This window comes from Medicago sativa, chromosome 2, assembly GCF_051527215.1.
Source record: "Medicago sativa cultivar Bolivia chromosome 2, Bolivia_mono, whole genome shotgun sequence".
Lineage (NCBI taxonomy): Eukaryota > Viridiplantae > Streptophyta > Magnoliopsida > Fabales > Fabaceae > Medicago > Medicago sativa.
In genome coordinates this window covers 72,977,198-73,092,031 of record NC_140750.1, presented here as the reverse complement: position 1 = coordinate 73,092,031, position 114,834 = coordinate 72,977,198, and the positions used below count along the sequence as shown (strand labels likewise).

General features: G+C 33.5%; 1 protein-coding gene, 3 long non-coding RNA genes and 1 pseudogene across 7 annotated transcripts; all 5 read right to left on the bottom strand.

Moving 5' to 3' along the window:
- Nucleotides 1-16,004: 16,004 nt before the first annotated feature.
- Nucleotides 16,005-88,614, bottom strand: LOC146950509 (uncharacterized). 3 transcript variants are annotated; one of them, XR_015027559.1, is made up of 5 exons: nucleotides 88,247-88,614; nucleotides 85,759-85,844; nucleotides 84,672-84,755; nucleotides 83,937-84,152; nucleotides 16,005-16,243 (listed from the first exon to the last, which is right to left on the bottom strand). It is a non-coding gene; the product is annotated as an uncharacterized LOC146950509 (long non-coding RNA). The 3 variants fall into 3 exon arrangements; XR_015027557.1 differs by lacking the exon at nucleotides 16,005-16,243 and adding an exon at nucleotides 81,230-81,408; XR_015027558.1 differs by lacking the exon at nucleotides 16,005-16,243 and adding an exon at nucleotides 81,230-81,408 and having other exon boundaries at nucleotides 83,937-84,136.
- LOC146950512 (uncharacterized) lies at nucleotides 17,621-24,137 on the bottom strand. Of its 2 annotated transcripts, none has more exons than XR_015027555.1 (4): nucleotides 23,829-24,137; nucleotides 19,504-20,526; nucleotides 19,345-19,428; nucleotides 17,621-18,825 (listed from the first exon to the last, which is right to left on the bottom strand). It is a non-coding gene; the product is annotated as an uncharacterized LOC146950512 (long non-coding RNA). The 2 variants fall into 2 exon arrangements; XR_015027556.1 differs by having other exon boundaries at nucleotides 17,621-18,809.
- On the bottom strand, nucleotides 24,381-25,594 carry LOC146950511 (uncharacterized). The gene is made up of 3 exons (XR_015025479.1): nucleotides 25,474-25,594; nucleotides 25,301-25,396; nucleotides 24,381-24,647 (listed from the first exon to the last, which is right to left on the bottom strand). It is a non-coding gene; the product is annotated as an uncharacterized LOC146950511 (long non-coding RNA).
- On the bottom strand, nucleotides 26,227-27,381 carry LOC146950510 (putative inactive poly [ADP-ribose] polymerase SRO1 pseudogene; annotated as a pseudogene).
- Nucleotides 88,615-89,035: 421 nt separating the features above from the next.
- On the bottom strand, nucleotides 89,036-91,895 carry LOC146950508 (inactive poly [ADP-ribose] polymerase RCD1-like). The gene is made up of 6 exons (XM_085748645.1): nucleotides 91,006-91,895; nucleotides 90,666-90,907; nucleotides 90,319-90,377; nucleotides 89,893-90,036; nucleotides 89,720-89,815; nucleotides 89,036-89,065 (listed from the first exon to the last, which is right to left on the bottom strand). The coding sequence occupies exons 1-6, from the start codon at nucleotides 91,782-91,784 to the stop codon at nucleotides 89,036-89,038; spliced, it is 1,350 nt and encodes a 449-aa protein (XP_085604771.1). The 5' UTR covers nucleotides 91,785-91,895.
- Between the last annotated feature and the right edge of the window lie 22,939 nt (nucleotides 91,896-114,834).

The following is a 114,834-nucleotide window of genomic DNA, read 5'->3' as shown; positions in this document are numbered from 1 at the left end:
TCTAGTATGCACATCCGTCTAGACAAACATGACCACACACGTATAATCAACCGGCAGGTTGTATTTTAAGCATGTGGTAACCGTAGGTTTCCCCGAGGTTATCACTAGCCTAGGGCTAGAAGGAACTCACTGAGGCATTATGTCTCATCCAACTCCTTATTTGTTCAGGTTCACAGGTTTCTCGAGGAAAAGGTAAAGAAAAAGCCTTGGATTGATCGTGTTTTCATGGAGCCAACTTGGTGTGGATTAGAGACGCATATGTTATATTATGAGATGTGTTGTTACAAACTTTGTATTTATACTTCGTTTGGCAAACTTTGGTGTAATAATGTAACATAAAAACTTTGGGATGTTGATGTATCTTAGCCCTCGACTTGATGTCGTTTTCTTTACTGTATAATTAATGCATCCAATATCAGTTTTAGCGCACATTTGAATATTCTAGACACTTTCAAATTGGGCGTTATGGATAAGTTGCTTTATTAAGCATCCATACACCGGTTTGCTAGTAACACATATTACCAACCCTCTGATTGTGCCTAAAATTTTGATTTTATTATATATATATATATATATATATATATATATATATATAGATAGATAGATATATATATATATATAGAGAGAGAGAGAGAGAGAGAGAGAGAGAGAGAGAGAGAGAGAGAGAGAGAAATAAAATTTTATATATGTCATATTTCTGCGTCTATTAAATAGTTAAACAAATGTATTTTAGATTGTTTTATTTACAGAAAAATTGGTTAAAATCATCTTCATTTCTCGTATGAAAAAGAAATATAAATAAAAAAAAGATATTAGTGTGACTCATTTTCAAAAATATTTTAATATGTGGGTCCCACCGATTCCCCTTTTGTATCTATCCTATAAATGGAAACCTACATTTCTTATGAGAAATTAAGAGGAGGCCAACTCATACAAGATGAAATATATTTCTCAAACTAAAAAATATATATTTTGAAATATGTAAAGAAAATGTTGTCATAGAATTTCTAAGTCTAACAATCATCTTATTGTCAAAGACATATATGTACGAAGTTTATTTTTGGTTCAAGGTGAGTGATTAGTCTCACGTCAGCTATGATTATATAAAAAGTTTAGTATATAAAAGAGATGACACATATTATCGGTAACTTAGTGTTTATTAGTATTATTACTTCTTCTTTTGTAAGTTTAATTTTATTCATGAAAGTTTTCAATCATCAAAAGGGGATAAAAATAGTAAGACGAAAGACCTATTGCGTTATAGTTTAATGATAACAAACATCTGTTCAAAAGATAAGCTTATGATATTTGTTGTGTTATCAATTATTAATATATTATGTTTGAACCGGATAAAATACGACTAGTATTATTAGGTACATAACAATATTATAAAATATTTTAGCATTCTTTAGATAAAATTCATACCTTTTCAATCATTATCAAATTTATTGGTGTGCCTCCCAAACCAATTGATGATAGTCAGTATCTTTTCCAAAATTATACATCTGATGCATCATAGTGGAAAATCATATTATTTGTGGTGATTGAACATAGTTCAATGCTTTGTTGAGTGAATCATGACAAACTTGTGGTATGTTATCTCCATCTTTTGACCCATGTCTACGTTTTAGCATTATGTATTTAAATCAATTCAAGTACTATACCATATCAAACTATTTTTGAAATCTTTTCAAGTGTTGAAAATGATCCAAAATATCAAAACCCAAGAGTATTTAAAAAGATATATTAGTTAAACACTTATCATATTACACAGGGAATTTCGAGTACTTTCTTAAGTATTATCATTTCAATTACTTTATTTCTTACATGCTTATATTTTATTATTAATAAGTGCTTTTGTTGATATCAAAATATGCAAACAACTTTGAGAGTTATACATAGATATAATTTTTTTAGTAAATTCATGTAAATATGGTTTATTTGAAAGCTCGTTGCCCTTGTTATCATCAAACAAGATTTGTATATCAAAAGATATCTATTATGTCGTCCTAATTAGCATATAGTTAAGCTTTTTGATCTCCTTATAATATGTCAATCTTTCTCAATTTTCATCAAGAATCCTTTATGTAAGAACCTAACAAAGCATCTAATGTTACGTTGTCATACAATATAACTTGACTCACCAACTCTTTGCGAAGAAAAACATAAATTGCAACATCTTAATGCTCCAAAAGAAAAATGCATTTTGAAATTTATTGTAGTAAGATCAATTGATTGATAACTTATAGATGAACACATAATAAGTAAGCATGCACAATATAGGTGCAAGAGAAAGAAAAAAAATTTTATTTTTTTAAATTAGGGTAATTTTTTAAATAACTTAGACAACATATTTGATTGTATTGTTCTTCAAAATTAATCATCAATATGTAAATTGCAACAAAATTATCTTTGAATTATAATTTTCAAGAAGAAAAATTCAACTAAATCTCTCCAATTTAATGCGTGATTCAACAAGATATCTGACCCCAAAAGTTAATTTTCCTCCTCTTGATTTTTTTTATTTCACACTGTAGAACTTGACAACAAACTCAATTTGATAAACAATAGAAAAAAAATGTAATCATAGATTTAAAACTCTAACTTGAAATATATATGAAGAAATAATCTCATATCTCATATCTAATTTCTTACCGTTGTATTGCACCTAGAGTTTTGGTTATAAGAAATTGCAAATGATACAATTGTATGATACATCGAGATCTCAAACCCTAAAGGTTGATTTTAGGACATCTTGAAATATCTAATTTCTCATATTTCCTTGCTTTCACAGTCTAGCAATCCAGAACAAACTCAATTTTATAAACCAATGGAACAAACATTACATTGGCAATTTAAAACACTGACATGAAATATAGATGAAGAAACTATATCATACCTGATTTCATCTCCTCGCCGCACTCCTAGGGTTTTGCATTAAGAAATTGCAAATTGTGTAATTGTGTGATACAACGAGATCTCAGATCCCAAAGGTTGACTTCTTCCTCTTAGAGTATTTCTTTGATTTCATCCCCTATAACTCGACAACAAGATCAAGTTCATAAACAAATAGGTAAAATTTGCAATCGGAGATTTGAAATATAAATGAAGAAATGAGCTCATACCTAACATATTACAATTGCCACACTCCTAGGGTGTTGATGTTAAGAAATTGCAATTGGCGTAACATAAATTACTATAGGGTGGAGAAGATTGATAGACTCTAAAAGTTCATTTTCGATTTCAAGGACGTGCAGGTTTTGGATAAGAAGGATGTATAAAAGAAATAAAGAATGAAAATAAAGGGAAAGTATTTCAGAATGATTGACCCTCTCTCACTCGTCTAGTGTTGTAATAGATGATTATTTATTGTTTATTTTATTGAAAAGACTTTTGTCCCCTACCAACCTCGACAAAACTTTATGCATTGATGTTTAAAATTAATTTATAATTTTATAATTTTGTTTGATATATTTTTGTATTTATTAGTATTGATTTATTGCATTCAAAATAATCCAATGACTCCTTTATTATAATATGAAAATAAATCAAATTACAATGAATGGTATACGATAAAATATGTTAACATTAATATATCATAAATTGTATAGAAAAGTGGACATACATGTAAATATTTAAGCTAGCACATATCTATCTATCTATCTATCTATTATAATAAAATGGATAATAGTGTGCAAACCCTATTTCCCATTCCTTATACTTAATTTGTCTATTTTTCCCTTCATCTTTGTCACCTCATTCCAATATTGTCCTTCCACTAATGTAACACCCATACTAAACGTACCTAGGAAGTTTAGCACGTGCGTTATATTCAGTACTGGATACATTAAAATTTACAACAATAAAAGTTCAAATGAATATTATATGCAACAAATCACGTTCGTACTACAACAAAACAATACATCTCGACCATACATAATAAAAACATCCTTGAATCCAAGACATCCTGCAGCGATACGAACGAGCACTTGCTGAAATATCCATCCGGCTACAAGCTTGCAAAACCATCCTGCTTATCTGAAACAAATAAGGATTGGGATGAGACATAATGTCTCAGTGAGTTCTACCTAATCCTAGGCTATGGGTAACCATGGGGGAAACCTACGGTCACCACGTGTCTACAATACAACCGAGCAGTTGATTATACGTGTGTGGTCATGCTTTCCTAGACGGTCGTGCATACTAGATCCATCATAGGTTGATCTTACTTGTCATAGGTCTTTACTAACATCATATGTGTCATGGCGGTTTAAGGGAACCTAAGACCGCTATGCCAAGATTCTCTAACGTATCGAGGCCTAAACAAAACATATTCATGACACGGTCCTAAATCAGACGATTAGAGAAACCTAAGATCGTCATCGGTATATCATTCATATCTTGCTCTATTGCTCGACTTGTTCATGGCTAACATATCATAATCATAATCATAATCATACATAGTCATATTCATTCATTATGTTAGCATTGAACAAACATCATTATCTTGGTTCATTTTACAGAGTGTCCTGGGTGGAGTAACCCCGAGTACAATCCCTTACATAACCGATGAAAACCTAGCTAAGGCACATCGGACTCCCTCAGTGACGTGCGGGCCCCCCTTGCGGAGCTTATACCGTTCCCATGATGAGAACCCCTTGAGATCCAACCTAGTGTGGATCACAAAAGACATGGCACCTACATCATTCATTATAATCATAATCTTAATCATTCATGAAAGGTTTCTAACCTATACATGCTTTCTCATTTACCTCGGATCCGGGGTCGATCCGATTAGCGGTAAACTACATACTTGATCATTCATGTTCATGTGCGAAGAGAATACACTTCGCGCCTTAACATAATTAGGGATTCATGCTATCGTTCTAGTTCTCGACAAACTATGTCGAGGCTCTACATTCATTCCATTTCTTAATTCATTGCTACCCGAGTAACTCGGCTTAAACTCTCTTATACCATTCTTGATGTATATGTTAATCTTGCCATGATTTCCATTTCAAGAACCGTTTGATGTTATGTGCATGGATTAGATGTTGTTTTGGGGTTTATCAAGTTGTAAATCGATGAAAGAAAGGTTTCGGATTACACCACCGGCCCTAAAATGGGCCAACAAGTCAAAAGGAAGTTGGCCAAGTCAGAGAATTTCGCTATTAGCTAGCTTTTTTTGGGCAGGTTCTGGAAATTTAGCTATTAGCAAAAATTTAGCTAATAGCGACTTTCATCTGGGTAATTTCGCTATTAGCGAAATTATTTCGCTAATAGCGAGTTTCTTCAGGTTTGTGGTGCAAATTTTGCAATTTTGACCCAAAACTCGTCCAATTCGATCCGGCAATGCACCATACACATCCAACAACATATATAGACTTTAATAAACATATTTCATGGCAATTTTAACATATAAACAACAAGAATTGCTTTGGGGGTGCTAAACTCATATCTTACTAACTTAGCATAATTTCATAGTTTTCTCCCAAGAATTACACAACCTAAAGGAGGAAAAACTATCTATAGAACTCACCTTAACATAATCTTGCAATATCTCCAAGCTTCACACCACTTCACACCTCAAACCCTAGCTTCTCAATCCTTTCTTTGGTGTTATAGAGTTGGAAATCAAGCTTTAATCTCTTCTTCCATTTGATTCTTAGCCATGAAGCTACCATGATGCTTGCTTGAGTGCTTGAAGAGAGAAGGATGGGGCGATTCTAGAGAGAAGGAGGAGAGAATTCTTTCTCTCAACCTAGAGAGAGAAAGAAAAATGGAAATGAAGGAAAAATGGCCCTTGTGGGCTTAAATACTCTTGCGGCTTAATCACGTCTGGCCTGGCACCGATACATAACCTCATACTTAACATATATCATTTGATAAATATTCTCTGTCACTGACGGCTCAACCCGTATTTGACTGACATTACATAAAAATATCTTCCGTAGTAATCAGCATTCTTCATCACTTAACCTCTGATACATCCGATGGGTAAAATTCTTATTGCTGAAGAGTGGGATGTTACAACTAAACTCCTCCATCATTAAATTATTGATTGTATGTCTCTCCCAATTTCAATCCACACAATTATTCATTGTATATTACATCATCATCATCTTCATCATCATCATTATTAGGGTTAATATGTCTTTACCCCTTGTAATATAGGTCATTTCCGGTTTTACACCCTGTAAAAAAATATTTTTGATTCACCCCCTGTAAATTTTTTTTTTTTTATTTACCCCCCTAATAGGCCAAACAAAAACGAAAATTTCTTGAAAAATAAAATAAAATTGGTTTTTGTTTGGCCTATTAGGGGGGTAAATAGGCTATGTTAACTTTTGAAAATGCTATGTTAACATATTTGAATAGTCCGGAAATGCAAAATGGGGATGGTTTGTTTTAGAATGTAGTGTTTATATATCACTTATTTTTAAGAAATTTGGATAATGTTTATTTTTTTCGATTTGGATAATGTTTATTTTTTCCAATTGTTGATTTATTGTTATTAGTGTTTTATGTTTTGAAGAAATGTTTATATATTGTAATATATATTAGCACATAAGATCCGTGCCTCGCACGGTCGGCAGTCTAGTAAAATATATGTGGCATTAGTTACTATATAATCACGTTACTAATAAATTATATGTTATATACTAGGGGGATTTTCAAAAGCACTTTCTAATCTTTCATTTTTAATATGTGCAAGTGTGTACAATCTCAATAATAATTTTATTAATTTTTATAATTAAATATCATATCACTTCATTCAGTCATGACCATATTGTTTGTGTAAGCTCTAATTGTCAATGTTTTTGTGTTTAAACTTAGAAGTTGTATCATGACGATTTAGTTATAATGTAAGATATTTCTTTTTTATGTTTGTTTCAAATTTATAAAGTCCCTAAAATAGTTAAGCTAGAATGTTTAATGGAATATTAAGCGTGACTTATTGTGTGACTCCATTAAACATAAGGTCATTATTCTTAAGGCATTCATAGTCAAGTTTTATTTGAAAGTGTGATAACAATAATAGATAGAGACTATTACATGAGTAGACTAATGACTACATCTCATGTAACATCCCGCTAGTCAGCTAATGGAATATTATCAGTCAAACGTGTCAGAGGACAAATGTTCATGGAAAGCGAGTAAGACGGGAAATGTTTAGCAAACGATATCAGTCAAGTATGGACTTAAGTATCAGTGTCGGGCTAAACGTGAATAAGACGAAGGGCATTTAAGTACTTTTGTGCAAGGTGGTATATAAGAGTTTTTGGGGGCCAAATCTTCACAATTTCTTCTTCTTTCTCTCTCTAGGTTTTTGAGAAGAGAATTATCTCCTCCTTCTCTCTAGAGGCCGCCCCCTTTCCCTCAATCTTTCTCCATCAAAGCTTTCCAATATCATGATATTGGTGATCAAGCATGGATCAAAGAAGCTTCATGAGCAAGAAACATCAAGAAGGAGAGGTTTGGCATGATTTGAGGAACTTGAAGTTAGGGTTTGAGCTTAGGCAAGATGGATTTAAGCTTGTTAGATGCTGCAAATATCATGTGAGTTCTTAGATAGAACCCACCTTTGGGATTATGTGTTTGATTTTTGCAAGAAACACATGAATTATGTTAAGTTTAGGAAAATATGATTTTTGTACCCTTGCCTTTGATCTTGCTTTGTTCATGTTAAAATTGCCATGAAAGATTTTTATAATGATATATAAGTTGCTGGATGTTTATAGTGCATTGCAGGATCGAATTTGACGAGTTTTGGGTCAAAATTGCAAAATCTGCACCACAGACCTGAAGAAACTCTATTAGCGAAATTTTTGCTAATAGCGAAATTCCCCAGACTGCCCAGGTCACTATTAGCGCAGCTCTCTGCCCATGCCAACATGCTTTTGGCCTGTTGGCCCATCTTGGGGCAGATGGTGCATTCTGAAGCCTTTCTTTCATCGTTTTACAACTTTATAACCCCAAAACAACATATAAGCAATGCACATAACATCAATTGATCCTTGAAATGGAAATCATGGAAATCTTAGCATGTATGGCAAGGATGGCACAAGAGTGTTAAGCCGAGTTAATAAGGTAGTGATGAAATAAGAAAGGGAATGAATATAGAGCCTCGACATAGTTTGTCGAGAACTAGAATGCTTAGCTAGAATCCTATGTAAGGTAAGACGCAAAGTATATTCTTTTCGCATATGATTAAGAAAGTTTGTGCACGCATGATAAGTTGTGGATTGATAGGTTAATCTCTCCATTATGATTAAGTACGTTCATGAATGAACAAGTACGTAATTTACCATTAATCGCATCGATCCCGGATCCGAGGTATATGAGAAAGCATGTATAGGTTAGAAACCTTTCATGAATGTATAAGACAATAATGAAAACGTAGGTTTCGTGTCTCTTGTGATCCACACTAGGTTGGATCTCGAGGGGTTTCCGCTAGGTGAAACGGGATAAGCTCCGCAAGGGGGGCCCGTACGTCACAGAGGGAGTTTCGATGTACCTTAGATAGGTTTTCATCGGTTAGATAGGGATTGTGCTCGGGTTTACTCCACCCCGGGGCTCTCCGTAAAATGAACTCAGATAATGTTGTTGTTGTTAAACGCTAACCTCTAACTTAATGAATGAACTTGATTTCCATATGAAGTTAGATATGTATAGGTTATGTAATAGAGCCTTGACGTAGATCGTCGAGAACTAGTATGATAGCATGAACCCCTAAGGATGTCAAGATATTATATGACGTTACACACATACAAGTTATGAATAGAGCAAGTTATGAAGTTTATGCCGATGACGATCTTAAGTTTCCCTAATCGTCCGGTTTAGGATTGTGTCATGATTATGTTTTGTTAGGCCTCGATGCATTTAGCGTATCTTGGCAAAGCGGTCTTAGGTTCCCTTAAACCGCCATGACACGTAAGATGTTTGTAACACCCACGACGTGGCTTTCGATATCCCGCCAGTTGGATACGAAAGGTTCCCGCCAGTTGGAACGGGCACTATCCGTAAGGATGACCCCACGTTAATAAGAGGAACTGAATCACATCGAAATGAGAGGGATCCGGAGGCCGTGTAGGTATGGGACTACATGGTTGAAGGAAGGCTTATATGAATTGTTAGGTACTACCCATATCAACAAGATGCATCTTCTTTTCGGTAGCTCATTCCATAAGAACTCCACAGTTAAGCGTGCTTGACTTGGAGCAATTTTAGGATGGGTGACCTACCGGGAAGTTTCCCGGTACGCGTGCGAGTGAGGACAAAACACACTGAAAAGACTTGTGTTGGTTTGTGGGGTTAGTCGGCAATCCTAAAAGCAGTCTGGGATGTTACAATGTTAGTAAAGACCTATGACAAGTAAGATGAACCTATGACGGATCTAGTATGCACGACCGTCTAGGAAAGCATGACCACACACGTATAATCAACCGCCAGGTTGTATTGTAGACACGTGGTAACCGTAGGTTTCCCCCGAGATTACCTATAGCCTAGGATTAGGTAGAACTTGTAACACCCCGTTTTCCCAACATAAAAATTTCATTTAAAATCAGAGTATTTATTTCATAACGGAATGCCACACACTACTTTAACATCTCAAAACAGATAATAATAATTATCCTTCAAATTCAACATCATGAAAAATCTTAAACTGTTGCAGCGGAAAATAGTTCAACATTTAAAAGTCTTGGCACGCAGGCCTTATTGGAAAATCTCATAAATTAGTTCATAAAAGAGACACGTAAGGAATAGAAGTAAAAGCAAGCCCCCATCCCGTTACGTATCAGAGCACCTAGACACCAACTGAGAGTCCACTCATGAACGCCTCTAATCTTTATTACCTGCACATTACCCATGGTCGAGGCAACATATACGCAGAAGGGGTGAGATTTCATAATCAATACATTAAGCATATAATCCAATAAAATGCATTTAACAGCTTAAACATTAATATCATATCAACGATTAACAATTAGCATATTTTTCATTTCATAACAAATACAATCATCAATACCATTACTAATTTTCATCACAAATCATAATCAACTTACACTCAACTTGACGACACAACTCATCTTTGACCATGCAACTCTATCAACTCAACAACAACTTGACAACTTAAACATCATGAAATTTCTTGTTATGCAAATGCATGTGGTACCAATCAACAACAAAATGAGCATAATAGGCTCTTCAACGTGTGAGCACAAAGGCTGCCGGGCCTAAAGCCCCCAACTTTAATGAGCACAAAGGCTGCCGGGCCTAAAGCCCCCAACTTTAATGAGCACAAAGGCTGTCGGGCCTAAAGCCCCCAACTTTAATGAGTATGCAATGAACTCAGACTTCCAACAACTTAGACAACATCATGAACGACTCATACGACTCATAATCATGGACAACTTCTTAAATTCTTGCAACATAGACCGACTCATGCAATTTCAAGACTTTAAAGGTCAGCAGCAATGAACAGCAACAGATTTACAACATATAACCGTGTTGGAATATCTCAACATCATTTAAGGAATGGATTACATCAACATAAATATCATAAAACATCATAACATTATTCATGCAACATTACTAATCATTTCAGTCATATAAACAGACTTCTGTAACATCTGGAAACATCCTAAACCACCCTCATTCTTACTTCTAAGGTCAGCTCAAGACTATACGTGCGAAAGGATCGCATCGGGACAATTTTGGGCAACTAACAGCCTAACTCGCAGTGGCGAGTGACTTTGCTCGCAATGGCGAGCAAAACGTGTTTTCTGGAACTCCTAAGACCTTGCTCGCAATGGCGAGCTACTTTGCTCACAAATGCGAGCGTTACGGGTTACTCGCAATGGCGAGTTGTTTTGCTCGCAGTTGCGAGCTCTGGGTTCTAGCTCGCAGTTGCGAGTGTTCTTGCTCGCAGATGCGAGCGATGAATGTCAGTACGGCCAGAAACCTAAAAATCACAACTTTTCACCTATATTCATGATTCCTTCATCCAAATAACATCTAATTATCATCTTAAGGAATATCTAAGGTCTGTACACTAATTTTGCATCAATCTAACATCTGTTCATGATTCAATCATCAAAATTGATCTTAAACCTAATTCCCAATTCTCACCAAAACTTAATCTAATCATGCTAAATTCATCCTATAGAATCATACTCTTAATAATATTGAAAATTAGTCTCACCCTTACCTGATAATAGCAGAAATCGATAGCCTCCCTTTGTTCTTCTCTCTTTCTGACTTTTCTCCCTTTTTCTCCAAAAACGTACGTATTCTGTTTTCTAACTTTTGTTGTCTATTTATCTCTCCTAATTACTCTTCTCACTACTAATTGCTCATCTCACAACACAGCCCAATTTTTAATATTTTTATTTTATTTCTCATATCTTATTTTATTTAATAATAAAATAAGTCACACCAACATAACAACTTCACAACATCAATATACTTCACGTCAATCTAGAAAATCACATAATTTATCTATAAATCATGCAAACTATTTAAATTCTTAAATCATATAAATATAAATATATAAATCCTCATTAAATTAAGTAAATAATTAAGACGGGCGTTACAGAACTCACTGAGACATTATGTCTCATCCCAATCCTTATTTGTTTCAGATAAGCAGGATGGTTTTGCTAGCTTGTAGCCGGATGGATATTTCAGCAAGCGATCGTTCGTATCCGCTGCAGGATGTCAGGGATTTTAAGGATGTATTTTCTACATTTTGGACTAGTAGTAGAGTGTTTTGATTGTACAAATGCTCATTGTTGTATAAATTATTCATTCAATGTATTTTTGTTGTAAAATTTAATGTATCCAGTATCGAGTTAATGCACATGCTAAACTTCCTAGGTACGTTTAGTATGGGTGTTACATCTCACAAGTCATGGATATGAGATATTAAGTCTTCACATAGATATATCTATTACGAGTAATATTTATACTAGATTGACACGCCATGATATTATTACACATTGTGGTATCTAAGTGTCATAAGTTATTCTCATAGTGATAGTGGTGTAAGCTACCCATCAATCAGAAACCACTACGATCACTAGTTGTGGATTTTGGTGCTTTGTTGTAGTTCAAACATTGTCTGTAACAAAATGATTATAATTTCAATTGATGAGTACTCCATTAATCATTTGGAAGGACATGAGTCACCAAGATGGAACTTGTGCCTCCTACATAATATATGTAATTTTTATGGTGTCTTTGATAGCTTCCTTGTAACGTTTATACTAAATTTATCTAGAATATTTAGCATGTGCATTAAACTTAGTACTTGATACATTAAAATTACAAAAATAAATTTTTTCTTTTGAAGAAGTTATAATATTACTTGTTTAAACATCTGAAATAGTACCACTGGTGTAACACCCGAAAATTATAGTTAGTGATTTAATGAAGTTAATTAGAAGAATTATTGATTTTATGATTATATTGATGTTATGATGCTTAGTGATGTTATGGTGCTTAAATATTATGTTAGCTATGAAGAAATAAATTATGATGATTAATGACGTAGAAGGATTAATAAGACGAGAGAGAAAACAACTAAATAAAATAATATAGCAAAGAGGGAGGTGTATAATAGAAGGAAATAATTGAGTGGGGGAGAGAGAAGTAAAAATAATAATAAGTAGAATAGAAAGAATAAAAGTAAGAGGCTAGCCCAACTATAAAAAGAGAATTAACATTTGGAGTTGTCACTTTTGCCGAAACGTAGAAATAAGAGAAGAAGAGAGAAGAAGAGGATTGAATGTGATCACATGTGTCAGAGTCCGACACTAAACACCCTTTGATCAGATGTGTTGGTCTAGATAGGTTAATACAAAGGGCACTACTTTAGACACCCATCCTTTACTTATGTGCTTTATTTACACTTTTTTTTTTTTTTTTGTTAGATGATTTTGTAGATGATCATCAGAGAACAAATATTCCGAAGAAGAATGAATTGTAAAAGAAAAAATAAAAAATCCAAAATTAAATCATCCTCCACAGCAATCAGTGAGAGAGCCAAAAAGCTGAGACTTCAGAGATTCGAGGTAAGGGGGAGATTCCTTTCACTTTAGGGTATCTTAATCTATTATGGGGGTATCTTAGTCTTAGTATGGTGTGTTGTTAAAATGTGAATTATGATGAAATTATGGTGATGAATGAAGGTAATGATGTTGTTGAACAAATGAAATTTAAGGAGATTAATGCAGGGTTTATGAATTGAAAATTTGACGTACAAAAGAGTATGTAACCCGGTAATATAATGAAAAAGCTAGTGTTTAGATGATAGGGTAACCCTGGGTAATGTTTCCTATCAATTTGGGATCATACGGGGTTGAAAACAAATTTTTTTAGCCAAGTTAGGAGCAATTTCGAGGGTAAAAACTTTGTTTTCTGTGTTCTAAAACTGTCACATGAAATCAATTACGATGGAAATCAATGTGCCATGATGGTTTCTGCTCCAAATCAAGCTTAGGTGTCTTCATGAAAGTTGTAGGTATGGATGTTAGCTTTCCATTGACTTTGGTTTGACCTCAATCAAACATCCACAACGTGAGTTATGACCAAAATACTACACATGGGTCAGCACAATCGTGCATCTCTCATAGCCTTATGAAAATAAACATTTCCACCACTTTCTGTTCAAAATTGGATTTAGGCGTCTGAATTAAAGTTGTAGATATGGATATTAGCTTTCATTTTACCTTAGTTTGAATCCAATAGAACTTCTAGAACTTCAGTTATGATTTAATTACTGTACTTGAGTCATGCTGCATTTTTCATGAAATTTCAGCATAATCCTTCTAGTGGTCTCTTCAACATCTATAAAAGCAATAGTGAGTTTAAGATAGCCATTAGTGTGTAAATTCAAAGTAAGGATCCCTAAACTATATATCTAAATGAGGAAGTGTGTTTAAGCATAAGTAGAAGTGATTACCTGAAGGTAATGGCGGGTCTAAAACATGAATTGGTGATAATGTCATTAGGGTTAATTATCTCAAAAAGCTAGAGAGAGTATGTCGTGAAATGATGAAGGACTTAGAAGCGAAGTAGAGAGAGTTGTAAGAGGGTAATTCAGGAACTAATGAAGATGGAAATAATAGCAAATTAGAGTAAAGGATGAAGGTAACAATGAGACTATATGAAGAGTATGAACTATGGTAAATCAAGGAGACACGGTTGTAGAGGTTTAAGGTAATAAACGATGTTAATGATGTGACGAAGTGTGAAGTAGGATCCAAAATATGAATGGGTTAAAGAAGTGAAATAGACGGTGATAAGAAGGAATAATGGAGTAGGTGGCTACGGGTAATTTATGAGGTTAAAAATAATCTCCTTAAAATAATTATGAGCTTAGGAAGGTTGTTAGGTTATAGATAATAAGCGTTAAGATAAGCGGTAACGTTAAAAAATTAATGAGGTTTATATAAACGAAGAGAAGGAGAGGCGGGTTAAATAAATGGATATGATGAAGGATAATGATCGCGGTAAGGATAAATATCGATTTACCGAAGGTTATTAAAACGAAACTATAATGACGTAAATAGTGTGGTCACATTGTGAGTCTAAAAACATGAATTAAGTTGAAGGAAAATAAGACGAATATAAGAAGGGTTATAGAGTGGTTTTAATGAGAAGAACATATATATATATATATATATATATATATATATATATATATATATATATATATATATATATATATGTATGTATGTATGTATGTATGTATGAAAGAGGTAATGGCGTTGGCGAGGTAGGGCCTTAGAATAAGGATTGAGTCTAATGATATAAGCTAGATTTAAAGGGTACAAAGCCGAGTAAAATAAGTGTACGGTGTTAGTGGTCTAAGATAATAAACGAAAACAATGATGAATTAATAAATGATGATAGGATCTTAAAACTTAATAAGCTAGTCGCATTGACGAAAACCATTATGTGGAGTGACGAGGGATTAGTGAAAATCCTAAAGATTGAGAATGAAGAATAGAGTGTGTCACTAGGAGTAAAAGATGTAGAGAACGAGGAATGAACTAATGGTGGGTGTCAGATTTAAATATGATGTGAATATGACTAAATCATGAGTTAGACATAAGTAGACAAATATATGGTGTTAAATAATAATGAGTTGCTAATGACGTAAGATGATGATGTAAAATGACGTTATGATTGTTAAAGACGAATAATGTAAAATGGTGTACGACGAATAATGACGAATGACGAACTTGTTTTCTAATAACAAGTAAAATGATGAATAACTATGATGTAAAGATGATTGTTGTGTATGTGTCTTCTAAATGATGTTTTGGTGAGTCTTCATGCATCATATCATACTGCATAATGACAAATGATGAATGACAGATGTAAGTTCAGTAACACACCTCTGACTTACATTATTATGACAATATGATCCGGTACCAGAATGCATGTAGGTCTAGGAATTAACATGTTGCATATAGGTTATGTTAGGTGAACTGTGATATGTGAAAATGATGTGAATAGGTGTGTGATAAAGGTGTGCATCTGATGTATGTGATCATGATGTTTATGAAATAAATTGTATGAATATCATGATGAATGACTGATGATGATATGATGAATAACCGATAATGATATGATTATCTAATTTATTATTTATGTATTCCAATATATATTATGATGTGAATTATCACCCCTTTGTTGTTGCTTGTGTACTTTGGTGTCTGTACCCTTGGGGTACAGATACTCAGGACGAGGAGCTTTATTTTGTAAGACGCTTAGAAAGTGGCGACGAAGATATATTTCTCGTAGCTATTAGTTATGATATTAAGTAGTTGAATAAATATATGCTTTGATATGTAACACTAGGGTTGGGGTTAAACGTTGAATGTCTTTAAATTATGAAGTTTAAGTACTATGATGCTTTGTGCTATTTTTTCAAATGATGTTAAGGACCAGATATTTATATTTATGAAACTTCTATGAAGTATATTCCGCTGTTGAATTCGATCCTCTATTATTTTATTATGTTAAAGATGAATGAATGAGTGTGACATCCTTTTTCGTTAGAACCATGATTATTATCATTATATAAAATAAATGTCGGGAATTAAGGTGTTACAACTGGCGTGTACAAAATAAATGCAAATGACAAGTAAACATAATTGTACAGCTTCTTCTGATATTTCGTCACGAACTATCCTGCTTGTGAACCACCTGCTTGCGAACCACTGTGCATCTGAAATAAAATAAAGAGATTAGGGTGAGACATGATGTCTCAGTGAGGTCCACCTATCCTAGGCTGTAAGCAATCTCAGGGAACCTATGATCGCCATTTGTTCTAACCTCAACCCATCTTGGGTTTATAATGTTCTTATATGCAAAACTGAGCAATCGGGGGATATATAGGATCACTATCTGAATACTATCATGATTCTTATCATAATCATATTATCTTTCATATTATGTTAAAAAGTTAGCATTAAACAAGTAATATTATATTATTATCTGGATTGATTTTACGGAATAAACCCGAGTGGAGTAACCCTGAAATTTATTCTAATGACATAATCGGTGAAAATTCCTACTGGCGGGAACACCGGACTCCTCTTGTCGTCGTGTGGGTCATCCTTACAGATAGTACCTCGTTTCAACTGGCGGGAACCTTTCGTATTCAAACTGGCGTGGATAGCAAAAGCCACGACTTAAACATGTTTTAAAATAATCTGAACTGATTTCTTATAAACATGAAATAACCTCAACTCCACTACTGACGGGGAGTTAGAGAGTAATGACTTAACTTAATTGATTTCCTTATCTATACTATATATAAAGAAAACTACATCTTTCAGCTTTTTTGCACTGACTTTTTCTCTTTCCAAAAATACCCTTAATTTTCAATACAAATAACACATAACAAATAGATAAGAATAAATTTAAATATTAAAAAAATGTAACCAACACGATATGAGTATATTTATATTTGTCCAATTTTTATTCATTTATCATTTAAAAAGTGTAACAAACTAGATGAGTATATTTATACTTACTTTTTTATTATCCTAATTATACCCTTAAACGACTTTTTCTATAATAAAGATTGTTGTTGGTGTCATTAAAAAAAATAATAAATTTTTCCCTTTATGCGTGAGTTAGAATGCTTCTTGCATATACTCGTCGTGAATAAATTTGGCATTTAAAAAAAAAGATTCTATATTTTTATTTATATTATTGGTGTCATTGAAATAATTAATCATGGTTAGCTTATTTGTCATAATTTGAAAGAGAAAATATTTATACTTTTAATTTTAATCAAAACTAAAATTTCATAAAAAAATAATTGGGTTTTTCGAACATGTGCAAGATTGCACAGCTTAAGTAGCAATAAATGCATAATTTTTTGCGTTTTTCTGAGTCATATTAATGAGTCAATTAACTGGTTTTTTCTTAAAGAGCGTTGCTAAATCTCGCGAGAGATTTGCTCGCAAAAAATTCACGATAGTGTTTTTTTGTTATATTTCAATCCTTTCTTTTAAGCTTTTGGAATGATTATATATCTTTCTTTGTTTTCTATACTGCAATTAAATAGATATAGACAAAAAAAGACCACGTTGCCTTAAAAAGAAAAAGCCACCGCACCGTCACATTGCTACATACTTTCATAACTCACAACAAGAATCTTATAAACCAGAATCATTTGCTATATTGCAAGTTTAATTCATCTCAGCGTTGCAGCTTCATAAGCGTAACTGAATTTGATATAATTAACTCTGTTGTCATGAAATCATGATGGTCAGTGAGTTGTTGTGGTTGATACCAGTTTTGCATGCCATGCCAGCTGCCATGAAATCAGTGAGTTGAAGTGGCCGTGGTCACATGTAATTAAGCTGAGAGTTAACTTTGGATACCAATCTCATGGCTATTAAAAATTCAGCGGTGGTGATTAATTAAATACATCAATTTATGAAAGCCACAGAGAAACACTGTTCAGAAACAGGATTCCATCGCTAATCCCATATCTAACAATTCTCATCTCCCTTCACCGTAAACTTAATCCTCTTCTCAAACTCACAGCCGTCTTTCATTTTATTAACAACAGTAAGCTATGAATACGATTGAATTTGAAAACATATTCCTGTATGTGATTTTGATTCAAGTGGAAAGGGGATCGCAGAAGAGGAAGAACACAGGGAGAAGGTGCTGAAGGTTGTTCAAGTGTTTATCTGTGGCTTTCAAATAGGAAGAACAAACAATTTTTAAGAAAATGGTAATTAAATGACTAATTAATATGACTCGGAAAAGCCAAAAAAATTATGCATTTATTACTGCTTAAGTTGTGCAATCTTGCACAGGTTAGAAAAACCCAAAATAAAATACCATTTATAATTTTCAAATGTAAGCGCAATAAAAAGAGCGGAAAGACGGGCACATGAGTACCCGTCTTTTCACTATTTAAATATAATATTTCTTATCATATAAGTTATATCGGTCCCCGAAGTCCAATACTGACGCGGACATCAGATGACACAACATATCGAATAATTAATCTAATACTTTCATGTACTTGCTCATGCTGGCCTATTCAGGTTCTAGGCATATTGTTGTCATATGCCATTTCTAAAAGGGTTATAAAATAATTCCCATGCCCTGATAAACATATATTGTTATAAAATAATTCCATAATTACTTTTCCACTACAGCTTATGCCCTAGCTTATAGCTTCGCCAATTTTGAAACAACTCAACTCACTTGTGTTCCACTCTTACTTCATCAACCAACATGTACAAACATTCTCATTTCAGTCTCTGCACCAGAAGTTCACTGTTTGCCATTTAAGCACTTCCAAATAAGTTTAATTACCATTTAAGCACTTTTGCCATTACTAGAACAGATTATCATTTTACAAGTACTCATATACCCACTTAATATATATGTCCTAAGTTGATAATAACAAAATTATACCTGAAACAGCTCAAATTCTAATTTAAGCTTTTGTCCAAACAGCTTATCTAGTAACTTATGGCTTCTATCATATTAATTTCAATCCAAACTTTCACACAACAGTTCCAACATGTATAATCAGCCCTATGAATCACTTATACAGTAGCTTAATCCACAACTTAGTCATTTAAGGCAAAATTCGCAAAACAACTTAACTGACAGCTTATGACCTCTAGACAATTCAATTTCAATTCAAATTTTCCAGAAGTAAACCAAACATGTATACAGATCTCCTAATCCACTCATACAAGAATTCTAACATGTTTCATTCAATAATCAAATATGGTAGCTTTTGGAACAATTTAATCACAACTTAAGCCATTAATCACTTGTACTTACACTCAATTTCAACTTTCATCCCTTGCCTCAATCTTGACACTTCTCCTTGCTTCCAACTTTGAGTTTCTACTTCAAAACTTGAACCTATCATCCAAAAACATCACTACCATGAACATCATCTCTTAAATTTCATATTTCTTACTTGAAATAAAAGCTTACCTAAGTCCCAAAGGGTGGGGAGATGCTGCTATGGCTGATTAGAGGGAGAGAAATTAATTCTTGGAGTCTAGTTGAGAGATAAGTAAAGTATGACTAAAGACCATTTCAACTAGGATTTGAACTCAAGTACTCCAAATCAATACAACATTAATGGAAGTTCGTTTACCACTTGAGTCCAACCACTTGATTTGTTTTTAATAAGTTAATTTAATTGTTTCCTAAATTTATCACATTGTAAGTTATGTGTTGACATCTTAGGAAATGAACTACCATCATAAAGAGTGTGTTCAAGAGTGTACTGTCAATCATGAGGTTAAGATTTCAGTATTACAATTTACAAAGAAGATAACTCTTTTGAATTTCACACTTCAAGTCATTAAACCAACCTTTCCTCAATTCATACATGACAAATGACAAATCCAAATATTTCCCTCTCCTTCACATATCATGATATGAACAAAAGAAGTGCTGCACATAAATGCAGAGTTGGCGTGCCATCAATATGCAAGCAACCACAGCAAACTCCTACAAATTTCACATGCAGCATAATTGTTTGTGGTCTTCATCTCCTCTACCCCACCCAAACCACCAACCAGAAACAAAATCAGTAAATAAAAATACATACAGTTTTCATCTCCCAAGTCCATTCCAAGGAAAAGGCATTTCAAGTTGAGTAACGAAACAGTTAACGGAAAAGAAAGGAAATTTGCTCTGCTATCACTATCGATTTTTAGTTTTAGCAGTGTATTTTGATCATGATTTTATTTTAGCTGTCATAATTTTTTATCATTGTCAAGTAAAAAGGTAATGAAATTATTGAAGTAGGATAAGGATATGTTAACAAACGATCAAATGTAACATACTAGATAAATGGTGCAAATTTTGGGATTCCAGAGCAAAAGTTTTGCAACACAGAAAGTTAATAAATTCAAGTACTACATTTAGGGTCTGATCAAATGACATTTGACCTCTGAACTTGGGCTTATATCTGTAATGGAAGCCTTGCTATGTCACAGAAATATCCTGCCAAAAGAAGAGGTTGTAAGAAAAAAAATTAAACAAATGCTAGTTTTAAGTTGAGGAAAATTGTAGACAAAGAAGAAAAAGTATATAACTTTTGAATAGATATAACAAGCATAGATAAAGCAAAAGTACCAGCAAAGACATCTACATACCAACTTCTAAAGCTGATATAAACCAACTGGTATTACGAGAGCAAATAGGGGATATCCCAGAATTACAATAGTATTCCTTTAATAGAATATAACAGTCCTTATTTTCTTCTAATATTGATGGACACAGGTCTGAGGAGCCTATGCTATGTGTCCATAGCCTAATAAGAGTTAGTTATTTAGGTAATTAGAAAATAAGGCATGTTGTCTTTAAATAGAGATTAGAAATTAGATAATGATGATCTTGTGTAGACCTGGGACTTGTTGGCATTTGAGAGAGTTTAGAGTCTCAAATATAACACCGTTCATGATTCGGTTTAGGAAGGAAACTGAACTGTTACAACCATTCGGTAAAACTGAACCAAACTGTTAATGGCTCGAGCCGAACTGAACTGGTATAAGGGTTGGTGCATTGGTTTTGTAGTTTCAAACCAAACCTGAACTAGCTTTACAAAAAACCGAACAGTACTTTTTCGAACCAAACAATACCAAATTATTATTATTAACTAACAATAGTGACAGTTGAAAAAAAAACCCAAAATTATCAACTTAGGACTGCTATTATTAATCGATAATTAGGACAAAAAATTTGAAAGACTCTAGACTCTCCCAACACCAAAATACCCCAAGTATACACAAATAATAAGATCATCATTCTCTAATTTCTAGTCTCTATAGGCAACATGTCGTATTTCCTAATTACCCTAACTAAATCTTATTAGGCTATGAACATAACACAGGCTCCTCAGACCTGTACCTATCAATATTAGAAGAAGATAATGTCCTCCAGAAACCTAAAAGAGATATTCACTACTTGCCCTGCCAAGCAATGTAGTCAAACTTGAGATCCTACCTAGGATCAGGAGGTGGGTGAAATGTTGTAACTTGAGTTTCATAAGACAGCTCATATACAAGATCCTATACACACACGAGCATAAAAACTATCATATGTGCATAAAATAACCCTTAAATCACTATTTAACTAAATAAAATACAAGAGAATGAATTTGATTGGAAGTGTTTGGCCTGGACAGGCTACAGCCCAATTCCCTCATCATAAAAAATATATATAAGTCCAAAGCAAAAATAAATTAAAAATGAGTTGGGCCTCATGGCCAAAGCTTTCTTTGCTCCTTCACCAAAAAAAAAAACCTAGTTCTAATAATCAACAAAGAGAGACTGTGAGTCGCCTCAACCATGGTTGTCAAAATCGCATGACGGGGAAGAGGAAGAGTCATAGATGGCAGCACAAGCGAACGTAGTGGCGCAAGAGCAGTCATTGGAGCTAGCAGCTAAACAATCGGGTCATATAAGCAAAACCTGACCTGAAGACAGAAAACACCCATTTTGGAGTCTATCCACACACAGAACAAGAAAATCAAGATTTTAACCACGACAGAGTACTCCAACGATCCTGGTCACATCACAGCAAAGAAGTCTGGTTGTCAATCGTAGAATCGTGTGATCCTATGATCTAACTCGCAATCTTGACTGCTTTGCTGCCAAGTGATAATACATTGTCTGCTTTGCTGCCAAGTGATAATACATTGTTCACCACCCATTTAATTTAACCGTATATGTGACCCTTCATATGTTGTCAGATGGTACAAAAATATAAGCTCTATCATTGTGGGATTCAACAACAACCAAGCCTTAATCCACTACGTAGTGTCGGTTACATAGATCAAATTACACCATAATGTTCGATCAAAAACCATATTTCGATCCAACTCATTAATCTCTAGATCTTTCTTAATCGTTTCTCTTATAGTTTTTCTAGGTCTAAATCCGCTTATAGTGTCTTCCAGAAACCTAAAAGAATTGAGAAAACTTCTACATTTTCCTCAATGGCACCACCATCTTTCTAAACATGGATATTCACTACTTGCCCTGCCAAGCAATGTAATCAAACTTGAGATCCTACCTAGGATCAGGAGGTGAGTGAAATGTTGTAACTTGAGTTTCATAACACAACTCAAGATCCTACTGTAGGATAAAATTGTATGCATACATATACACACATGAGCATAAAAACTACTACTATCATATATGCATAAAATAACCCTTAAATCACTATTAAACTAAATAAAATACAAGAGAATGAATTTGATTGGAAGAGGGTTGGCCCATACAGGCTACAGCCCAATTCCCTCATCATAAAAAATATATATAAGTCTAAAGCAAAAATAAATTAAAAATGAGTTGGGCCTCATGGCCAAAGCTTTCTTTGCTCCTTCACCAAAAAATAAAACCTAGTTCTAATAATCAACAGACAAAGAGAGACTGTGAGCTACCTCAACCATGGTTGTCAAGATCGCATGGCAGGGAAGAGAGAGAGTCATAGACGGAAGCACGAGCGTAGGTAGTGGCGCAAGAGCAGTCATTGGCGCTAGCCGTTAAACAAACGGGTCATATAAGCAAAACCTGACCTGAAGACAGAAAACACCCATTTTGGCGTCTATCCACACACAGAACCGGAAAATCATGATTTTAACCACGACAGAGTACTCCAACGATCCTGGTCACATTGCAGCACAGAAGTGTGGTTGTCGATCGTAGACTTGTGCTATCCTATGATATAACTCATGATCTTAACCACCTTGCTGCCAAGTGATAATATATACATTGTTCACCACCCATTTAATTTAATTGTATACGTGAGCATTCCTATGTGGTCACATGGTACAAAAATATAAGCACTGTCATTTTGGGATTCAACAACAAACAAGCCTTAATGCACTACGTAGTGTCGATTACATGGATCAAATTACGCCATAACCTTCGGTCAAAAACCATATTTCAATCCACTCTACTTAGTGCAGCATCTACATGTCTTCTCTCTACATCCCAAACCACCTAAGCCTAGTTTCAATCATCAATAATTGTAATAACATATAATAATAAATCTTTCAATTTTATTCCTCTATAGAAAAATAAATGTAATAATCATTTTATAAATTAAAAAAATTGTGCTAAACCATTGTAATAATCATTTAGGCCCGCTATTATGGAACTAAATTTAAATCAGAACCATAGAGATCATATCATATATTCCCATGGTTGATCAATTAGAGACATGCATTGAAGAAAAACATAATTTTTTGTAGTACTATTAATCTAAAAAAAAAAAAACAGAGTAGATGGGCACGATACCTAGTTGAGAACAAAGAGAATGTTCTTCAATGTGATGAATCAAACGCTAAAAATCTGGAAAACGATGAAGCAGAGGAATCCCAAAAACATGAAGATGAAAAAATAATCAAGGAAGACAAAGAATCTGGTCGATCCATGGTTCCTTTTTCTATTCGTCTTGGTCACAACGGATTCGTTGATCTCTTCAATCTTCACCATTGTAGAGAATGGAGAGTTCCGATTCGATCTTCACCGTTGTGGTCACCCGTGGGAATTGCAATAGCTATGCCTACGGGCGCCAAACAAAAATCCTAAACAATCAACCAAACACTATAATAACGTTGTTTTGGAATTTATTTGTTTCTTTTTAGGAGCTTATTTCCATTTCACTTATTTTTTAATAGTTCTATAATGTTTTTTTTATGAAGTATGATGTTTTTATAAGATTAATTCTTAATGTAATAAAAAGCATTATTTTTAAGTAAATTATTTTCACATTTTGGGAATTCAATTTTTTTAATACTCTAATTAATTAGAGTCCAAGTTGTAGATTTGTTCTGAACCACCAAAATCTCATAGACTGGTATGAATTTATTTGATCGCTGGACATTTTAAAATAAAATATTATAAGTTTTGGTAGCAAACATGCGTTACAGTTCCAAACCAAAGTTGGAAATTATGATGATAAAATGAAATAAAAAAAGAAAATCTCCTAGGAACAAATAATATCACAACTTTATGTTGACAATAGTTAACTCTAAACGTAAGATCTTTGCCTCTTCATTTGAAAGTCTCGTTCTTGATTAATGTTTAAGCGTTTGATCCTCTAAGTCGTTGTGCCTGCAAGAAGCCAATTAAACATTAGAAGACATAGTCAAATTACACAAGATAGTTCATATGATTCCACAATGCAAAAGTTAAGCATAACATATGTAATTGCAACTTCATGTGATTTTGATGGAACGTATAAAGACAACACGAGATCAAAATGTATAATATTTCAAAGCCAAACTAAACTTCTAAAAAAATAAAGGCATAATTGTATGTTTGGTCTCTTATGTTTATTTTAGGTTTCAACCTAGTCCCTTATGTTTTAAAAGTTTCAAATTACTATCTTATATTTTAAAAGTTTTAAGTTTGTCCCAAACGTTACTCACATTGGAATAAGTTAGTCCCTTCTATCACTTGACCGTTTAGAGACATGGGTTGAGTATATGGATGTTGGAATTTAAGTTACTTACAAAATCAATTTTAAAACATTTTTTTTCATTTTTTTTTGTTTTATTAAAGTCAATATTATGTTGCGGTAGAGACTATCTTATTCCAAAGTTGGGAGAATTTTCACCTACTCTAAAACATAAAACATAAAATCTAAAATAAGTTTAAAACATAAAAGACCAACTCAAAACTTTTTAAACGTAAGGGACAAACTTAAAATCTAAAATAAACACAAGGGACCAAACATGCAATCAAGACAAATATAAATTTGGTACCTTGTAATGAATATTATTTATTGCAGATTTAAGGACATTAGCTCCAACAATCAACCTCAACTTCTGCTTGAAATCATCACGAGAAATCTTCTTTGACTGTACAAGCATGACATGATACATTAGTGATATTTTATTATTTAAGACTAGACACCTATTTGAGCTCATGTACATACCTTCAGCAATGCATAATGGGTGTTGACAATAGACATAATATGGGAAGGAACCATGTTGCTGATGGAATCCAAAAGCATGGTAAAAGGAAGCCAATGGGTCCTCGGAGATCTTCCAATGTTAGCAGGGATACTAGTAGCATTTGCCTGAGGTATCCCACAAACCAAAATTGTTTGGATAAAGGTAATAGAACAAAACGTTATAGAACTAAAAACCATAAGACGAATCTTAGAAGATGAAAGCCCCAAAATATTGCATATGAACATGTTAAAACCATAAGATAAATAAAAATTATTAGTTTAGAAAGGTGTACACTAGAGAAAACATTCTTAGATTATAAAATAGTTAAAAAAAAATTGGCATTGTTATTGTCTTTTACATAGAAAACCAAGAAAACAAAAGATGTCAAACTTATGAAAAAAACTTACAGGGTCCATTGTAGAATGCTCATTGCCATTTTTCTTACTCTTATTTGAACAAACACTTCCTGTAAATGAAATATCATGTGTCGTGATCAAGAATACTTTTCGAGAGTTGAAAGAAATATCAATCATACAACTTAGCAGCATAAACAAATTATTGTTTTGTCAAACCAAAGTGATGTTGTTAATATGTTGAAAAGAATTATATATTAATTGATTTGTCGATGATTAACTTCGACACACTTCTGTGATAATTATGTAATGTTAAAATATAAAACATTTTTTTTGTGCAAAAGCATATATCTACACTAACACACGAGGTACAAAAAAATGCTAAAGGAACAATACATCACCTTCAACATCCAAAGCGGCCTTGAAGCTGACAACAAATTCTGGATATATATGTGTGTTCATATTCATGTTCCAAACCACATAGTAATCTGGACATTGAGTGTCGTCCACCCCATTATCATATTCACAACTACTTGGACAAAGTTGATCACTGCCTGGATGAAGAAGCTCCATGTTCCCCATTATTACACGACATAAGACTAAATGCTTAATTCCATTATAATCAACATCACAATAAAGTGAGCTGTAAAAATGGAAAAACTAAATCATTATAGCATTCCAAAAAATAACCTATAATAATATTAATGTATGAAGTTCAATGTTCATCATATGAAAACTAACCATGCATAAGGACGGGTAACAGTCGTAAGATGAACACCAAAGCCATATATGCCTTTAGTTGGAGATAGTCCATTGCGACGAAGTCCATATTCCGTCATCTTTGACAATTCCTCTTTAGAAGAAGGAAGCCATGCATAACGAATATTTGCATCACCCTGAACACCTTTTGTGATATCAGCTTTTTTCTGGAATAACTCCAGCCGCTTTTGCATTGATATGCCTGAGTTGCGGTAAATCTCAACAATGTCAGACTCTGTAATGCCGAAAGTAGTCATTCCTGAAAGAAACATATCCTGTACAGAATTCACATCCAGTTTTCCATATATAGATTCAGTGTAAGCATCTAAATCTACATCTAGCTCTTGCTTAATAGCTCCAGCAAAAACTTCAGGGAAAAAGCAGTTTCCTTCCTCATCGATCCAAGAAATAGGTTGTTGCAAACCTGTTTTCAGGTCCATATGATACATATGTAGAAAATCTAGCACAACCTTTTGACCACCTAACTCTACCTCCACATTTGCCTTTTTGTTTTTGAAATCATTCTTAACCAAGTCAACAACATCCTCCGGATAGTCAAACCATTCATCGTTTTTATAGAACATCAAACGTTTAGGCATCCCGCTTTTTTTATAGTTTAAATACATCTTGGCCATGGATCTAGAAATACCAGGACCAGAGTCATTTGGTCTGCAAACATCTTCAAGCAACGAAACTCCAATCAGATGTGCAACACATCGAGTAGCAGTTCCATCCAATGCCTTTAAGGGTTTTGCTTCCATTTCTATCTACTAGATGACTACCTGTGTACACACACTCGAATATAAAACCTATGGTGCAACAATTTGAGAATATTGAACTAGTATAAAGGATCATGTGCTCATCATAGTAATATAATGTTGACATAATAATAAAGATAGTAAATAAGAGCACTCCTTGGAGAGCAAAACAAGTAATTTGAATAAGTTGGACATGCAAAATATTGTAACAACATAAATAAAACATAATGGAATATAATATTAAAAGAAAGTTTGAAGGTTTCTTCAACATCATACTATTGTATGCACTAGAAATTTACCGATATGTCAAATGTGGAAATTTATGCTTTACAGTCTACACAAGACATTCCAAGTAAACTCATAATCACAAAGTATATTGACGTGACCTTTGATACCGACTTTCCAACAAAACAAATCTATTTCCACAACTCTTCTTACGGTCCCCAAAAAAATCTTTCAAAATAAACACTTAATGATTGATATGATTTTCTTAAAATTGACAAATCTTAATCCATTTATCATTTACTCATAAACAAGTTGTGCATAAAAGGCTTCAAACTTTTCCATATTTGGGTATAACTTAAAGTCATCTTTGAGAAAAAACATTCACTAATCTCAACCTGAAAAATTGTATTGATAATTCCCCGCTTTAAATAAATAAATAAGTCCACGCTCCTTTTTGAAAAAAATTTAAGCAAAAATGTAAAATGTAAATGCATCCTTATGAATTACTGAAATGCAAAATATGTTGGCACCCCAATAACACAACAATCATTCGCAACACCCCAAAATAAAATCATTCAAAAACATCTATGAGTTTTAAAATCATTTCAAACATAAAAATCATCCCCTAAAACTGATAAAAAATAAAATCTCAATTCAAACATAAAGAAAAGAAGATCCTAACTTGATCCACTTAAACCAACCCATTAATTACAAATTCAATCAAACACAAAAATAAACCAAAAAAAGAATGAAATTACAATAATTGAAACTCAAAATAAAAAACAAACAATTAAATTAAATAAATAAAAATAAAAAACTAATCAAAAGAGACAAGACTTTAAAATTATACCTGAATGCATAAACACACGCAACGATAGAATATTGAACAATTTCACAAGTAATTTGTTCTAACTTTGAATTGTACATCTAATTGTAGGAGTAAGAGGTCCTTTTTATACTGATTCTAACTCAAAAATATAAACTCTAAACTAATCCATTAGACGAGTTGGCATCTCATAGACACGACTTGAAAGGTAAACTTTAACAAATTGATAATTTCCTTCTATGAAATTCAATAAACCTTCACTTGATTTGGTATGTATTTTATCCATTCACATTCACTTCTAGAACGCTGAGTAAGCATTTAGTCATCATTCACTGTATTGGTTTTCTTTTTCAACAATTCGCAAATCTTTTTTATCCTTCTACAATTAAAGTTTTTCTAATTTCAATTTGATTTTTGTAGGTTTGTTAAATTATAAAAAAAAATCTTTTAATGTGGAATCCAAGTATGGATATTCGTTAAAAAAATACGATTTGTTTCTTTAAAATAAATTTAATAGTTATGGTAATAAATTTATAAATAATATTGAAGGTGACATTGGCACTTATCGTGTAAACTTTTTTATTATACTACTTGCTTTGACTATGTATACTTGCTCACAGTTTTTGCAAAAAAAAAAAAAAGTAAATTAGTTATGCACTAACATCCCTTAAAATTTAAAGTCACCTTCAATATTATTTAAAAATTAATCTGTTTTAAAATCCTTTTAAAATTTATTTCCATAACAATTTTTCATTATTTTAAAAGTAAAAATAATCTAAAATCTAAACAAATAACCATTGATGAATTTCTCAATAAAAGATCATTAATTTACAAAATTAACAAGCAATTAAAATATCAAATTAAAACTAGAAAAAAATGTATTTTACAAGGATAAAAGAGATATGTAAATTGGGGAAGAAGAACACTAATTCCATCAATCATAATTTTTGGATCATTATAAATTTTTAAATTTAATTATAATTACTTCTAAAGTCACAAATATGCTTAAGAGTTTAATGGTGGTGGGTTGACATTCTTTACACTAACGTTGTATATATTTTCTCTTAAAATAATGAGAAATACATGTATAATTCTTTATATTCCCTAAAAAAATGTATAATTCTTTTTATAAAATTTGAGGCTTAAAGACACTTTTAACCCCCTAATTTTACAGTAGTTTCGATTTTGGTTCCCTATTAAACAAATATGGCTTCCGACTGGTTTCTTGATCTTCTAGTGTCTTGAATGATTGATTTTGAATGATCAAAATTTAAAGTTACAAAAGGGGAAAAACTTAGGGGCTGGAATGTGGTTTGCAACTAGTGCAAAGTTAGGGGGTCAAAAGTGCGTTTAAGCCGAAATTTTAAGTTTTTATTTTTTATTTTTAAGAAAGCCGAAATTTTAAGATTATTATGCTATTAAAAAACAGCCAATTTTTATGGCATTCAAATTTGAAAACAATTATATTATTTATTTAGAATTAATATTTTAAATCACTTTTAATTTTATTTTTTTAAAGTTTACAAATCAACCAAATTAGGGATTTGGGAGGACCTGAATTCGATTCTTGGATGGAACAATTCTTGGACCGACTATACTTACCTCACAATCAAACTCTGGATTATTAGGACCCCGTTCCGTGACAATTAGAGGATTAACAACAAAAAAACAACTTACGGCTTAAATTTTACAAGAGTATTTGAAATGTCTTATAGGATTGACCTAATTAAAGCATATTATAGATCTATAAATATAAATAATTAATGTACGCATACTCTTTAGTGTTGCTTTGTTTCTCTCGAACATATTTCTTCTAATAAAAGTTATACTTATAAATATATCCAAAAGATACTAATAAGACATGTATTGAAAGATATTTAATGTATTAAAATTAGCTTAGTAGGATCATTTTCATGTTTAATTGTATTTTTTAATTATAAAAATTGTTAGATTGGACTAACAAAAATATTGTATTATTTTAAAACTTATGTTAAAATTCATATTTTAGCTTCTTTTGGACCTTTATTCATAAATCTTTTATAAGCTAGTCTTATTTGTGTGATAGAGGTGGTTGAAGATTTGAGCCTTTTTTGATGTGGTTCAGTTTCAAAAACCCGAAAGGTTCTGGTTCTGTTAAGTCGAAAGGATGTGTTTGGTTACTAACGTATTGGACTCATCTCTCGATCAAAGTTCTTAAGTGTCTGATTAAAATCCATTGTGTTTGGTGGACTGACCTCTTTGATACTCTGGTGTTCCAGATTTGTTGAGATCTACAAGTTTCAAGGCGTCATATATTCCACCACATTAGTACCAGCTTGTTATCTGTGTTAGTCCTTGTGACTGTTCTCGGGCTAATGCTCAAAAGAGCTTTTATGCTTGTTGTTGTGTTCAGGGATCTGTTGGAACTTGGATTTTGATACTGTGTTGGCGGTTGATCAATTCACCAAATTTAAACCCTAGTTGTTCTTTGTAGATGTTCACTTTTCATCTTTTTTGTAACTTGGTTTCGAGCCCGTACGCGAGTTCACTGGGTTGTGCCCGTGAAGAGTTAATTTTTGTTAGCATATATTAGGGCCGGTTCACTTGGTCTGATTTATCAAGATGTATTTCCGTTTGAATTGTACTTGAGTCAGGTCTAATGCTCACGATATTTGTATGTCTCTTTCTTTTTTAATATATTTTCCTTTTGCATACAAAAAAAGTGTAATTGAGGCCAAAAAGGAGCTAAAATATATTATAGATCAATTTATATTTTAAACAATAACAATTGCCTAGAAACCAATTAATATTGTGTTAAAATTCAAATTTGTATCTTCATATATAAACTAAAAATATGAATTTTAGCTATATGAAACTAATTAGTTTCATATAAATATATTATCCTAAATTGACAATTAATAAGGTGGAAATAGGTCAAACAACAACTGCTAGACATATGATTAAGTGTATGTTTGGTATCACGACAAGTTTGCCAGAATTAGGCAATGATTTTGCAAAAGAATCTATCATGATTTTGACAAACTCAGTATAGCACCAAACATGCAAAAAGTTTAGAAAGATAATTTAGATTTTTTTTTATCATAAGATAATTTAGATTGAACAAAGTGTATATGAGTTTGACACTCTACGTTTTTTATTTAGACAATTTTAGGTCCATAATTACCACTTGGGAATGAGACGACTGTGATTGAAAATGTGTAGATTTCAAAAATTCAAATTAGATTCTAGTACCAGTAGACTAGTTATTTTGTATTCAATAATTTTTTGAATGTTTCAAAATCACAATTTACTTTGAATATTTTTCTTCTCTGACGTCTTTGTATATTTTTTGTGATTTTGCTAAATCTTATGAGTTCCTAATGGACTTTTTTTTTTATGAAATCTTTGAAATGTAATATCTATTGTAGATCAACTTTAGTTTATACTATTCATAGGTTATTTTTCTTTCACGTGTTGAAATTTGTTATGGTTTCAAATTTGTAAGTCTCTCTTTATTTAGAATTTGATTATGCTTTAAATCAAGAATAAAAATACTCAAGTTGACACTTGACATAGGGATAAGTTGCTTTATTAAGAATCCATACACCGGTTTGCTAGTAACACATATTACAAACCCTCTGATTGTGCCTAAAATTTTGATTTTATTATATATATATATATATATATATATATATATATATATATATATATATATAGAGAGAGAGAGAGAGAGAGAAATAAAATTTTATATATGTCATATTTCCAAGTCTATTAAATAGTTAAATGTATTTTAGATTGTTTTATTTACAGAAAAATTGGTTAAAATCATCTTCATTTCTCGTATGAAAAAGAAATATAAATAAAAAAAAGATATTAGTGTGACTCATTTTCAAAAGTATTTTAATATGTGGGTCCCACCAATTCCCCTTTTGTATCTATCTTATAAATGGAAACCTACATTTCTTATGAGAAATTAAGAGGAGGCCAACTCATACAAGATGAAATATATTTCTCAAACTAAAAAATATATATTTTGAAATATGTAAAGAAAATGTTGTCATAGAATGTCTAAGTCTAACAATTATCTTATTGTCAAAGACATATATTTACGAAGTTTATTTTTGGTTCAAGTGTGAGTGATTAGTCTCACGTCATCTATGATTATATAAAAAGTTTGGTATATAAAAGAGATGACACATATTATCAGTAACTTAATGTTTTATTAGTATTATTATTACTCCTTCTTTTGTAAGTTTAATTTTATTCATGAAAGTTTTCAATCATCAAAAGGGGATAAAAATAGTAAGACGAAAGACCTATTGCGTTATAGTTTAATGATAACAAACACCTGTTCAAAAGATAAGCTTATGATATTTGTTGTGTTATCAATTATTAATATATTATGTTTGAACATATGCTGGATAAAATATGACTAGTATTATTAGGTACATAACAATATTATAAAATATTTTAGCATTCTTTAGATAAAATTCATACCTTTTCAATCATTATCAAATTTATTGGTGTGCCTCCCAAACCAATTGATGATAGTCAGTATCTTTTCCAAAATTATACATCTGAAGCATCATAGTGGAAAATCATATTATTTGTGGTGATTGAACATAGTTCAATGCTTTGTTGAGTGAATCATGACAAACGTGTGGTATGTTATCTCCATCTTTTGACCCATGTCTATGTTTTAGCATTATGTATTTAAATCAATTCAAGTACTATACCATATCAAACTATTTTTGAAATCTTTTCAAGTGTTGAAAATGATTCAAAATATCAAAACCCATGAGTACTTAAAAAGATATATTAGCTAAACACTTATCATATTACATAGGGAATTTCGAGTACTTTCTTAAGTATTATCATTTCAATTACTTTATTTCTTACATGCTTATATTTTATTATTAATAAGTGCTTTTGCTGATATCAAAATATGCAAACAACTTTGAGAGTTATACATAGATATAATTTTTTTAGTAAATTCATGTAAATATGGTTTATTTGAAAGCTCATTGCCCTTGTTATCATCAAACAAGATTTGTATATCAAAAGATATCTATTATGTCGTCCTAATTAGCATATAGTTAAGCTTTTTGATCTCCTTATAATATGTCAATCTTTCTCAATTTTCATCAAGAATCATTTATGTAAGAACCTAACAAAGCATCTAATGTTACATTGTCATACAATATAACTTGACTCACCAACTCTTTGCGAAGAAAAACATAAATTGCAACATCTTAATGCACCAAAAGAAAAATGCATTTTGAAAGTTATTGTAGTAAGATCAATTTATTGATAACTTATAGATGAACACATAATAAGTAAGCATGCACAATATAGATGCAAGAGAAAAAAATTATTTTTTATTTTTTTAAATCAGGGTAATTTTTTAAATAACTTAGACAACATATTTGATTGTATTGTTCTTCAAAATTAATCATCAATATGTAAATTGCAACAAAATTATCTTTGAATTATAATTTTCAAGAAGAAAAATTCAACTAAATCTCTCCAATTTAATGCGTGATTCAACAAGATATCTGACCCCAAAATTTAATTTTACTCCTCTTGATTTTTTTTTTATTTCACACTCCAGAACTTGACAACAAACTCAATTTGATAAACAATAAAAAAAAAAGTGTAATCATAGATTTAAAACTCTAACTTGAAATATATATGAAGAAATAATCTCATATCTAATTCCTTACCGTTGTATTGCACCTAGAGTTTTGGTTATAAGAAATTGCAAATGATACAATTGTATGATACATCGAGATCTCAAACCCTAAAGGTTGATTTTAGGGTTTCAAGGACATCTTGAAATATCTAATTTCTCATATTTCCTTGCTTTCACACTCTAGCAATCGAGAACAAACTCAATTTTATAAACCAATGGAACAAACATTAAATTGACAATTTAAAACACTCACATGAAATATAGATGAAGAAACTATATCATACCTGATTTCATCTCCTCACCGCACTCCTAGGGTTTTGGCATTAAGAAATTGCAAATTGTGTAATTGTGTGATACAACGAGATCTCAGATCCCAAAGGTTGATTTCTTCCTCTTAGATTATTTCTTTGATTTCATCCCCTATAACTCGACAACAAGATCAAGTTCATAAACAAATAGGTAAAATTTGCAATCGGAGATTTGAAATATTGATTTGAAATATAAATGAAGAAATGAGCTCATACCTAATATATTACAATTGCCACACTCCTAGGGTGTTGATGTTAAGAAATTGCAATTGGTGTAACATAAATTACTATAGGGTGGAGAAGATTGATAGACTCTAAAAGTTCATTTTTCGATTTCAAGGACGTGCATGTTTTGGATAAGAAGGATGTATAAAAGAAATAAAGAATGAAAATAAAGGGAAAGTATTTCAGAATGATAGACCCTCTCTCACTCGTCTAGTGTTGTAATGGATGATTATTTATTGTTTATTTTTTTGAAAAGACTTTTGTCCCCAACCAACCTCGACAAAACTTTATGCATTGATGTTTAAAATTAATTTATAATTTTATAATTTTGTTTGATATATTTTTGTATTTATTAGTTTTGATTTATTGCATTCAAAATAATCCAATGATTCCTTTATTATAATATGAAAATAAATCAAATTACAATGAATGGTATACAATAAAATATGTTAACATTAATATATCACTAGACTCTCGACCCGTGCTATCGCACGAGTTTGTTAGAGTTGAAGACTTAAATATTTTCTAACAATTGAATTTTAATATGATATTAACATTCTTCTATGATATGTACATTTAAATTGGGAACAAAGTATTGAGCTCCAAAAAAGTTACATTGAGCCTAGTATTTTCAATCCTCAGGTTGTACAACAAATGAACAAGGTATTGATTAGGAACCATAAAAAATAGTGCAGCTGAAATATCATTATTGTCCAGCTATATTTTTGTTTCAACCGATCATAAAATGAGGTTTTAAAAAACTGTAGTTTAATCGATATCCATTATTGCACCTATCATTTTCATTTACAATGCACAACACCTAACAAAACAAAAGTTTTTCTTTTTTTTCCTTGCTGGGTTGGATAGTTCGTTACTCCATTGTTGTACCTTTCTCTTTTATCTCATTTAATTCTTTTTATTTGATTTAATGTATACAAAGATAATAGTAATAGTACATTTATCATGGGTAAATATTGTCTCATTGTTTTAGTGATCTTCGAGTGTAACAGAGAATACCACTTATCAACCAATATGTCGAAAAAAAAATATATCAAAATGCATCCCCATGCCAAAATGCCATAAAAAAAAAAAGTAGCATATTTTGCACAACACGTAATCAAAATAAAATGCATCCCCGTCCCAAAATGCCATCCAAAAACACAGTCATCTCTCCTAAATAAAATATTGTTCAGTCTGCAAAAGAGGTTTGCATGTTCCATTAACAATATGTGTCACTAATCCAGGTCGAAGCTCCAAACCGTGGAACGATCCTCTCATGTATGATGTTGCTATTGGATGCTTCGGTTACTCCAATAAGGGAAAAATTAAAATAAGGCACCTTTAAAGAACCTTCAATAAGGCACTATATCATGAAGAGGGAAAAATTAAAATTACATCTAAATGGAATTAGAATTACTTTTGTTGTTCAAAAAAGTGAAATGCAAATTAAATAACAACATAAACAAAGAAAAATGCAAGGAAAAGAAACATGAGACATATAAAAGCAAGAAAAAAATAAACCAACCTTTTAAACTCAACAAAGCAGCTGCAGCTTCTTCTTTGTTGTATACCAGTATAATTTAAATGTTTGAGTTTAAAGGTTGTAGAGATGGAATGATGATGATGGAAACGTGAAAAATTCTCACACTCATACCATATTTATATACATTCATGTTAGAATAAGTTAGTGGAGGCAGTTATATATAGTATTAATAATGGAGGTAGTGATTAAGGTTTCAGTTGTCACCATGCAGCCTTAGAAATACACTTCTTGAGCCACAAAAAAGAAACTACGTACCAACAGGAGGTTATGGGAAAAAGAAACCACTTGCATTAAAATCATGTACTCCCTCCGTTTCAAAATGAGTGTCGCTTTAACCAAAAAAATTTGTTTTAAAATGAATGTCACTTTCAGTTTCCAATGCAATAATAACTTTTTCTTTTCAATTGTACCCTTCAATTAATACTTTGCACACTACTTCCAAAGAATTATTTTTAAAACTAATCAATAGTTAATAAGGATAATTTGGTAAAATAACCATTCTCTTTCTTTTAATCATTTCATTTCTTAATATGTGTGTAAATACCTAAAACGACACTCATTTTGAAACGGAGGGAGTAATTTATAAAGCATGTCATTAATTGAGGAAGGCTAACCGTGTTTTTCAATAAGTCATTAGCGCCAAAGATAATAGGATTAGGGTTTTGTAATCTTGCTTGCATTGAACCTTAGGATTAGATATACGATGAATATGACAACTACATTAATATGACTTTAAATGTGGTGTATAGAGAGATTTTCGAAACGTGTAACACCTGAATTATAAAATTGTAAGAAATATTTGTAAATATATATGACCCGTGCGGCAGCACAGGTGAACGATCTAGTTGTATAGAAAAGTGGACATACATGTCAATATTTAAGCTAGCACATATCTATCTATCTATCTATCTATCTATTATAATAAAATGGATAATAGTGTTCAAACCCTATTTCCCATTCCTTATACTTAATTTGTCTATTTTGTCCTTCATCTTTGTCATTTAGAAGTGATTACCTCAAGGTAATGGCGGGTCTAAAACATGAATTGGTGATAATGTCATTAGGGTTAATTATCTCAAAAAGCTAGAGAGAGTATGTCGTGAAATGATGAAGGACTTAGAAGCGAAGTAGAGAGAGTTGTAAGAGGGTAATTCAGGAACTAATGAAGATGGAAATAATCGCGAATTAGAGTAAAGGATGAAGGTAACAATGAGACTATATGAATAGTATGAACTATGGTAAATCAAGGAGACACGGTGGTAGAGGTTTAAGGTAATAAACGATGTTAATGATGTGACGAAGTATGAAGTAAGATCCAAAATATGAATGGGTTAAAGAAGTGAAATAGACGATGATAAGAAGGAATAATGGAGTAGGTGGCTACGGGTAATTTATGAGGTTAAACATAATCTCCTTAAAATAATAATGAGCTTAGGAAGGTTGTTAGGTTATAGATAATAAGGGTTAAGATAAGCGGTAACGTTAAAAAATTGATGAGGTTTATATAAACGAAGAGAAGGAGAGGCGGGTTAAATAAATGGATATGATGAAGGATAATGATCGCGGTAAGGATAAATATCGAGTTACCTAAGGTTATTAAAACGAAACTATAACGACGTAAATAGTGTGGTCACATTGTGAGTCTAAAAACACGAATTAAGTTGAAGGAAAATAAGACGAATATAAGAGGGGTTATAGAGTGGTTTTAATGAGAAGAACATAAGAAGAATTAAGTATTAAAGAGGTAATGGCGTTGGCGAGGTAGGGCATTAGAATAAGGATTGAGTCTAATGATATAAGCTAGATTTAAAGGGTACAAAGCCGAGTAAAATAAGTGTACGATGTTAGTGGTCTAAGATAATAAACGACAACAATGATGAATTAATAAATGATGATAGGATCTTAAAACTTAATAAGCTAGTCGCATTGACGGAAACCATTATGTGACAAGGGAGTAGTGAAAATCCTAAAGATTGAGAATGAAGAATAGAGTGTGTCACTAGGAGTAAAAGATGTAGAGAACGAGGAATGAACTAATGGTGGGTGTAAGTTTTAAATATGATGTGAATATGACAAAATCATGAGTTAGAAATGTTTTATCTTGGTTTTCGGGTGTCAAACATTGATTACGTTTGAACCTTTTTAACCGGTGATATCTTATTTTTTCTTGGGAAGGGAAAAAGTAAGCAAAACCCTTGAGAATCGAGGTCCGGGAGTTGTTTTCGCTACGGGAAGGTGTTAGGCACCCATAACGACTATAGTATCCTATAGGAACCGTCTTTAATTTCTACGCGCGCGCTTTATTTTTAAATGCTATTTGGAAAGTGATATTTACACCTAAGAGTTTACTAAGTCAAGAATTGGAGGGAGAATAATGTGTTTGAATTTTTATTTTATTTGAATTGAAGGAAATTTGTTCCTTGCCTACGTACCCGTTTAAGGGATCAAATCCACCGTAGTTCTCTTTCAAAATGTTTTTGTTTTTGTTGGTTGATTTTTAATTTTGAAAATTGGAATTTTGAAGAATGGAGATTGAGAGGCTTCATGAGCATTGAGATTTAAGAAAAAGTGGGGTTGAATTAATTATTTTGCAAAAAAAGTATAAGTATGATTAAAATTCATTGAGATTTTATTAAGAAAATAAAAGGGAAAATACAATGGGATTTTGATCCCAAGGTTTATTTAGAAAAAAAATGTTTGAGTGATGTTGTTCATATTTTTTGGAAAATGATTTTTCTATGTGTAAATCCTAAGCATTCATCTAAACATACAATCCTAAACATACATCTAAACATGCATATTCTAGCCATATACCTAAAGTGATGTGTGTGCATGTGTCGGTGCTTGTGTCGGTGTACATTATTAGAGTCCATTGTCCTTTACATCATTGGCCTAGATACATTCTATGGTCTTGCAAGAAATTTAAATTGTATGAAAGTAAAGTATTACAAAATTCCTAAGTATTACATTCTAATTTTTGCATGAATCTTAAAGTGCAAGAAATAAGATGAATATGGGATGAAATGGGAATGCTTGTGAGATGTATGAGACATGAAATGAAATGGTTAGTAACACATGGTAATATCAAAAGAAATAAAGCAAGAACAACACTATAGCACAAAGCCTAGAAAACAACCCAAAATAAAGGCAAAGTGAGTGCAAAACATGACTAAAATTTACTCATAAAATGCAAGAGCCATATGACCTATAATTCTCACATTCCAACACATTTTTAATGGGTTTAGAATCAGGCTTTAGAATGGGAATTAAGGCAACATGATTAACTTGACATTTTTTAAAGCAAACTTAAGCATATTTGCATTATTTATTTACACAAGTAACTTGTAAACTAAGTAACTAACCAAGATTCACACTCCTGCAGCAATATCAAACACAAACAGTGGCTAAAACTCTATAAAACCAAGTGGTATAGGTCACAAATATTTATCAAGAAATTGGAAGTGGAATCAAGCAAATTTTCATCAATTTTTAACACAAAACATCACAAAATGGCAAGAAAATTAACACATTATTTTTTATCAATTTTCAATATGCAAAATCATCACAAGAATACCACAAAATTATCAAGAAATGTGTATGAATTTTTTTAGAATTTTTAGAGAATTTTTGGACACAAGAATATGCACCACTTTACAAATTTTAAAAAAATAGTAAAGGAACAACAAGAAAATACTACATATTTTTAACCAGGTTTTAGCACATAACAGTATCACAAGCATATCAAGAAAATAATCAAGAACATGTAAAAAAAATTAGGATGTTTGTTTATGAAAAATTTTGGATAGACAAGGGTGTAACTAGCAAGGCACAGTATTGAAATAGCAAAAAAAGGAGGGAAAACGAAAGTTACAGCAAGCTTAGGCCCAAATCCAAAATTCAGATTGATCTGGACTATCCAAATGCTTTGCAACCATTGGATTGAACCGGATCCATCTAAACCCTAGATCCTAAGGCTCACAGCACGCTGCACACAGTAAGCACAAACATACACACACAAACTCAACATCTTACACGTACACGTCACCTAGGGGTAGATCTAACGGTTAGGATCAATAGGAACACAACAAGCACAACGCACGCGCGCGCGTGAGATCAGGAGGCACATATAAGCAAAAATGCTTGCAGGAACAACACAAAAGCAAGAACGCTTCTCTCTCTAACATACCTCTAGAGAGAGAAGCTCTGAAAGTTCAGTCGTCTTCTCCGACGAGAAAGGAAACTCCGGCGACGGAGAAAATTTTTCAGTCCCTATTCGAATTTTTTTTTTTACGGTTTTCGAACTCCTTTCTTACGTAGAACACGAATCTGACTTCAGATTTCTCGTGAAAGCACTACATCTCCCTAGATCTAACGAAACTAATTCGAACAAAATCTTCAAATGAAACGAGAATGAGGACGAAGGGATTACCTTGCTGATGAGTCTTAGGGCTTTGATTCGAAGTCCCTTTGTTATTGATCTTTGATTCACTGCTTGATTTGAAACCCTAGGGTTTTGGATTGACTCTGATCGAACTTCGATTTGGCTTTGTCGAACGTTCTTTTTGCTTCGTTTTGGACGAAATCGTTTCAATCTTGATGAATCTACTTCAGAACTCTGTTGAATTTGATTTTTGCTGAAACGTTCCTCTTCGTGTTCACTGATTCTTCGATCTTTCTTCCCCTCTTCTTCTTGCTTTTCTGTGATCATTCTGATTCACCACTTTAATGGTGAATTCGAACTCGAATTGTAGGAAAGCAGGTTCGATGATGATGATTTGTACGAATATCTGAGAATCTTGCAGATTTGTTGCAATTTCGTGGTTAAATGTGTTCGTTTATGGTGGAATTTGATGTGAATTGATGATTCTGGAACGGTTTCTTGTGTGATTGATGATGATTGCGATTTCTGGAACTTTATTGCTGTTGAAGATGAATATTCATGAAGATTCATGTGATATTCATCTTGTTCTTGAGTTTTTTGGCTCTTTGATCCGTATTTGGGTGGAGAGAGAAAAGAAAAGTTGTTATGATGATGTGTAAAGGAATGAATGGATCTGTTGACCCTTTGACTGATGACTGGGCTTTATAGCTGACATATGTGCCCTCTGGACCAATACGAAAATGACATGTGGCATAACTAACTCCTGGACAAATGAAAAACTGACATGTGTACTGGACTAATGACTTGGACAATATGGACTAAAATGCAATTTTTAGAATTTTAGGACTTAAAATAAAAATAAAAATAAAATGAATTAAAATTGGTAACCGAAAAATAACGTAAAGTGAAACGATTAAAATTGACAAAACGGACTAAAACGAACCAATGGCTTAAATGAGGTACTTTAAAGTAACCTCTCTCTGCCGAAATTTCGTGTGAAATGACCAAAATGCCCCTAGGGCTAAAACGACTAAAAATGACTCAGATGCAATTTTAAAATGGATTTTTAACAAGAAATTAACGCAGGAACTTATACAAACAAAATTAAAAGACTCAGAGACAATTTTAAGAGTTTACACAGAGTTTTGACACATGAAAAGACTAAAATGCCCTTAGGGGCAAAACTGACTCAAAATGACTTCAAATGTAATTTTTGCAGTGGATTTTGACATAGAATGAAACAGAGACTTATTCAAACCAAATGAATAGACTTAAACAATTTTTAAAAGACTGAAAGAAATTTTGACATAGGAAATGACTAAAATGCCCTTTTATGTGAATTTTGCAAGTAATATTGAAATAAAATGCAGAGAAAGATGTAATTGATCAGAGACAGTTCAAATGGCTTGTAATGCAAGATAAGAAGGATTGAGTTAGTATTTTTAGGTCCAAAATTAGGGTATAACAGCTGCCCCTATTGAAGTTTCTTTGTCCGGAGAGTCAAGAGACGGAGTCTTAGAGTTGACAGGACGAAGATACTTAAATATTAACATTTGCACTGCTTTTGGACATAAAAATACGTTTCTCAGTTTTCAAAAATATGAATGCCATGCAGCATTTTGATTATGAATGCAAGACAGACAACTGGAGTCCATGGAACATGTCATGTCACTGGGGATTCAGATGGACATTGACAGGGTGGACAAACCAGGGGATAGAAAAAGGGTACAAGCTGTTCTTTGGATCGAACTAGCCACTTGACCAAGAAATACAAAGCAAGAGATAGGTGCAAGCTGTTCTTGGGATCGAACTTGGCACTTGACCGGAAACATAGACATATAGGCAGATACAAGCTGTTCTTTGGATCGAACTTGACACTTGATTGAAGATACAAGCAGATAGGCAGACACAAACTGTTCTTTGGATCGAACTGGCTGTTTGGCTGGAGATATAGACAAAAGGGGTAGATACAAACTGTTCTTTGGATCGAACTTGCCGTTGGATTATCACCACATCATGTGGGTAGGTGCAAACTGTTCTTTAGATCGAACTTGTCGTTTGACCGATAACAAAGCATAAGCTGGGTACAAACTGTTCTTCGGATCGAACTTGTCGTTTGTCCGGAAGTATAGGTATATAAGTGGGTACAAGTTGTTCTTTGGATCGAACTAGTCACTTGACCGATAACAAGACATGTTGGGAGTCTGATTTGACAAGATACCTATTGAGGGTAAATTGTCATTGACTTGATTTGAAGATAGATGCAGATCAAAGACTCGGAACAGTGGAATTCAAAGTTGTTAGAGATTATAGCGGTTATTGTGTTCAATGTACCTTTTCCAATATAATTACCATTTTCCAAACTTTTTTTAAATCCGTGGAACCACGCCTTTGGCAGGTCACCACTCTATTTACATTAATTTGAGCCTGTGCCCATTTATTTGAAATTCTCATTTATTCTGTTTGCATAATTTTCTTCTATTTTTGATGTGAATACTCAAAGCAAAAATTTAAAACTTTTTTTTAATTGTCTTTTGAAAAGCATAAACAACAGGTCTATCTTCTTTGAACTTATGAGTAGTAGAAACATACATCAACATTCGTCTCAAGGACAGTTAAACTCTGCAAGGTAAGCATGATCAAAAGCTGTGAGATGACCTCTGTCAAAAAAAAATAATACAAAAAAAAAGGAGCTCGCTAAGTCGAAAACCCGAAAGGGCGGCTTAAGCCAAAAATGAGCGTCCCGGTGGATTGAAAACCCGAAAGGGCGGTCCAGGCAAAAATTAGGGATTCAAAAAAAAAAAAACAATACAAAACATGAAGAAAAAAAAAACAAAGACAGAGGCATCACAGTTCAAGTGGATCAAATGGAAAGAATGCACTTGGTGTTGGGTTACAAATGGCGACTTCTGCCAGACTTTGATTGATGGGTTTTATCCCGAAAAATGGCGACTTTAACCTGTGGTTTGATGAATGGCGACTTTAACCTATGGTTTGATGAATGGCGACTTCCGCCTATGGGTTACAAATAGCGACTTCTGCCAAAATGATTGATTGATGAGTTTTATCCTGAGAAATGGCGACTTCTGCCTGTGGTTTGATAGAGAGCGACTCCGATCAATGGTATGATTAATGGGTTGTTACCCCTTCATTTGGTTTGATTAATGGGTGTCATCCCTTCAGTTGGTGTGATTATTGGGTTGCTACCCCTTCTGTGGTATGATTATTGGGTTGTTACCTCTTCAGTTGGTTTGATTAATGGCTTGTTACCCATTCAGGTGGAGTGATTATGGGGCATTCTCCCTTCAATGGTTTGATTAATGGGTTGTTTCTCCCTTCAAGTGGTTTGATTACGGGGCATTCTCCTCTCAGTAATTGGTTATTGGGCGCTTCCCCCTTTCAGTAGTTCATCATCCGGGCTTTACCCCATCAGTTTGGTTTGAATATGGGTTCTACCCCATCAATGGTTAAGAATGCGGGCTTTACCCCATTAGTGGTTTGAATGGCTTTACCCCGACAATGTTTTAATTCATCTCCAGTAATGTTATCCTCAATGGAAGTTACCGAGTGTTTGTAATGTGATGTCGGGCCACCTTCTTTGACCTACCCAAACTCGTCTCAACAGTCTTACCATTATACTATCATATGAGTCTCATACATACTAATTCATTCATGCATACATAGCATGCATACAAATATCATTCATGCATGGTTGCATTATTATCTAGTGTCTTTTTTCAAATGTATCCTAAAAATGTCATCTCCAATGTGTCTGATTCAATTTCAAGTGGCAGGTCCCCTTAAACTATCATTGTACCAATGCTTTTCAGATCCCCTGTATTTTGTTTAAGCTATCTTTACACTGGTAGCTGTTGAGTTTTACTCTGTTGGTCGTTACCTAATTCACGGTAATTGACGGTATTTCCTTTTCTATTGGTCGTTACCTAATTCACGGTAACCGACAGGTCTTTTACCTAATTCACGGTAATTGACTAATTTCCTTCTTGCTTTGTTTGTCTTTACCTAATTCACGGTAACAGACAGGTCTTTTACCTAATTCACGGTGATTGACTAATTTCCTTCTTGCTTTGTTGGTCGTTACCTAATTCACGGTAATTGACGGTATTTCCTTTCATATTTGTCTTTACCCAATTCACGGTAACAGACAGGTCTTTTACCTAATTCACGGTAATTGACTAATTTCTGTCTTGCATTGTTTGTCTTTACCTAATTCACGGTAATTGACTAATTTCTTTCTTGCATTGTCTTTACCTAATTCACGGTAACAGACAGGTCTTTTACCTAATTCACGGTAATTGACTAATTTCTTTCTTGCATTGTCTTTACCTAATTCACGGTAACAAACAGGTCTTTACCTAATTCACGGTAATTGACTAATTTCTTTCTTGCATTGTCTTTACCTAATTCACGGTAATTGACTAATTTCTTTCTTGCATTGTCTTTACCTAATTCACGGTAACAGACAGGTCCTTTACCTAATTCACGGTAATTGACTAATTTCTTTCTTTTGCATTGTCTTTACCTAATTCACGGTAACAGACAGGTCTTTTACCTAATTCACGGTAATTGACTAATTTCTTTCTTGCATTGTCTTTACCTAATTCACGGTAACAGACAGGTCTTTTACCTAATTCACGGTAACAGACAAGTCTTTTACCCAATTCACGGTAATTGACTGATTTTCCTTCTTGCTTTGTTTATCTTTACCTAATTCACGGTAATTGACTAATTTCCTTCTTGCTTTGTTTGTCTTTACCTAATTCACGGTAGTAGACAAGTCTTTTACCTAATTCACGGTGATTGACTAATTTCCTTCTTGCTTTGTTGGTCGTTACCTAATTCACGGTAATTGACGGTATTTCCTTTCATATTTGTCTTTACCCAATTCACGGTAACAGACAGGTCTTTTACCTAATTCACGGTAATTGACTAATTTCTTTCTTGCATTGTCTTTACCTAATTCACGGTAACAGACAGGTATTTTACCTAATTCACGGTAATTGACTAATTTCTTTCTTGCATTGTCTTTACCTAATTCACGGTAACAGACAGGTCTTTACCTAATTCACGGTAATTGACTAATTTCTTTCTTGCATTGTCTTTACCTAATTCACGGTAATTGACTAATTTCTTTCTTGCATTGTCTTTACCTAATTCACGGTAACAGACAGGTCTTTTACCTAATTCACGGTAATTGACTAATTTCTTTCTTTTGCATTGTCTTTACCTAATTCACGGTAACAGACAGGTCTTTTACCTAATTCACGGTAACAGACAAGTCTTTTACCCAATTCACGGTAATTGACTGATTTTCCTTCTTGCTTTGTTTATCTTTACCTAATTCACGGTAATTGACTAATTTCCTTCTTGCTTTGTTTGTCTTTACCTAATTCACGGTAGTAGACAGGTCTTTTACCTAATTCACGGTGATTGACTAATTTCCTTCTTGCTTTGTTGGTCGTTACCTAATTCACGGTAATTGACGGTATTTCCTTTCATATTTGTCTTTACCCAATTCACGGTAACAGACAGGTCTTTTACCTAATTCACGGTAATTGACTAATTTCTTTCTTGCATTGTCTTTACCTAATTCACGGTAACAGACAGGTCTTTTACCTAATTCACGGTAATTGACTAATTTCTTTCTTGCATTGTCTTTACCTAATTCACGGTAACAGACAGGTCTTTTACCTAATTCACGGTAATTGACTAATTTCTTTCTTGCATTGTCTTTACCTAATTCACGGTAACAGACAGGTCTTTACCTAATTCACGGTAATTGACTAATTTCTTTCTTGCATTGCCTTTACCTAATTCACGGTAACAGACAGGTCTTTACCTAATTCACGGTAATTGACTATTTCTAGCATTAGTTGTCTTTACCTAATTCACGGTAATAGACTGTTTTCTATCTTGTATTGTTTGTCTTTACCTAATTCACGGTAATTGACTAATTTCTGTCTTGCATTGTTTGTCTTTACCTTATTCACGGTAATTGACTGATTTCTTTCTTGCTCTGTTTGTCTTTACCAATTCTAAAGGTAACAAGACATATGTCTTTTCTCCTTGTAATGTCGTCTTTACCAATTCTAAAGGTAATAGACATGTGTTTATCCTTCTTGTGATGTCGTCTTTACCAATTCTAAAGGTAATAGACATGTGTTTATCTTTCTTGTGATGTCGTCTTTACCAATTTAAATAGTCAGTCTTTTCTCCCCAATGATACTTATCAGTTTGTTCCCCAGTCAGTTTATTTTTGTCGTCTTTGCATTCATACTTGCATCGCATGCATTATATTCATCGCATTCTCAGCTTTTCAACTGGTCAAAATTCGGTGTACTTATTATTTAAGTCTCTTCGACCCATCGATTTAAAAGTCTTCTTTCAAATCTTCGTAAAGAAGAAACTTAAATAGGGGCATCTGTCATACCCCAAATTTTGACCACTTTTATCTGTTTGTTCCCATTTTCATTCGTATTTTTAAAGCGGTTCAAATTCCTTTTTATTGTTTGTTTTAACCCTTTATCTTGCATTTTAAAGCAATTAGAAAGTTTTGTTCGTATTTTTTAAGCGTTTAAAGCTTTCCCCGTATTTTTATTCGATTAAAATCTTTTTGCACGTATTTGTCCGCGTTCTAAAAACACTGCATTTTCTTTAGTCATATCGGTCGAAATTTCGACAGAGAGGTATTTTAAAATACCTCATTTACCGAAAGGGACAGTTTTTAAGTTTTATTGTCGTTATTTTACTTTCATTATTTTCCCTTATTTTACTTTGGTTATTAGTATTTTTATTTTATCTTTTAAATGATTTTCGTTTTTAAATATTTTGTTTTAATTTTAATTTTCGTTTTTATTATTATTCTGATTTACATTCTTATTATTATTATGTGCTCTAACTTTGTCCAAGAGTGTCTTGTGTTAGTCCTGTACAGGTGTCTTCAGCCTATTGGTCCTTTGGTCCAAGTTACCCTAATTTGCAGCTATAAATAGCACTGCATTTACTGCAGTCAGACTGGTCACCAATCACTGCCAATCACTGTAGCGCCGCAGAGTTCCTTTTCAGAAACCCTAATTCTTCTTCTCATTTCCCAATTTCGAATTAAATACCAAAAAAAAAATCAAAAAAATATGAATGTTCATAAACATTCATGAACATTCATCCTCAAAATTTTCAGTAACACTAATATCAAATCCAGACCGATTTTAACAATATAAACTTAATTCTAAGTTCGGATCCACTGTTCAAATTCGTTTCAAAGCTCATATTCAACCAGATCGAAGCTTGAAGGTATCAACAGAGAGCTTTTAGTCGAAGTATTCCAAAGTTTTCCGTTTCCAAGCAGTTTTCTCCGATAAAATCAAGGTAAACTTTCGATTTAACTCGTCTCTGAACTATTGTGGATCGAATTTTAAAATATACACATTCGTAGATCTAAACTCTCTGTTTTCATTCATAAAACATTTTAAAAAAAAACGCAGAGATCTAGAAATACGAACTTTGCTTCATGTGTGTTCTTAGATCCGTGAACAAAAACTCGTAGATCCATTCTGGTCCCGAACTCCTTCGAACAAAAAACCTCGAATCTAACGTTTGAATGAAAAGAAAATGAAAGATGAGGTTGTTTATTCGAAGAGGTTCGCCGGAGTCACCATTTGGATCCAACGATGAAGATGAAGCTCAGCTTCATGTTCATCTTGAGTTTTTAGATCGGTTTCGTTTTAGAGAAAATAGAGTAGTTTTGAATATGCAATTAATATATGAGTTTGTCATGTTTAGAAAATTTTTGGAAAAGATGAAGGAATGAATAAGAGAGAGCGCCGTTGGCCTAAGGGAACAAGAATGGGGTTAAAATGATTTGTAAACCCTAAAAACGTGTTTATATATGGTGTTGATATTGGACCGGTTCGGTTGACCCGCTCCAGGTCCTGAACCGGTCCATGTCCTTATCCCTTTGGCCTGGCCCATTCCTGCTCTCCTTCAGCCCGTTCTGCTTTGTCTAGTGTTTCTGCTATGCACACACCACCTGTTTGCTGTACCCGCTGTTTCTTATTAAAGATCTATGTCTTGCGGCACTTTCCAATCTTTTATTTTGGTATAGCATTTTAATTCATGTTTCATGCATTGATTAGCTTAAATTGGAGACTAAGTTTTTTCCACCAAATCTTACATTGTTATTCATCTTTACTTGTCGGTTTGAACTTAGTGTCCATGCATTCTAATTTTGTTTCAGTTCAGGCTTGAGAAATACACTTCCATGCATACTTCATTCTCTTTTACTTGTTTCAGCATACTTTGACTATTTTCCCTGCACATCTTCTTTCATACATAAACCATTTTGAACTCATGCATCCTTTTTAACACTTCAATTACTTATGTTAAAATTTTGTCATGCATTTTACCAATTTATTTGGTGTTGTAAAATTGTCTTACATTCATCTTAAGAAAATTATTTAGCATACCTTAGTTACCACTTGGTTCGTAGTTTTTATTTACTTATTGCATCTTAGTTTTCTTTTACTTGGCTTAAACTTGAAAATTTAACTCATGCATACTCTAAACTCCTTTCATGGCATTCATCCAAGTGTTTCAAAATGCTTTAATCTATGTTCCTTTATTTTTTTTTATTTTTTTTTGCTTTAATGTTTTGAAAGGATTTATTTCCATGCATTTTTAATACTCTTACTTCACAATATCTTGTGTTAACTTTGGCTTTAATATTTCAATTTCTACTTTATGTCTTGATATGATGCATTTGAGTTTTCTTATGATCTTGCCATGTTACTTTAATTCTAGATGATCACTTGCATTTCCTTTATGCCTGCATTTTATTTAAATTCCATAATATTTAGTGTGTATAACTAGGAAATGGATGTATATTTTACCATGGGTTTGTAGCTTGGCAAAGAGGCCATAGAATGTATCTAGGATTTTTTTTGTAATAATGTAGGTAACACAAGCACCGACACTTGCACCGACACTATCACTTTATTTATCGCTTTACGCTCGCTTTAGTTTTCACGTTATTACATTAGCTTTCCGTTAGTTAGAAAAACCATTTTTATCTCAAAAATCAAATAAGCAAAAGTCAAATATTTTCTTAATAAACCTTGGATCCAAATCCAAGAGATTTTTCTTTTATTTTCTTAATCAAATTCTTAAATGAATCTTAATTAAACTTAGACCAAATTTCTCAAATAAAATGAAACAACCTCACTTCTATTTTATTCTTCTATACCTTGAGGTCTCGCAACCCTTCTCAAAATCATTTTCGAAATCAAATTAAAATCAACCTAACCCACAAAAAAATATTTTTTAAGAGTGAACTACGATGGTTTTGATCCCTTTTAAAGGGTACGTAGGCATGGGTTTATTCCTTCCAAATCGATCAAATAAAAATAACCAAAACTCCAACTTCTTCTCCCTCCATTCTTTCACTTCAACTTTAAACAATAAATTTTCAAATAAAAATAAAGTTAGAAAGAGGTTCTCACGGAGTACCGTGAACGACGCGGGTGCCTAACACCTTCCCGAATCGTAACCGACCCCCGGATCCAAAAAGGGTTTTTCAATCTCATTTTTCCCTTCCCAAGAATAAAATCGAGCAAGTCCGGTAGATTGAAGGTTCAAATCCAATCAATGGATTGACACCCGAAAATCTTGGTCTACAAAAATAAGCCCATTGATTCGGGTGTCAAGCCATTGCTTTTCAGGTGGGTTTAACAATCCATTGATTCCCAACAAAGTAGAGTTGAACCACGTACCCTGTGAAGAGAATCAAATGGCAGATGCTTTAGCTACTCTATCTTCAATGATCAAAGTGAACCACCACAATACGGTGCCTTTAATCAGCGTCAAATTCCTCGACAGGCCCGCTTATGTGTTTGCGGCTGAAGCAGTCTTTGATGACAAGCCATGGTTCCATGATATCAAAAGTATGCGAGCCGAACTTGGATGAAGACCTCAGACCACTTTACTGACGGATTGACCTTTTGTAGACAGAGACAAGGTATGAGACACGGACTAGAAACTATGAATGTAAAAATGATGCATGATATGTTTATGCAAAAATGTACAATATTTTTGTTATCGAAGGATTTATCAAGGTGAATTGTAAACATGGCATATGAACATGGTTTCAATTGAAGATTTGTAAAGATATTGCAATAGGTTTCCTTTTCCAAAAGGTAAGAACGAACCCAAGGAAGAAGTTCTTAACAAAAGCAAAAGCTTAGTTGAGATTTTTGAAATTGTATTGCTTGGTGTTCATTCTTACAAGGCCCATTCCTTTGATGTTTACAAAAAGCTTGGCTAAATCCTTCAATATTTTTTTTTGGATGAAAAAAAGTTTATGGATGAATGCATGTATGCATGATTATGCATAGAAAACATGATGAGGTTTAAGATATACAATGTTGGAGCTTATGGATAATAACGCCATTTGGTAAGGACTATGGTTTCTATTTGCACAAGTAACAAAGGTTCTACCAAGGTTCCCGAATTACAACCGCCACAGAACTTTATCGGAAACCGAGACAACACCCGATCCAACAACGTTCGTAGGAAAGTCTAGTTCGAGTCTAGCATTGCAAGTAGACTAACACCGAGACATCACCCGGCTTAGCCACCGCACTACATCCTAAAAAAGGCCAAGATGGGTTAAGGGTTACTAAAGGTCCTTAGCGTACAAACGGAAACTTAAAAGCAATAGAGTCTAAGCGTGACAACACCCGCCGACATATATCACTTTTAAGCTCCTCCGCTAAGTGTGGTTCTCTCACATGTAACAAGACACGAGAATACTCTCGGTATGCCACTATGAGTTTACCACTCCTATCTTATGTTTCGCTCAAGCCCGGGTATAGAGCTTATTTTCTCACCCCTCACGTAACAAAGTAAAAATATATACAAAATAATAAAGCATAAAAGATAAAGAAAGAAAGGTGGGTTTAACCCGCATAGGATCCCCAGTGAAGTCGCCATTTTTGTAGACCAAGATTTTCGGGTGTCAATCCATTGATTGGATTTGAACCTTCAATCTACCGGACTTGCTCGATTTTATTCTTGGGAAGGGAAAAATGAGATTGAAAAACCCTTTTTGGATCCGGGGGTCGGTTACGATTCGGGAAGGTGTTAGGCACCCGCGTCGTTCACGGTACTCCGTGAGAACCTCTTTCTAACTTTATTTTTATTTGAAAATTTATTGTTTAAAGTTGAAGTGAAAGAATGGAGGGAGAAGAAGTTGGAGTTTTGGTTATTTTTATTTGATCGATTTGGAAGGAATAAACCCATGCCTACGTACCCTTTAAAAGGGATCAAAACCATCGTAGTTCACTCTTAAAAAATATTTTTTTGTGGGTTAGGTTGATTTTAATTTGATTTCGAAAATGATTTTGAGAAGGGTTGCGAGACCTCAAGGTATAGAAGAATAAAATAGAAGTGAGGTTGTTTCATTTTATTTGAGAAATTTGGTCTAAGTTTAATTAAGATTCATTTAAGAATTTGATTAAGAAAATAAAAGAAATATCTCTTGGATTTGGATCCAAGGTTTATTAAGAAAATATTTGACTTTTGCTTATTTGATTTTTGAGATAAAAATGGTTTTTCTAACTAACGGAAAGCTAATGTAATAACGTGAAAACTAAAGCGAGCGTAAAGCGATAAATAAAGTGATAGTGTCGGTGCAAGTGTCGGTGCTTGTGTTACCTACATTATTACAAAAAAAATCCTAGATACATTCTATGGCCTCTTTGCCAAGCTACAAACCCATGGTAAAATATACATCCATTTCCTAGTTATACACACTAAATATTATGGAATTTAAATAAAATGCAGGCATAAAGGAAATGCAAGTGATCATCTAGAATTAAAGTAACATGGCAAGATCATAAGAAAAATCAAATGCATCATATCAAGACATAAAGTAGAAATTGAAATATTAAAGCCAAAGTTAACACAAGATATTGTGAAGTAAGAGTATTAAAAATGCATGGAAATAAATCCTTTCAAAACATTAAAGCAAAAAAAAATAAAAAAAAAATAAAGGAACATAGATTAAAGCATTTTGAAACACTTGGATGAATGCCATGAAAGGAGTTTAGAGTATGCATGAGTTAAATTTTCAAGTTTAAGCCAAGTAAAAGAAAACTAAGATGCAATAAGTAAATAAAAACTACGAACCAAGTGGTAACTAAGGTATGCTAAATAATTTTCTTAAGATGAATGTAAGACAATTTTACAACACCAAATAAATTGGTAAAATGCATGACAAAATTTTAACATAAGTAATTGAAGTGTTAAAAAGGATGCATGAGTTCAAAATGGTTTATGTATGAAAGAAGATGTGCAGGGAAAATAGTCAAAGTATGCTGAAACAAGTAAAAGAGAATGAAGTATGCATGGAAGTGTATTTCTCAAGCCTGAACTGAAACAAAATTAGAATGCATGGACACTAAGTTCAAACCGACAAGTAAAGATGAATAACAATGTAAGATTTGGTGGAAAAAACTTAGTCTCCAATTTAAGCTAATCAATGCATGAAACATGAATTAAAATGCTATACCAAAATAAAAGATTGGAAAGTGCCGCAAGACATAGATCTTTAATAAGAAACAGCGGGTACAGCAAACAGGTGGTGTGTGCATAGCAGAAACACTAGACAAAGCAGAACGGGCTGAAGGAGAGCAGGAATGGGCCAGGCCAAAGGGATAAGGACATGGACCGGTTCAGGACCTGGAGCGGGTCAACCGAACCGGTCCAATATCAACACCATATATAAACACGTTTTTAGGGTTTACAAATCATTTTAACCCCATTCTTGTTCCCTTAGGCCAACGGCGCTCTCTCTTATTCATTCCTTCATCTTTTCCAAAAATTTTCTAAACATGACAAACTCATATATTAATTGCATATTCAAAACTACTCTATTTTCTCTAAAACGAAACCGATCTAAAAACTCAAGATGAACATGAAGCTGAGCTTCATCTTCATCGTTGGATCCAAATGGTGACTCCGGCGAACCTCTTCGAATAAACAACCTCATCTTTCATTTTCTTTTCATTCAAACGTTAGATTCGAGGTTTTTTGTTCGAAGGAGTTCGGGACCAGAATGGATCTACGAGTTTTTGTTCACGGATCTAAGAACACACATGAAGCAAAGTTCGTATTTCTAGATCTCTGCGTTTTTTTTTAAAATGTTTTATGAATGAAAACAGAGAGTTTAGATCTACGAATGTGTATATTTTAAAATTCGATCCACAATAGTTCAGAGACGAGTTAAATCGAAAGTTTACCTTGATTTTATCGGAGAAAACTGCTTGGAAACGGAAAACTTTGGAATACTTCGACTAAAAGCTCTCTGTTGATACCTTCAAGCTTCGATCTGGTTGAATATGAGCTTTGAAACGAATTTGAACAGTGGATCCGAACTTAGAATTAAGTTTATATTGTTAAAATCGGTCTGGATTTGATATTAGTGTTACTGAAAATTTTGAGGATGAATGTTCATGAATGTTTATGAACATTCATATTTTTTTGATTTTTTTTTTGGTATTTAATTCGAAATTGGGAAATGAGAAGAAGAATTAGGGTTTCTGAAAAGGAACTCTGCGGCGCTACAGTGATTGGCAGTGATTGGTGACCAGTCTGACTGCAGTAAATGCAGTGCTATTTATAGCTGCAAATTAGGGTAACTTGGACCAAAGGACCAATAGGCTGAAGACACCTGTACAGGACTAACACAAGACACTCTTGGACAAAGTTAGAGCACATAATAATAATAAGAATGTAAATCAGAATAATAATAAAAACGAAAATCATTTAAAAGATAAAATAAAAATACTAATAACCAAAGTAAAATAAGGGAAAATAATGAAAGTAAAATAATGACAATAAAACTTAAAAACTGTCCCTTTCGGTAAATGAGGTATTTTAAAATACCTCTCTGTCGAAATTTCGACCGATATGACTAAAGAAAATGCAGTGTTTTTAGAACGCGGACAAATACGTGCAAAAAAATTTTAATCGAATAAAAATACGGGGAAAGCTTTAAACGCTTAAAAAATACGAACAAAACTTTCTAATTGCTTTAAAATGCAAGATAAAGGGTTAAAACAAACAATAAAAAGGAATTTGAACCACTTTAAAAATACGAATGAAAATGGGAACAAACAGAGAAAAGTGGTCAAAATTTGGGGTATGACAGATGCCCCTATTTAAGTTTCTTCGTCACGAAGATTTGAAAGAAGACTTTTAAATCGATGGGTCGAAGAGACTTAAATAATAAGTACACCGAATTTTGACCAGTTGAAAAGCTGAGAATGCGATGAATATAATGCATGCGATGCAAGTATGAATGCAAAGACGACAAAAATAAACTGACTGGGGAACAAATTGATAAGTATCACTGGGGAGAAAAGACTGACTATTACCTTTAAATTGGTAAAGACGACATCACAAGAAAGATAAACACATGTCTATTACCTTTAGAATTGGTAAAGACGACATTACAAGGAGAAAAGACATATGTCTTGTTACCGTTAGAATTGGTAAAGACAAACAGAGCAAGAAAGAAATCAGTCAATTACCGTGAATAAGGAAAAGACAAATAATGCAAGACAGAAATTAGTCAATTACCGTGAATTAGGTAAAGACAAACAATACAAGATAGAAAACAGTCTATTACCGTGAATTAGGTAAAGACAACTAATGCTAGAAATAGTCAATTACCGTGAATTAGGTAAAGACCTGTCTGTTACCGTGAATTAGGTAAAGGCAATGCAAGAAAGAAATTAGTCAATTACCGTGAATTAGGTAAAGACCTGTCTGTTACCGTGAATTAGGTAAAGGCAATGCAAGAAAGAAATTAGTCAATTACCGTGAATTAGGTAAAGACCTGTCTGTTACCGTGAATTAGGTAAAGACAATGCAAGAAAGAAATTAGTCAATTACCGTGAATTAGGTAAAGACAATGCAAGAAAGAAATTAGTCAATTACCGTGAATTAGGTAAAGACCTGTCTGTTACCGTGAATTAGGTAAAGACAATGCAAGAAAGAAATTAGTCAATTACCGTGAATTAGGTAAAAGACCTGTCTGTTACCGTGAATTAGGTAAAGACAATGCAAGAAAGAAATTAGTCAATTACCGTGAATTAGGTAAAAGACCTGTCTGTTACCGTGAATTAGGTAAAGACAATGCAAGAAAGAAATTAGTCAATTACCGTGAATTAGGTAAAAGACCTGTCTGTTACCGTGAATTAGGTAAAGACAATGCAAGAAAGAAATTAGTCAATTACCGTGAATTAGGTAAAGACAAACAATGCAAGACAGAAATTAGTCAATTACCGTGAATTAGGTAAAAGACCTGTTTGTTACCGTGAATTGGGTAAAGACAAATATGAAAGGAAATACCGTCAATTACCGTGAATTAGGTAACGACCAACAAAGCAAGAAGGAAATTAGTCAATCACCGTGAATTAGGTAAAAGACCTGTCTACTACCGTGAATTAGGTAAAGACAAACAAAGCAAGAAGGAAATTAGTCAATTACCGTGAATTAGGTAAAGATAAACAAAGCAAGAAGGAAAATCAGTCAATTACCGTGAATTGGGTAAAAGACTTGTCTGTTACCGTGAATTAGGTAAAAGACCTGTCTGTTACCGTGAATTAGGTAAAGACAATGCAAGAAAGAAATTAGTCAATTACCGTGAATTAGGTAAAAGACCTGTCTGTTACCGTGAATTAGGTAAAGACAATGCAAAAGAAAGAAATTAGTCAATTACCGTGAATTAGGTAAAAGACCTGTCTGTTACCGTGAATTAGGTAAAGACAATGCAAGAAAGAAATTAGTCAATTACCGTGAATTAGGTAAAGACAATGCAAGAAAGAAATTAGTCAATTACCGTGAATTAGGTAAAGACCTGTTTGTTACCGTGAATTAGGTAAAGACAATGCAAGAAAGAAATTAGTCAATTACCGTGAATTAGGTAAAAGACCTGTCTGTTACCGTGAATTAGGTAATGACAATGCAAGAAAGAAATTAGTCAATTACCGTGAATTAGGTAAAGACAAACAATGCAAGACAGAAATTAGTCAATTACCGTGAATTAGGTAAAAGACCTGTCTGTTACCGTGAATTGGGTAAAGACAAATATGAAAGGAAATACCGTCAATTACCGTGAATTAGGTAACGACCAACAAAGCAAGAAGGAAATTAGTCAATCACCGTGAATTAGGTAAAAGACCTGTCTGTTACCGTGAATTAGGTAAAGACAAACAAAGCAAGAAGGAAATTAGTCAATTACCGTGAATTAGGTAAAAGACCTGTCGGTTACCGTGAATTAGGTAACGACCAATAGAAAAGGAAATACCGTCAATTACCGTGAATTAGGTAACGACCAACAGGGTAAAACTCAACAGCTACCAGTGTAAAGATAGCTTAAACAAAATACAGGGGATCTGAAAAGCATTGGTACAATGATAGTTTAAGGGGACCTGCCACTTGAAATTGAATCAGACACATTGGAGATGACATTTTTAGGATACATTTGAAAAAAGACACTAGATAATAATGCAACCATGCATGAATGATATTTGTATGCATGCTATGTATGCATGAATGAATGAGTATGTATGAGACTCATATGATAGTATAATGGTAAGACTGTTGAGACAAGTTTGGGTAGGTCAAAGAAGGTGGCCCGACATCACATTACAAACACTCGGTAACTTCCATTGAGGATAACATTACTGGAGATGAATTAAAACATTGTCGGGGTAAAGCCATTCAAACCACTAATGGGGTAAAGCCCGCATTCTTAACCATTGATGGGGTAGAACCCATATTCAAACCAAACTGACGGGGTAAAGCCCGGATGATGAACTACTGAAAGGGGGAAGCGCCCAATAACCAATTACTGAGAGGAGAATGCCCCGTAATCAAACCACTTGAAGGGAGAAACAACCCATTAATCAAACCATTGAAGGGAGAATGCCCCATAATCACTCCACCTGAATGGGTAACAAGCCATTAATCAAACCAACTGAAGAGGTAACAACCCAATAATCATACCACAGAAGGGGTAGCAACCCAATAATCACACCAACTGAAGGGATGACACCCATTAATCAAACCAAATGAAGGGGTAACAACCCATTAATCATACCATTGATCGGAGTCGCTCTCTATCAAACCACAGGCAGAAGTCGCCATTTCTCAGGATAAAACTCATCAATCAATCATTTTGGCAGAAGTCGCTATTTGTAACCCATAGGCGGAAGTCGCCATTCATCAAACCATAGGTTAAAGTCGCCATTCATCAAACCACAGGTTAAAGTCGCCATTTTTCGGGATAAAACCCATCAATCAAAGTCTGGCAGAAGTCGCCATTTGTAACCCAACACCAAGTGCATTCTTTCCATTTGATCCACTTGAACTGTGATGCCTCTGTCTTTGTTTTTTTTTTTTCTTCATGTTTTGTATTGTTTTTTTTTTTGAATCCCTAATTTTTGCCTGGACCGCCCTTTCGGGTTTTCAATCCACCGGGACGCTCATTTTTGGCTTAAGCCGCCCTTTCGGGTTTTCGACTTAGCGAGCTCCTTTTTTTTTGTATTATTTTTTTTTTGACAGAGGTCATCTCACAGGTTTTGATCATGCTTACCTTGCAGAGTTTAACTGTCCTTGAGACGAATGTTGATGTATGTTTCTACTACTCATAAGTTCAAAGAAGATAGACCTGTTGTTTATGCTTTTCAAAAGACAATTAAAAAAAAGTTTTAAATTTTTGCTTTGAGTATTCACATCAAAAATAGAAGAAAATTATGCAAACAGAATAAATGAGAATTTCAAATAAATGGGCACAGGCTCAAATTAATGTAAATAGAGTGGTGACCTGCCAAAGGCGTGGTTCCACGGATTTAAAAAAAGTTTGGAAAATGGTAATTATATTGGAAAAGGTACATTGAACACAATAACCGCTATAATCTCTAACAACTTTGAATTCCACTGTTCCGAGTCTTTGATCTGCAGATGCTTCATATCGGAAGTCCTTTAACAGTTAAAAAATGCCCCAGATGAACCATATCTGATTTGATGCAGTTACCTTGCCATAAGGCGGAGGTCTTTTGACGGCTGAAATGCCTCAAGTGAATCATGTCCGACCAGATGCAGTTACTTTGTCATAATCCTTAACTTTTGCATAGATCGCCCTTGTGGGTTTCAACCTATCAGGATAATCATTCCTTTTTTTTTTACCATTTTTTTTGCATGTCTCTAACTTTTGCATGGACCGCCCTTTCGGGTTTTCAGTCCATCGAGACGCTCTTTTTTGCCTAAGCCGCCTTTTAATGTTTGCGACTTATCGAGCTTTTTCATTTTAACAAAGTATTTCTTGACTGCATCGGTATTCACAGGACATACAAGTTTGTCACCATTCATTGTAATTTGGCATCCATTTGCCCCGGAATCGGGTAACATATTTTTGAGCACAAAGCCACTTTCTTGACATTCACGGGGACGAGCCTTCTTTGTTGAATACTTGCTTCATCATTGGAATTTCCGTTGACGGGACTTTGACCTCCATGTGGGGCACTGCCTTTATATTGTATACTGAGGGATGGTGGGGGGGTTGACCCTGTTAAAGTGTGCATTTGAAGTACAATATCCCTGCAAGGCAGATGGAAGCCTCTCGTGCCAGTCTTTGCGTAGGAAAGTCCTCTTCAGGACGATCTTTCTTGATATTTGCAGCTTCGATGGCCAAGATGCCCCAGTTGGCAAGAAATCTCATTGGAAACTTCTTCATCATCCCTTTTTCAGCCTCGGACACAGGGACCTCAAAGTCGAGAGAGAGTACAGGGTTCAAGTGTTCAATGGGTTTATTAATGCATGATTTGATTATTGATATAAACATTATGATTATGCAGATATGTGGAAATGATTTAAAGAAAAAGAATTTTTGGTTTTTTGTATTACCATTTTTCCAGAAAAAGCACAAAATAAAATAAAAACAAAGTCGGGATCAAAGCGACTTTTTAATTAATGGTGAAAATACATAAAGCAAAAAAAAGCCCTAAACAAGTTCACAATCGTCTCGGGTAGGACGAAAGGATTTTTTTGAAAAACATAAAGCAACAACAAACATATAATTTGAACAAATGAGGAGTAGAAAGCAACATCAGCAAAGACCCAATTGCAGCTAATCATTCCATGTATCAACATCAGGTTCCAAGATCCGATAGCAGATTAACTTGCACATTCAAATTCAAACTCTTCGAAAGGTAGGCCCTTATCTTGGATCAACTTCTGAACTTCAGTCCTAAAAGCAAAACAATTCTCAATATCATGACCAGGTGCCCCTTGATGGAAGGCACAAGAGAGGTCTGACCTATACCCAACTGGCAATTTCTTAGGCGCACGAGGAGGTGGTCTAGTCTGGACAAGCTTCCTCCTAAGCAAATCGGGGAGCAACACTGCATATTTAATGGGAATCGGATCAAACTGTGGCTGTCCCGAAGCTTGTTGTAGAGGATGTTGTTGGTGTTGCTGAAACTGGAGCGGATAACCCCGATCTTGGGCAACATTCATGATGGGCATAACAGTGGCCACAGAGTGAGAAGCCAGATGTTGTTGTTGAATTAGCACTTTAATATCTGGGTCTTCGAAAAAACCGGTATTATTTTCAATCAACTTCTGAACTTCTTCTTTCAAAGGATAACACTGCTCGGTGTCATGACCTGGCGCCCCTTGATGGAAATCACATTTGAGATCAGGGCAATACCAAGATGGCAGCGGATTCGGCACCCGATGAAGTGGCCTGGTTTGAACAAGTTTTTTCTTAAGCAAGATAGGAAGCAAATCCACATATTTGATAGGAATTGGGTCAAACTGCGATACTTTCCGAGCCTGATTTTGAATAATAAGCTGCTGAGGAGCCTGATTCTGAGTATGATTATGAGTATGATTTTGAGTAGTAAACGGCTGAGGAGCATGATTATGAGTATGATTCTGAGTAGTAAACGGCTGAGGAGCCTGATTCTGAGTATGATTCTGAGTAGTAAACGGCTGCGGAGCCTGATTCTGAGTAGTAACCGACTGAGGATGTTGAGGAACCTGTTGTCGAGGTCGTTTCATGCACATTGACTGACATAATGGCTGAGACCTTTGCTGAACAAGCGGTGGATCCTTTGCAGCCATCAATGAAGATACTAGGCTAGTTAACCTCTCTACCTCAGCCCGAAGTGTTCTTACTTCTCCACGAAGCTCAAGGACCTCTTGCTCAAGCTGATCCATCTTTTGTGTTTGCACGAGTGTTTGCATATGCGAGCCGAACTTGGATGAAGACCTCAGACCACTTTACTGACGGATTGACCTTTTGTAGACAGAGACAAGGTATGAGACACGGACTAGAAACTATGAATGTAAAAATGATGCATGATATGTTTATGCAAAAATGTACAATATTTTTGTTATCGAAGGATTTATCAAGGTGAATTGTAAACATGGCATATGAACATGGTTTCAATTGAAGATTTGTAAAGATATTGCAATAGGTTTCCTTTTCCAAAAGGTAAGAACGAACCCAAGGAAGAAGTTCTTAACAAAAGCAAAAGCTTAGTTGAGATTTTTGAAATTGTATTGCTTGGTGTTCATTCTTACAAGGCCCATTCCTTTGATGTTTACAAAAAGCTTGGCTAAATCCTTCAATATTTTTTTTTGGATGAAAAAAAGTTTATGGATGAATGCATGTATGCATGATTATGCATAGAAAACATGATGAGGTTTAAGATATACAATGTTGGAGCTTATGGATAATAACGCCATTTGGTAAGGACTATGGTTTCTATTTGCACAAGTAACAAAGGTTCTACCAAGGTTCCCGAATTACAACCGCCACAGAACTTTATCGGAAACCGAGACAACACCCGATCCAACAACGTTCGTAGGAAAGTCTAGTTCGAGTCTAGCATTGCAAGTAGACTAACACCAAGACATCACCCGGCTTAGCCACCGCACTACATCCTAAAAAAGGCCAAGATGGGTTAAGGGTTACTAAAGGTCCTTAGCGTACAAACGGAAACTTAAAAGCAATAGAGTCTAAGCGTGACAACACCCGCCGACATATATCACTTTTAAGCTCCTCCGCTAAGTGTGGTTCTCTCACATGTAACAAGACACGAGAATACTCTCGGTATGCCACTATGAGTTTACCACTCCTATCTTATGTTTCGCTCAAGCCCGGGTATAGAGCTTATTTTCTCACCCCTCACGTAACAAAGTAAAAATATATAAAAAATAATAAAGCATAAAAGATAAAGAAAGAAAGGTGGGTTTAACCCGCATAGGATCCCCAGTGAAGTCGCCATTTTTGTAGACCAAGATTTTCGGGTGTCAATCCATTGATTGGATTTGAACCTTCAATCTACCGGACTTGCTCGATTTTATTCTTGGGAAGGGAAAAATGAGATTGAAAAACCCTTTTTGGATCCGGGGGTCGGTTACGATTCGGGAAGGTGTTAGGCACCCGCGTCGTTCACGGTACTCCGTGAGAACCTCTTTCTAACTTTATTTTTATTTGAAAATTTATTGTTTAAAGTTGAAGTGAAAGAATGGAGGGAGAAGAAGTTGGAGTTTTGGTTATTTTTATTTGATCGATTTGGAAGGAATAAACCCATGCCTACGTACCCTTTAAAAGGGATCAAAACCATCGTAGTTCACTCTTAAAAAATATTTTTTTGTGGGTTAGGTTGATTTTAATTTGATTTCGAAAATGATTTTGAGAAGGGTTGCGAGACCTCAAGGTATAGAAGAATAAAATAGAAGTGAGGTTGTTTCATTTTATTTGAGAAATTTGGTCTAAGTTTAATTAAGATTCATTTAAGAATTTGATTAAGAAAATAAAAGAAAAATCTCTTGGATTTGGATCCAAGGTTTATTAAGAAAATATTTGACTTTTGCTTATTTGATTTTTGAGATAAAAATGGTTTTTCTAACTAACGGAAAGCTAATGTAATAACGTGAAAACTAAAGCGAGCGTAAAGCGATAAATAAAGTGATAGTGTCGGTGCAAGTGTCGGTGCTTGTGTTACCTACATTAATACAAAAAAAATCCTAGATACATTCTATGGCCTCTTTGCCAAGCTACAAACCCATGGTAAAATATACATCCATTTCCTAGTTATACACACTAAATATTATGGAATTTAAATAAAATGCAGGCATAAAGGAAATGCAAGTGATCATCTAGAATTAAAGTAACATGGCAAGATCATAAGAAAACTCAAATGCATCATATCAAGACATAAAGTAGAAATTGAAATATTAAAGCCAAAGTTAACACAAGATATTGTGAAGTAAGAGTATTAAAAATGCATGGAAATAAATCCTTTCAAAACATTAAAGCAAAAAAAAATAAAAAAAGATAAAGGAACATAGATTAAAGCATTTTGAAACACTTGGATGAATGCCATGAAAGGAGTTTAGAGTATGCATGAGTTAAATTTTCAAGTTTAAGCCAAGTAAAAGAAAACTAAGATGCAATAAGTAAATAAAAACTACGAACCAAGTGGTAACTAAGGTATGCTAAATAATTTTCTTAAGATGAATGTAAGACAATTTTACAACACCAAATAAATTGGTAAAATGCATGACAAAATTTTAACATAAGTAATTGAAGTGTTAAAAAGGATGCATGAGTTCAAAATGGTTTATGTATGAAAGAAGATGTGCAGGGAAAATAGTCAAAGTATGCTGAAACAAGTAAAAGAGAATGAAGTATGCATGGAAGTGTATTTCTCAAGCCTGAACTGAAACAAAATTAGAATGCATGGACACTAAGTTCAAACCGACAAGTAAAGATGAATAACAATGTAAGATTTGGTGGAAAAAACTTAGTCTCCAATTTAAGCTAATCAATGCATGAAACATGAATTAAAATGCTATACCAAAATAAAAGATTGGAAAGTGCCGCAAGACATAGATCTTTAATAAGAAACAGCGGGTACAGCAAACAGGTGGTGTGTGCATAGCAGAAACACTAGACAAAGCAGAACGGGCTGAAGGAGAGCAGGAATGGGCCAGGCCAAAGGGATAAGGACATGGACCGGTTCAGGACCTGGAGCGGGTCAACCGAACCGGTCCAATATCAACACCATATATAAACACGTTTTTAGGGTTTACAAATCATTTTAACCCCATTCTTGTTCCCTTAGGCCAACGGCGCTCTCTCTTATTCATTCCTTCATCTTTTCCAAAAATTTTCTAAACATGACAAACTCATATATTGCATATTCAAAACTACTCTATTTTCTCTAAAACGAAACCGATCTAAAAACTCAAGATGAACATGAAGCTGAGCTTCATCTTCATCGTTGGATCCAAATGGTGACTCCGGCGAACCTCTTCGAATAAACAACCTCATCTTTCATTTTCTTTTCATTCAAACGTTAGATTCGAGGTTTTTTGTTCGAAGGAGTTCGGGACCAGAATGGATCTACGAGTTTTTGTTCACGGATCTAAGAACACACATGAAGCAAAGTTCGTATTTCTAGATCTCTGTGTTTTTTTTTAAAATGTTTTATGAATGAAAACAGAGAGTTTAGATCTACGAATGTGTATATTTTAAAATTCGATCCACAGTAGTTCAGAGACGAGTTAAATCGAAAGTCTACCTTGATTTTATCGGAGAAAACTGCTTGGAAACGGAAAACTTCGGAATACTTCGACTAAAAGCTCTCTGTTGATACCTTCAAGCTTCGATCTGGTTGAATATGAGCTTTGAAATGAATTTGAACGGTGGATCCGAACTTAGAATTAAGTTTATATTGTTAAAATCGGTCTGGATTTGATATTAGTGTTACTGAAAATTTTGAGGATGAATGTTCATGAATGTTTATGAACATTCATATTTTTTTGATTTTTTTTTGGTATTTAATTCGAAATTGGGAAATGAGAAGAAGAATTAGGGTTTCTGAAAAGGAACTCTGCGGCGCTACAGTGATTGGCAGTGATTGGTGACCAGTCTGACTGCAGTAAATGCAGTGCTATTTATAGCTGCAAATTAGGGTAACTTGGACCAAAGGACCAATAGGCTGAAGACACCTGTACAGGACTAACACAAGACACTCTTGGACAAAGTTAGAGCACATAATAATAATAAGAATGTAAATCAGAATAATAATAAAAACGAAAATTAAAATTAAAACAAAATATTTAAAAACGAAAATCATTTAAAAGATAAAATAAAAATACTAATAACCAAAGTAAAATAAGGGAAAATAATGAAAGTAAAATAACGACAATAAAACTTAAAAACTGTCCCTTTCGGTAAATGAGGTATTTTAAAATACCTCTCTGTCGAAATTTCGACCGATATGACTAAAGAAAATGCAGTGTTTTTAGAACGCGGACAAATACGTGCAAAAAGATTTTAATCGAATAAAAATACGGGGAAAGCTTTAAACGCTTAAAAAATACGAACAAAACTTTCTAATTGCTTTAAAATGCAAGATAAAGGGTTAAAACAAACAATAAAAAGGAATTTGAACCGCTTTAAAAATACGAATGAAAATGGGAACAAACAGAGAAAAGTGGTCAAAATTTGGGGTATGACAATAGACATGACCATTTTTGTTGGCCCAAGAGCAAATTGAGAGTGAATTGACATTGATTTGAATTGAATTGAAAGTTTAAGATTGAAAGAGAGATTGAGAATTGAGATTGAGCAGAGACATAGACATAGACATTGGATTGGAGAGTTGAACTTGGCATTGAGATTGGATTGGAATTGAATTGAAAATTGAAATTGACATTGACATTGAGATTGGATTGAAATTGGAGATCAAGTTGAAATTGAAATTGAGATTGCTTCGAATTGAGATTGAATTGAATTGAAATTGAGATTGCCTCGAATTAGGATTGGATTGAATTGAAATTGGAATTTGAGAGTTGAGATTGCATCGAATTTGACAGTTGAAATGATTTGAAATTGAGATTGGAGAGTTGAGATTGCATCGAATTTGACAGTTGAAATTGAATTGAATTTGACAGTTGGAATTGAATTGAATTTGACAGTTGGAATTGAAATTGAGATTGAAATTGAGTTTGACAGTTGAAATTTGGATGGAATTGAAATTGAAATTGGATTGAAATTGGGAATTGAATTGAACTTGACAGTTGAGATTTGGATATGCAATATGTATGTATGGTATAACAAGATTATTGAATGTATGAGCACATAAAATGCATGATTATGCATGTATGAATGCTTGAAATGCATGATTGGTTTGTATTTTGACAAGGAAGTTTCGCAGGGATAGACAAAACATTGGAAGATTGGGCACGTAGTGGCTCGTGCTGCAACATATTCACAGGGGAAAACCTCTTTGGAGAGACCGTCGTTGAGAGACGTATCGAAACCATGGCTGAGGGCAATAAGACTTGTAGAGGAGGGAACCTTTGGAAGATTCTTGGATACAGGTCGCCGTTGCTAGGCGTGTCAGTGCTGGGTAAACATTGGATGTTCGCATCTGTGGTCAATGCTTTTCATTATTCTTTTCATTCTTCCATTTTTCAATCCCATTTTTGCCTGAACCGCCCTTTCGGGTTTTTGATTCACCGGGGAATAAAATTCTTTTCATTGCCCCATTTTTGCCTGAATTGCCTTCATAGGTTGTCAATCAGCGGGGTGCTCATTTTTGCCTAGGCCGCCCTTTCAGGTTTTCAATTTAGCGAGCTTTTGTTTTCATTTTTGATTTTTTCATTCTGTTTTTTCATTCTTGCCATTGACCACAGATCATCCTGGGGAGTAACCTGCTTGTAACATGTATTGAAATAGACATTGACATTCATTTATTCATGCATGTTTCATTGAGATGTACCCTATTGCTCAGGTTTGCTTTCAAAATAGACAAAAAGATTTTTCAACTTTCAAAAATGTTTGTTTCAGACATTGGCATTATCAATATAGAAAGAAAATATTTTGTATATAGCATTGATAGTAGAAAGAAAATGGAGTTTCAAACAATAGCACAAGCTCAAATTGATGTAGGAGAGTGAAAGCCAGCCAAAGGCATGACTTCACGGATTTACAAAGCTTGGAAAATGGTAATTTTATTGGTTGGTGATACATTGAACACGATGACCGCTACATTTCATAGAAATTTTGAATTCACAGGTACAGAAGCCTCTGATGAAGACCATCATTGACAGTTGCAGATGCCCCAAAAGGAGTGATGGTGATTTGCCGGATATAGTTACTTGTCTTTTATCAACCTCATTTTTGCATGAACCGCCCTTTCGGGTTTTCGGCTCATCGAGGCGCTCATTCTTGCCTGAGTTGCGTACAATCTCAGCGAGCTTTTTCATATTTATTATTATTATTTTTTTTTGTCCCTAACTTTTGCCTGGATCGCCCTTTCGGGTTTTCGATCCACCGGGAAGCGCATTTTTGCCTAGGCCGCCCTTTCGGGTTTTCGACCTACCACGCTGTTCTTCTCTTTTTAGACAAAGTATTTCTTAACTATATCGGCATTAACAGGATTTGGGAGTTGAACACCATCCATGTGTGTAAGAATCAAAGCACCACCAGAGAAAGCCTTCTTGACAACATAAGGACCTTCGTAGTTAGGTGTCCACTTGCCCCTTGGGTCGGGTTGCTGACTTATCCTTCTTTTCAATACAAGTTCGCCTTCCTTGAATTCTCGAGGTCGGACTTTCTTGTCAAAAGCATTCTTCATTCGCACTTGATACAACTGTCCATGAGTCAAAGCATCCATACGTTTCTCTTCAATCAGATTCAATTGATCATACCGACTTTGACACCACTCAGCCTCAGTTAATTTTGCTTCCATGATCACTCGAAGAGATGGAATTTCCACTTCCAGAGGGAGAACTGCTTCCATACCATACACAAGAGAGAAAGGAGTTGCCCCGGTTGAACTGCGCACTGTAGTACGGTAACCATACAAGGCAAAAGGTAGCATTTCGTGCCAGTCTTTGTAAGTAGTGACCATCTTCTGAACAATCTTCTTGATGTTCTTGTTAGCGGCCTCAACTGCACCATTCATCTGAGGTCTATAAGGAGAAGAGTTATGATGTTCAATTTTGAATTCTTCACATAAAGTTTGCATCATGCTATTGTTCAGATTGGAACCATTGTCGGTGATGATCTTGTTGGGAACACCGTATCGACAGATGATGTTATTCTTGATGAACTTCACAACCACTTTCTTGGTCACATTAGCATAGGAGGCAGCTTCAACCCACTTGGTGAAATAGTCAATCGCCACTAGAATGAAACAATGTCCGTTGGAAGCTTTTGGTTCAATTCTTCCAATCATATCAATGCCCCACATAGAGAAAGGCCATGGGGAAGAGATAACATTGAGAGCATGTGGAGGCACATGAATCTTGTCAGCATAAATTTGACATTTGTGACATCTCTTAGCATGTTTGTGGCAGTCACGCTCCATAGTTATCCAGTAATAGCCGGCTCTTAACAGCTTCCTTGACATAGTGTGGCCCGAAGCATGGGTCCCAAAAGTACCATCATGTACATCATGCATCAATTTCTCAGCTTCTTGTTTGTCAACACATCTCAACAAGACCATGTCATAGTTCCTCTTGTATAGGATTTCTCCGTCCAGAAGGAATTTACTAGCCCATCGTCTCAATGTCTTTTTATCCCTGTTGGAAGCACCAGGTGGATATTCATGATTCTGCAAGAATTGTTTGATGTTGTAATACCAAGGCTTTTCATTATTCACACCCTTATCCGCTTGATCTGGCATATTTTCAATGGTAAACACATGAGCGGGTCTATCAAGACGTTGTACTTTGATTACGGGCACATCATTCCAGTGATTGACACGAAACATGGAAGACAAAGTAGCAAGAGCATCAACCATCTGATTTTCATCCCGAGGGATATGGTGCAGCTCAACCTTTGTAAAGTATGTCAACAGACGTCTTGCATAGTCACGGTATGGGATTAGCTTATCATGATGAGTCTCCCATTCACCCTTTATCTGATTAATAACAAGAGCAGAATCTCCATAGATGTCAAGGTGCTTAATTCTCAGATCAAGGGCTTCTTCAATACCCAAGATACATGCTTCGTATTCAGCTATATTATTTGTGCATTCAAAAGTTATCCGAGCGGTGAAAGGAATGTGGTGCCCCTGTGGAGTTACAATGATGGCTCCAATTCCTTTACCATAAGCATTAACAGCACCATCAAACACCAATCCCCATTTGCTATTGGGATCCGGCCCTTCATTGATCAGTGGCTCTTCACAGTCTTTTGCTTTCAGATACATAATCTCTTCATCAGGGAAATCAAACTTAATTGGCTGGTAATCATCAAGAGGTTGACAAGCAAGATGCTCAGCAAGGACACTTCCTTTGATTGCTTTCTGAGCTTTGTACACAATATCATATTCAGACAACAACATTTGCCAACGTGCAATCTTTCCAGTAACAGCAGGCTTCTCAAAGATGTACTTGATTGGATCCATTCGGGATATCAGCCAAGTTGTATGATTCACCATATAATGACGCAGGCGTTTGGCAGCCCATGCTAAAGCACAACAAGTCTTTTCAAGCATTGTATACTGAGTCTCACAGTCGGTGAACTTCTTGCTCAGATAGTAGATAGCATGCTCTTTTTTACCAGTCTCGTCTTGTTGACCGAGAACACAACCCACTGAATCATCTAACACTGACAGATACATAATCAAAGGCCTTCCTTCCACAGGTGGGACAAGGATAGGTGGTTCCAACAGGTATTCTTTAATGCTATCAAAAGCTTCCTGACATTCATCATTCCATACAACAGGCTGATTCTTTCTGAGCAATTTGAAAATTGGTCCACAAGTAGTGGTCATGTGAGATATAAATCTTGAAATGTAATTCGGACGTCCGAGGAAACCTCTGACTTGCTTCTCAGTTTGAGGGGCCGACATCTCTCTGATGGCTCGGACTTTGTCAGGATCAACTTCAATGCCTCTTTGACTGACAATGAAGCCTAGCAACTTTCCAGATCTTACACCAAATGTGCATTTGTTAGGATTCAATCGCAGCTTGTACTTTCTCAGTCTTTCAAACATCTTTTTCAAATACACGACATGCTGCTCTTCATCACTTGATTTCACAATCATGTCATCAACATATACTTCAATCTCTTTGTGAATCATATCATGAAACAGAGTTGTCATACCTCTTTGATAGGTAGCACCAGCATTTATCAAGCCAAACGGCATCACTTTATAACAGAACGTTCCCCATGGAGTGATGAAGGACGTCTTTTCTCTATCCTCAGGTGACATCCGTATCTGGTTATAGCCAGAGAAACCATCCATAAAAGAGAAAACCTTAGACTGAGCAGTACTGTCAACAAGCACGTCAATAAGAGACAATGGGAAATTATCTTTTGGACTGGCTTTATTCAAATCTCTGTAATCAACACACATTCGAACTTTCCCATCTTTCTTTGGTACTGGTACAATGTTGGCAATCCATTCAGGATATTCAGCTGTCATGAGGAAACCCGCATCAATTTGCTTTTGTACTTCAGCCTTGATCTTAAGAGCCATGTCTGGACGAGACCTTCTCAATTTCTGTTTGACAGGAGGACATTCAGGTCTTGTCGGTATCCGATGCTCCACAATCTTGGGATCTATGCCCGGCATATCTTCATAGGACCATGCAAAGATATCTGGATAATCATGGAGGAGCTGAATAATCTTCCTTTTCACTTCTGGCTCAAGTGCAGCACCAATCTTGATCTCTCACTTATTCTCTTCGGTACCCAGGTTGATGAGTTCAATTTCTTCCTGGTGAGGCTGAATGGCTCTTCTTTCTTGCTCAAGCAGTCGAGTGATCTCATACGGTATCTCTTCATCATCCTCCTCATCTTCAGCTTCATATACAGGGAATTCAAAATTTGGAGGAACCATAGGGTCACTGTGTTCAACGGGTTTATTGTGGTTCAATCTGCATAATATGATTGGGATGATTTTAGAAAGAAATGTTTTTTCATGCAGATTTTTGAAATTAATAAGAAAATACAGATGTTTTGGTTTTTTCTGGCATTACCATTATTTCCAAGAAAAAGGCACTAAAAAGTAAAAAACAAAGAGTCGCGGGAAAGACGACAACTTTTATTGATAACGGCAATGCAGAAACAAACACGCCCTTACAATGATATCACTTTCGCCTTGGGCAGAGCGAAAGGATTGTTATTTTGAAAACAAAGAAAAACATGAGCAACAAGACACATTACATGGAAGCATGCATGACTAAAGGAACATCAATGGCCTCCCAATTTCTCACAGTGCCTCCTGGTACAACAAATGTGGGCACGTAACTACTTCCAGCAGTATCTTCAGCAATAGCATTGATAAACCCAGCACTGTAGAAAGCTCCTGTTGAAACACCAGAGGTTGGGGAGAATCCAAGGCCCTCTTTACGCTTGTTTTCCAAGATCTGAATCGCTTTGCCCCAGCCGGCAGCTTGCCCTTCTTGAACAGCCTTCTGGGCGTCTTTCAATGAAGCCATAGCAGCACCAGCTCTTCGAGGCTCTGTACCCTCAACAGTCAAGCCTTGAAATGACGTCCCTTCAGCAGACCCGTTCCTCATGAACTTAAGTTTCTGATGCAGAGTAGAAGTTACTGCCCCAGCGTCGTGAATCCACGGTCTTCCGAGGAGACAACTGTAAGAAGCATTGATGTCCATGACTTGAAAAGTAATCTGAAATGTCTCAAGACCAATGGTAATTGGCAAGTCTACTTCCCCAAGAACATCTTTGCGAGATCCGTCAAAAGCTTTAACCAAGTAGCTGCTTCCCCTCAGAGAGATTCCATGATGGCTCAATTGTCTTAGTGTAGACTCAGGCATTACATTTAAAGATGATCCAGTGTCTACCAGCACATTGGATATCATGTCAGACTTGCAGTGTACTGAGATATGCAGAGCCAAGTTGTGGTATTTCCCTGCTTCGGGGAGTTCATCATCACCAAATCCCAAGTTGTTGCAGGCAGTAATGTTACCCACTATCCCATCAAACTGATCCACAGAGACTTCATGATCAACATAAGCTTGTTCCAGTACTTTCATCAACACTTTCCTGTGAGCCTCTGAGCTCATGAGCAGAGACAGGATGGATATCTTTGACGAGGTTTGCAGCAGCTGGTCAACAATCTTGTAGTCACTCTTTTTGATAAGCCTCAGAATTTCGTCCAGATTAGACTCGTCAATAGATTGGCCTGATGGGCCAGTGTTCTTGTCAATAGGAGGAGCAACTGGTGGAGTTATTGTGGCAATAGGTGTAACCACCTTCTTTTGGAACAAGGGTGGACGGACTCTTCCACTTCTCAGAGCTGTAATTTCACTAGCAACGTTATCAACTGTAGCTGGGGATACCAGAGGTACTTCCACCCCATTCTCAAACATGGTTGCATTGTACTTGTAAGGGATTGCTTTTGTAGAGGTATAAGATACAGGACCAGGTAACCTGATCACTAAGGGCTCAACACTTCTTGTCTGAGATGCAGTTTCAACAGGAGAATCATGAAACACTAGCACAATCACACAGACATCACTGGCAATCAAGTGTTTGTCATCCATCAGGCTCTGTATATCATCTTTCACCACACAACAGCCCATAGGATTTTGGAGACATTCTGAACAAGAAGCATGATCGTGATTGAACAAAGAAGCTCGGCAAAGTTTGACATGTAGCGGTACCAAGGGAGTAACAATGTTGCGGACATCCAGCATGGGATCCTCCTGAGGAACATGAATTCTTTCAAAAGCCTCGATCATGTTAACTGCGACATGGTTTGGAAGTGGATTGTCAAGAACATGAGGAACACTGTTTTCAAAAGTCAACCGTCCTTTTTCTATCAGGTCTTTCACAATATATTTCAGAGCATAGCAACCTTCAACATCGTGGCCTTGAGCGCCCTGATGGAATTCACATGTAAGATCCTGTCGGAACCTGGGAGGCAAAGGTGTAGGCGGAGGCTTGCCTGGTCTAGTGACATAGTGTCCCTTAGCAAGTAAAGTTGGGAGCAGCTCAGCATACCGCATTGGTATTGGTGGAAAATAAGTTCTGGGTTGGGGACCCTGTTGTTGCTGTTGTTGTTGCTGAACAGGAGGCTGGTGTTGTACTTGTTGAGCAATGGCATTGACGGGCACTGGTGGTTGACCCGGTGGCAGAGGATATTGCTGGTAGAATGGCGGGAAGAAAGGATGTTGAGAGTACTGCATGTATTGGTAAGGCAGAGGTAATTGTGTAGCAGCTGCAGATGGGTTACCAGATACCATCCCTACTTCAAATTCTTTCCTCCTATGGTGGCCATTACCGTACTTCTTTGGTGCGCTAGTTGAGGATTCACCCTTCTCAAGAACAATGATACCCTCTCTGACAGCCTCCTCTAGACGAGTCCCTATAGTAACCATGTCAGAGAAGTTGTTTGGAGCAGAGACTATCATTCGTTCCTTATATTCCTTCTTCAGAGTCTTCAGGAATGTCTGTGTTAATTCTTCCTCATCAAGTCGAGGAGAAACACGGGCAGCTGCCCCTCTCCATCTCTGGGCATACTCACGGAAGGTTTCATCTGACTTCTGAGACAAGGACTTAAGAGAGTCCATATTTGGCTTCAGACGGGTGTTGAACTCATAGTGACTTTCAAAAGCAGTAGCCAGATCCTCAAAAGTATGGATGTTGTCTTTGCTCAAACCAGTGTACCAATCTGCCGCATCTTCTGCTAGGCTGTCTTGGAAGCAGTGTATCATCAGTGCATCATTATCTGCATAATTGGCCATCTTTCGGACGTACCGAATGACATGGCTATGTGGACAGGAAAATCCGTTGTATTTGTCAAAGTCTGGCACCTTAAACTTCTTAGGAACCTCAAATCGGGATACCAAGCACAGATCACGAGCCTTAGCAGAGACATTGTTTCCACGGATAGCCTTGACCTCACGGAGTTCTCCAGCCAACTCCCTTAACTGTCTTTTCATAGCTTCCATTGCGGGATCTTGTCCACGCGGAGTATCGACATCAATCACCTGTTGCACAGTGTGGACGATAGGATCGGTAACAACAGTAGTCACCTGAGGCATAGCAGTGGATACGGGAATCTGTCCTTGACCAGCAAAACCAGAGACACCAGCAGCAGTATTAGGAGAATAGTAAGTTGAGAGCCCATAAGGACGCCCATTGGGCATAACAAACCGAGCATCGGTAGCCACAGTAGACAGTGGGATAGAGGGAATTGCTTCAGTAGAAACTGGGACAGATGTGGCTAGTTGTTCCTGTGCAGCCATCATAGTGGACATAGCGTCATAAGCCTTAGCCAAGTCTTCTTTCATAGCAGCCAATTCGGCACGGAGCTGAGCATTTTCTTCTTCAAAGTTAGCCATAATCCTTCTCTTGTGAAATCTTGTTTGATGAATTCTATCTGGTTGGTAGACTTTGCAAGTAAGAGCCACTTTTCAGACTGCGGCGGACAAAACCAGGAGGCAATGAGCACGAGAGAAGTCTTTTGTGACCAATGAATGCATATGATGCATGAAATGTGCTAATGCATATGCAAAAAGACTCTTTTTGTGTTATCGAAGGGTTTTTAGACAAACTAGAAACTTGCAAACATTACTAAACAACAATTAGCATAAACGGGGAACAAACAACCAACATATAGTTTTACAAGACGATTCCCTTTGAAATGCTAAGCCAAGGGACAGACTTTGAAATGTAAAACAACATAGACAACTGGAAATAACAACAGGAAAAAGAAATCCTCAAGCATAGGAAGTGGAAGCATCCTCCTCAGACTCAGACTCATAGCTGCAGTATCGTGCATAGAAGTCACGGGCACCCCTAGCCCTCTTGGGATCCCTCATAAGCAACCTATCTTTCTCTTCAATTTCTCTCTTAGCCTTAGCTAACTCTTTCTTCAGTGTCAAGACCTCATGAGTCTGCTGCTCATCCTTTCCATCCAAAGTCATGATCAAATTCTCAGCCTCATAGTATCTAGCCCTCCACTGATGCTTCTCCCGACTCTCCATAGCTAGATGCTCCTGATACATCTCCTGGGTAGGTGGGAGTAGAGGCAAAGGCATGGTAGGAACAGATGCAGACACATATCTCATAGAGGGGTAAGGCATACCAATCTCCTCAGCTTGGTTTATCACCCACTGTGTATAGGCCTCATGAGCAACACCGGAACTTATACCCATATGCTTCACCTCTTTCTTTCGGAGTTTAGACCAAGCTTCCATAAAATCCTCTCTTATTCCCGTGGGAGCATTGGAGTAGTAAAAGAAGTAAGGAGCTGTAGCAAGATTGATGGGCTTATCTTTCATCGGAAAACCAAATTGTCGCAAAGCAAGCTCCGGGTTATAGTTGATTCCACCCCGGATACCAAGAAGAGGTACATTAAGAAACTTCCCACCGCCAAAGATGATTTCCTTAACCCTAGAAGCGGGAGTGAGCCAAACCACTTCATTAGGAGTGAGAGCCATAATCCTCTGTGAAATAGACCAATTCTCCGGATTGTCGTGGAAAGACTTCGGAAGGTGTGAAATAAACCACCTATAGAGGAGAGGCACACAACAAAGAATGTATCCACGACCCTTGCCGGAACGATCGTGAATAGCATGATATGTGTCAGCTAGCAAAGTAGGAACCGGATTCTTGGAGTGGAAGATCATAATAGCATTCATGTCCACGTAGTCATCAAGATTTGGAAAGAGAATAAGCCCATAGATGAGGAGTGCAAGAATAGCCTCAAGAGTGTCCTGACAAGTGGTATTGAGGTTGGCTTTCTCAAGTAGATACTCTGAAGTGAACCCTCGGATACGAGCCTTAGTAACAAGATTCTTGGAGACATCGGTGGTCTTGAGATAGAGATCTTTAGCAATAACCAATGGAGTAGGAGGATTTTCAGGTCCTGAGAAAGGTACCCCCTTAGCAATGGATAGACCCATCAAGTGAGAATAAGCCTCTAGAGTGGGCACCAACTGAAAGTCGGGAAAAGTAAAGCACCGATACTCCCGATCATAGAATTGCACTAGAGTGGGCACAAGCTTCTCATCCACATTAGTCTGGAGAATAGTCAGTAAAGCCCCGTAACGATGTCGGAAACCAGTCGGATCCTCAATCTTGAGTGCCAAATCTCTCAAACTAGCCAAATCCACTTCCTTGAACTTGTAGGACTTAGTCTTCTTCATTCCTACAATGTTTACAAAATCAATTTGTCTAAGCCCTTCGATAACAATGCATGGAAAAAGTTTATGCATGTATGCATGAATGCATGAATGCATGATTATGTTCAAGTTCGGAGAAAACATGGTGGGTTGAAGTTCAAAGTCGAGGAGTCATGGGTGGACACGGTGTCCGGTGAATCTAAGGCTTTAGGAAATAGTAACCGGGTTCTAAAAAGGTTCCCAAGTTGCAACCTCTCCGACGTATATCATGGTGTCACGAGACAACACTCGCTCCATGATTATCCGTGGAAGGTCTAACTTGAGTGTAGTATCGCGTGACGACTAAAATTCGAGACAACACTCGGTTTAGCCTCCGCACTACATCCTAGAAAATGGCCATGGATGGGTTTGGTTATCTACGGTTCATAGCGTCATAGAATAATTAGATGTAAAGTGCCTAAACGCGACAACACGCGCCGACAACATCACCCCCAAAATGCCTAAGCTATGTGGGATTGATCGCATAATCCAAAACACGAGGCAACCCCCGGAATGAATTGTCGATTATATCCCTCCTAAATCCTAAGTTCACTCAGCCCGGGTGCAGGACTTTTGATATTCCCACCCCACACGTTTGCAAGAAATTAAACATTTATTCACATAGGAAAGCAAGTAAAAGAAGCGAGTAAAAATACAAGCGCAAGCGTGGAAATAAAGACTAGGCGTAACTCTCGAATCTCCCCAGTGAAGTCGCCAGCTGTTTTATCTTGGTTTTCGGGTGTCAAACATTGATTACGTTTGAACCTTTTTAACCGGTGATATCTTATTTTTTCTTGGGAAGGGAAAAAGTAAGCAAAACCCTTGAGAATCGAGGTCCGGGAGTTGTTTTCGCTACGGGAAGGTGTTAGGCACCCATAACGACTATAGTATCCTATAGGAACCGTCTTTAATTTCTACGCGCGCGCTTTATTTTTAAATGCTATTTGGAAAGTGATATTTACACCTAAGAGTTTACTAAGTCAAGAATTGGAGGGAGAAGAATGTGTTTGAATTTTTATTTTATTTGAATTGAAGGAAATTTGTTCCTTGCCTACGTACCCGTTTAAGGGATCAAATCCACCGTAGTTCTCTTTCAAAATGTTTTTGTTTTTGTTGGTTGATTTTTAATTTTGAAAATTGGAATTTTGAAGAATGGAGATTGAGAGGCTTCATGAGCATTGAGATTTAAGAAAAAGTGGGGTTGAATTAATTATTTTGCAAAAAAAGTCTAAGTATGATTAAAATTCATTGAGATTTTATTAAGAAAATAAAAGGGAAAATACAATGGGATTTTGATCCCAAGGTTTATTTAGAAAAAAAATGTTTGAGTGATGTTGTTCATATTTTTTGGAAAATGATTTTTCTATGTGTAAATCCTAAGCATTCATCTAAACATACAATCCTAAACATACATCTAAACATGCATATACTAGCCATATACCTAAAGTGATGTGTGTGCATGTGTCGGTGCTTGTGTCGGTGTACATTATTAGAGTCCATTGTCCTTTACATCATTGGCCTAGATACATTCTATGGTCTTGCAAGAAATTTAAATTGTATGAAAGTAAAGTATTACAAAATTCCTAAGTATTACATTCTAATTTTTGCATGAATCTTAAAGTGCAAGAAATAAGATGAATATGGGATGAAATGGGAATGCTTGTGAGATGTATGAGACATGAAATGAAATGGTTAGTAACACATGGTAATATCAAAAGAAATAAAGCAAGAACAACACTATAGCACAAAGCCTAGAAAACAACCCAAAATAAAGGCAAAGTGAGTGCAAAACATGACTAAAATTTACTCATAAAATGCAAGATCCATATGACCTATAATTCTCACATTCCAACACATTTTTAATGGGTTTAGAATCAGGCTTTAGAATGGGAATTAAGGCAACATGATTAACTTGACATTTTTTAAAGCAAACTTAAGCATATTTGCATTATTTATTTACACAAGTAACTTGTAAACTAAGTAACTAACCAAGATTCATACTCCTGCAGCAATATCAAACACAAACAGTGGCTAAAACTCTATAAAACCAAGTGGTATAGGTCACAAATATTTATCAAGAAATTGGAAGTGGAATCAAGCAAATTTTCATCAATTTTTAACACAAAACATCACAAAATGGCAAGAAAATTAACACATTATTTTTTATCAATTTTCAATATGCAAAATCATCACAAGAATACCACAAAATTATCAAGAAATGTGTATGAAATTTTTTAGAATTTTTAGAGAATTTTTGGACACAAGAATATGCACCACTTTACAAATTTTAAAAAAATAGTAAAGGAACAACAAGAAAATACTACATATTTTTAACCAGGTTTTAGCACATAACAGTATCACAAGCATATCAAGAAAATAATCAAGAACATGTAAAAAAAATTAGGATGTTTGTTTATGAAAAATTTTGGATAGACAAGGGTGTAACTAGCAAGGCACAGTATTGAAATAGCAAAAAAAGGAGGGAAAACGAAAGTTACAGCAAGCTTAGGCCCAAATCCAAAATTCAGATTGATATGGACTATCCAAATGCTTTGCAACCATTGGATTGAACCGGATCCATCTAAACCCTAGATCCTAAGGCTCACAGCACGCTGCACACAGTAAGCACAAACATACACACACAAACTCAACATCTTACACGTACACGTCACCTAGGGGTAGATCTAACGGTTAGGATCAATAGGAACACAACAAGCACAACACGCGCGCGCGTGTGAGATCAGGAGGCACATATAAGCAAAAATGCTTGCAGGAACAACACAAAAGCAAGAACGCTTCTCTCTCTAACATACCTCTAGAGAGAGAAGCTCTGAAAGTTCAGTCGTCTTCTCCGACGAGAAAGGAAACTCCGGCGACGGAGAAAATTTTTCAGTGCCTATTCGAATTTTTTTTTTTACGGTTTTCGAACTCCTTTCTTACGTAGAACACGAATCTGACTTCAGATTTCTCGTGAAAGCACTACATCTCCCTAGATCTAACGAAACTAATTCGAACAAAATCTTCAAATGAAACGAGAATGAGGACGAAGGGATTACCTTGCTGATGAGTCTTAGGGCTTTGATTCGAAGTCCCTTTGTTATTGATCTTTGATTCACTGCTTGATTTGAAACCCTAGGGTTTTGGATTGACTCTGATCGAACTTCGATTTGGCTTTGTCGAACGTTCTTTTTGCTTCGTTTTGGACGAAATCGTTTCAATGTTGATGAATCTACTTCAGAACTCTGTTGAATTTGATTTTTGCTGAAACGTTCCTCTTCGTGTTCACTGATTCTTCGATCTTTCTTCCCCTCTTCTTCTTGCTTTTCTGTGATCATTCTGATTCACCACTTTAATGGTGAATTCGAACTCGAATTGTAGGAAAGCAGGTTCGATGATGATGATTTGTACGAATATCTGAGAATCTTGCAGATTTGTTGCAATTTCGCGGTTAAATGTGTTCGTTTATGGTGGAATTTGATGTGAATTGATGATTCTGGAACGGTTTCTTGTGTGATTGATGATGATTGCGATTTCTGGAACTTTATTGCTGTTGAAGATGAATATTCATGAAGATTCATGTGATATTCATCTTGTTCTTGAGTTTTTTGGCTCTTTGATCCGTATTTGGGTGGAGAGAGAAAAGAAAAGTTGTTATGATGATGTGTAAAGGAATGAATGGATCTGTTGACCCTTTGACTGATGACTGGGCTTTATAGCTGACATATGTGCCCTCTGGACCAATACGAAAATGACATGTGGCATAACTAACTCTTGGACAAATGAAAAACTGACATGTGTACTGGACTAATGACTTGGACAATATGGACTAAAATGCAATTTTTAGAATTTTAGGACTTAAAATAAAAATAAAAATAAAATGAATTAAAATTGGTAACCGGAAAATAACGTAAAGTGAAACGATTAAAATTGACAAAACGGACTAAAACGAACCAATGGCTTAAATGAGGTACTTTAAAGTAACCTCTCTCTGCCGAAATTTCGTGTGAAATGACCAAAATGCCCCTAGGGCTAAAACGACTAAAAATGACTCAGATGCAATTTTAAAATGGATTTTTAACAAGAAATTAACGCAGGAACTTATACAAACAAAATTAAAAGACTCAGAGACAATTTTAATAGTTTACACAGAGTTTTGACACATGAAAAGACTAAAATGCCCCTAGGGGCAAAACTGACTCAAAATGACTTCAAATGTAATTTTTGCAGTGGATTTTGACATAGAATGAAACAGAGACTTATTCAAACCAAATGAAAAGACTTAAACAATTTTTAAAAGACTGAAAGAAATTTTGACATAGGAAATGACTAAAATGCCCTTTTATGTGAATTTTGCAAGTAATATTGAAATAAAATGCAGAGAAAGATGTAATTGATCAGAGACAGTTCAAATGGCTTGTAATGCAAGATAAGAAGGATTGAGTTAGTATTTTTAGGTCCAAAATTAGGGTATAACAAGAAATAAGTAGACAAATATATGGTGTTAAATAATAATGAGTTGCTAATGACGTAAGATGATGATGTAAAATGACGTTATGATTGTTAAAGACAAATAATGTAAAATGGTGTACGACGAATAATGACGAATGACAAACTTGTTTTCTAATAACAAGTAAAATGATGAATAACTATGATGTAAAGATGAATGTTGTGTATGTGTCTTCTAAATGATGTTTTGGTGAGTCTTCATGCATCATATCATACATCATAATGACAAATGACGAATGCCGGATGTAAGTTCAGTAACACACCTCTGACTTACAACATTATGACAATATGATCCAGTACCAGAATGCATGTAGGTCTAGGAATTAAGCATGTTGCATATAGGTCATGTTAGGTGAACTGTGATATGTGAAAATGATGTGAATAGGTGTGTGATAAAGGTGTGCATCTGATGTATGTGATCATGATGTTTATGAAATAAATTGTATGAATATCATGATGAATGACTGATGATGATATGATGAATAACCGATAATGATATGATTATCTACTTTATTATTTATGTATTCCAATATATATTATGATGTGAATTCTCACCCCTTTGTTGTTGCTTGTGTACTTTGGTGTCTGTACCCTTGGGGTACAGATACTCAGGACGAGGAGCTTTATTTTGTAGGACGCTTAGAAAGTGGTGACGAAGATATATTTCTCGTAGCTATTAGTTGTGATATTAAGTAGTCGAATAAATATATGCTTTGATATGTAACACTAGGGTTGGGGTTAAACGTTGAATGTCTTTAAATTATGAAGTTTAAGTACTATGATGCTTTATGCTATTTTTCCAAATGATGTTAAGGACCGGATATTTATATTTATGAAACTTCTATGAAGTATATTCCGCTGTTGAACTCGATTCCCTATTATTTTATTATGTTAAAGATGAATGAATGTGTGTGACATCCTTTTTCGTTAGAACCATGATTATTATCTTATATAAAATAAATGTCGGGAATTAGGGTGTTACAACTGGCGTGTACAAAATTCATGCAAATGACAAGTAAACATAATTGTACAACTTCTTCTGATATTTCGTCACGAACTATCCTGCTTGTGAACCACCTGCTTGCTAACCACTGTGCATCTGAAATAAAATAAAGATATTAGGGTGAGACATGATGTCTCAGTGAGTTCCACCTATCCTAGGCTGTAAGCAATCTCAGGGAACCTATGATCGCCATTTGTTCTAACCTCAACCCATTTTGGGTTTATAATGTTCTTATATGCATAACTGAGCAATCGGGGGATAAGTAGGATCACTATCTGAATACTATCATGATTCTTATCATAATCATATTATCTTTCATATTATGTTAAAAAGTTAGCATTAAACAAGTAATATTATATTATTATCTGGATTGATTTTACGGAATAAACCCTAGTGGAGTAACCCTGAAATTTATACTCATGACATAATCGGTGAAAATTCCTACTGGCGGGAACACCGGACTCCTCTTGTCGTCGTGTGGGTCATCCTTACAGATAGTGCCTCGTTTCAACTAGCGGGAACCTTTCGTATCCAAACTGGCGTGGATAGCAAAAGCCACGACTTAAACATGTTTTAAAATAATCTGAACTGATTTCTTATAAACATGAAATAACCTCAACTCCACTACTGAATGGAAGTTAAAGAGTCATGACTTAACTTAATTGATTTCCTTATCTATACTATAGATAAAGAAAACTACCCCTTTCAACTTTTTTGCACTGACTTTTTCTCTTTCCAAAAATACCTTTCATTTTCAATACAAATAACACATAACAAATAGATAAGAATAAATTTAAATATTAAAAAAATATAACCAACACGATATGCGTATATTTATATTTGTCCAATTTTTATTCTTTTATCATTTAAAAAGTGTAACAAACTAGATGAGTATATTTATACTTACTTTTTTATTATCCTAATTATACCCTTAAACGACTTTTTCTATAATAAAGATTGTTGTTGGTGTCATTAAAAAAAAAAGAAATTCTTCCCTTTATGCGCGAGTTAGAATGCTTCTTGCATATACTCGTCATGAATAAATTTGGCATTTAAAAAAAAAGATTATATATTTTTATTTATATTATTGGTGTCATTGAAATAATTAATCATGATTAACTTATTTGTTATAATTTGAAAGAGAAAATATTTATATTTTTAATTTTAATCAAAACCAAAATTTCATAAAAAAATAAAAGGGTTTTTCTAACCTAAGCAAGATTGCACAACTTAAGCAGTAATAAATGCATAATTTTTTGGGTTTTTCTGAGTCATGTTAATGAGTCAATTAACTGGTTTTTCTTAAAGAGCGTTGCTAAATCTCGCCAGAGATTTGCTCACGAAAAATTCACGATAGTGTTTTTTGTTATATTTCAATCCTTTCTTTTAAGCTTTTGGAATGGTTATATATCTTTCTTTGTTTTCTATACTGCAATTAAATAGATATAGACAAAAAAGGACCACGTATGCCTTAAAAAGAAAAAGTCACCGCACCGTCACATTGCTACATACTTTCATAACTCACAGCAAGAATCTTATAAACCAGAATCATTTGCTATATTGCAAGTTTAATTCATCTCAGCGTTGCAGCTTCATAAGCGTAACTGAATTTGATATAATTAACTTTGTTGTCAGGAAATCATGGTCAGTGAGTTGTTGTGGTTGATACCCAGTTTTGCATGCCATGCCAGCTGCCATGAAATCAATGAGTTGAAGTGGCCGTGGTCACATGTAATTAAGCTGAGAGTTAACTTTGGATACCAAACTCATGGCTATTAAAAATTCAGCGGTGGTGATTAATTAAATACATCAATTTATGAAAGCCACAGAGAAACACTGTTCAGAAACAGGATTCCATCGCTAATCCCATATCTAACAATTCTCATCTCCCTTCTCCGTAAACTTAATCCTCTTCTCAAAATCACAGCCGTCTTTCATTTTATTAACAAGAGTAAGCTATGAATATGATTGAATTTGAAACATATTCCTGTATGTGATTTTGATTCAAGTGGAAAGGGGATCGCAGAAGAGGAAGAACACAGGGAGAAGGTGCTGAAGGTTGTTCATGTGTTTATCTGTGGCTTTCAAATAGGAAGAACAAACAGTTTTTAAGAAAATGGTAATTAAATGACTAATTAATATGACTCGGAAAAGCCAAAAAAATTATGCATTTATTACTGCTTAAGTTGTGCAATCTTGCACAGGTTAGAAAAACACAAAATAAAATACCGTTTATAATTTTCAAATGTAAGCGCAATAAAAAAAAGCGGAAAGACGGGCACATGAGTACCCGTCTTTTCACTATTTAAATATAATATTTTTTATCATATAAGTTATATCGGTCCCCGAAGTCCAATACTGACGCGGACATCGGATGACACAACATATCGAATAATTAATCTAATACTTTCATGTACTTGCTCATGTTGGCCTATTCAGGTTCGAGGCATATCGTTGTCATATGCCATTTCTAAAAGGGTTATAAAATAATTCCTATGCCCTGATAAACATATATTGTCATAGAAGAACTAACATAAATTAATAATAAATTAAAATAAGTGAATTAATATAATTTCATGGAAATTAAATTACCCAAGGTAGGGTTTCTATCTAAAGGAAGTCACCTTGAATCACACTCCTGAAAAAATTTCAAAGCAGCTTATCAACAATCCTTAGCTTCTTCTATCTCCAAAATTCCATAATTACTTTTCCACAACAGCTTATGCCCTAGCTTATAGCTTCGCCAATTTTGAAACAACTCAACTCACTTGTGTTCTACTCTTACTTCATCAACCAACATGTACAAACATTCTCATTTCAGTCCCTGCACCAGAAGTTCACTGTTTGCCATTTAAGCACTTTCAAATAAGTTTAATTACCATTTAAGCACTTTTGCCATTACTAGAACATATTATCATTTTACAAGTACTCATATACCCACTTAATATATATTTCCTAAGTTGATAATCACAAAATTATACTTGAAACAGCTCAAATTCTAATTTAAGCTTTTGTCCAAACAGCTTATCTAGTAACTTATGGCTTCTATCATATTAATTTCAATCCAAATTTTCACACAACAGTTCCAACATGTATAACCAGCCCTATGAATCTCTTATACAGTAGCTTAATCCACAACTTAGTCATTTAAGGCAAAATTCCCAAAACAACTTAACTGACATCATATGACCTCTAGACAATTCAATTTCAATTCAAATTTTCCAGAAGTAAACCAAACATGTATACAGATCTCCTAAGCCACTCATACAAGAATTCTAACATGTTTCATTCAATAATCAAATATGGTAGCTTTTGGAACAACTTAATCACAAATTAAGCCATTAATCACTTGTACTTACACTCAATTTCAACTTTCAGCCCTTGCCTCAGTCTTGACTCTTCTCCTTGCTTCCAACTTTGTGTTTCTACTTCAAAACTTGAACCTATCATCCAAAAACATCACTACCATGAACATCATCTCTTAAATTTCATATCTCTTACTTGCAATAAAAGCTTACCTAAGGTCCCAAAAGGTGGGGAGATGCTGCTATGGCTGATTAAAGGGAGAGAAATTAATTCTTGGAGTCTAGTTGATAGATAAGTAAAGTATGGCTAAAGACCATTTCAATTAGGATTAGAACTCAAGTACTCCAAATCAATACGACATTAACGGAAGTTCGTTTACCACTTGAGTCCAACCACTTCATTTTTTCATTGTTGATTTGTTTTTAATAAGTTAATTTAATTGTTTCCTAAATTTATCACATTGTAAGTTATGTGTTGACATCTTAGGAAATAAACTACCATCATAAAGAGTGTGTTCAAGAGTGTACTGTCAATCCTGAGGTTAAGATTTCAGTATTACAAAGAAGATAACTCTTGAATTTCACACTTCAAGTCATTAAATCAACCTTTCCTCAATTCATATATGACAAATGACAAATCCAAATATTTCCCTCTCCTTCACATATCATGATATGAACAAAAGAAATGCTGCACATAAATGCAAAGTTGGTGTGCCATCAATATGCGCAACCACACCAAACTACTACAAATTTCACATGCAGCATAATTGTTTGTGGTCTTCATCTCCTCTACCCCACCCAAACCACCAACCAGAAACAAAAACAGTAAATAAAAAACTCATACAGTTTTCATCTCCCAAGTACACCCCAAGGAAAAGGCCTTTCAAGTTAAGTAACGAAACAGTTAACAGAAAACAAAGGAAATTTGCTCTGCTATCACTATCGATTTTTAGTTTTAGCAGTGTAATTTGATGATAATTTTATTTTACCTGTCATAATTTTTTATCATTGTCAAGCAAAAAGGCAATGAAATTATTAAAGTAGGATAAGGATGTGTTAACAAAAGATCAAATGTAACACCCTAGATAAATGGTACAAATTTTTGGATTCCAAAGCAAAAGTTTCGCAACACAGAAATTACATTTAAGGTCAGATCCAATATGACATTTGACCTTTGAACTTGGACTTGTATCTGTAATGGAAGCCTTGCTATGTCACAGAAGTATCCTGCCAAAAGAAGAGGTTGTAAGATTTTTTTTTAAAGAAATGCTAGTTTTAAGTTGAGGAAAATTGTAGACAAAGAAGAAAAAGTATATAACTTGTGAATAGAAATAACAAGCACAGATAAAGCAAAAGTATCAGCAAAGGAATCTACATACCAACTTCTAAAGCTGACATAAACCAACTGGTATTACTAGAGCAAATAGGGGAAATCCCAGAATTACAATATTATTCCTCTAATAGAATATAACAGTCCTTATTTTCTTCTAATCTTGATGGACACAGGTCTGAGGAGCCTATGCTATGTGTCCATAGCCTAATAAGAGTTAGTTATTTAGGTAATTAGAAAATAAGGCATGTTGTCTTTAAATAGAGATTAGAAATTAGAGAATGATGATCTTGTGTAGACCTGGGGCTTGTTGGCATTTGAGAGAGTTATAGTCTCAAATATAACACTGTTTATGATTCGGTTTAGGAAGGAAACTGAACTGTTACAACCGTTCGGTAAAACTGAACCAAACTGTTAGTGGCTCGAGCCAAACTGAACTGGTATAAGGGTTGGTGCATTGGTTTTGTAGTTTCAAGCCAAACCTGAACTAGCTTTACAAAAAACCGAACAGTACTTTTTCGAACCAAACAATACCAAATTATTATTATTAACTAACAATAGTGACAGTTGAAAAAAAACCCAAAATTATCAACTTAGGACTGCTATTATTAATCGATAATTAGGACAAAAAATTTGAAAGACTCTAGACTCTCCCAACACCAAAATACCCCAAGTATACACAAATAATAAGATCATCATTCTCTAATTTCTAGTCTCTATAGGCAACATGTCGTATTTCCTAATTACCCTAACTAAATCTTATTAGGCTATGAACATAACACAGGCTCCTCAGACCTGTACCTATCAATATTAGAAGAAGATAATGTCCTCCAGAAACCTAAAAGAGATATTCACTACTTGCCCTGCCAAGCAATGTAGTCAAACTTGAGATCCTACCTAGGATCAGGAGGTGGGTGAAATGTTGTAACTTGAGTTTCATAAGACAGCTTATATACAAGATCCTATACACACATGAGCATAAAAACTATCATATGTGCATAAAATAACCCTTAAATCACTATTTAACTAAATAAAATACAAGAGAATGAATTTGATTGGAAGTGTTTGGCCTGGACAGGCTACAGCCCAATTCCCTCATCATAAAAAATATATATAAGTCCAAAGCAAAAATAAATTAAAAATTAATTTGGGCCTCGTGGCCAAAGCTTTCTTTGCTCCTTCACCAAAAAAAAAAAGCTAGTTCTAATAATCAACAGACAAAGAGAGACTGTGAGTCGCCTCAACCATGGTTGTCAAAATCGCATGACAGGGAAGAGGGAGAGTCATAGATGGCAGCACAAGCGTACGTAGTGGCGCAAGAGCGGTCATTGGCGCTAGCAGCTAAACAATCGGGTCATATAAGTAAAACCTGACCTGAAGACAGAAAACACCCATTTTGGCGTCTATCCACACACACAATCCTACATCCCACCGGAATATTCGGTCACATTGCAGCACAGAAGTCTGGTTGTCGATTGTAGAATTGTGCGATCCTATGATCTAACTCGCAATCTTGACTGCTTTGCTGCCAAGTGATAATACATTGTTCACCACCTATTCAATTTCATCGTATATGTGAGCCTTCGTATGTGGTTACATGGTACAAAAATATAAGCACTATCATTGTAGGATTCAAGAACAACCAAGCCTTAATCCACTAAATGGGGTCAGCTACATGGATCAAATTATGCCATAATATTCGGTCAAAATCCATATTAGATTCAACTCATTAATCACTAGATCTTTTTTAGTAGTTTCTCTTCTAGTTTTCTCTAGGTCTAGATCTGCTTATAGTGATCTAACTATCCTCCATTTGATCTACTCTCCTTACCGCAACATCTCAGGTCTTATCTCTTCATGACCAAACCACCTACCTAAGCTTAGTCTCACCTAAGCCTAGTTTCAATTATCAATCATTGTAATAACATACAATAGTAAATCTTTCATTTTTATTCCTCTATAAAAATATAAATGTAATAATCATTTTATAAATTAAAAAAATTGTGCTAAACCATTGTAATTAGGGTCTCTGATCATTGATCATCAGTATGGAACTAAATTTAAATGTATTCCCATGATTTTGTTTCTTGTGAACCGGGTATCCTCACACACCTGCAGATACTAATCATTTCCCTCAGGAAATTTAACATTACTGCATTTTTAGAGCTGAATCGAAATCAGAACCTCTTGTTAAGCTATATAGAGTACAAACAACAATTGGAAGCATGCATTGAAGAAAAACATCTTATGGGGCACGATTAATTAGAAACAAAAAAAGAAAAGTAGATGGGCACGATACCTAGTTGAGAAGAAAGAGAATGTTCTTCAATGTGATGAATCAAAGGCTAAAAAACTGGAAAACGATGAAGCAGAGGAATCCCAAAAATATGAAGATGAAAAAATAATCAAGGAAGACAAAGAATCTGGTCGATCCATGATTCCTTTTTCTGCTCGTTTTGGTCACAACGGATTCGTTGATCTCTTCAATCTTCACCATTGTAGAGAATGGAGAGTTTCGATTCGATCTTCACCGTTGTGGTCACCCGTGGGAATTGCAATAGCTATGCCTACGGGCGCCAAACAAAAATCCAAAACAATCAACCAAACACTATAACGTTGTTTTGGAATTTATTTGTTTATTTTTAGGAGCTTATTTCCATTTCACTTTTTTTAATAGTTCTATAATGTTTTTTTTTTTTTTATGAAGTATGATGTTTTTATAAGATTATTTCTTAATGTAATAAAGAGCATTATCTTTAAGTAAATTATTTTCACATTTTGGGAATTCAATTTTTTTAATACTCTAATTCATTAGAGTCCAAGTTGTAGGTTTGTTCTGAACCACCAAAATCTCATAAACTGGTCTGAATTTATTTGATCATTGGACATTTAAAATAAAACATTATAAGTTTCGGTAGCAAACATGCGTTACAGTTCCAAACCAAAGTTGAAAATTATGATGATAAAATGAAATAAAAAAAGAAAATCTCCTAGGAACAAATAATATCACAACTTTATGTTGACAATAGTTAACTCTAAACGTAAGATCTTTGCCTCTTCATTTGAAAGTCTCGTTCTTGATTAATGTTTAAGCGTTTGATCCTCTAAATTGTTGTGCCTGCAAGAAGCCAATTAAACATTAGAAGACATAGTCAAATTACAAGAGATAGTTCATATGATTCCACAATGCAAAAGTTAAGCATAACATATGTTATTGCAACTTCATGTGATTTTGATGGAACGTATAAAGACAACACGAGATCAAAATGTATAGTATTTCAAAGCCAAACTAAACTTCTAATAAAAATAAAGGCATAATTGTATGTTTGGTCTCTTATGTTTATTTTAGGTTTCAACCTAGTCCCTTATGTTTTAAAAGTTTCAAATTAGTATCTTATATTTTAAGAATTTTAAGTTTGTCCTAAACGTTACTCACATTGGAATAAGTTAGTCTCTTCTATCACTTGACCATTTAGAGATATGGGTTGAGTATATGGATGTTGGAATTTAAGTTACTTACAAAATCAATTTTAAAACATTTTTTTTTCATTTTTTTTGTTTTATTAAAGTCAATATTATGTTGCGGTAGAGACTATCTTATTCCAAAGTTGGGAGAATTTTCACCTACTCTAAAACATAAAACATAAAATCTAAAATAAGTTTAAAACATAAAAGACCAACTCAAAACTTTTTAAACGTAAGGGACAAACTTAAAATCTAAAATAAACACAAGGGACCAAACATGCAATCAAGACAAATATAAATTTGGTACCTTGTAATGAATATTATTTATTGCAGATTTAAGGACATTAGCTCCAACAATCAACCTCAACTTCTGCTTGAAATCATCACGAGAAATCTTCTTTGACTGTACAAGCATGACATGATACATTAGTGATATTTTATTATTTAAGACTAGACACCTATTTGAGCTCATGTACATACCTTCAGCAATGCATAATGGGTGTTGACAATAGACATAATATGGGAAGGAACCATGTTGCTGATGGAATCCAAAAGCATGGTAAAAGGAAGCCAATGGGTCCTCGGAGATCTTCCAATGTTAGCAGGGACACTAGTAGCGTTTGCCTGAGGTATCCCACAAACCAAAATTGTTTGGACAAAGGTAATAAAACAAAACGTTATAGAACTAAAAACCATAAGACGGATCTTAGAAGATGAAAGCCCCAAAATATTGCATATGAACATGTTAAAACCATAAGATAAATAAAAATTATTAGTTTAGAAAGGTGTACACTAGAGAAAACATTCTTAGATTATAAAATAGTTAAAAAAAATTGGCATTGATATTGTCTTTTACATAGAAAACCAAGAAAACAAAAGATGTAAAACTTATAAAAAAAAACTTACAGGGTCAATTGTAAAATGCTCATTGCCATTTTTCTTACTCTTATTTGAACAAACATTTCCTGTAAAAGAAATATCATGTGTCGTGATCAAGAATACTTTTTGGTTGTTGAAAGAAATATCAATCATACAACTTAGCAGCATAAACAAATTATTGTTTTGTCAAACCAAAGTGATGTTGTTAATATGTTGAAAAGAATTATATATTAATTTATTTGCCAATGATTAACTTCGTCACACTTCTGTGATAATTATGTAATGTTAAAATATAAAACATTTTTTTTTGTGCAAAAGCATATATCTACACTAACACACGAGGTAAAAAAAATGCTAAAGGAACAATACATCACCTTCAACATCCAAAGTGGCCTTGAAGCTGACAACAAATTCTGGATATATATGTGTGTTCATATTCATGTTCCAAACCACATAGTACTCTGGACATTGAATGTCGTCCACCCCATTATCATATTCACAACTACTTGGACAAAGTTGATCACTGCCTGGATGAAGAAGCTCCACGTTCCCCATTATTACACGACATAGGACTAAATGCTTAATTCCATTGTAATCAACACCACAATAAAGTGAGCTGTAAAAATGGAAAAACTAAATCATTTTAGCATTCCAAAAAATAACCTATAATAATATTAATGTATGAAATTCAATGTTCATCATATGAAAACTAACCATGCATAAGGACGGGTAACAGTCGTAAGATGAACACCAAAGCCATATATGCCTTTAGTTGGAGATAGTCCATTGCGACGAAGTCCATATTCCGTCATCTTTGACAATTCCTCTTTAGAAGAGGGAAGCCATGCATAACGAATATTTGCATCACCCTGAACACCTTTTGTGATATCAGCTTTTTTCTGGAATAACTCCATCCGCTTTTGCATTGACATGCCTGAGTTGCGGTAAATCTCAACAATGTCAGACTCTATAATGCCGAAAGTATTCATTCCTGTAAGAAACATATCCTGTACAGAATCCACATCCAATTTTCCATATATAGATTCAGTGTAAGCATCTAAATCTACATATAGCTCTTGCTTAATAGCTCCAGCAAAAACTTCAGGGAAAAAGCAGTTGCCTTCCTCATCTATCCATGCAATGGGTTGTTGCAAACCCGTTTTCAATTCCACATGAAGCATATGTAGAAAATCTAGCATAACCTCTTGACCATCTAACTTTAGCTCCACATTTCCCTTCTTTTTTTTGAAATCTTTCTTAACCAAGTCAACAACATCCTCCGGATAGTCAAACCATTCATCGTTCTTATAAAACATCAAACGTTTAGGCATCACACTTTTCTTATAGTTTATATACATCTTGGCCATGGATCTAGAAATACCAGGACCAGAGTCATTTGGTCTGCAAACATTTTCAAGCAACGAAACTCCAGTCAGATGTGCAACACATCGAGTAGCAGTTCCATCCAATGCCTTTGAGGGTTTTGCTTCCATTTCTATCTACTAGATGACTACCTGTGTACACACACTCGAATATAAAACTTATGGTGCAACAATTTGAGAATATTGAACTAGTATAAAGGATCATGTGCTCATCATAGTAATATAATGTTGACATAATAATAAAAATAGTAAATAAGAGCACTCCTTGGAGAGCAAAACAAGTAATTTGAAACAGTTGGACAAGCAAAATATTGTAACATCATAAATAGAACATAATGGAATATAATATTAAAACAAAGTTTGAAGGTTTCTTCAACATCATACTATTGTATGTACTAGAAATTTACCGATATGTCAAATGTGAAAATTTATGCTCTATAGTCTACACAAGACATTCCAAGTAAACTCATAATCACAAAGTATATTGAAGTGACCTTTGATACCGACTTTCCAACAAAACAAATCTATTTCTACAACTCTTCTTACGGTCCCCAAAAAAATCCTTCAAAATAAACACTTAATGATTGATATGATTTTCTTAAAATTGACAAATCTTAATCCATTTATCATTTACTCATAAACAAGTTGTGCATAAAAGGCTTCAAACTTTCCCATATTTGGGTATAACTTAAAGTCACCTTTGAGAAAAACATTCACTAATCTCAACCTAAGAAATTGTATTGATAATTCCCCACTTTAAATAAATAAATAAGTCCACGCTCCTTTTTGAATAAAATTTAAGCAAAAATATAAAATGTAAAATGTAAATGCATCCTTATGAACTACTGAAATGCAAAATATGTTGGCACCCCAATAACACAACAATCATTCGCAACACCCCAAAATAAAATCATTCAAAAACATCTATGAATTTTAAAATCACTTCAAACATAAAAATCATCCCCTAAAACTGATAAAAAAATAAAAACTCAATTCAAACATAAAGAAAAGAAGATCCTTACTTGATCCACTTAAACCAACTCATTAATTACAAATTCAATCAAACACAAAAATAAACCATTAAAAGATGGAAATTACAATAATTGAAACTCAATAAAAAAAACCATTAAATTAAATAAATAAAAATAAAAAACTAAGCAAAAGAGACAAGACTTTAAAATTATACCTGAATGCAGAAACACACACAACAATGGAATACTGAACAATTTCACAAGTAATTTGTTCTAACTTTGAAATTGTACATCTAATTGTTGGAGTAAGAGGTCCTTTATATACTGATTCTAACCAAAAAACATAAACTTTAAACTAATCCATTAGGCGAGTTGGCATCTCATAGACACGCCTTAAAAGGAAAACATTAACAAATTGATAATTTCCTTCTATGAAATTCAACAAACTTTCACTTGTTTTGGTATGTATTTTAACCATTCACATTCACTTCTAGAATGCTGAGTAAGCATCTAGTCATTATTCATTGTATTAGGTTTCTTTTTCAACAATTCACAAATCTTTCTTATCCTTCTAGAATTCAATTTTTGTCTACTTTTGATTTGATTTTCGAAGGTTTGTTAAATTATAAAAAAAAATTCTTTTAATGTGAAATTCAAGTATGGTTATTTGTTAAAAAAAATCCGATTTGTTACTTTAAAATAAATTTAATAGTTAAAGTAATAACTTTATAAATAATATTAAAGTTGACATTGGCACTTATCGTGTAAACATTTTTATTATACTACTTGCTTAGACTGTGTGTACTTGCTCACATTTTTTTGCAAAAAAAGTGTAAATTAGTTATGGACTAGCATCCCTTAAAATTTAGTTTTACCTTCAATATTACTTAAAAGTTAATCTGTTTTCAAATCCTTTTAAAATTTATTTCCATAACAATTTTTCATTGTTTTAAAAGTAAAAATAATCTGAAATCTAAACAAATAACCATAGATGAATTTCTCAATAAAAGATCAATAATTTACAAATTAACAAGAAATTAAAATATCAAATTAAAACTAGAAAAAAATGTATTTTACAAGGATAAAAGAGATATGTAAATTGGGGAAGAAGAACACTAATTCCAACAATCATAATTTCTGGATGATTATAAATTTTTAAATTTAATTATAATTACTTCTAAAGTCACACATATGGTTAAGAGTTTAATGGTGGTGGATTGACATTTTTTACACTAACGTTGTATATATTTTCTCTTAAAATAATGAGAAATACATCTATAATTCTTTTTAGAAAATTTGAGGCTTAAAGACACTTGACCCCTTAACTTTACACTAGTTGCGATTTTGGAACCCTATTAAAAAAAAAACCACATTTCAGCCCCCTATATTCCCCCCCTTTTGCAACTTTCAATTTTGATCATTCAAAATCAACCATTCAAGTAAAAACAAGTGGGGTATTTTGTTGAGCAAGTTCTAGATTTATAGGGCAACAAATATGGCTTGCGGCTGGTTTCTTGATCTTTTAGTGTCTTGAATGACTGATTTTGAATGATCAAAATTGAAAGTTGCAAAAGGGAAAAAGCTTAGGGGGCTGGAATGTGGCTTTTTTTAATAGGGGACCAATATCACAAATAGTGCAAAGTTAGAGGATTAAAAGTGCGTTTAAGCCAAAATTCTAAGATTATCATACTAATAAAAAAACAATCAATTGTTATGGCATTCAATTTTGAAAACAATTATATTATTTATTTAGAATTTATATTTTAAATCACTTTTTTTTTAAAATTTACAAATTAAACAAATTTGGCATTTGGGAGGACCTGAATTCGATTCTTGGATGGAACAACTTTTGGGCTGGCTATACTTACCTCACAATCAAACTATGGATTATTAGGGCCCCTATTTCGTGACAATCAGATGATTAACACAAAAAAAAAACTTAGAGGTTAAATTTTACAAGGAAAAAAGGAAGGGCTAACTTTTAGTATTATAATGTACACACACACAAATATATATATATATATATATATATATATATATATATATATATATATATATATATAAAAGGAGAAGGAAGAGGAAAGAATCGTGTAATATTGATTAGTATTTGAAATGTCTTATAGGATTGACCTATTTAAAGCATATTTTAGATCCATAAATATAAATAATTAATGTATGCATATTCTTTAGTGGGAGGTGTGTTGGTTTGTTTCTCTTGAACATATTTCTTCTAAGGGTTAATTATGTTTCTAGTCCCTATAAAATAGTGACCTTGTAAGTTTAGTCCTTACTTAATTTTAATAGCATTTTTAGTCCCTATAAAAAAAAGTTACTTATAATTTTAGTCCCTGCTAAAACAAAGTTTGATTAATTATCCTTAAACTCTTAAATTTTTGAACAATTTTTTTGAGACAAGATTAGAACACTATGAAAGGTTCGTTTACTAAAATTTAGAATTTTCAGACATGAAATGAATTAAATATGAATTTTTTAAAACGACAAAAGTTAAAGATAAAAAGTAATAAAATCTGGATGTAGAAATCAAATTTTGCGATAATTTTTTGCAGAGGAACTTTTAGTAATGTTCTAAACATGTCTGCAAAAAATTGTTCAAAAATTTAAGAGTTTAAGCATAAATTAAACAAATTTGAATTGAGTAGGGACTAATACTCAGGGCAAAAAAACAAAATTAGGGACTAAAAATGCTATTAAAATTAAGTAAGGACTAAACTTACAAGGTCGCTATTTTATAGGGACTAGAAACATAATTAACCCTTCTTCTAATAAAAGGTATACTTATAAGAGAAATGCTAGCAACACTCTCTTTTGAGCACACATAAAATGGTGGGACATACATTAATTTCACCCAATAAAAGAGTGAGTGCTAGAGAGAGTGCTCAAAAGAGAGTGTTGCTAGCATTCCTCATACCTATAAATATATCCAAAAGGAGCGATGTTATTGCCAGCGACAAAAAACTCACGAGGGTATTGCGAATGGTTTGTAGCCATTAGATTTGGTCTTTATTAAAATACATGGATGGTGGAGAAGTAAAGAGGTGGAGGTGGGTATATAGTCCAGTACAGTCGCGATGTTATCATGATAATAAATTTCGGGACAAGCAACATTTCTGATCCAAAAGATATTAATAAGACATGTATTGAAAGATATTTAATGTATTATAATTAGCTATATAGGATCGTTTTCATGTTTAATTGTATTTTATATTTTAAAAAATTGTTAGATTGGACTCACAAAAATATTGTATTATTTTAAAAACTATGCTGAAATTCGCATTTTAGCTTCTTTCAGACCTTTATTCGTAAGTCATGTATAAGCTAGTCTTATTTGTGTGATAGAGGTGGTTGAAGATTTGTGCCTTTCTTGATGTGGTTCAGTTTCAAAAACCCGAAAGGTTCTGGTTCGGTTAAGTCAAAAAGGTGTGTTTGGTTACTAACGTATTGGACTCATCTCTCGATCAAAGTTCTTACACGTCTGATTAAAATCCATTGTGTTTGGTGGGCTGACCTCTTCGATACTCCGATGTTCCAGATTTGTTGAAATCTGCAGGTTTCAAGGTGTCATATATGTCACCACACTAGTACCAGTTGATCAATTCACCAGATTTAAACCCTAGTTGTTCTTCGCAGATGTTCACTTTTCATTTTTTTTATAACTTGGTTTCGAGTCCGTACGCGGGTTCGCCAGGTTGTGCCCGTAAACAGTTAATTTTTGTTAGCATGTATTAGGGCTGGTTCACTTAGTCTGATTTATCAAGATGTATTTTCGTTTGAGTTGTACCTGAGTCAAGTCTAATGCCCGCGATATTTGTATCTCCCAATGGAGCTGAAAAAAGAATTTAAGCTACATGTATTAGCTAAAATATATTATAGATCAATTGATATTTTAGTTCTTCTATTATATTTATAAAAAAAAAAACAATTCTCTATAAACCAATTAATATTGTGTTAAAATTCAAATTCGTATATTCAAATATAAACTAAAAATATGAATTTTAGCTATATGAAACTAATTAGTTTCATATAAATATATTATCCTAAATTGACAATTAATAAGGTGGAAATAGGTCAAACAACAACTACTAGGCATATGACAAAGTGTATGTTTGGTATCACGACAAGTTTGCCAGAATTAGGCAATGATTTTACAAAAAAAAAAAAAAAAAAAACTATCATGATTTTGAGAAACTCACTATAACACCAAACATGCAAAAAGTTTAGAAAGACAATTTAGATTTTTTTTATCATAAGATGATTTAGATTGAACAAAGTGTATATGAGTTTGACACTTTTATCATAAGATGATTTAGATTGAACAAAGTGTATATGAGTTTGACACTCTACATTTTTTATTTAGTCAATTTTAGGTCCATAATTACCACTTAGGAATGAGACGACTGTGATTGAAAATGTGTAGATTCAAAAAATTCAAATTAGATTCTAGTATAAGTAGACTAGTTGTTTTCTATTCAATAATTTGTTTGAATGTTTCAAAATCACAATTCATTTTGAGTATTTTTCTTCTCTGACTTCTTTGTATAGTTTTTGCGATCTTGTTAAATCTTATGAGTTGCTAATTGGACTTTTTTTTTGTGAAATCCTTGAAATTTAATATCAATTGTAGACCAAGTTTAGTTTGTGATGGTTTCAAATTTGTAAGTCTATTTTTAATATCACGTGTTTGAAATTTGTAGACCAACTTTTTTTTTTTGTATTAAATCCTTGAAATTTCATATCACGTGTTGAAATTTGTTTGTGATGGTTTCAAATTTGTAAGTCTATTTTTATTTAAAATTTGATTGTGCTTTAAATCAAGAATAAAAATACTCAAGTTGACACTTGACATAGGGATACATTGCTTTATTAAGCATCCATACACCGATTTGCTAGTAACATGTATTACCAACTCTCTGATTAAGTGACTTAGATTATTAAAACAAGAACATTAATGAATATGCCTAAAATTTTGATTGTATTATATATATATATATATATATATATATATATATAAAGAGAGAGAGAGAGAGAGAGAGAAATAAAATTTTATATATGTCATATTTCCATGTCTATTAAATAGTTAAACAAATGTATTTTAGATTGTTTCATTTACAGAATTGGTTAAAATCATCTTCATTTCTCATATGAAAAAGAGATATAAATACAAAAATGATATTAGTATGACTCATTTTTAAAAGTATTTTAATGTGTGGGTCCCACCAATTCCCCTGCTGTATCTATCTTATAAATGAACACCTGCATTTCTTATGAGAAATTAAGAGGAGGCCAACTCATACAAGTTGGAATATATTTGTCAGAATAAAAAAAACTATTTTGCAATACGTAAAGAAAATATCGTGATAAAATGTCTAAGTATAACCATTATCTTAATGTCTAAGACATATGTGTATAGGAAGTTTTTTTTGTTTGGTTCAAGTGTGAGTGATTAGTCTCACGTCAGATATGAATAAATAAAAAGTTTGGTATATAAAGGAGATGATGCATATTTTCGGTAGCTTAATGTTTTATTAATATTATTACTCCTTTTGTAAGTTTAGTTTTATTCATGAAAGTTTTCTATCATCAAAAGGGGATAAAAATAGTAAGACGAAAGATCTATTGCATTATAGTTTAATGATAACAAACATTTGTTCAAAAGATAAGCTTATGATATTGGCTGTGTTATCAATTATTAATATATTGTGTTTGAACATATGTTGGATAAAATATGACTAGTATTATTAGGTACATAACAATATTATAAAATATTTTTGCATTCTTTAGATAAAATTTATACCTTTTCAATCATTATCAAATTTGTTGGTGTGCCTCCCAAACCAATTGATGATAGTCAGGATCTTTTCCAACCTTATACATCTGATGCATCATAGTGGAAAACCATTTTATTTGTGGTGATTGAACATAGTTCAATGCTTGTTTGAGTGAATCATGACAAACTTGTGGTATGTTATTTCCATCTTTTGACTCATATCTATGCTTTAGCCTTATGTAGTTAAATCAATTCAAGTACTATACCATATCAAACTATTTTTGAAATCTTTTCAAGTGTTGAACATGATTCAAAATATCAAAACCCAAGAGTACTTAAAAAGATATATTAGTTAAGAACTTATCATATTACACTCATAGGGAATTTCGAGTACTTTCTAAAGTATTATCATTTCAATTACTTTATTGGTTACATACTTATATTTTATTATTAATAAGTGCTTTTGTTGATATCAAAATATGCAAACAACTTTGAGAGTTATATATACATATAATTTTTTTTAGTAAATTCATGTATATATGGTTTATTTGAAAGCTTGTTACCCTTGTTATCATCAAACAAGATTTGTATATCAAAAGATATCTATTATATCGTCCTAATTAGCATATGTTGAGCTTTTGAATCTCCTTATAATATGTCAATCTTTCTCAATTTTCAATAGGAATCCTTTATGTGCGAACCTAACAAAGCATCTAATGTTACATTGTAATAAAATATAACTTGATTTATTAACTATTTGCGAAGAAAAACATAAATTGCAACATCTTAGTGCACCAAAACAAAAATGCATTTTGAAAGTTATTGTAGCATAAGATCAATTTATTGATAAATTAATAGATGAACACACAATAAGTAAGCATGCACAATATATGTGCAAGAAAAAAAAAAGTTATTTTTTATTTTTATTAAATTAGGGTAATTTTTTAAAAATTTTGACAATATATTTGACTGTATTTTTCTTCAAAATTAATCATCAATATGTAAATTGCAACAAAATTATCTTTGAATTATAATTTTCAAGAAGAAAAATACAACTAAATCTCTCCATTTTAATGTGTGATTCAACAAGATATCTGACCCCAAAAGTGAATTTTCCTCCTCTTGATTTTTTTTAATTTCACACTCTAGAACTCACAACAAACCCAATTTGATAAACCAATTGGAAAAAATGTGTAATCAAAGATTTAAAACTATAACTAGAAATATATATATATATATATATATATATATATATATATATATATGTGTGTGTATGAAGAAATGATCTCATATCTAATTTCTTACCGTTGTGTTTCACCGATAGTTTTGGTGTTATGGAATTGCAAATGATATAATTGTATGATACATCGAGATCTCAGACCCTAAAGGTTGATTTTCCTCCTCGTAAAATATTTCCTTGCTTTCACACTCTATCAATCAACAACAAACTCAATTTTTTAAACCAATGGAACAAACATAAAATTGTTAATTTAAAACGCTGACAAGAAATATAGATGAAGAAACTATATCATACCTGATTTCATCTCCTCGCCGCACTCCTAGGGTTTTGGCGTTAAGAAATTGCAAATTGTCTAATTGTGTAATACAACGAGATCTCACATACCAAAGGTTGATTTCTTCCTCTTAGAGTATTGCTTTGATTTCATCCCCTATATCTCGAAAACAAGATCAAGTTTATAACCCAATAGGAAAAACTTGCAATCGAAGATTTGGAATATTGATTTGAAATATAAATGAAGAAATGAGCTCATGCCTAATATATTACGATTGCCACACTCCTAGGGTGTTGATGTTAAGAAATTGCAATTGGCGTAACATAAATTACTATAGGTGTAACACCCACGTCGTGGCTTTCGATATCCCGCTAGGTGGATACGAAAGGTTCCCGACCTAAGGGGAACGGTTTAAGCCGCAAGGGACCCCCACGACAATAGTAGGAACCGAAACACATCGGAATGAGAGGGATCCGGAGACCGTGTAGGTATGGGACTACATGGTTGAAGGAAGGCTTATAAGAATTGTTAGGTATCAACAAGATGCATCTTCTTTTCGGGAGCTCAATCCATAGGAACTCCACAGTTAAGCGTGCTTGGCTTGGAGTAGTACTAGGATGGGTGACCTACCGGGAAGTTTCCCGGTAAGCATGTGAGTGAGGACAAAGCATGCTGAAAAGACTCGTGTTGGTTTGTGGGGTTAGTCGGCAATCCTGTAAGCAGTCTGGGATGTTACAATAGGGTTGAGAAAATTGATAGACTCTAAAAGTTCATTTTCAATTTCAAGGACGTGAAGGTTTTTGATAAGAAGGATGTATAAAAGAAATAAAGAATGAAAATAAAGTGAATGTATTTCAGAATGATTGACCCTCTCTCACTCGTCTAGTGTTGTAATAGATGATTATTTATGGTTTATTTTTCTGACAAGACTTTTGTCCCCTACCAACCTCCACAAAACTTTATGCATTGATGTTTAAAAATAATTTTGTTTGATATATTTTTGTATTTATTAGTATTAATTTATCTCATTCAAAATACGGTAGCGTCATATTACATCGAAGGTATGCACTCTGACATCGTAATCTTTATTTTTTCCAAGGAGGCTTAACATCCCGGACTTTTATAGATATTTTTTCCTTGATTAATTCTACTGTAGTAGCCACATAAATTCGACTTAGTAGGATTTGTATATATAGGGATAGGGATATGGATAGGGATTTGCTAGAACACACAAAATATAGATTGTGGGTCCTAGCAACAAGTTGGTTCCACCATCATTAATTATTTTTAAATTTTATTGTATCTTTATCTCTTCAAATGAAAGAAATGGAGATGAACTTGACTTGGAAAACATAGCAATGATCCTCTCAATTTGCTTAATAAATAAATGAAGAATACAATTTGGAGAGAGATAGACACACAAAAAAATAGAGTGGGTCTTACCATTAAGTGAGTCCCACAATCATTAATTATTTAGTTTAATTTCGCATAGGTGTAAGAAAACGCACGTCCAGATGGCTTTGTGCCGTGATTTTATTGAGTTGGTCCTTCCAATGTGAAAACAAACATACCATTAAATTTTTTAAAGCTTCTTTGTGTCTTTATATCTCTAAATGGGAGAAATTGATAGTCTTAAATGGAGAGAATTCCAACTCATGAAAACACTATTGCCGTCGTAAATGGAGAGGATTCCAAGCTCTCTTCTTAAGCGATCGTGGAGAGTTAATGATCATGTCATAAGTTGTTTCCATAAACTATCCCAAACAGTCTCAGAAGTGTTTATGTCAATGAATAAGATCAAATAAATCAATTCAAACATATCCTAAGAAACAAATAGCTGGTGTTCCAAAGAGTTGAAACGCAACAAACCCAAACCACAAAGTAGATGGTGTTGCAAATAGCTGACCACACAGTTTGGTCAAAAGCAACTTTAGTAGGGACAACCCACCATTGTTGGAAAGGAGAAAGAGCCAATATGAAACAATGCAAAACAATTTAGCCATTGATAGAAAATAACCTCGTAGTTCCAAACCAATTATATACACTAATTACCTCGCAAAGTTGGTAGGAATAGCGAGGAAGAGATCCGTGGAGAGTAAAATCCAACAATACCTAATTTGAATAGCCTCGCGAAGTTGTATTTCGGATATAACGTATAAGAGTTGATTTAAAAAAAAATAAAAAATGTGCAACTTAAGCACTTCATAAATGTTGCCAGTAAAAAACATGCATGAGCAATCCAATCTCCAATGGAGTAGACAACTCCACTCATTGCCATTTTAGCTAAAACTGGATTTGCTTTTATAGATTCCTCGTTTGCAATCCAATTGTGTTCAGGCACATATTTTATTATCTCATAAAGTGTCCAACCATGCATTACAAGACCCTATTCAGTTTTCAACTTCTTCCATATACATATACATGACATATATAAGATACACTAGATTCATTTCAACCATTTTCTCCATCCGTCTTTTTGTGTGCAATAGTTGTTTGTTTTCCTGTTTGTGATGATATGCTTTATTTATTTTGAATATGATTCAAGAGAGAGATGCGTGTCATCAATGGGAGCAATTATATGATTAATGCATATATGATATACATGTTGAATCAATTTTGAATCGAAGTGATAGTTGAACCCAGGTCTTGTATCAAGTGTTGATATTGGTTTGCGCTGGTTAGCGTTGTAAGGGTCACCATAAAGAATCCATTGTTGATTGTTCTTCGTGACCGACGATTTTGTATAATGATGTTAGGATGGATGAAATTGCAGTTGTCCCTGGCGTTTATACTTCATGACCAAAGATTTCGTATGGTGAACTATGATGATATTACGGTGAATGCTGTTTTTTGTCGATTTTATTTCATGACTAACGATTTTGTATAGTGAAGTTATGATCAATGATGATATTATGATTGTTAAAACTCGTCATCTATTGTACTTCATAACCGACAATACAATATATGGTGAAGTTATGATCGATGATGATGTTGGAATCTTTCCACGCGATATGTTTTGGAAATTGTTTCAAAATATATTTTGTTTAGATAAAATCAAATATATGATTTTGAAATTGTTTTAAAATTATATGTTCTATTTAAATAAAATCAATCATAGAAATCTCACTACCTTATCTATTTTGAAATTGTTTCATAAGATATATTTTATTGAAATGGGATTTAAATAAAATCAAAGATAATGTTTTGAAATTGTTTCAAAACATATATATTTTATAGGTTTGGCTAACATGTGCAGGATTTAACAAATAACAAATATTTATTGAAAAAAATAATTTTCAAATCTTATCGTTGAAATTTTCTTTAAATTGGTTGAAGCTTGGATCTAACTTGTTTTAAACGGGGCATCTTTCAACTAAACAAAACTCCTTAATTCACCTCTTTCAATTAAACTGGGAATTTAAACTGGATCCTCAGCTCTACAATAACTCCCACATAAACCAAGCCACGTACTGTTTGTAACTTTGTATTGCCATTGTCTTGTCATCATAGAAATGAAGTACGACTTCTTCATGCATGGGCCACTTTTTGGCTTCTTTCAATGATTTCTTCCCACTTGTGTACAAAGTGCAAACACTATTTTTCAAATATACACCGCGAACTATTTATATGATGATTTTTGATATAACCAAAATTTTACAAAGAAAATAAGATAGTGACACAAAAATCAAAAGAAAGTAAAAATATTATATGAATATGAGAAAGAAAGTTGTCATAAAAATTGTCAAAAATTGTTCTTAAAATATCATTTTCTATCTCATATCGTTGATTGTTATTATATCAATTTGTGTTGAGATATGAAAAGTTTATATTACATGCATTTTATATTCCTTCCCACTTAACTAATTATGTTATGTGTACAAACTGCAAAGAAAGCATATTTGTAGTACAATTATTGTGCTCTAAGAATTTATTTGGTTATGTCGAGATTTCTTGAGGTTAGAAGGTAAAGTAAATTCTTCGGTAACTATTATACGTAAAAATTAATATTTTAGATTCATTTAATTAACGATGTATATGGTTATTATTATATATCACATATATCTTTTAAAGAATGAATCTAAAATGTTGATTTTTATTTATAATAGTGACCGGATGATGTACGTAATAATATTATATACAGTTTTTTTGTCAAGAAAATATCATCTCAATTCTGCATTATTTAGTGTTTACTTGTGTAATACTGGTGAGAAGAAAGAGTGGGTGAAGGTTTGTCTTTCATTTTTATTTTTTTGAGGTATCTTTCATCTTGTTCTAACTTCAATGATCAAATATTATTGTCGGCTTTAGAACAAATTAACCTTCTCTTGGAAGCTTTAATTGGCCTATGCATTTAACTATATTTTTTCCTGAAGTTGTTACTTCTATCTTCAATTGTCTAAAGAAAAATCTATTGATTGAATTTGCAGTGAATTTGACAAAGTAACGTGACATTATGAATTTGAAAAAAAAAAATACACTATAAACTTCAATAAAATTACGGTGTTATCTATTGTAATTTCTTTAAAATCATCGCAAATTCAAATATGTATACATTCCGGTGCGGTCATGAGCATGAGCGAGAGGTGGCCTCTTATATCTGTAACTCGTTTTGATTAAATTCTATTATATTGAAAATATAAATTTGGAGAACTTTAACTATGAATAATTCTTTTGCAACAAAAAATTCAATAAGAAAAACATTCGAATATTTAAACAGGTACAACTTTATTGATATGTCTAGTACACAAAAAATTCGAGGGCCGATTCTGTATAGATTAATTATTTCCTGACTTATGCATTGACTTTTAGAGTATGATTTATTTACTACACTATTGAACACTTATATTTTCATTACTTATTTTACCACGAACAACTAATCAGAGATTCTTTTTTCCTTAAAAAAAAAAAAAAAAAAACTAATCGGAGATTAATAGATTATGCAACGTTATCTATCTAATAACTATACAATGTATTGAGGTTTTTCTACGTTATCCCTCGATGAACTGGGGCAATTTACCCCTATCAAAGAAAATTCTTATTTTCTTCATTTTTTTTAAAAAATCAATTATCATTTTCTTCTTAAGAACATCAAACTTCTTTATCTCATTCATTTAACATGTGATCTACATATCTTTCGTTCCAAAATCGAATCGTATTTGTCGAGGGGTAAATTACCCCCAATATATCAAGGAAAAATACAGGCTCACCGATATGGTTTTTTCTTACTATCAATTACCATTTTTATCTCAAGAACATCATACTACTTCATCTCCTTCATTCAACATGTGATCTCTATTTACTTTATTCTAAAATTAAATCTTATTTATCATTAGGGATAAATTATCCTTAATTCTTCTTAAAAAAAATTACTCTTAATTCATCAAGAGGTAACATAGATCTCGACCATATATTAAAGAAGATCACCTGCGTTTGTACCACTAAGAATGAAATGTGGTCAACAATAATAGACACTTCTTTCAACAACAACAAAAAAAATAGTCACATTATAATTCCATTCCTCTCAATAAAGAAAAACGTTTATTTCATTCCTTCCTTAAAAAAAAATCATTTATATCATTTCTCTCAAAAAAAAAGAAAAACGTTTATTTCATTCATCTCAGAAAAGAAAAACATTTATTTCATTATAATTTCAAATCAGATGGTTTACGGCCTCCGATCTCATATATAAGAAGAAATTTTTTTGGGTTAAATATGTTTTTGGTCCCTATAAATATACCAACTTTTCGTTTTAGTCCCTCTAAAATTTTCCTTCAACTTTTAGTCCCTATAAAATTTTCAATCACTACTTTTGGTCCCTATTTTTAAGTTAATTTTAATATATTTTTAATAAAATTGTGCAGAAATGTGTAGAATATTGTAAAAATCTTTGCCAAAAAAATTTAGAATTTTTTAACAAAACATACATTTAATATGAATTTTTAACCATCAAAAATATAAAAATTCATATTAAATTCATGTTTTGTTAAAAAATTCTAATTTTTTTTGGGAGAGATTCTTATAATATTATGAATTTTTCTGCAAAATTTTATTCAAAAATATGAATTCTACATATGAGTTTACTTTAAAGGAGGGACCAAAAGTGAAGATGGAAAATTTTTGAGGGACAAAAAGTTGAACGAAAATTTTAGAGGGACTAAAACGAAAAGTTTGTATATTTATAAACTAATTAGTGTATCTGCTTTACAATGTAGACCAACTACATTGAGTATTCAATGAATATAAAAAATCTTATATATGAGACCGAAGGGTGTAGTTTTTAAGGAGTGTCACGTATACTCTAACGCTCTCGTTAATTTTCTCTCTTATTTGGTGAAATTTACGTGAGTCTTACACTTTAAAATATATCTCATATAAAATGGAAAGACGCACATGAACTTGATCAGATAAAAAAATAAATGTTAGAGAGAACGGTAGGAAGATAACGATAAGAGTTATCATTTTTTAATACTAAGACGACACATATTAATGTCCGAGAAGCCTCCATCAACGACCAAGTTGTGTAGTACAATTATTGTGCTCCCTCTTTCTAGTATGCAGTGTATGAAAGATCACCTTCACCTCACTTGTTGTACCACTAAGAAAGAAATGGGGTCACTTCTTTGTTGTTGATGAGTAAAACAAGAATAATCACTTAAAGGTTTTTTTTTTTTTTTTTAGCAAATAATCAGTTAAAAGTTAACATTAAATAGGGTTTGTCTAACATGTGCAATATTGCACATGTTGAGGTAACTAAAAGTAAGAAGTTTTTATTGAAACCAACAATTATTTAACAAAATGTTATATATTTAATACAAAATTTTAAGTTTCAATGCAAAGTTACTATTTTAAATTTCTTAACATGTGCAAATTTGCACATGATAGAAAAACTCCATTAAATATTATAGGCTTATTTGATCTGTTGGTCCCCTAAATAATTTTAAATTTTCATTTTGGTTCCACAAGTAATAAAACGTACGTTTAAGTCCCTCAATTTTTCCTCCGTTTGCCAAATAAATCCCGACAGTTAAGTTTAACCTCCCAAATATGTATAGTGGACCAACCTTAAGAGTGGTCCACCATAGACCTTATTAAATTTTTTAATTTAAACTGTTTGATTTGTTTTTAAAAAAGATGGCCATTGGATTATGCGTGTCTATTGTAACTTACGGTGTACCAACAACAATTAATTTTTTTCTTTATTTCTTCATCTTCTACCTTACTAATCTTCATCAACATTCAACAACATCACATAATGTAATCACAAAATTCATATAATGTTCAACATTCAACCGAAAATTTCCAAAAACAAAAAAACAAACTCAAATCCGAATAAAAACCCCAAAAAAGATAAGAAGAAGAACAACAACAACAACAAACTCTCAAAAAAAAAAAAAAGAACAACAACAACAACAAGAAGAGCCATGGTGAAATTGGTGATTCAAATTCTACATTAAATTCTTCAAATTCCAGTGAAGATCCAGCAGTAGTGTCAAAACAAATTTCATCTTCCAGATCCAACCCTATTCCATCTTATTCATCTGAAGCTTTTCCAGAACCAAAAAGGGATTTTTTTTTTTTTTTCTTTCTAATTTCTTCTTCTGGAAAGTGGGACAAACAAAACCATAAAAAAAAAGGCTAAAGTGCAACTTTGGCCCCCTATCTTTCAAAAAGTTGCGATTTTGGCCCCCTAAGTTTGAAAACTACAATTTTGGTCCCCTATGTTTTAGCCCCTTTGCATATTTGGTCCTTTTGGTCAATTTTGACCAAGTCAACGCATACGTGGCATGCCACGTATGTAATTAACTAATTAAAAAAATAAAAAATTGAAAAAATCAATTTTTAAATTAAATAAATGAAAAAAATAATAAAAAAATATTAAAAAATTCTGGAAAAATGAAAAATAATAAAAAATATTAAAAAATTCTGGAAAAATGAAAAATAATGAAAAATAAAAAAAATAAAAAATTTTCCAGATTTTAAATTAAATAAATGAAAAAAATCCAGAAAATCAATTATGGTAAATTAAATCATGACCAAAGATTTCGTATGGTGAACTATGATGATATTACGGTGAATGCTGTTTTTTGTCGACTTTATTTCATGACTAACGATTTTTTATAGTGAAGTTATGATCAATGATGATATTATGATTGTTAAAACTCGTCATCTATTGTACTTCATAACCGACAATACAATATATGGTGAAGTTATGATCGATGATGATGTTGGAATCTTTCCACGCGATATGTTTTGGAAATTGTTTCAAAATATATTTTGTTTAGATAAAATCAAATATATGATTTTGAAATTGTTTTAAAATTATATGTTCTATTTAAATAAAATCAATCATAGAAATCTCACTACCTTATCTATTTTGAAATTGTTTCATAAGATATATTTTATTGAAATGGGATTTAAATAAAATCAAAGATAATGTTTTTTTTTTTGCGGGAAAATCAAAGATAATGTTTTGAAATTGTTTCAAAACATATATATTTTATAGGTTTGGCTAACATGTGCAGGATTTAACAAATAACAAATATTTATTGAAAAAAATAATTTTCAAATCTTATCGTTGAAATTTTCTTTAAATTGGTTGAAGCTTGGATCTAACTTGTTTTAAACGGGGCATCTTTCAACTAAACAAAACTCCTTAATTCACCTCTTTCAATTAAACTGGGAATTTAAACTGGATCCTCAGCTCTACAATAACTCCCACATAAACCAAGCCACGTACTGTTTGTAACTTTGTATTGCCATTGTCTTGTCATCATAGAAATGAAGTACGACTTCTTCATGCATGGGCCACTTTTTGGCTTCTTTCAATGATTTCTTCCCACTTGTGTACAAAGTGCAAACACTACTTTTCAAATATACACCGCGAACTATTTATATGATGATTTTTGATATAACCAAAATTTTACAAAGAAAATAAGATAGTGACACAAAAATCAAAAGAAAGTAAAAATATTATATGAATATGAGAAAGAAAGTTGTCATAAAAATTGTCAAAAATTGTTCTTAAAATATCATTTTCTATCTCATATCGTTGATTGTTATTATATCAATTTGTGTTGAGATATGAAAAGTTTATATTACATGCATTTTATATTCCTTCCCACTTAACTAATTATGTTATGTGTACAAACTGCAAAGAAAGCATATTTGTAGTACAATTATTGTGCTCTAAGAATTTATTTGGTTATGTCGAGATCTCTTGAGGTTAGAAGGTAAAGTAAATTCTTCGGTAACTATTATACGTAAAAATTAATATTTTAGATTCATTTAATTAACGATGTATATGGTTATTATTATATATCACATATATCTTTTAAAGAATGAATCTAAAATGTTGATTTTTATTTATAATAGTGACCGGATGATGTACGTAATAATATTATATACAGTTTTTTTGTCAAGAAAATATTATCTCAATTCTGCATTATTTAGTGTTTACTTGTGTAATACTGGTGAGAAGAAAGAGTGGGTGAAGGTTTGTCTTTCATTTTTATTTTTTTGAGGTATCTTTCATCTTGTTCTAACTTCAATGATCAAATATTATTGTCGGCTTTAGAACAAATTAACCTTCTCTTGGAAGCTTTAATTGGCCTATGCATTTAACTATATTTTTTCCTGAAGTTGTTACTTCTATCTTCAATTGTCTAAAGAAAAATCTATTGATTGAATTTGCAGTGAATTTGACAAAGTAACGTGACATTATGAATTTGAAAAAAAAAAAATACACTATAAACTTCAATAAAATTACGGTGTTATCTATTGTAATCTCTTTAAAATCATCGCAAATTCAAATATGTATACATTCCGGTGCGGTCATGAGCATGAGCGAGAGGTGGCCTCTTATATCTGTAACTCGTTTTGATTAAATTCTATTATATTGAAAATATAAATTTGGAGAACTTTAACTATGAATAATTCTTTTGCAACAAAAAATTCAATAAGAAAAACATTCGAATATTTAAACAGGTACAACTTTATTGATATGTCTAGTACACAAAAAATTCGAGGGCCGATTCTGTATAGATTAATTATTTCCTGACTTATGCATTGACTTTTAGAGTATGATTTATTTACTACACTATTGAACACTTATATTTTCATTACTTATTTTACCACGAACAACTAATCAGAGATTCTTTTTTCCTTAAAAAAAAAAAAAAAAAAACTAATCGGAGATTAATAGATTATGCAACGTTATCTATCTAATAACTATACAATGTATTGAGGTTTTTCTACGTTATCCCTCGATGAACTGGGGCAATTTACCCCTATCAAAGAAAATTCTTATTTTCTTCATTTTTTTTTAAAAATCAATTATCATTTTCTTCTTAAGAACATCAAACTTCTTTATCTCATTCATTTAACATGTGATCTACATATCTTTCGTTCCAAAATCGAATCGTATTTGTCGAGTGGTAAATTACCCCCAATATATCAAGGAAAAATACAGGCTCACCGATATGGTTTTTTCTTACTATCAATTACCATTTTTATCTCAAGAACATCATACTACTTCATCTCCTTCATTCAACATGTGATCTCTATTTACTTTATTCTAAAATTAAATCTTATTTATCATTAGGGATAAATTATCCTTAATTCTTCTTAAAAAAAATTACTCTTAATTCATCAAGAGGTAACATAGATCTCGACCATATATTAAAGAAGATCACCTGCGTTTGTACCACTAAGAATGAAATGTGGTCAACAATAATAGACACTTCTTTCAACAACAACAAAAAAAATAGTCACATTATAATTCCATTCCTCTCAATAAAGAAAAACGTTTATTTCATTCCTTCCTTAAAAAAAAATCATTTATATCATTTCTCTCAAAAAAAAGAAAAACGTTTATTTCATTCATCTCAGAAAAGAAAAACATTTATTTCATTATAATTTCAAATCAGATGGTTTACGGCCTCCGATCTCATATATAAGAAGAATTTTTTTTGGGTTAAATATGTTTTTGGTCCCTATAAATATACCAACTTTTCGTTTTAGTCCCTCTAAAATTTTCCTTCAACTTTTAGTCCCTATAAAATTTTCAATCACTACTTTTGGTCCCTATTTTTAAGTTAATTTTAATATATTTTTAATAAAATTGTGCAGAAATGTGTAGAATATTGTAAAAATCTTTGCCAAAAAAATTTAGAATTTTTTAACAAAACATACATTTAATATGAATTTTTAACCATCAAAAATATAAAAATTCATATTAAATTCATGTTTTGTTAAAAAATTCTAATTTTTTTTGGGAGAGATTCTTATAATATTATGAATTTTTCTGCAAAATTTTATTCAAAAATATGAATTCTACATATGAGTTTACTTTAAAGGAGGGACCAAAAGTGAAGATGGAAAATTTTTGAGGGACAAAAAGTTGAACGAAAATTTTAGAGGGACTAAAACGAAAAGTTTGTATATTTATAAACTAATTAGTGTATCTGCTTTACAATGTAGACCAACTACATTGAGTATTCAATGAATATAAAAAATCTTATATATGAGACCGAAGGGTGTAGTTTTTAAGGAGTGTCACGTATACTCTAACGCTCTCGTTAATTTTCTCTCTTATTTGGTGAAATTTACGTGAGTCTTACACTTTAAAATATATCTCATATAAAATGGAAAGACGCACATGAACTTGATCAGATAAAAAAATAAATGTTAGAGAGAACGGTAGGAAGATAACGATAAGAGTTATCATTTTTTAATACTAAGACGACACATATTAATGTCCGAGAAGCCTCCATCAACGACCAAGTTGTGTAGTACAATTATTGTGCTCCCTCTTTCTAGTATGCAGTGTATGAAAGATCACCTTCACCTCACTTGTTGTACCACTAAGAAAGAAATGGGGTCACTTCTTTGTTGTTGATGAGTAAAACAAGAATAATCACTTAAAGGTTTTTTTTTAGCAAATAATCAGTTAAAAGTTAACATTAAATAGGGTTTGTCTAACATGTGCAATATTGCACATGTTGATGTAACTAAAAGTAAGAAGTTTTTATTGAAACCAACAATTATTTAACAAAATGTTATATATTTAATACAAAATTTCAAGTTTCAATGCAAAGTTACTATTTTAAATTTTTTAACATGTGCAAATTTGCACATGATAGAAAAACTCCATTAAATATTATAGGCTTATTTGATCTGTTGGTCCCCTAAATAATTTTAAATTTTCATTTTGGTTCCACAAGTAATAAAACGTACGTTTAAGTCCCTCAATTTTTCCTCCGTTTGCCAAATAAATCCCGACAGTTAAGTTTAACCTCCCAAATATGTATAGTGGACCAACCTTAAGAGTGGTCCACCATAGACCTTATTAAATTTTTTAATTTAAACTGTTTGATTTGTTTTTAAAAAAGATGGCCATTGGATTATGCGTGTCTATTGTAACTTACGGTGTACCAACAACAATTAATTTTTTTCTTTATTTCTTCATCTTCTACCTTACTAATCTTCATCAACATTCAACAACATCACATAATGTAATCACAAAATTCATATAATGTTCAACATTCAACCGAAAATTTCCAAAAACAAAAAAACAAACTCAAATCCGAATAAAAACCCCAAAAAAGATAAGAAGAAGAACAACAACAACAAACTCTCAAAAAAAAAAAAAAGAACAACAACAACAACAAGAAGAGCCATGGTGAAATTGGTGATTCAAATTCTACATTAAATTCTTCAAATTCCAGTGAAGATCCAGCAGTAGTGTCAAAACAAATTTCATCTTCCAGATCCAACCCTATTCCATCTTATTCTTTTTTTGAAGAGGCTAAAATGAATTATATTACCACAACAAAAGGGCCTTCCTCGCACAAGGTGTGCTAAGGAAGAAACACCCTAAGAACAGTCAAATGCGGTACAAAACAAGAAAATACAAATCTGAAATCGAGCCACCAATGGGAAACAAAGAACCAACAGTCAGCCAATACCCAAGACAGAAAATGGACTGTGCCACCAACCATGGTAATTGAGAGGAAGACTGGATAGTTTCCCCTTCAACCACATAAAAGTTAGCGCCTTCACTTTGTCCACGACCTGCTGAATAGAGCAATTTTTGGCATTGAAAATTCGATTGTTTCTTTCCTTCCATATTTCCCATACCGTTGCAAACCAAATTACTTGTAACAAAGATCGCCTCGATTTTGCTACACCACCAAGATAACTGAATTGATAAAAATGACTTGAAGCTTCAAAAGGCAAAACAGTAACAACTCCAAGCCACCTAAGAATGTAATGCCAAACAGAACCAAAGAAATTACAATGTAATAATAAGTGAGAGGATGATTCCCCCTCCCCACAACCGCCAATACACAACTGAGCATCTATGTCAATAATATGTCGGCGGTAAAGGTTATCTTTAGTTGGAAGCCTGTCACGAAACAGACGCCAAGCAAATAAAATCACCTTCAAAGGGACGTCCTTATGCCACAAAGAGGACACTGGTACCTGAAGATCGACCGGAACACTTGCATTTAAAAAATTATAAGCACTTCGGACTGTATATAGGGAAGATGTTTCCAAACGCCACAGCCTCCTATCAATCCTATCAACCTGCACAGTAACATTTTGAAGTAAAAGCCTAAGGTCCCCTAGTAACTCCTCCTCCCACGCAAACAACCTGCGCCTCCACCTCCACGCCACCCTATTCCATCTTATTCATCTGAAGCTTTTCCAGAACCAAAAAGGGATTTTTTTTTTTTTTCTTTCTAATTTCTTCTTCTGGAAAGTGGGACAAACAAAACCATAAAAAAAAAGGCTAAAGTGCAACTTTGGCCCCCTATCTTTCAAAAAGTTGCGATTTTGGCCCCCTAAGTTTGAAAACTACAATTTTGGTCCCCTATGTTTTAGCCCCTTTGCATATTTGGTCCTTTTGGTCAATTTTGACCAAGTCAACGCATACGTGGCATGCCACGTGTGTAATTAACTAATTAAAAAAATAAAAAATTGAAAAAATCAATTTTTAAATTAAATAAATGAAAAAAATAATAAAAAATTCTGGAAAAATGAAAAATAATAAAAAATATTAAAAAATTCTGGAAAAATGAAAAATAATGAAAAATAAAAAAAATTAAAAATTTTCCAGATTTTAAATTAAATAAATGAAAAAAAATCCAGAAAATCAATTACGGTAAATTAAATCATGACCAAAGATTTCGTATGGTGAACTATGATGATATTACGGTGAATGCTGTTTTTTGTCGATTTTATTTCATGACTAACGATTTTGTATAGTGAAGTTATGATCAATGATGATATTATGATTGTTAAAACTCGTCATCTATTGTACTTCATAACCGACAATACAATATATGGTGAAGTTATGATCGATGATGATGTTGGAATCTTTCCACGCGATATGTTTTGGAAATTGTTTCAAAATATATTTTGTTTAGATAAAATCAAATATATGATTTTGAAATTGTTTTAAAATTATATGTTCTATTTAAATAAAATCAATCATAGAAACCTCACTACCTTATCTATTTTGAAATTGTTTCATAAGATATATTTTATTGAAATGGGATTTAAATAAAATCAAAGATAATGTTTTGAAATTGTTTCAAAACATATATATTTTATAGGTTTGGCTAACATGTGCAGGATTTAACAAATAACAAATATTTATTGAAAAAAATAATTTTCAAATCTTATCGTTGAAATTTTCTTTAAATTGGTTGAAGCTTGGATCTAACTTGTTTTAAACGGGGCATCTTTCAACTAAACAAAACTCCTTAATTCACCTCTTTCAATTAAACTGGGAATTTAAACTGGATCCTCAGCTCTACAATAACTCCCACATAAACCAAGCCACGTACTGTTTGTAACTTTGTATTGCCATTGTCTTGTCATCATAG

Bases quoted from the DNA above. Each gene is read 5' to 3' on its own strand.
- LOC146950508 (XM_085748645.1), bottom strand. From the start codon at position 91,784: ATGGAAGCAAAACCCTCAAAGGCATTGGATGGAACTGCTACTCGATGT. The intron at 90,037-90,318 runs GTAAGTTTTTTT...GGGATACCTCAG, and splicing joins AGCATTTTACAATTGACCCT to GCAAACGCTACTAGTGTCCC. The intron at 89,816-89,892 runs GTATGTACATGA...ATGCTTGTACAG, and splicing joins CCCATTATGCATTGCTGAAG to TCAAAGAAGATTTCTCGTGA.